Raw genomic sequence first — 144,179 nt, 5'->3', positions numbered from 1 at the left:
TTTGACAAAGTGTGACAAAGCTTGATTCATGTAAAAAAAAGGATTCCTTTGAATAAAAAGACCTCAAAGTACTTTTATTTAATATGTGCAACTGAAGGCTACAAAAATGTGATCTTTATTCACTGGAGAAGAATTTTTATTTAGTTTTCTCAGTAAAATTGAGGCATAACATTAACATCATGTAAGAAGAAATTCTAGCAAAAGATTATTACTTGTTTTGGACCAACTAGTACATGGAAAACAACTGGAAAAATTGGGGAAAACAACTGTTCAAAGGCATCACAGAAACACAGGCATTAAGACTGTACCACTAAGACCAAAAAGCAGAAGGAAGCCAAGAAAGGCTGGCTTTTGTCTCAAAGTGATCACCATTCTGCACAGTCTACAAGTGAGAGCTGTTACTCAGAGATTTCAGCAGTCTTAGGTGGTTGTTGAAAGTTCAGGGCATACCAATGCAGAGAGATCTTTATAAACACTCTAGGGTTTTAACTGGAATAAGTGTGAACTGAAATAGATCATTATCACTCCTAGGAATGAAGGTTCGATTTAAATTAGCTCAATATCTGACTGGATTAAGGTGAGAAGTCACAAATAAATTAATATTGGGAATGAAAAAGGAGTATCACCACAGACTTTACAGACACTGGTGGTTTAGTTGCTCAGTCATGGCCGACTCTTTGTGATCCCTTGGACTGTAGCCCACCAGGCTCCTTTGTCCATGGGACTCTCCAGGCAGGAATACTGGAATGGGTTGTCATTTCCTTCTCCAGGGGATCTTCTCTACCCAGGGATCGAACCTGCATCTTCTGCATTGGCAGGCAGATTCTTTAACACTGCACCACCAGAGAAGCAGGGTTTATTCCAGGAAAGCAATAAACTAAACTGGGTTTACTCTGGGAATGCAATATTTGTCAATCAATTAATGCAATATTATAATGACAGAATAAAGGAGAAAAATTACATCTCTATAGACACAGAGAAGGCATTTAATAAATTTAACATCCATTCATATTAAAGCTTCTTTGTGAACCAGGGATAGAGGGAATCTTTCTTAAACTGGCAACCGGTTTTTACAGAAATTCTACAGCAAAGACTTCTTCCAAATATGACAGGTTATTGTCTCTCATAGAATTCTTTGGCTGATAGAAACTATGACAACTAGATAAAATATGAAAAGAGCTTTTTAAAGGTATCATAGATAAAGCAAGGAAACCAGCATTGCTGCTGCTGCTGCTAAGTCGCTTCAGTCGTGTCCGACTCTGTGCAACCCCATAGACGGCAGCCCACCAGGCTCCCCCATTCCTGGGATTCTCTAGGCAAGAATACTGGAGTGGGTTGACATTTCCTTCTCCAATTCATGAAAGTGAAAAGTCAAAGTGAAGTCGCTCAGTCGTGTCCAATTCTTAGCAACCCCATGGACTGCAGCCTACCAGGCTCCTCTGTTCATGGTATTTTTCAGGCAAGAGTACTGGAGTGGGGTGCCATTGCCTTCTCCGAAACCAGCATTAGAGAGGTCTAAATGATTAAGTGAAGGGAAACACATTGAGGTGAGCTGCTTCTTTTTCCCCTGAGGAATTTGTCAATTCCTAAGCTGTGTGGAGCCAAGGTGAGGAGCAAAAGGTAGTGATTCAGAACTTTGAGAAATTTAATGAAATAGGACACAAAAATTGGATTTATGGTTATTAAGAAAGCCAAGACTTCAAGGTCAAGATCCAATTTAAAAAAAAAAAAAAAGGAACCACAGAAAATGGAGCTCCAAATTTTGAGCATAATTTCTAAACTACATAAGACAAGATGTCATGAAATCAAGTGGAAAGCAACAACTAAAAAGCTAAAAATTTAAGCAGAGGTTTTGGAAGTCTCATAGCAATAGAGGCACAAAAACTAGAAAACTAAAGATCAGGGTCTTCCAGGCTTTCAGGTAAAAGTTCTGAATGGTTTTGTCCTAGGATGGGCAAACCAGTTATGGATCAGCCCTCATGAAGACAAAATAGATTCTGAAATCATTTTAATCCTTGATGACTAAGGTTATCTTCTTATACTATATCTGGCCCCAAGAAGAAAAGTAAATTGTTTCTAGAGGATGAAACATCATCCAGAGAAATTTTTTAAACTCTTCATATACAATTTATGGCATTCAACAATAACAAAATATCACAAACATGCCATGAGTCAGAAGAAGGAAACCAAGATAAAACAGATAAGATAAATAAACCCAACAGTGATCCAAGATAAATAAACCCAACAGTGATCCAAGTATTTGAGTTATCAAATATTTAACACAACTTAAAAAAAAAAAAAAAAACCTATGATTACTATGCTTGAGAAATTAGGTGACAAAATTACTGACATTAGAAAGAATCAAATGGAGATTCTAGAGCTAAAAAACACGCCTTAAATTAGCACTAAACAGATATTAAATGCCAAAGTCCATGCTCAGTCATGTCCAACCCTGCGACCCAAAGGAACATAGCCCGCCAGGCTCCTCTGTCCATAGGATTCTTCAGGCAAGAATACTGGAATGATTAGCTGTTTCCTCCTCCACAGGATCTTCCTGACCCAGAGACTGAAACCACATCTGCATGGCAGGTAGATTTTTTTTTTTTTAATTAAAGGGTAATTGCTTTATGGAATTTAGTTGTTTTCTGTCAAACCTCAACATGAATCAGCCATAGATATACATATATCCTATCCCTTTTGAACCTCCCTCCCACCTCCCGCCCCATCCCACCCCTCTAGATTGATACAGAGCCCCTGTTTGAGTTGCCTGAGCCATACAGCAAATTCCTGTTGGCTATCTGTTTTACATATGGTAATGTAAGTTACCATGTTACTCCTTCCATACATCTCATCCTCTCCTCCCCTCTCCCCATGTCCTTAAGTCTATTCTCTGTTTGCTTTCTCCATTGCTGCCCTGAAAATAAATTCTTCAGTACCATTTTTCTAGATTCCGTATATATGCATTAGACTATGATATTTAACTTTCTCTTTCTGACTCACTTCACTCTGTATAATAAGTTGTAGATTCATCCACCTCATCAGAACTGACTCAAATGCATTCCTTTTTATGGCCAAATAACATTCCATTGTGTATATGTAGCACAACTTCTTTATCCATTCATCTGTCGATGGACATCTAGGTTGCTTCCATGTTCTAGCCATTGTAAATAGTGCTGGGATGAACAATGGGATACATGGGTCTTTTTCAATTTTGGTTTCCTCGGGGTATGTGCCTAGGAGTGGGATTGCTGGGTCATATGGTAGTTTTATGTCTAGTTTTTTTAAGGAATCTCCATACTGTTTTCCATGGTAGCTGTATCAATTTAGATTCCCACCAATAGTGCAAAAGTGTTCCATTTTCTCCACACGCTCTCCAGCATTTACTGTTTGTGGACTTCTTGATGGGAAGCCATTCTGACCAGTGTGAAGTGATATCTCATTGTGGTTTTGATTTGCATTTCTCTAATAATGAGCGATGTTGGGCATCTTTTCATGTGTTTGTTAGCCATCTGTGTGTCTTCTTTGGAGAAATACCTGTTTAGGTCTTTTCCTACTTTTTAGTTGGGTTGTTTGTTTTCCTGGCAGTGAGTTCTATGAGCTGCTTGTATATTTTGGAAATTAATCCTTTGTCAGTTGTTTCATTTGCTATTGTTTTCTCTCATTCTGAGGGTTGTCTTTTCACCTTACTTATAGTTTCCTTTGCTGTGCAAAAGCTTTTAAGTTTAATCAGGTCCCACTTGTTTACTTTTGTTTTTATTTCCATTACTCTAGGAGGTGGGTCATAGAGGATCTTGCTTTGATTTATGTCATCGAGTGTTCTGCCTATGTTTTCCTCTAAGTTTTATAGTTTCTGGTCTTACATTTAGGTCTTTAATCCATTTTGAGTTTATCTTTGTGTGTGGTGTTAGGAAGTGTTCTAATTTCATTCATTTACACATAGCTGTCCAGTTTTCCCAGCACCATTTATTGAAGAGGCTATCTTTGCCCCACTGTATGTTCTTGCCAACTTTGTCAAAAATAAGGTACCCATGGGTGCATGGGTTTACTTCTTGGCTTTCTATTTGTTCCATTGGTTTATATTTCTGTGTTTGTGTCAGTACCATACTGTCTTGATGAATGTAGCTTTGTAGTATAATCTGAAGTCAGGAAGGTTGATTCTTCCAGCCTCATTCTTCTTTCTCAAGACTGCTTTGCCTATTCAGGGTCTTTTGTGTTTCCATATAAACTGTAAAATTTTTTGTTCTAGTTCTGTGAAAATTTTCATTGGTAATTTGATAGGGATAACATCGAATCTGTAGACTGCATTTGGTAGTATAGTCATTTTCACAACATTGATTCTTCCTACCCAGGTAATCTCTCTCCATCTGTTTATGTGGTCTTTGATTTCTTTCATCAGTGTCTTATAATTTTCTGTGTACAGTTGTTTTGTCTCTTTAGGTAAGTTTATTCCTAGATATTTCTCTTTTTTTTTGCAATGGTGAATGAGATTGATTCCTTAATTTCTCTTTCTGATTTTTATTGTTAGTATATAGAAATGCAAGTGATTTCTGTGTGTTGGTTTTGTATCCTGGAACTTTGCTAAATCCACTTATTAGCTCTAATAATTTTCTGATTCTATCTTTAGGGCTTTCCATGCACAGTATTATGTCATCTTCAGTGAGAGCTTTACTTCTTTTCCAATCTGGATTCCTTTTATTTCTTTTTCTTATGATTGCTGTAGCTAAGACTTCCCGAACTATGTTGAATAGTAATGGTGAAAGTGGACACCCTTGTCTTGTTCCTGATCTTAGGGGCAATGCTTTCAGTTTTTCACCATTGAGAATACTGTTTGCTGTATGCTTATCATATATGTCCTTTACTATGTTGAGGTAGGTTCCTTCTATGCCCATTTTTTGAAGAGTTTTCATCATAAATGGGTGCGGAATTTTGTCAAAGGCTTTTTCTACATCTATTGAGATGATCATATTTTCTCTTTCAAATTGTTAATATGGTGTATCACAGTGATTGATTTCTGTATATTGAGGAATTCTTGCATCCGTGGAATAAACCCAACTTGATCATGGTGTATGAGCTTTTTGATGTGTTTCTGAATTCTGTTTGCTAAAATTTTGTTGAGGATTTTTGCATCTATGTTCACCAATGATATTGGCCTGTAGTTTTCTTTTTTTGTGTTGTCTTTGTCTTGTTTTTGTATCAGGGTGATGGTGGCTTCACAGAATGAGTTTGGAAGTGTTCCTTCCTCTGCAATTTTTTGAAAGAGTTTTAGAAGGATAGGCATTAGCTCTTCTCTAAATGTTGGTAGGCTGCAGTCCATGGGGTCGCTAAGAGTCAGACATGACTGAACGACTTCACTTTCATTTTTCACTTTCATGCATTGGAGGAGGAAATGGCAACCCACTCCAGTGTTCTTGCCTGGAGAATCCCAGGGACGGGGGAGCCTGGTGGGCTGCCATCTATGGGGTCGCACAGAGTTGGACATGACTGAAGCAACTTTGCAGCAGCAGCAGCAAATGTTGGATAGAATTCTCCTGTGAAGCCATCTGGTCCTGGGCTTTTGGTTTTTTTTTTTTGGGCGGGGGGGGGGCAGATTTTTGATCACAGCTTCAATTTCAGTGCTTGTAATTGGGTTTTTCACAATTTCTATTTCTTTCTGGTTCAGTCTTGGAAGATTGAACTTTTATAAGAATCTGTCCATTTCTTCTAGGTTATCCATTTTATTGCCATATAGTTGTTCACAATAGTCTCTTATAATCCTTTGTATTTCTGCATTGTCTTTTGTAACCTCTCCTTTTTCATTTCTCATTTTGTTCATTTGATTTTTCTTTTTTTTCTTGATGAGTCTGACTAAAGGCTTGGCAATTTTGTTTATCTTTTCAAAGAACCAGCTTTTAGTTTTATTAATCTTTACTATTGTTTCTTTCATTTCTTTTTCATGAATTTCTGCTCAGATCTTTATGATTTTTTTATCTTCTACTAATTTGGGGATTTTCTTGGTCTTCTTTTTCCAGTTGTTTTAGGTGTAAAGTTAGGTAGTCTATTTGATGTTTTTCTTGTTTGTTGAGGTAAGATTGTATTGCTATAAACTTCCCTCTTAGAACTGCTTTCACTGCATCCCATAGGCTTTGAGTCGTCTTTTTTTCCGTGTCATTTGTTTCTAGAAATTTTTTAATTTCCCTTTTGATTTCTTCAATAAACTGTTGTCTATTTACAAACATGTTGTTTAATCTCCATGTGTTTGTGTTTCTTACAGTTTTTTTCCTGTAATTGATATCTAGTCTCACTGCATCATGGTTGGAGAAGATGCTTGATACAATTTAAATTTTCTTAAATTAACTGAGTTTTGATTTGTTACCCAAGACGTGGTCTATTGTGGAGAATTCTCTATGTGCACTTGAGAAGAAGGTGTATTCTTCTGCATTGTCCTCAAGATATCAATGAGATCCATCTCATCTAATGTATCATTTAAGACTTGTGTTTCCTTATTAATTTTCTGTTTGGAAGATCTGTCCATTGGTGTGGGTGGGGTGCTAAAGTCTCCTACTATGATTGTGTTACTGTCAATTTCTCCTTTTTGTCTGTTAGTGTTTGTCTTATATAGAGGTGCTCCTATGTTGGGTGCATAGACATTTACAATTGTTATGTCTTCCTCTTGGATTGATCCCTTGATCATTATGTAGTGTCCTTCCTTATCTCTTGTAATCCTCTTTATTTTAAGGTCTATTTTGTCTGGTATGAGGATTGCTACTCCATCTTTCTTTTGCTTCCCATTTGCATGGAATATAATTTTCCATCCTCTCACTTTCAGTCTATATGTGTCTTTAGGTCAGAAGTGGGTTTCTTGTAGACAGCATATGCATGGGTCTTGTTTTTGTATCCATTCAGTCAGTCTGTATCTTTTGGTTGGAGCATTTAATCCATTTAAATTTAAAGTGATTATTGATATATATGTTCCTATTGCCATTTTCTTAATTGTTTGTGGATGATTTTGCAGATCTTTTTTCTTCTCCTTTATTTCTTGACTATATAAGTCCATTTAACATTTGCTGTAAAGCTGGTTTTGAACTACTGAATTCTCTTAACTTTTGCATGTCTGAAAAATTTTACTTCTCCATCAATTCTGAATGAGATCCATCCTGGGTACTGTAATGTTGGTTGTAGATTTTTCCCTTTCAATACTTTAAATAAGACTCATCAAGAAAAAAAGGGAGAAGAATCAAATCAACAAAATTAGAAATGAAAATGGAGAAATCTCAACAGAGAATACAGAAATATGAAGGATCATAAGAGACTACTATCAGCAACTATATGCCAATAAAATGGACAACTTGGAAGCAATGGACAAATTCTTAGAAAAGTATAGCTTTGCAAAACTGAACCAGGAAGAAATAGAAAATATTAACAGACCCATCACAGGCATGGAAATTGAAACTGTAATCATAAAACTCCCAGCAAACAAAAGCCCAGGACCAGATGGCTTCACAGCTGAATTCTACCAAAAATTTAAAGAAGCGCTAACACCTATCCTACTGAAAGTCTTCCCGAAAATTGCAGAGGAAGGTAAACTTCCAAACTCATTCTATGAGGTCACCATCACCCTAATACCAAAACCAGAAAAAGATGCCACAAAAAAAGAAAACTACAGGCCAATATCACTGATGAACATAGATGCAAAAATCCTTAACAAAATTCTAGCAAACAGAATCCAACAACATATCAGAAAGATCATACATCATGACCAAGTGGGCTTTATTCCAGGGATGCAAGGATTCTTAAGTATTTGCAAATCAATCAATGTGATATACCACATTAACAAATTGAAAGATAAAAACCATATGATTATCTCAACAGAGGCAGAGAAAGCCTTTGACAAAATTCAACATCCATTTAGGATTTTAAAAAACCCTCTAGAAAGCAGGAATAGAAGGAACATACCTCAACATAATAAAAGCCATATACGATAAACCCACAGCAAACATTATTCTCAATGGTGAAAAATTGAAAGTATTTCCCCTAAGGTCAGGAACAAGACATGGGTGCCCACTCTCACCACTACTATTCAACATAGTTTTGGAAGTTTTAGCCACAGCAATCAGAGAAGAAAAATAAATAAAAGGAATCCAAATTGGAAAAGAAGAAGTAAAACTCTCACTGTTTGCAGATAACATGATCCTCTACATAGAAAAACCTAAAGACTCCACCAGAAAATTACTAGAGCTAATTAATGAATATAGTAAAGTTGCAGGATATAAAATTAACACACAGAAATCCCTTGCATTCCTGTATACTAACAATGAGAAAACAGAAGGAGAAATTAAGGAAACAATTCCATTCACCATTGCAATGAAAATAATAAAATACTTAGGAATAAATCTACCTAAAGAAACAAAATACCTATATATAGAAAACTATAAAACACTGATGAAGGAAATCAAAGATGACACAAGTGGATGCAGAAATATACCATGTTCATGGATCGGAAGAATCAATATAGTGAAAATGAGTATACTACCCAAAGCAATCTATAGATTCAATACAATCCCTATCAAGCTACCAATGGTATTTTTCAGAGAAATAGAACAACTTCACAATTTGTATGGAAATACAAAAAACCTTGAATAGCCAAAGCAATCTTGAGAAAAAAGAATGGAACTGGAGGAATCAACCTGCCTAACTTCAGACTATACTACAAAGCTACAGTCATCAAGACAGCATGGTACTGGCACAAAGACAGAAATATAGATCAATGGAACAAAATAGAAAGCCCAGAGATAAATCCATGCACCTATGGACACCTTATCTTTGACAAAGGAGGCAAGAATATACAACGGAGAAAAGACAATCTCTTTAATGAGACGTGCTGGGAAAACTGATCAACCACTTGTAAAAGTATGAAACTAGAACACTTTCTAACACCAAACACAAAAATAAACTCAAAATTGATTAAAGATCTAAATGTAAGACCAGAAACTATAGAACTCCTAGAGGAAAACATAGGCAAAACACTCTCTGACATAAATCACAGCAGGATCCTCTATGACCCACCTCCCAGAGTAATGGAAATAAAAGCAAAAATAAACAAATGGGGCCTAATTAAACTTAAAAGCTTTTGCACAACGAAGGAAACCATCAGCAAGGTGAAAAGACAGCCTTCAGAATGGGAGAAAATAATAGCAAACAAAGCAACTGACAAAGAATTAATCTCAAAAATATACAAGCAACTCCTGAAGCTCAATTCCAGAAAAATAAGCGACCCAGTAAAAAAAAAAAATGGGTCATAGAACTAAACAGACATTTCTCCAAAGAAGACATACAGATGGCTAACAAACCCATGAAAAGATGCTCAACATTACTCATTATCAGAGAAATGCAAATCAAAACCACAATGAGGTACCATCTCACGCTGGTCAGAATGGTCTATCAAAAAGTCTACAAACAATAAATGCTGGAGAGGGTGCTGAGAAAAAGGAACCCTCTTACACTGTTGGTGGGAATGCAAACTAGTACAGCCACTATGGAGAACAGTGTGAAGATTCCTTTAAAAAAGTGGAAATAGAACTGCCATACGACCCAGCAATCCCACTGCTAGGCATACACACTGAAGAAACCAGAAATGAAAAAGACATGTTTACCCCAATCTTCATTGCAGCACTGTTTATAATAGCTAGGACATGGAAGCAAACTAGATGTCCATTGGCTGATGGATGGATAAGAAAGCAGTGGTACATATACACAATGGAATATCACTCAGCCATTAAAAAGAATGCATTTGAATCATTTCGAATGAGGTGGATGAAACTGGAGCCTATTATACAGAGTGAAGTAAGTCAGGAAGAAAAACCAATATAGTATACTAATGCATATGTATGGAATTTAGAAAGACGGTAACAATGACCCTATATGCGAAACGGCAAGAGAGACACAGATGTAAAGAATAGACTTTTGGACTCTGTGGGAGAAGGCAAGGGTGGGATAATTTGAGAGGGTAGCACTGAAACACGTATATTATCATATGTGAAGTGAATCGCTGGTCCAGGTTTCATGCATGAGACAGGGTGCTCAGGGCTGGTGCACTGGGAGGACCCTGGGGGATGGGATAGGGAGGGAGATGGTAGGTGGATTCTGGATGGGGAACACATGTGTGCCCATGGCTGATTCATGTCGATGTTTGGCAAAAACCACTACAATATTGTAAAGTAATTAGGCTTCAATTTAAATAAATAAAAATACTTTAAATATATCCTGCCATTCCCTTCTGGCCTGCAGAGTTTCTGCTGAAAGATCAGCTGTTAAGTGTATGGGATTTCCCTTGTATGTTACTTTTTGCTTCTCCCTTGCTGCTTTTAATATTCTTTCTTTTTTAGTCTGTGTTTATTCTTTCTGTGTTTCATCTTTGTTAGTTTGATTAGTATGTGTCTTAGAGTGTTTTTTCTTGGGTTCATCCTGTATGGGACTCTTTGTGCCTCTTGGACTTGACTGACTATATCCTTTTCCATGTTGGGGAAATTTTCAACTATAATCTCTTCAAATTTTTTCTCATATCCTTTCTTTTTCTCTTCTTCTTCTGGGACCCCTATAATTCGAATGTTGGAGCATTTGATATTGTCCCAGAGGTCTCTAAGACTATCCTCAGTTCTTTCCATTCTTTTTACTTTATTCTACTCTTCATAAGTTATTTCCACCATTTTATCTTCCAGCTCACTGATTTTTTTCTTCTGCTTCAGATATTCTGCTTTCGATTCCTTCTAGAGTGCAGTGGCACCCCACTCCAGTACTCTTGCCTGGAAAATCCCATGGATGGAGGAGCCTGGTGAGCTGCAGTCCATGGGGTCGCTAGGAGTCGGACACGACTGAGCAACTTCACTTTCCGTTTTCACTTTCATGCATTGGAGAAGGAAATGGCAACCCACTCCAGTGTTTTGGCCTGGAGAATCCCAGGGACGGGGGAGCCTGGTGGGCTGCCATCTCTGGGGTCACAGAGAGTCGGACACGACTGAAGCGACTTAGCAGCAGCAGCAGCAGAGTATTTTTAATTTCAGGAATTGTGTTGTCTCTGTGTGTTTATTCTTTAACTCTTCTAGGTCTTTGTTGATTGATTGTTGCATTTTCTCCATTTTGTTTTCAAGGCTTTTGATCACCTTTACTGTCATTATTCTGATTTTTTTTTCAGGTAGCTTGCCTATTTCCTTGTCATTTATTTGGACTTCTGTGTTTCTAGTTTGTTCCTTCATTTGTGTAGTATTTCTCTGCCTTTTCAATATATTTTTTTTAACTTATTGTGTTTGAGGTCTCCTTTTCCCAGGCTTCAAGTTTGAATTCTTTCTTTAGGTTTCTGCCCTCCTAAGGTTGGTCCAGTCGTTTGTGTAAGCTTCATATAGGGTGAGATTTGTGCTGAGTTTTTGTTTGTTTCTTTTTCCTCTGATGGGCAAGGCAGAGTGAGGCAGTAATCCTGTCTGCTGATGATTGGGTTTGTACTTTTGTTTGTTGTTTAGATGATACATCCTGCACAGTGTGCCACTGGTGGTTGGGTGACACTGAGTCTTGTATTCAAGTGGTTTCCTTTGTGTGGGTTCTCACTATTTGACACTCCCTAGAGTTAGTTTTCTGGTTGTCAAGGGTCTTGGACTCAGTGCTCCCACTCCAAAGGCTCAGGGCTTGATCTCCCTCCAAAGACCAGCCTAGGTCCGATCTACCAAGAGGAATTTCACCTGCAATGAGAGGGCCTTTACTTGAGTTCCAAAAGCCAGTGCACAAGAACACAACGGAGATCTCTGACTCAGCGGAAACTCGCTATTGCCTTCCACATGGAATGGCCTCCTTGGATTGCAACAGATGACTAGACGATCTGTCCTTGGCAGTGGTCAGCAGAACTGAAGCTGAGAGGGAACTAAAGGCAGAATCTTTACCACTGAGCCATCAGGGAAGCCCAAAATAGATGTTAGATATAGCACTAATAGAAGTTTAGTGAACTGAGAGAGTTAGTAGACACCATACAGGCTGGAGCATTATGGAAAAAAAGGAATGAAAAATAATGGAAAAGGTGTAAGAGACAGAGTGTATATGTTTAATTGGAAGTAATAACAGATCAAAGAGATACTAAAATTGACAAGTGATACCAAGCCATTGATTCAAAAAAACTAGTGATCTGAAGCAGAATGAATCAGAATGAAGCAGAATGAATCATAACTAGGTACTTCACAGTGAAACTGAGAAGACAGTAAAAAGGAAAATATAATTGCAGCCAGAGAAAAGAAAGCACACTACATTCAAAGGAGAAACAATAAGAAGAGCAACTGACTTTCAAGAAATACAATGAAATGATATCTTTAAAATGCTGAAATAAAATACGGTACCTGCTAAGCCAGGACTTGACTCTCAGGGAAAATACTCTTTTTTTTTTTTTTTTTTAACTTAGCTAAGTACAGCCAAGTTGTAGTGAAGCTGATTTTACTCAAAAGAAAAAAGAAAAGAAAAAAAAAAAAAAAAAAAGAAAATACTCTTTTAAATGAAGATGAAATAAAGTTTATTTGGTGGCTCAGATGGTAAAGCATCTGCCTGCAATGCGGGAGACCCAGGTTCAATCCCTGGGTTGGGAAGATCTCCTGGAGAAAGAAATGGCAACCCACTCTAGTACTCTTGCCTGGAGAATCCCACGGACGGAGGAGCCTGGTAGGCTACAGTCCATGGGGTCACAAAGAGTCAGACACGACTGAGCGACTTCACTTTCACTTTTCACTTTCAGAAAAGTCAAAAACTGATACAACTTATTGCCAGCAGACTACACTAAAAAAACACTAAAGAGATTTCTTAAAGTTAGGAAATACTGATCCTTAAAAAATAAAAAGTGAAAAAGTTATGAAGAATACTTCAAAAAGTAAATATGTGGATAAATCTATATGAACACTGACTGTATTAAGGAATTATAATAATACATTGAGAGGTTTAAAATATGCATAGAATTAAAATTCAGGTCAACAATAGTACACTAGATAAGGAGGGATTGAGTTAAAATATTTTATATCATTGAATTATGGAGGAAGTGGTAAAAGTATTAGTCTATAGAAGGCTAATAACGTGAGGATGTATGTCATAATTTCTAGCATAACCACTAAAAGAATAATTAAAAACTGAAAAACTAACAAGTCAATAGAAGGAAAATGGAATAATAAAAATTAACTGATCAATCTAGAAAAATTGCCCATAATCTCCCAAGATTTCTTCAGCCCTTCATGGTATCAGTGTTATATCTTCTTATATCCATGAATTGTCACATTTTTACATGTACCTGACTTTCCCAAAAAGTCCTCTATCTGGTACATTCTTTGATGATAAAACCTGAGAGTTTGGGCTGCATCAGCTGCCACAGTAGTGTCCGGATTTGGGGGGTCCTCTCTTGTCCCTTCGGAGAAGGCAATGGCACCCCACTCCAGTACTCTTGCCTGGAAAATCCCATGGATGGAGGAGCCTGGTAGGCTGCAGTCTATAGGGTCGCTCAGAGTCGGACACAACTGAGTGACTTCACTTTAACTTTTCACTTTTCACTTTCATGCATTGGAGAAGGAAATGGCAACCCACTCCAGTATTCTTGCCTGGAGAATCCCAGGGACAGGGGAACCTGGTGGGCTGCCGTCTCAGGGGTCACACAGAGTCAGACACGACTGAAGTGACTTAGCAGCAGCAGCAGCAGCTCTTGTCCCTTTCTCATCATCTTTAAAAGAAGAGTAGCTGAGAGATCTAACGACGGTTAGCCTTGTTTCTCAGTGTCAATTTTTCATAGAAACATAGCTAAAGTATATGCCCATTCTGTTGTGCATCTGTGGCCCCTAGATATTTTAACCACCCGGTGACCAGCCATCAAGAAGCAAATGAATTGCCCATTCGGCAATATTTTGGGGATTTACAGACATTGTGGCCATATCATAAGCACTAGTGGTGATTTGCCCTCGACACCAGAGAATATGCTTCCCACCCCTCGAATGAAACAGTTCAACTTTTCTGCCATGTTCATTCCACATTTGGTACCACTGTCAAGAAAAGGGTTCAGTCAATCACCAGTAAGATACATTGAGGCAGGCTGAGTCACAGACACATGGGTGAGCAAAAAGCACAAGTCCCATTCTCTCCTTATCCTATAAAGAGACATGCTTGGGTTGGGTGCAGCTGGAAGACCCGGACCACCCTATGTCGATCTTCCTTTCCATACCATGAACATGAAAGTGCCACAGTAAGCACAGGATAAATATTTGAGCTAGGGTGCTGGTTGTTCAGGAGACATGTTGAAAACGAGAGATGTTCAGCAACCTTGAGGGAAGCTGAGATTATGAGAAGCCCCTCACTTTATTAGGGGGATGGAGGAGCCACTGGTCCCACTTAGACCACTGTCAAGTCACCCTGAAGAAGCCTGTTATTATTCCATATATAATTTTTTTTTAAAATTTCCCAACATGTTTTCTGGGAAAAGTTCTATGGTGAAATACATTTGGAAAATGCTGTATTTTATAGACCCTTTGGGAAATAACAGAATGATCTCTGTTCATTTCCAAGGCAAACCATTCAGTATCATGGTAATCCAAGTCTATGACCCGACCACTAATGCTGAAGAAGCTGAAGTTGAATGGTTCTATGAAGACCTACAAGGCCTTTTAGAACTAACACCCCCAAAAGATGTCCTTTTCATTATAGGGGACTGTAATGCAAAAGTAGGAAGTCAAGAAACACCTGGAGTAACAGGCAAATTTGGCCTTGGAGTACAGAGGAAGCAGGGCAAAGGGTAATAGAGTTTTGCCAAGAGAATGCACTGGTCATAGCAAACATCCTCTTCCAACAACACAAGAAGACTCTACATGTGGACATCACCAAATGGCCAACACCAAAATTAGATTGATTATATTTTTTGTGGCCAAAGATGGAGAAGCTCTATACAGTCAGAAAAAACAAGACTGGGAGCTGACTATGGCACAGATCATGAACTCCTTATTGCAAAATTCAGACTGAAATTGAAGAAAGTAGGGAAAACCACTAGACCATTCAGGTATGACCTAAATCAATTCCCTTATGATTATACAGTGGAAGTGACAAATAGATTTAAGGGACTAGATGTGATAGGCAGAGTGCCTGAGGAAGAATGGTTGGAGGTTCATGACATTGTACAGGAGACAGGGATCAAGACCATCCCCGAGAAAAAGAAATGAAAAAAAGCAAAATGGCTGTCTGATGAGGCTTTACAAATAGCTGTGAAAAGAAGAGAAGAGAAAAGCAAAGGAGAAAAGGAAAGATATACCCATTTGAATGCAGAGTTCCAAAGAATAGTAAGGAGAGATAAGACAGCCTTTCTCAGTGATCAATGCAAAGAAATAGAGGAAACCAATAGAATGGGAAAGACTAGAGAGCTCTTCAAGAAAATTAGAGATATCAAGGAAACATTTCATGCAAAGATGGGCTCGATAAAGGACAGAAATGGCATGGACCTAACAGAAGCAGAAGATATTAAGAAGAGGTGGCAAGAATACACAGAAGAAATGTACAAAAAAGATCTTCATGACCCAGATAATCACAATGGTGTGATCACTCACCTAGAGCCAAACATCATGGAATGTGAAGTCAAGGGGGCCTTAGGAAGCATCACTACAAACAAAGCTAGTGGAGGTGATGGAATTTCAGTTGAGCTATTTCAAATCCTGAAAGATGATGCTGTGAAAGTGCTGCACTCAATATGCCAGCAAATTTGGAAAACTCAGCAGTGGTCACAGGACTGGAAAAGGTCAGTTTTCATTCCAATCCCAAAGAAAGGCAATGCCAAAGAATGCTCAAACTACCACACAATTGCACTCATCTCACATGCTAGTAAAGTAATGCTCAAAATTCTCCAAGCCAGGCTTCAGCAATACGTGAACCATGAACTTCCAGATGTTCAAGCTGGTTTTAGAAAAGGCAGAGGAACCACAGATCAAATTGCCAACATCCACTAGATCATCAAAAAAGCAAGAGAGTTCCAGAAAAACATCTCTTTCTGCTTTATTGACTATGCCAACACCTTTGATTGTGTGGATCACAATAAACTGTGGAAAATTCTGAGAGGTGGGAATACCAGACCACCTGCGTTGTCTTTTGAGAAATCTGTATGCGGGTCAGGAAGCAACAGTTAGAACTGGACATAGAACAACAGACTGGTTCCAAATAGGAAAAGGAGTATGTCAAGGCTGTATATTGTCATCCTGCTTATTTAATTTCTATGCAGAGTACGTCATGAGAAACTCTGGGCTGGAGGAAGCACAGGCTGGAATCAAGATTGCTGGGAGAAATATCAATAACCTCAGATATGCAGATGACACCACCCTTATGGCAGAAAGTGAAGAACTAAAGAGCCTCTTGATGAAAGTGAAAGAGGAGAGTGAAAAGGTTGGCTTAAAGCTCAACATTCAGAAAACGAAGATCATGGCATCTGGTCCCATCACTTCATGGGAAATAGATGGGAAAACAGTGGAAACAGTGGCTGACTTTATTTTTGGGGGCTCCAAAATCACTGCAGATGGTGATTGCAGCCATGAAATTAAAAGATGCTTACTCCTTGGAAGGAAAGTTATGACCAACATAGACGACATATTAAAAAGCAGAGACATTACTTTGCTGACAAAGGTCCATATAGCCAAAGCTATGATCTTTCCAGTAGTCACATATGGATGTGAGAGTTGGACTATAAAGAAAGCTGAGCGCTGAAGAATTGATGCTTTTGAACTGTGGTGTTGGAGAAGACTATTGAAAGTCACTTGGACTGCAAGGAGATCCAACCAGTCCATCCTAAAGGAGATCAGTGCTGAGTGTTCGTTGGAAGGACTGATGTTGAAGTTGAAACCCCAATACTTTGGTCACCTGATGCAAAGAACTGAGTCATTTGAAAAGACCCTGATGCTGGGAAAGAGTGAAGGCAGGAGGAGAAGGGGATGACAGAGGATGAAATGGTTGGATGATATGACTGACTCAATGGACATGGGTAAACTCTGGGGGTTGGTGATGGACAGGGAGGCCTGGTGTGCTGCGGTCCATGGGGTCGAAAAGAGTTGGACACGACTGAGCGAGTGAACTGAACTGAACCAGAGATCTATCTTGTAAATTAGTATCCTTGTGGTTCTAGAAGTCCCTCCATTAAAACACACACACACACACACACACACACACACACACACACACACACGTGTAAACAATGTTTTCCAAGTTTTCATGATTTATTGTTGTTCAGTCACTCAGTTGTGTCACTTAATCACTCCATTGTGTTGTTCAGTCACTCAGTTTTTTGTGACATCACGGACTGCAGCATACCATTCATGATTAGAGAACCTTTTAATCACATCACGATTTTTAATAAGCCAGAGAACCACTGTTTCATTGAATAGATTCTATGAATGCTGACCCAGGACAGGCATGGCAAATAGATTTCAGCATGATTTCCAACTCTGACCAGTAGAGGTAGTCTAGAACATACTGTTGAGAAGTATATAAGAGTTTGTCTGATCTTATCAGAAAGAATACAATTATTGACAAACCATAGCTGCCGTGTAGGCAGACTATAATGGAAGCATAAGGGTAATGGACTTGCTGGTCTCGATCTAGGTTCTTTAGCTTCATTTTCTCTGGCAAAGGATTCCTCTAGTTCAGAATTAGTGACACAAGAATTCCTCCAATAGGAACTCAACTAGGAAAATGTGAAATCTTTATTCCTTATACTTTGTTCTTGTTCACTGAGTCTTTACTGAGTGGACTGGTCCTTCAGGAAGGGGAGGAGGTTCTTTATATTGAAGGGAATGCTCTCAAAGCTACCATATAAAATAAATCCTGGAATTGGAATCGAACTCCAAGCTCAGTACCCAGGAGGATACTCCATACCCAGATGTCCCCATGCCTGTAGCCTTGGTCAGGAGCATTTGAGCAGAATCCAGGAATTTCTCCCAATTCTCTGAAGCCTCTTTGGCTCTATCACCTATGAATACTTTGGGCTCCTCCACTGTGAAGCTGCTCAGGGCTTTGGAGCCCAGTGCTCTCCACCTGGGGATCTGTTGTCAGAGATGTGGTTTTGTGTGTGTACCCGCACACTTAGAAGTACATACATGTACAAGTGTGTACAAACATAGTGGGGTGCACAAACACAGTGGGGGGCACAGATTAGGACTCACCTGATATCCACAGGATCCAGGGCCAGAAGAAGAAAATTCTATGATACAAACCACTTCAGCAGCTGATGCTTCTTCAGTTTGCAGAGTGTCACTGGAGACACTGGTAGTCTGGAAGGAGGAAAAGGGAGACAAATGTTTCAGCTTTAATGGGATTTTCAAAGATGTGCCAGGTATTGTCTGCTGGGACTCCGTTGACACTCCCACCCATCCCCTCCCCTGTGCTGAAGAGACTGGAAGCATTGAGATGAGAGTTCTCAGACTCCCTTGCCAATGTGAGCTCTCTGCATGAAATTTGGAAGGGAGAAGGGAATTAGAAACCATACTTCCCCTCTAGCTGGAAAAGTAGATAAGTATCTTTCAACAGATGAGAGTTTAGTTTTCATTTTATTGTAGTTGATTTACAGTGTTGCATTAATTTCTGCTATAAGCAGATGTGGGCTTCCCAGATAGCTCAGTTGTTAAGAATCCACTTGCAATGCAGGAGACCCCTGTTTGATTCCTGGGTCAGGAAGATCCCCCGGAGAAGGGATAGACTACCCACTCCAGTGTTCTTGGGCTTCCCTTGTGGCTCAGCTGGTAAAGAATCCTCCTGCAATGTGGGAGACCTGGGTTTGATCCCTGGGTTGGGAAGATCCCCTAGAGAAGGGAAAGGCTCCCCACTCCAGTATTCTGGCCTGGAGAATTCCATGGACTGTATAGTCCATGGGGTCACAAATAGTCAGACATGACGGAGCAACTTTCACTTTCACTTTCATAAGCAGATGTGAGTTTTGCAGCACCTGCTAGACTCCCTTACATGTTAATCACCCAGTCACCCTGGAGCCATGAACCTCCTGTGCTGTCAGCAATGATTTTCTGCAGTTTTCTGACCTCTGGGTCTCCGAAAAAACTTTCTGACCTTTTTCTGTACCATGGTGATCCTGAAAGGTAGTGGTGGCTCCTGATCTGTACTCCTCCATTCTCTTTTTCACTTCTGGAATGATGACAACCAGAGTTCCCTGGAAATCATGTTGAAGAGGGCAGAAATGTCAACAGCCTGGGTCCATATGGGGAATGCCATCTGTCATCATGGAATACCCATGGTTTATTTTTTTTTCTTGTTTTGTTATTCTTTCTTTAAAAAATTAGTTTAATTGGAGGCTGATTACTTTAAAATATTGTGGTGGTTTTTGCCATACATTGACAAGAATCAGCCATGGTGTACATTCTAAACCCCACTCCTACCCCCCTCCCCATCCCATCCATCTGGGTTGTCCCAGTGCACCAGCTTTGAGTGCCGTTTCATGCATCAAATTTGGACTGGTGACCTATTTCACATATGGTAATATACATGTTTCAATGCTATTCTCTCAAATCATCCCACCATCGCCATCAGCCACAGAGTCCAAAAGTCTGTTCTTTAGATCTACGTCTCTTTTGCTGTCTCGCATATAGGGTTATCGTTGCCATCTTTCTAAATTCCATATATATGTGTTAATATACTGTATTGGTGTTTTTCTTTCTGACTTACTTCATTCTGTATAATAGGCTCCAGTTTCATCCACCTCATTAGAACTGATTCAAATGCATTTTTTAATAGCTGAGTAATATTCCATTGTGTATATGTACAACTTTCTTATCCATTAGTCTGCTGATGGACATCTAGGTTGCTTCCATGTCGTAGCTATTGTAAACAGTGCTGTGATGAACACTGTAAACAGTAATAAACATTATAAACAGCTATTGTACACAGTGCTGTGTGGTAAACGAGTCTCTTTCAATTCTGGTTTCCTTGGTGTGTATGCCTAGCAGTGGGATTGCTGGGTTGTATGGCTGTTCTATTTCCAGTTTTTTAAGGAATCTCCCACACTGTTCTCCATAGTGGCTGTACTAGTTTGCATTCCCACCAACAGTGTAAGAGGGTTCCTTTTTCTCAGCACCCTCTCCAGCATTTATTGTTTGTAGACTTTTTGATGGGAGCCATTCTGACCAGGGTGAGATGGTACCTCATTGTGGTTTTGATTTGCATTTCTCTGATAATGAATGATGTTGAGCATCTTTTCATGTTTTTTTTTTTTTTTTTTTAGCCATCTGCATGTCTTCTTTGGAGAAATGTCTGTTTAGTTCTTTGGCCCATTTTTTTATTGGGTCATTTATTTTTCTGGTAATGAGCTGCATGAGCTGTTTGTATATTTTGGAGATTAATTCTTTGTCAGCTGTTTCATTTTCTATTATTTTCTCCCATTCTGAAGGCTGTCTTTTCACCTTGCTTACAGTTTCCTTCATTGTGCAAAAGTTTTTAAGTTTAATTAGGTCCCGTTTGTTTGTTTTTGCTTTTATTTTCATTACTCTGGGAGGTGGGTCATGGAAGATCTTGCTGTGATTTATGTCAGAGAGTGTTTTGCCTATGTTTTCCTCTAAGAGTTTTATAGTTTCTAGTCCTACATTTAGATATTTAATCCATTTTGAGTTTAGTGTATGGTGTTAGAAAGTGTTCTAGTTTCATTCTTTTACAAGCGGTTGACCAGTTTTCCCAGCACCACTTGTTAAAGAGATTGTCTTTTCTCCATTTTATATTTTTGCCTGCTTTGTCAGAGATAAGGTGTCGATAGGTACATGGGTTAATCTCTGGGCTATTTTCTTCCATTGATCTATATTTCTGTCTTTGTGCCAGTACCATACTATCTTGATGACTATAGCTTTGTAGTATAGTCTGAAGTCAGGCAGGTTGATTCCTTCAGTTCCATTCTTCTTTCCATGGTTGATTCCTATGTAAGTAGGAAAGCAATTGTGTCTGAGCCATCATATATATATATATATATATATATATATATATATATATATATGTATATATATATCTTTTGGTCTAATTCAGCCTAATACAAGTGTTGTTCCATATGTGTAGTTACTGGTAGTCCCTGGAGTTTGTGGACAGGCATTTGAGCTTACTAATAGTGTGTCTGGGCATCTGAGAGGTGCCTAGGGTCTATTTTCCCCATGGTGTTACCAGCACAGATATGTAGACTTACAAAGAGAGCTATTTGGACCTTTTTCCTGGGCTCAGTACAGCTGGGTCCTCTTGAGTGGCTGACACCTGTACAGCATGGAGGACAAGGAGGCCTGGATTGGAGATCACTGCAGTGGTTCTTAAAAAGTCTTAAGTAATCCATCATTGAGCACCCATCCCTTTACTATTCTCCTCCCTCAGAAGGTCCTGTACAACAGAGGGAGGGAAGGAGTAGGGAGAAACATTGGCTGGGAAGTCAAGTAGATTAGGTCCTAGTCTCAGCCTATTAACAACTCTCTGAAGCTTCCTTTCCCTCCATCGGCTTGAGAGTCTTCAAACTCAGAAGGAAATTAGTGAGAAGCATCAGTACTGATAATCAGAGAGCACCCCAATCCTATCCCTCATCCCTGATTACATCTGTGTCTCTGTGTGTCAAGCAGGAGTCATAGCTGCTAAACTAGAGGGTCTGAGAAACCTTATTTGGATTCAAGGTGTATATTCTGAGGACCAGTACATTAGCACCACCTGGGAGCTCATTAGAAACACAGACTCTCAAGGCCCACCACATAACTACTGACTCAGAGTCTGCAATTTAATCCCAAGGGGATCCCTCTGTGCCTTCAAGTCTCAGATGTACTGATCCAGAGGCGTGGGGGAAAAGACCACTGTCAGCTTGAAAATAAAGAATGGGATTTGCAGTCAGGAGACCTAGGCTCTACTTTGAGTTCTGCCCTTTACTTGCTCTACACAATTCACCAAAATATGTAACCACTCTCAATCTTATTCTTAAATGAGGTTGCTCTCATAACCACTGAATGGAGTAGAGGTTAATGGTATATATTCTGGAGCCAAACTGCCTAATCTTAATTGTTTATTTCATTTACTAGCTGTGAAGCTTTCAGTAAGTCACTTGACATGCACATCCTTCTGTTTCCTTATCTGGAAAGTATAGTTTAATAACGAGGGATTCTAATAATAATTTTAAGTTAGAAGTGAATATAAATAACATAGGACAGTGCCTAGCACAGCCTAAGTCCACAGCACATATTATTACACACTGGCTTTTTACAGCATCTTTTAAGAACACAAAGAGACGTTATTCCTTATGGGGTTTTCATGGTGCACACCCTTCTCAGCTGAAGGACACAAACATCCAAAGGCTGAGGTTCTAACCTCTAGGCCATCAGACATCCATGAGACTGGCTTCATGCTATCATTTTGGAGCCATCAACCAGTCCCCTGGGTTCGATTCCCACTTTGTCTATTCCAGCTCCACTCACTCCACACATATTCCTGCCTGCGGGAAATCTGCAGGAGTAGCGGCTCAGAGAGCTATGCAGTCCACCCAGGAGATGAACACTTGAATTGGCCTTCCCTTTTCCTACAGAAACTCATGCAGTTCAAAAAGCAGAATGTCATCAAGGCATTGCTCAACAGACCTGTCCCCACAGTCATTGCAGGGAAGACTTCCAGGAAGAGGGAGGTACCAGGGACCTTCAGCAGAACCCTACAGCTCAGCAAGAAAACAAGCTCCCTCAGCTGCCACTAGGCAAACCTAGACAGTGTATTAAAAAACAGACACATTACTTTGCTGACAAAGGTCTGTATAGCCAAAGCTATGCTTTTTCCAGTAGTCATGTATGGATGTGAGAGTTGGACTATAACGAAAGCTGAGCGTTGAAGAATTGATGCTTTTGAACTGTGGTGTTGGAGAAGACTCTTGAGAGTCCCTTGGACTTCAAGGAGATCAAACCAGTCCATCATAAACGAAATCAGTCCTGAATATTCATTGGAAGGACTGATGATGAGGCTGAAACTCCAATACTTTGGCTACCTGATGTGAAGAACTGACTCATTGGAAGAGACCCTGATGCTGGGAAAGATAGAAGGCAGGAGGAGAAGGGGATGACAGAGGATGATTTGGATGGCATCACCAACTCAATGGACATGAGTTTTAACAAGCTCCAGTAAATGGTAAAGGACAGGGAAGCCTGGTGTGCTGCAGTCCATGGGATCTCAAAGAGTTGGACGTGATTGAGCGACTGAACATCAATAGCTGCTGCCCAATGCACATCCTCAGGACCTCTGCTCCTCAGAGGTAGGAAAATCCCGGCCTTGCTCTCCGAGTGCTGCTCCTTAGGTTGGCCACCTCCTCACAAACACCAAGCAGATGTACTGCTGAGGGCACAGAGTGGATTCACGAGCCCCACCCACTGGGATGGTTGTAACAACCAACCTGGGAATCTACAGGGACAATGTGTGCAGGGTCCCCATGGCTGGATGATTCCCTAGGATGACTCAGGACTTGGAAACACTGTTATGACTTCTCAGAGTCTGGGAGTCCTACTGAATTGTTATATACATAGTTGATTTATGACAGTTAAAGTAAAATCAGCAAAGGGAAAGGTGCAGGGGTGAAGTCCAATGGAACCAGTTGTGAAATCCAGTTGTTCTCTCCCAAACAAGTCACATGGACAACACTTAATTCTCCCAGAAATGATCTGTGACAACGCATGCAGTGTCACCAATCAGGGAAGTTCAGCCATGACTAGGGGTCCAGGGATTGTACTGGAGGTCAGGCATGCAGGCATGCAGGCATGCAGCTTCCATGTGACCACTTCAGCTACTCAGTCTACAGCCCCCAGATGTCAAATGAACACAGCATGGCCCAGGGCCTCAGACACAAAAAAGATGCTCATCATAAATTACACTGTTAGCAGGAGCTACCTGGTCAAATGAAACAGAGAGGGCTGGAATACTGAAATACCCTACTAGGCAGAACATGCCAGGGTCTTTGGGGTGGCTTCCCAGGGGTGGACAAGGACCAGTCTTCATCAGACAGGCTTTTCTTTGGAATATAAGGGTTTGAGTAACTGGGACCTTCTGGAGTTACCATTTACAATGAATTTTAACTTATTAATAATTAGAGACTTAATTGCCATTTAGAAATGTTTTCAGTTGGGTATGAGTGGTGATCCTGGACAAGGGTGGTGGCAAAGTGGAAGTCCACAGTGCAGGAAGGAGCAGTAATGGGGACTAGCATGCTCCCTAGTGTTGGGGAGAGGACAGCAAATGCTGCCACCAATTGCCAGGTGCCTGCTGTGGGCAAAGTCCTGGGTTTGGAGTTCTAGAGATGTTCCTTCAAGCAATCATGAGAACTGTTTGGATGGGTGGTCTTTAGCTATGATGTAAACGAGGCTCAAATGGCCAGTAAGTGGTGGAGCCAAACCTTCTCTTCTATGGACAAAAAGGTCTTAACAGCTGGGCAGAGTGTGGGCTAGAAGAATACCTTGGCATGTTTCCTGGATCCTGGATGCCCAAGTCACACTAGAAAAAATTGTCACTGTGTGAACAACCACACGTCCTTCACCAGCCCCTTCTTTCTGTGTGAACACTCATTCCTGCCAAGTCAGGATACGGGGAGAGTCTGACCAGGACAAAAGACTAGGTCTTTCTGCAACTAGGGGTTTCTCTACTGTCCTAGGGACACTATCACACTAACTCTATTAAATTTCTCTTGCCTCTTGACAGTGTTGTCAGAAAAGGTTATCAGGTCACTTCTTCTGGAACTAGACAGGTTAGGATCCCCAAATCTGGCCATCATTTACAAATGCACAAAGAATTCATGGGGCGGGGAGTCCCCACTCACATGACAGTAAATAGACTCTTCTAGGACTTCTACACAAGACTGGGACAGAGTCAATTCCCAGGAGATGTCCAGGTTGTAGATTTGGGCTATGATTCATCCAACTACCCTGGGAGTATCAATTAACTCACAGGGGCAAAGGGAAAGAGAGGGAGAAAGCAATGTGTTCATATGGAAGAATAAATAAATGTATGCTGGATGCCATGACTGCTTTCCTCACTTCTATCTTTCAACAGTGCCTGGCAGATATTGGCTGTAGCACAGGAGTGGGCATCCTGAGCCCAGATTCTGCCCTGCCCAGACCAAGTTCTGCTTGCAACCAGGGAAGTGCCACAGGCACACAGCACACACTTAGCCTCTCTCCTCAAGACCCTGACAAGAAACAGAAAACTCTCCTGAAGAGCACTACAGGCTTCTTTAGCAGACCACGTTGCCACAGGCTGGCATCATGAGAGAAACCGTTCTCCCCCACTTTATGCTGCATTTTCAAAATGGGCAAAGCCCAGGTTCTCCAAAGATCCCCAGGCTCCAAGAAACCAGAACTCCTCGATTTATTTCAGGAGAATCAGGTATCATGGTTTCTTCATTCGTGCATGCTGCCGGCCCAGCAACCTGGCCCCCATCCGCTGCTCCAGGCAGCTTCTTGAACTGTGCCTGACCTCTGCTCTCTGATCCCTGACCTGACACCAGAGCCCGGTTCCAACAGGCCGGCCCCGCCTCCAAGATGGCCGCACTCATGTAGGTTGTAGTTATCACTGAGGCTTCTTATTCTGATGATCTAAAGAAAGAGGAGACCGTGGCTTTGAGGGATGGAGGGATGGGAACTCCCCAGGGAGCACAGCCACAAGGAGGCCCGGCGGCGCAAGAGGACGGGGAGACCAGGCCTCGGAGGCAGTGGACCCGGCTCCACTACGACAGTCTGCGCGGAGGCCGCTTGCCTCCCGCCTCCCGAGACGCTCCCCACCCCCCACGTCCCAGCCTTTCGTACGACTCGTCGCGGAAAATGGTCGCACTCCCTCGTCTCTTCATCTAACCTCAGAGGGAGCCACGTCAGAACCAGCGTCCCTGAAAGGCGCCATGTTGCCCATTGGCTGTCTTGCCATCCCCCCAGCCCCCTCACCTCCCTCCTGCGCGTGCGCAGCACTTGGGCTCCCAGGGCAACGGAGAGCGGAAGTGTTCTGCTCACCCCGAGGGCGGTGCGAATTGGCGCTGGCTGTTTTACGCCCTCAGACCTCGGGTTCCTGTTAGTTTAGTAAGGGGAGGCGAAATTGGGGACGGGCTGGATGGGGAGGTCGGAGGGGCCGTGGGCCGTGGGTAATGAGCTCGCGCCTGGGGGGTGTTGAGTGACAGGGCTGGGGGGCGGGGAGGGGACTACGGAGTTAACGAGCGAATGATTCATTAATTGATTCCTTTAGCAACTGTTTACTTGGTGGTGGTTTAGTCGCTAAGTCCTGTCCGACTCTTGTGACCCCATGGACTGTAGCCCGCCTCAGTCTATGGGAGTTTTCAGGCAAGAATACTGGAGTGGATTGCCATTTCCTTATCCAGGGGAATCTTCCCAACCCAGGAATCGAATCCGGGTCTTTTGCATTGCAGGCAGATTATTTACCGACTGAGCTATGAGGGAAGCCCAACTGTTTACTTAGTGCGTAGTGAATACCAGACAGCACTGTTTCACGTTAGTCATCACAATAGCCCCATGAGTAGGCACGATGGTTCTCTTCATTTTACAGAGAGAAAGCAAGAACAGAAAGGCTCGGACACTTGGCCCAAGTCACACAGTAAACTAGGGGGATCCTTGTTCTTTTTTTCAGCATACTATTTATGTGTTTCTAACTAACATACCTTGAATTTATCAACTTTATTGCTTACTGTCTCTTCCCTGCTAAGAATATGGCTCCTCAAGATGGGGGAACTCTGTTCATGTAGAACAGGCATAGTAGGCACTCACCTCTGTTATTAACCGAAGAAAAGCAGCAGAGCAGGTGGTCAGCTTCATTCCAGAGCCCAGACTCTTAGGAAGTAAGGCAGTGCCTAGCTCTTTATCTAATGGTGGTGGTAACTGAGCTTACTAATGTCAATTTTTAAAACTAGAGGGAGGCACTGTGCCTTCTAGTGTCAAGGGAAACATTTGGGTTTTTCTCAACTTTGCTCCATCATAGACTTTGCTAACTGCATCTCCTATGTGGTCATTCCCTTTCCAGGGTCAGGGTTCATAACAGCCAACAGCTCACCAGCTTCAGATGCCAGCTGATCTACCATGGGCTTCCTTAGTTAGTCTACAGAAGACCCAGTCTGAGACCTCAAGAGGAGGTGAGTTTGCCTGGTTGAAGGTAGAGACATGGTCCTGAAGGGAAGGTCCTAGCAAAGGTATCTTTGTCTTTGAATCCTTGGGTCCTGCCTCCTTAGTAATAAGACAGCTCATTTGGGAATTCCCTGGTGGTCCAGTGGTTAGGACTCTATGCTTTCACTGCTGAGGGTCCAGGGTTCGATCCTTGGTAAGGGAACTAAGATCCCACAAGCCGAGCAGCCAGACCGAAAAAACAAAAAACCCTAAACCCCAAAAAGACAGCTTCTCTGAGGGGAGTTGGAAGAGAAGCACCAGACCAGACCTCAGGGCAGAGTGGGGAGATCCACAGGACAGACTCAAATGCTCTAGTTAGAGGAAAGTGGCTCACAGTATAGCAGGTTCTAGAAGAACTGAACCTGCAGTGCCCTCTGTCCCTTCCTTCAGCTGAAAGAGAGCAAGACTTCTAGCCACCATCAAGAGCTATGTCATGGTGGTCAGTTGAACCTCTATTGCAGGAGAGAGATGAAAGTTATGGATGGATGGAGGGATGCTGCCCTGTGGTAGTGCTAGCAAGGACATGATCAGGCTGGAAAGATTGACTCCCTACCTCCCAGGACTTTCTCCACTCTAAACACATTTGTGCACACAACATTTGTGCTCCCCTCTTGTGCTGTGGGCTATTTCAGTCAGTCCCATAGTAGGAACAATCCACTTGTCTATAGCAGAAATGTTGAATCTCCTCTGCCCTGACTAAATGACTAAATGTTTTTGGTTTCTGCATGTCTGTGAAATCTCAGAGTAGTCTCTAGGTAGCCATCACCTAACTATGCTACCCCATTTTCATGCTAGTAACTGGGTCTGGAAGCATGACTCATTAAGCTCCATCTTGCTGAACCCTGTGGTTCTGATACTAAGGCAGGGATTGCTAGAGTGGCAGTGGTTGACAAAAGCTCCTTGCTGAAAATTTGTTTTGAAAACTGCCAAATAAGGAAGAGCTTGGCAATCAAATGGCCATGATGGGAAATAAGGAAGTATTAGGGAGGGAACAGGGAGCTGGTGGGCTGGAAGGACCGGGGTGGGAGGGAGCAAGGTCAGTGGTTTCCAGTTCCGTGTGGACGTGACCAATGCCAGGCCCTTAACCTCCCTCCATCCCCCTACCTTTCACCCTCCACCCCTTTCCCTTCCGCCCTGCACTCAGCCCTGGTTAGTCTCCTTCCTCCAAACCGCAAGTTGTCCCTGTCTCCAGACTGCTCAGGGTGTGTCACTTCAAGGGCTCAGTGTGATAATTAGGTGATTTGTAATGATTTCTCCTTTTTATTTTACTAGTAATTAATATTGTCAAAAATGATAAAATGCAAGTAAGCAAAAAAGGAAAGGTGAAATCAACCCTCAAAGGTAAGCAGGGTCAACATTTTAATAGATGTTCTTCAGTACATGCATATAGCTTAACAAAGGAGATCCCACCCACCTGCTTTCTGGTAACCTACTTTTAAATATGTTAAGACATGAGAACAGGATTCCGTTGCATTTTTAAAGCCCATGTGGTATTTCCCATTTTGTGTGTCTTATTTTTTTTAAACTTGAGTCCCCTTTACTGGAGGTTTAGTTGCTTCCAGATTGTTGAATGGTGGAAACACCTAAAGTTAACATCTTTGCAAATAAATTATGATAAATTCCCAGGCATAGAATTCTTGAGAGAAAGGAAATATCAGGTTGTTAATGGCTTCTGAGTAGAAGTCTTTAAACACAAGTCATATATCTGTCTAGGGAGAGAAAATCAATTCCCATGAGACTGTGCAAAATCATGGGATCTTAGCCAAGGGAACAGCCTGGAGCTACCAAGCCTTCTGTTCTGATCATCCTCACTGTGGGGCAGGGGTGATTGTTATTAGGTTGGTGATGGTGGTCTCAGGGCTGTGTGCAATGACCTCAACCCTCCTGATTCTGCCTTCCTAGATCTCCATCCTTGGTCTGAGCAGGACTGATGGTCATGTCCCAGGTGAGTTCCTAATTTACCCCTACTTTGTTTCCAGTTAATTTGAGGCAGCAATTAGGAAATTATATGGTAACCTTGAAAAAATATCTGTTAGTTCCCTCAGCTCTGGCTGTTTTCTGCTCAACCTGTCATCCACCTCAGGTTTCTCCAGTCCTTCCTCTTTTCACCAAAAAGGAAAAAAAAAAGGAACAAGATAGAGAGGAAAAGACATTTTTGTCTACTTCTTACTCTTGGAACTGTGCTTCATATTTTTGCCTTCTCAAAGAAAATTGCTTAAATGCATAAACTTATCTTGCTTTTTCTATTCACTTTCAGTTCACTTTTTGCCTTTTCATTATGTTTAAAATTGTGAAAGTGTCTCATGTTCTAATATGCATAAAATAAACAGTATCCAAAAGATCCCTATTTCTTCCCCCAGTACCACATTCTTCCTCAGAGATGCCCACTGTTAGCAGTTTGTTGATAAGGTGCTGTAGATGCATTTACTTCAGTTTAATTAACTAAAAATAGAGGTACATGTTGGAGAAGGAAATGGTAACCCACTCTAGTACTTGTGCCTGGAAAATCCCATGGACGGAGGAGCCTGGTAGGCTACAGTCCATGGGGTCTCGAAGAGTCCAACAGGACTGAGCAACTTCACTTTCACTTTTCACTTTCATGCATTGGAGAAGGAAATGGCAATCCACTCCAGTGTTCTTGCCTAGAGAATCCCAGGGATGGGGGAACCTGGTGGGCTGTCATCTGTGGGGTCACACAGAGTCAGACATGACTGAAACGACTTAGCAGCAGCAGCAGAGGTACATGTAATGTGTATTTTTTCTCAAATGCCATCACACCCCCATACCCATCCTGCTTTTCCCCCTTGATTATATTATGAGTGTTGTTCCCCATCAGTACATAGAAACTGTTTCAGTTCCTTTTTCATGGTATGGATGTCTCATTTAACTATTTCTCTCTTCATGAATATTTGAGTTTTTTTGTTTTATTTTTCTATTGTAAACAGTGCCTCATGAACCACTTTATATGTATCTGTTGGCCCAATAGTACAGGTATTTATGGAGAGTACACCTGGAAGAATTTTTGAACCAAAGGTATTCACACTTTAAATTTGCTTTCCCAAATCCTGGACTGATTGTACTTTCACAAAATTTTAAATACCAGATAATTTCTGTGTTCAACTCTTCTAGGCTGTTGTTGAAAGGTTAGAAGGAATCCAGTTCATGCTATGATGCCACCTAAATTCGAGGAAGTTACTACAGAAAAGTAAAAAGCGAAAGACCATTTTTATTTAAGAATATGGATGCGGAAATTCTAAAAATGTGTTCTGAATAGAGCATTAATAAATTGAATTGAGCATTTTTTAAAAATTACTCTGTACCTATGGTAAAACATTCAAACAAACACTTTGTTCAACAAAAGGTGAAAAATAATTTTCCTTCTCACCCTGTTTCCATATCTCCTTCATATTTCATGCATGCTGCCAGAAATCGTGTGTGCATATTTATTTGTCTCGATGGAAGAATCCCCCTTTCTTTTATTTTCTTCCTTTTCACATATAGCACATTCTAGTCCTTTCTGTGGCCATTCCATTTCACTGTGTGTTTGATCAACCTTAGCTTTTCTCACCTCAGCACTCTTGACCTTTGGGTCACATAATGCTATGTTGTGGAGGGGTGCCATGTGCATTGGAGGATATTTAGCAACATATCTGGCCTCTACCCTCTGGGTAGAGGGATGCCAGTGCTCTGCCCCCCAACTCTTCCCCCCCCCCCCACCACCCCACCTTGTTGTGACAGTGGGCTAAGGAGAAGTGTGTTGTTGCAGGAAACATTGACCTTCAGGGACGTGTTTGTGGACTTCACCCAGGAGGAGTGGCAGCAGCTGGATGCTGCTCAGAAGAACCTCCACAGGGATGTCATGCTGGAGAACTACAGCCACCTGGTCTCTGTTGGTGAGGAACCCGCCACAGGGTGACTGGAACACACCCCCTCGTGTTTCCCTCTCTGGGCTGCTGCAGCTCAGGGGCATCTGGGCCCTGAATGAGGCAGGCCTCAGGCTCCCGGTCAGGAATGGTCATGCTCTCACCTTCTCTGTGGATGGTCTGCACTGAGGGCCCACTGGCTAGGCTCACAGGGCAGTCACCAAAGCCAGACCATCTCCACCCTGCAAGAATGGGCCTTGGTTCTGGGATGCTGCAGGTGTTCATAACCAAGTCCTCTGTCATTTCCCCTCAACAGGATACCTTGTGGCCCAGCCACATGGGATCTTCAGGTTGGGACAAGGAGAAGAGGAAGCCAGGATAGCAGCTGGAGAAAGCGTGATATGGAGCTGTCCAGGTAAGCCCATGCCAGGCCAGCTGGGCCAGATAAGGGGACCTTCACGGCTCAGGGAGATCTTGGCCTCAGCGGCATGCCCAGGAACTTGTCTCAAAAGCCCCAGGCTTGGAGACACAACTGAGGGCTGATGGAACAAGCTGCTGTGATAGCTACATGATGTCCCACCTGCCACCCCTCTGCAGCCCCTTATTCTTGGGGTTCAGAAAGAGGCAGCTGCTATTGTTCTCTAGATCCTGTCTCCACCTTCTAGCATCTCCAGTATAGGGAGATGTGCCTAGGTTTGTCTCTTTCCTCTTCCTCCCCCTTTCTGAAAGCTGTTAAACCTTCTCTCTTGGGTATTCACATGTTCATCAGAAGCCAAGCAGATGAAAGGATGATCTTTCCTCTTTATTTGGCATATTGTGGGCCCTTAAAGTCTGAAATGCAGTGTCTTTTACCTCAGGGAAATTATCCTGCCTGGTTTATTAATTTATTGGAGTTGGGATGGACAAAAGAGCTTTGCTTAGTGACCTTCAGCTCTACCAGGCCAGGTACCACTGTGTCCTTGTCTGTTCTCAGTTTGAGGCTAAACAGTGTCAACTTCACACAGATTTCTGTTTGCTTATTTCTCTCAGGCCATTCCAAATCTAACTTGATTCCACCTGTTGTCAGATTCCTCCTCTTATCAATACTTCCCTCCTGCTTAACTCTTTTGTCTTTTGTATTATCTCTGTCTATTAAAATAAGTAAACCTGAGAGCATATTACTTACACAGTGGTATGCTTCAGTGAGCACTGTCTGCTTTCCTGTTTGTTTGTTTGTTTTTGCTCAGGGTCCCTTATGGTGACCGAGGAAGTCTTGAGACATTGCTCTTCGTCTTTTTCTCTCCCACTCTTGGTGGTTACCCTTCACTGCACTCCATGGACCAGCAGCCTGGGCATGGCCTGGGCTCAGAGTAGAAGTGCAGATTTGGGATCCATTTCAGCTTTACTGAATCTGCATCTGCTTTTCAACAGCTGTTCAGAGATTAGTTTCATGGCTGCAGCTGTAGTCAGACAGGCCCAGCTGATTCCAGGTGACTCTCTAGATGGCTTCCCTAGAGTCCACTCCTGCCTGGCAGGTGCACCCTCTCACTCAGAGCATCCCTGAACCTTCTCCCAGGGACATTTTGACCTACAGTTTCCTCTTTATCAATCAATCCCATATCTGCTGCTCCATAGAGATTCATCAGGGTTTCTGGTCTGCAGATGGCCTGCTTTTTCCTGCTTCCAGTGTTTCCAGGAATTGAGTCTCATTCTTATTTCAATATTAATTGTGGAAGGAGGAAGCACAGACTCAAAGGCAGCTTCCATCCTTTGAAGACACATTTCCCATGTTGAGTCTGAGTGTGCAGAACAGTCTGGGATATGAAGTAATTTCAGTGCGTTTGCAGTCACACCTCCAAGGGCAGCTTCTTTTCAAGGTTTCTAATTCCTCTGATGAGCATCTCCAAAGGTCCAGGGAATACCTTCACACCTATATTTCTCTGTTCGCTTTCCCTCCTATGAAAAATAAGGATTTAGTTCAATTAACCTTGGTCTTCTGCTCTGCAGGGCTTCACAATGTTCATTAAATTTTTATTTTTCCTTTCTTTGTTGGCTATCTATGTAACTTTCAGCAACATTGCTAAGCTTCTGTTTTTGCATTCCAGTTGGTAACTTTCTTTAAACCATAGCCAAAAGCCTGTGGTTTAATTTTCTACCTGGAACACAAACCCCTAGAGGCAAGAGTCCATATCTTATTCTCATTCATCCAGGTGTGGGGCTGTAGAGGCACTAAGTAAGTATTGCTTTGATTGTTTTGGACTGGGGCAGAGGAAGGAGGTTTGTTATTCTTCCATAGCCCAGTGGTGAAGAGCTTGGACTTGGGAGCTCACAGCCTAGATTCAGATTCTAGCTTCTTCACTCACAAGCTGTCACTTTGTACACGTGACTTAGCTGCTCTTTGCCTGTTTGTAGAATGGGGCTAAAGGCTAGAACTTACAGGACGGACAGAATTTAATGCATTGATAAATGTCAAGCACCAAAAAAATGTGTGTAGAAATAAAGGAAGTTCTCAATATATGTTATCACTCTTTGTATTGTTGTTATTAGCCATATGGAATATATGTAATGGTTGTCAACCAGAGGTGTATCACCTGTGGAGGCCTACTTATGTGCATTGTCACATTCCAGATAGTTCTGATATCCATGTCTAGTTCAGATTCATTGCTTTAAATGTCTGCTGACAGAAGTTCAAAGGACTGTGAGACTTAGCAAGGCCATCACCCAGGAGCATGGGTCAGATGGGATAGTAAATAAGAGCACACAGCCTCACTACCGGATAGCTTGGTTCTCTTCCCCCATTCCTCCATTCTTCAAGCTACTTCAGGGCTTATATTTTCCTCTAGGCCCTGGATGAAATCTCTGACAGATCTCATAAATTCTCGGATTGTTCAGAGATAATAAAAATCTTCTGTCAGGATCCACATATCAAGAGTAGCCTTGCTGTCATATTTATTATTTTCAATTTGTTGAGGTTTTCACAGAAAGAACTACCTTTGTTAATTTTCTTTATTGTGTTTTCCATTTTGTTGATTTCTCCTTTTACATTTATTTCCATTTCTACTTCTTTGGGTTTACTTTGCTGTTCTGTATCAGTGTCTTTTTCCCTTCAACATTTTATTATAAAAATTTTCAGACAAAACAAGCAAAATAATTATAGTTTGAACATCCATGTAATACCATTTAGATTCTACAATGAATGTTTTGCTGTATTTGCTTTATTGCCTATCTGTGTGCTAATTCCTCTCTTCTTCCATCGGTCTCCCTTTTTTTTGTGTGTGGAATGCATTTCAAAGTGAGTTGTGGATATCAGTACACTTCACACCTAAATACTCCCACAGGCATGTCATTAACTAGAATAAAATATTTCTTAGTATTTTTTCTATCCTTAATGCTTAACAGGTATTTTCATAAAAGGAAATGCAAAACTAGCACAATATGATCGTGGGTTGTATGTGGTAGTGTTTTAATGTAATTTCCAGATGCATTTTCCATGTACTGTCATGATATATGTAACTCCAGTGTCTTCTTGAAAATGAGGTTTGGGTTATTGAGGTATAATTTATATACCATGAAGTTCACCTCTCTTAAGTGTACAGTTCTATATATATTGACAAATATATAGTCATTTAAATACCACCACAGTCAAGCTATTGGACATTTTCATTCCCCTAAAACATTGGCTTGTTCCTGTTTACAATTAAACTTCTCCCCTACTCTCACATCTGATCTTGTTTCTTCTAGTTTTGTTTTTTTCTAGAATGTTATACAAATGAATCTTATAGTATATAGCCTTATGCATCTTGCTTCTTTCATTTACCTTAATGCTTTTTAGGTTCATCTGTGTTGTGACATGTTTCAACAGTCTGTTCCTTTCTGTAGTCAAATGATACTCCATTTGCTTACCATAGACCAAGATATGTACTTTTGAATTTTTTCTTATTTTTGGTTATTATGAAAGAAGCTGGTATGAACACACTCATGTTTAGGCATTCGTGTGGACATATGTTTTCATATTTTGGGGGTAAATAGAGTGGGATTGCTTGGTCATGTGGTAAGTGTATGTTTAACTTCACAAGACATTACCAAACTGTTTTACAGTGTAACTGTACCATTTTGGATGCCTACCAGCAACATATAAGAGTTCCAGTGTTTTGCTCTCTTGACAGCACTTGGTATTATTAGTATTGTTAGTCTTTCTAGAAGCTGTGTAAGAGTAGCTCATTGTACAATTAATTTGCATTTCTCCAATAACTGATATTCAGCATCTTTTCATGTTCTTTTGTTTGCCATCTATATATCTTTGGTGAACTATTTGTTGTAATCTTTTGCCATTTTTGTTATTATTAAATTGTGAGAGTTCTTTATATATTCTGGATGCAAGCCCTCTATCACTATGTGTTTTCCAAATCTTTACTCCCATGTGTGGCTTGTTTTTATCTTAACAGTATCTTTCCCAAAAAAGACATTTTTAATTTTGATAAAGTCCAATTTATCAAATTTTTCTTCTACAGTTCATGCTGTTATACCCTGTATAATAATTCTCTAACACAAGGTAACAGAGATTTTCTCATATTTTTATTTCAGAGGATTTATAATGTTAGCTCTTATATTTATCAGGCTTTCCTGATAGCCTAGTTGGTAAAGAATCCACCTGCAATGCAGGAGACCCCGGTTCAATTCCTGGGTCAGGAAGATCTGCTGGAAAAGGGATAGGCTACCCACTCCAGTGTTCTTGGGCTTCCCTTGTGGCTCAGTTGGTAAAGAATCCGCCTGCAATGCGGGAGACCTGGGTTTGATCCCTGGGTTGGGAAGATCCCCTGGAGAAGGGAAAGGCTACCTACTCCAGTATTCTGGGCTAGAGAATTCCATGGACTGTATAGTCCATGAGGTCACAAAGAGTTGGACACGACTGAGTGACTTTCACTTTCACTTATATTTAGGCCCATGGCCAATAATGAGATGAATATTTTTACCTGGTACGAGTTAAGGGTCATTGTTTTCCTTTTTTTTGGCATATGCATATTTAATTGTTCAAGCAGCATTTTTTAGAATACTGTCTCTTCTCCATTGACTTACCTTGGTACCCTTATCAAAAACAGTTGAGCACATATGCATTGATCTGTCTGCCACAGGTATCAGGTACAGGTATCAGGTACAGTGAATCTTCCAACTTTGTTCTTTTCATAATGTTTTGGTCCTTGATATTTTCACATAAATTTAAAAATCAGCTTGCCAATTTCTGCATGAAAGCCTACAGGGATTTTGTTTGGGATTACTTTGAGTCTGTGGATCATTGAAATACTAAGAATATTGAGTCTTCTAATTCACAAACATAGTGTATCTCTCAATTTATTTAGGTCTATAAAAATTTATCTCATTATATCAGTAATATTTGGTAGTGCATAGGTCTTGCATAGGGAATACAACTGCAATTTAAATATTTCATTTTAAACACACCTATTTGCTTTTTGTCAGTATCTCCTTTGTGTTTTTTTTTAATTTAGTGGTTGCTCTAGCAATTAAGAGATACATACTTTATTAACCCTTTCACCATATATAGTTATATTTTAAGACTTCAAGTCATATGTAGAAAGTTTATAGCAATATAGGTCACTTCCCTCCCCTCTTTTATGTTATGCTATAGGTTTCAAATGTATCCACAAATGTCATACATATCTTAAAGAATTCAAAAGGAGAAAAATAGCCTGTATGTTTTTTTTTTTTTTTTTTTGCAACCCCATGGACTGTAGCCCACCAGGCTCCTCTGTCCATGGGATTTCCCAGGCAAGAATACTGGAGTGGGTTGCCATTTCCTTCTTCAGGGGATCTTCCCAACTCAGGGATTGAACCTGTGTCTTCTGCACGTCTCCTGTATTGCAGGTGGATTCTTTACTGCTGAGCTACCAGAGAAGCTCATTCTGTATATTTACCCAAATGTTTTTGTTGTGGTGGTTGTTAATTAATTTATTTTAATTGGAGGTTATAGTTACTTTACAATATTTTAGTGTTTTTTTCCATACACTCACATGAATCAGCCATGGGTGTACATGTGTCCCCCATCCTAAACTGTCTTCCCACCTCCCTCCCCATCCCATCCCTCAGGATCGTCCCAGTGGACCGGCCCTGAGTGCCCTGTCTCATGCATTGAACCTGGACTGGCGATCTATTTCACATATGGTAATAATACTTGTTTCAATGCTGTCTCTCAAATAATCCCACCCTCACCTTCTCCCACACTCCAAAGTCTGTTCTTTACATCTGTGTCTCTTTTGCTGTGTCGCATATAGGGTCATTGTTACCATCTTTCTAAATTCCATATATATGTGTTAATATACTGTATTGGTGTTTTTCTTTCTGACTTCACTCTGTATAATAGTCTCCAGTTTCATCCACCTCATTAGAACTGATTCAAATACATTCTTTTTAATAGCTGAGTAATACTCCATTGTGTATATGTACCATAGCTTTCTTATCCTTTCAGCTGCTGATGGACATCTAGGTCGTAGCTATTGTAAACAGTGCTACAGTGAACATTGGGGGACATATGTCTCTTTCAATTCTGGTTTCCTCGGTGTGTATGCCCATCAGTGGGATTTCTGGGTCATGTGGAAAATTCTGAAAGAGATGGGAATACCAGACCACCTGACCTGCCTCTTGAGAAACCTATATGCAGGTCAGGAAGCAACAGTTAGAACTGGACATGGAACAACAGACTGGTTCCAAATAGGAGAAGGAGTACGTCAAGGCTGTATATTGTCACCCTGCTTATTTAACTTCTATGCAGAGTACATCATGAGAAATGCTGGGCTGGAAGAAGCACAAGCTGGAATCAAGATTTCCGGGAAAAATATCAATAACCTCAGATATGCAGATGACACCACCCTTATGGCAGAAAGTGAAGAGGAACTAAAAAGCCTCTTGATGAAAGTGAAAGTGGAGAGGGGAAAAGTTGGCTTAAAGCTCAACATTCAGAAAACGAAGATCATGGCATCTGATCCCATCACTTCATGGGAAATAGATGGGGAAACTAAAAACAGTGTCAGACTTCATTTTTTTGGGCTCCAAAATCACTGCAGATGGTGACTGCAGCCATGAAATTAAAAGACGCTTACTCCTTGGAAGGAAAGTTATGACCAACCTAGATAGCATATTCAAAAGCAGAGACATTAGTTTGCCAACAGAGGTTCGTCTAGTCAAGGCTATGGTTTTTCCTGTGGTCATGTATGGATGTGAAAGTTGGACTGTGAAGAAAGCTGAGTGCTGAAGAATTGATGCTTTTGAACTGTGGTGTTGGAGAAGACTCTTGAGAGTCCCTTGGACTGCAAGGAGATCCAACCAGTCCATTCTAAAGGAAATCAGTCCTGGGATTTCTTTGGAAGGAATGATGCTAAAGCTGAAACTCCAGTACTTTGGCCACCTCATGCAAAGAGTTGACTCATTGGAAAAGACTCTGATGCTGGGAGGGATTGGGGGCAGGAGGAGAAGGGGACGACAGAGGATGAGATGGCTGGATGGCGTCACTGACTCAATGGACAGGAGTTTGGTTGAACTCCAGGAGTTGGTATGGACAGGGAGGCCTGGCGGTTCATGGGGTTGCAAAGAGTCGGACACGACTGAGTGACTGAACTGAACTGAACCGAACTAATGGCCATTCTATTTCCAGTTTTTTAAGGAGTATCCACACTGTTCTCCATAGTGGCTGTACTAGTTTGCATTCCCACCAATAGTGTAAGAGGGTTCCTTTTTCTCTGCACCCTCTCCAGCATTTATTGTTTGTAGACTTTTTGATAGCAGCCATTCTGACCAGGGTGAGATGGTACCTCACTGTGGTTTTGATTTGCATTTCTCTGATAATGAGTGAGCATCTTTTCATGTGTTTATTAGCCATCTGTATGTCTTCTTTGGAGAAATGTCTGTTTGGTTCTTTGGCCCATTTTTTTTATTGTTACTCAGATACTTTATCATTTCTGTTGGTCTTCCCATCCACCCTGCAGAAGATCCTGTTTCATTTCTCTTAGAATAAATCTGATGACAAAATCTCTTTGCTTCAATGTAGAATTCTGGGTTGACATTTTTTTGCCTTTAGTAATTTTAAGAAGTTCCAGTATCATCTGACCTTCATTGTTTCTGATGAGAACATCAGAGTCATTTGAATAATTGATTCATATGTAGTGTGCTTTTTTTTAACTGACTACATTCAAGATATTTTCTTTTAACTTTGCTTTCCAGATATTTGACTGTAATATTCCTGGGTGTTTCTGTGAGTTTATGTTGTTTCTGCTATGCTGAGTATCTCGAATGTGTCATTTTATGTCTTTTTCCAAATTTGGGACTTTTTTAGCCATTATTTCTTCAGACCTTTTCTTCTGCACTAGTCTCATTTCCTTGGAGGACTCCAATGATGTGAATGTTGGACCTTTTGATACTGTCCCAGGGATACCTGATGCTGTATTTCTTTTATTTTTCTCAGTCTTTTTATCTCTGTTCCTCATATTGGCAGGTTGGACCATTTCTCTCAGTTTCATTGACTCTTGCCTCTCTCGTCTCCATTCTGCTGCTTAATTCACCACAGGTGTTGGTTGTCTTTCTGCTTTCAGATACTATCTTTTCTAGTTCTAAAATTTCCATTTTTTAATAGTTTTTTTTTTATCTCAGTTGAGAACTTTTGTTTATACATTCACTTCAAGTGTGTCTGCCTCATAGAGCTGTTTCCATAGCTGCTTAAAATGTCTTTGGTATTTCCAGCATCTGGCAGCTGTTGGTTATCTTTTCTCTTGAGAATTGGTCACATTTTGCTAGTTGTTTGTTATGTTGAATGATTTTGGATTCTCTCCTAGATGGTGGTGATTGTTTTGTTGCTTTTAATCTTTATTTATCACTTAATAAACCTAGTTAGACTCATATCACTGGTTTTGTGTTGCCCTCTGTGGGTATTGATTCTAATCGATATGGTGTTCAAAGCCTTTGCTTTGTGTATGCACCATTCAGGGGTTAATTTGAGACTTGAATGATGGTTTAAGTCTTTGTGCAGTTTTCAGAACCTTTGCTGGCCTGCTTCATGGTTGTCTCCATACATTTGTCACTCAGGTGTTAGTCTCAGACTGAGCTGTGGTTGAAATATTACTTTCGTTCAGTTCTTAAAGCTTTGGTGTGAGGCTTTTGCTTGGATGAGCTCAGGACTTCTGGAGGTTTATATACCATTGGGACAGAGTCTTGTGAAAAAAGAATGAGGACTAAAAAGAAACGCCCTGGTATATGGGCTGCTTCTTCACTTGACTCACCTTCAGAGTCTGCCTGCTTTATTTTGCTTTTAACTTGTCAGAATCCTGCATAGCTGCTTTACATATTTTGTCCAGAGTTCTTAGTTGCAATGATCAGTAGGAGAGGGGCTATAGTAGACATACTTCATTGTGCCCAGAAATGGAAACCTTAGTTTCATTCATTCTTGCTTTTATCTTTATTATTTCTATCCTCCTGGTAGTTTGAATTTAATTTTCTCTTTTCCTAGTTTCATAAGGTAGAAGCTTAGATAATTCATTTGATAGCTTCCCTGTCTAATATAAGTATTGTGAATGCTATGACTGCCTCTAAGAACTGATTTAGCTGTTTCAGCCTCTCTGTATTATACCACAATATACAAGAAACATACAAGAAACTGCATGTATTTAAAATGTATAATTTGATAAGTTTTGACATGTAAACACCCAAGAATCTATCACCAGAATCAAGATAGTGAAGTCATAGAATGAGCTGGGAAGTATTCCCTTCCCTCTTTAGTTCTTTTGGAGAATTTATATGAAATTGGTATTATTTCTTCCTTAAATGTTTGATAGAATTCCCCAGTGAAGTCATTTGTGCCTGGAGTTTTCTTTATAGGAAGGCATTAAACTACAGTGTCAATTTCTTTAATAGATACTGGATTATTCAGATTATTTCTTCATGAACAAACTTTGCTAACTTGTGTCTTTAAAGGAGTTTGTCCATTTCACCTAAGTTGGCAAATTGATTGGCATAAAGTTGTGCATAGTTATTTCCTTATTATGCTTTTAATTTCTGAGGGTCTGTGGTAGTCGCATTTTAGTTTTAAAATAGTAGTCATGTGTAGAAGTGAAAACTATGAACTTCATTTAAAGGGAAATCTCTCCCCGCAGTGAAGCTTTTAGTACCAAAGGAAGCATGCTCAGCTTTTTCTTTCTTTACTCTACTCTCCCCACCCCTGGCCCCTGCCACTTGCCAAATCACCAACTGGGCCGTCTCTGGCTCCTTGGGTGAAGCAAGTGAAGAAGGAGGGAGTTAGGACAAAAATAGTTTGCCCTAAGTGATAAAGATACAATCTGATATTGACACCCTCTGCATGTGGCAGATTCTAGAGACTGATTTCTTTCTGTCCCTGGTATGTTTTGGGCTTCCCAAGTGGCACCAGTGGTAAAGAACCCACCTGCCAATGCAGGAGACATAAGAGACACAGGTTCAATACCTGGGTCGGGAAGATCCCCTGGAGGAGGAAATGGCACCCCCGTGGCAGGCCCCTCCAGTATTCTTGCCTGGAGAATCCCCATGGGCAGAGGATACTGGTGGGCTTCAGTCCATAGGATCACAAAGAGTTGGACATGACTGAGCACACACAAACTGGTATGTTTATGGTTTCTTTGGAGATGCCCCAGCTAGGGCCCTTGATTGCTGGAAAGAGGCGGTGCCTCTTTTCCAGCAAGTTATTTAATATATCTCCTTCTTGTCCTCACAAAACAGCACCATCGTAGACATCCAGTCTCTTTTTTCTAAGGTCACCTTGATGCTAGGAGAAAGCCCCCTCTCGAAAGTAACCCAACCCTGTTTCTATCCAGAGAGTCCACATCTGGCTTGTGGAATGTATGTCTGTGTGATGGGGCCTTGATCTCTTCATCATCTCCCCCGACCACCCAATGCAACCTTTTTTTCTGTGGCCACAGACTGCCACAACCTGCCTGTCACCTGTAGAATTTTCTAGCCACAAACCAGGTGCCTAGTCCCATGTGTCCCCCAGACTCTAGTGGACATATATCAAGGAGGTTGTCTCCTTGAAGTTATCCTTACTACATTAGGGCTGGGGCAAAAGTACTCCTCCTGCCCCTATTGTGTGAGAGAAAATGCCACCGCTTTCCAACAGCTCTGTCTGAAGACGGTTTCTTCCTCAGCTTCTTAAACCTTAATACTACTTAATACTACTTAATACCTACTTTTATTTTTTTTAACTCGTACTTGTAAGGTGTCTTACTGCAGAGGGACTCCAAGTGGTTTAGACCTACTCCTTTAAGTCCTGCAAAGGTCTCGACTGCAAAAGCACTTGGTAGTATTTTATTACCAGCCTTTGAAATTAGTAGGGTTTTTTTTTTTTTTTAATATTTTATTTTCTTGTAGTGAGAACTCTTAAGATTCACTCTCTTAGCAACTTCCAAATACACAATACAGTATTATTAGCTACACTTGGGCTTCCCATGTGGCTCAGTGGTAAAGAATCTGCCTTCCAGTGCAGGAGACGCAAGAGATGTTTGATCCCTGGGTTCAGAAGATCCCCAGAGGAAGAAATGACAACTTGCTCCAGTTTTCTTGCCTGGAAAATTCCATAAACAGGAGGAGCCTGGCAGCTAGAATCCGTGTGATCGCAAAGACTTGGACATGACTGAGCGACCAAGCATACACACACAGCTATAGTCACCATGCTGTTACTACTTCTGCAGTGTTTATTTAGAAAGCCCCAGGCTGGAATCAAACTAAGAAAAAATGTCACTGCTGTTTCCCAATTTACAGAGGAGCTGCCTCCTCACCCCTCCCCCCATGTTAGTATTACCTTAATCCATGTGTACAGATCATTGTTGAATCTTGAGATGTGGGCAAGAGAAGTGGAAAAATAAAGGGCTCTACCAATGGTTTTTTCAAAGCAAATGGCCTGCAAAGAGCTGTACTGATATCATGTTAAGCCAGTTCCTTCAGAGCATGGATTGCAACTGGGTGGCAGATGTAGCTTCTGAAATATGTGAAACTTCGGGTTTTGAACAGGAAGCATCAGTGTAAAAATGCAAAGCTCTGTAACTTTATGCAGCCAAACTGATGATACAGACAGTGCATGATTTAGACCAGTGCTGCCCAAGAGAACTTTCTACTATGATAGCACTGTTCTCTCTATATAGAACTGTAGTACAGGCACACTCCTTGGGCTTCGCAGGTGGCGCTAGTGGTAAAGAACCCTTCTGCCAATTCAGGAGACGTAAGAGATGTGGGTTTGATTCCTGGGTCAGGAAGATTCCCTGGAGGAGGGCATGGCAACCCACTCTAATATTCTTGCCTGGAGAATCCTGTGGACAGAGGAGCCTGGTGGGCCATGACTAACAAAAGAGTCAGACACAACTGGAGCAACTTAGCATGCATGCATACAGGGGCACACTCTACATTACATTTTGGTAATTGTTAAGTACGAATTGGTATCTTACTGTAATTTTTGTTTCCCTGATTACAAGTCAAGGTATTTATCATTTCATATTTGGTGTGGACTGGATTTCCTCTTCTGTGGCTTACTTGTTTATATCCTTTATTTGTGTTTTTGTTGGGGGTATTTGTCTTTTTCAGATTTATACAGATTCTTTATATAGTCCCGATTCTGATTTTGTGTATAGTCAATATCTTTTTAAAAATTTTTTATTGGAGAGTATAGTTGATTTACAATGTTGTGTTAGTTTCAGAGGCATAGCAAACTGAATCAGTTACACATACACATATGTCCACTCTTTTTAGTTAGTATTCTTTCTTCATCTTGGTTATTGTTGGTGTTTTTTGAGTAGAAGTTTTCTTTGTAATGTAATTTCTTTGTAATTGATTGATTTTTTAGTTTGTACTTTTTGTGTAATTTCATGTAACTTTTCTCTGACTGAGCTCATAAAAATGTAATTTTCTTCCCCAAATTTCATATTTTGCATTTTACTTTCTTAAAATCTGCCTCAGTCAGTTCAGTCACTCAGTCATGTCTGACTCTTTGCGACCCCATGAACTGCAGCATGCCAGGCTTCCCTGTCCATCACCAACTCCCGGAGTTTACTCAAACTCATGTCCATTGAGTCAGTGATGCTATTCAATCTTCTCATCCTTTGTCATCCCCTTCTCCTCCTGCCTTCAATCTTTCCCAGCATCAGGGTCTTTTCCAGTGAGTCAGTTCTGTGCACCAGGTGGCCAAAGTATTGGAATTTCAGCTTCAGCATCAGTCCTTTCAATGAATATTCAGGACTGATTTCCTTTAGGATGGACTGGTTTAATCTCCTTGCAGTCCAAGGGACTTTCAAGAGTCTTCTCCAACACCAGAGTTCAAAAGCATCGATTCTTTGGCATTCAGATTTCTTTATAGTCCAACTTTCACATCCATACACGACTACTGGAAAAACCATAGCTTTGATTAGATGGACCTTTGTTGGCAAAGTAATGTCTGTGCTTTTTAATATGCTGTCTAGGTTGGTCATAGCTTTTCTTCCAAGGAGCGAGCATCTTTTAATTTCATGGCTGCAGTCACCATCTGCAGTGATTTTGGAGCCCTGCAAAATAAAGTCTCTCACTGTTTCTGTTGTTTCCCCATCTATTTGTCATGAAGTGATGGGACCAGATACTATGATCTTAGTTTTCTGAATGTTGAGCTTTAAGCCAACTTTTTCAGTCTCCTCTTTCACTTTCATCAAGAGGCTCTTTAGTTCTTCTTTGCTTTCTGCCATATATATAGGCATATATAAAATTTGCCTAGACTTTACATAATTCATGAAGAAGGGAACTATTAGTTGTCCTTTTTCCCCCATGTGGACATCCACTTGTACCATGCCACATACTAAACCCTTTCAATGGTGGTGTGGGATACCCCTTCAACTAGAGGTCAAGTTCCATATCTGTGTGGGGCTTTTCCAAGGCTCTCTATTTTATTCCATTAGTCTGTTTGTCCCTTTGCCATTTGCATGTTTTTCTAACTTTATAATGAATATGTAAAGCACTTTAAAGTGCCTAAGTGAATGCTATATACATGTCAACTGTTATTCTTACTGTTCTTGATGTTGTTAATAGCTGGTAGGATGATTCTCCTTATCTCTTTGGACTCTTTGGTCTTCAAATAGGAATCTAAGGATTAGTTTGTCAAGTTCCATGGAAAACTATTGGAGATTTCAATTGTAGTTGACCTGTGTTTGGAGATGAGTTGGAAGTATGTTGGGGTTTGATATCTTTACTCTATTGAATTTTACCATCAGTGAACTCTTATTCAACCTGTCCTTTCTGCCATTTAGTAATATTTTGAACTTGTCGTCAGGACATGTTTGCACATCTTTTGTTACACTTAGTCTTTGATACCTCCTAGCTATTATTGCAATTGTGATGAGGATTTTTTTTTTCATAGTATGGTTCCTAATTGGTTAATACTAATGTATGACAATGCATTGGTATTTATACATTCAATTTGTGTACAGAAACCTGTCTGAATGCTTTTATTAATACTAATAGCTTTTAGATTCTCTTGGGTCTTCTATGTAAACAATTATCTTCTTAAAAGCAATTTTGGATTTCCAATTATCACTTCAGTTCAGTCGCTCAGTTGTGTCTGACTCCTTGTGACCCCATGGACTGCAGCACACTAGGCTCCCTGTCCATCACCAGCTCCTGGAGCTTGCCCAAACTCATGTCCATCGAGTCAGTGATACCATCTGACCATCTCATCTTCTGTCATCCCCTTCTCCTCCTGCCTTCAATCTTTCCCAGCGTCAGGGTCTTTTCCAGTTATACATTTTCTTTTTCATTTCCCATTCTATTAGTCAGGGCCTGTAATACAGTGTCTAATAGATATAATGATAGTGAATTCCTTATTTGTTTCTGATTCTAATGCAGATATTGGTGAGGACAATGATAGAAATGTAATGATAGTCAGTGTGTAAGCGTGTGCTGTGTCCCACAAATGCAGTACTCTGTCTGCTTTATATACGTTATAGAGTTTAATCCTCCAAATGATCTTGTAAAGGAAACTGGTTATTATTTTATAGATGAGAAACTGAGGCACAGAGAGAATGTGATTTCTAAAACGTTCATCATTAAGTATATTTGCTGTGGTTTTTTGAAAAAATACCTTTCATCAAAAGCGTTTATGTCCCTGGTTTACTAAGACATTTAAAAAAAAAATCATGAATGTGTGGTATTTTCTTGAATGCTTATTTTCTGCATCTATTGAGAAGATACTTTTTTCTCTTTTAATCTATTATTGTGGTAGATTATATTAACATTTTTTCAATGTTGTACTGTTCTTGCATTCCTGTGCTAAACTCTTAATTAGTTTTAAAGCATTTTAATTGATTGAATTCAGTTTAGTCATGTTTAAGAGTTTTCCATTAGTGTTCAGAGTGAGACAGATCTTAGATTTTCTTTTCGTGTACTGTTCTCTTATTCTGGTATCCAAGGTTATCCTCATTGCATAAAAAAGACTGTGTACTTTTCGCTTTTTTTCTAGTTTCTGAAATTATATTGACTGAACTATACCTGTTCTTAAGAGTTTGATAGCAGTCATCTACAACAGCATCTGGATAGGAAGCCTTTTTTAGGGGAAGACTTTCAAGTACAGAGTAAAATTTATAGTTTTTTAAAAGCAATTCCTGATTTATTCATGTTTTCTCTATCTTCTATCAGTTCTGGTAATTTTTTAAGATAATCATGTTTCGTCTGAGACTTCAGATTACTGACCTAGGGCAGTATTCTCTTTTGATTAAAAAAGCTTTAATTTTTATCAAATTAAATCATGTCCATGGTTTAAAGAATAAAATAAATGTGATAAAACTATAATGAATGTCAAGGGCATAATAGTGTACTTGGTCTTAGCTAACAAGCTGAGAAACAGGGCATGACAAATATAAAATTCAGGATAGTGATTATCTGAGAAGAAAGAGAATGAAATGAGCACATGAAGAACTTCAAAGGTAAAAATAATTTTTTTAATGAGTGGTGGATATGCAGATAATTTTTGATATCTCTGTTCTTTATAATCTACATATTTCTTATAAAAATTATTTAAAACTTTATGCTATGGAAGATGAAGATTTAGCTCACTTCATTGTTTTTGCCATTCATACACACACACACACACAAAGACTTCTTTTTTGAATATCAAGTTTTTTTCTTTTTTTTGAAGTATAGTTCATTTATAATACTGTGTTAATTTCAGGTATACAACACAGTGATTGGATATTTTTATAGGTTATACTCCATTTAAAGTTATTCTAAAATATTGGCTGTATTCCCTGTGTCTAGTTTTTATTTTATACCTAGTAATTTTTATCTTTTTAAAAATATTTATTTGGCTGAGCCAAGTCTTAGTTGCAGCATTCGGGATCTTTAGTTGTGGCACGTAAACTCTTAGTTGTGGCATGTGGGACCTAGTTCCCTGATCAGGGATCAAACTCAGGCCACCTGCATTGGAAGCACATAGTCTTAGCCACTGGACCACTAGGGGAGTCCCAGTTTTTATCTCTTAATCCCCTTCTCCTGTTTTGCCCCTCCCCTTTCCCTCTCCCAGTTGGTAACAGCTAAATTGTTCTCAGTATCTGTAAGTCTGTTTCTCTTTTGTTACATTTATTTGTTTTATTTTTTAGATTCCACATACAAGCGAAAACATACAGTATTTGTCTTTCTCTGACTTATTTCACTAAGCAAGACTCAATGGACATTAGTTTGAGCAAACTTCAGGAAATAGTGAAGAACGGGGAAGCTTGGCGTACTGCAGTCCATAGGGTTGCAAAGAGTCAGACATGACTTAGCAACTGAACAAATATACCCTCCAGGTCTATCCATGTTCTTACAGATGGCAGAATCGCATTCCTTTTTATGGTTAAGTAATATTCCATTGCATGTATGTGTTTGTGTATGTGTGTGTCTTTGTTATCCATACATCTATTGATGAACACTTAGGTTGCTTCCATATCTTGGCTTTTGTAAATAACGCTGTTTTGAACATTGTGTCTTTTCAAATCAGTGTTTTCGTTTTCTTTTCAAATATGTGTCTTTTCAAATTAATGTTTTCGTTTTCTTTTCAAATATGTGTCTTTTCAAATTAGTGTTTTCATTTTCTTCGGCTGTATAACTAGGAGTAAAATTACTGGATCATACGGTAGTTTTTGTTTTTAACTTCCTGAGGGACTTCATAGTGTTTTCCATAGTGACTGCACTAGTTTGCATTCCCACCAACAGTGGGAGGGTTCCCTTTTCTCCACATCTCTGCCAACATTGGTTGTGGTCTTTTTCATAGTAGCCATACTGACAGGTGTGAGGTGATAGCTCACTGTGATTTTGATTTGCATTTCCCTGATGGTTAGTGATGTTGAACCTCTTTTCATGTGCCTGGTGGCCATCTGTATATTTTCCTTGCAACACAAAGACTTCTTGTTTGCCCATGTTCCAGTATGATTATACCATAAATTTGCTTTCCATCAATACTATTGTTTACATAATGACTATATGAACAAAATGACTATATGAACACTATAGATAGCCATGTAGTGACCTATGATTAATTTACCTTTTCTGTAAAACTTTTAGTTTCCTCTGGTTAATAATTGCTTTGTTTCTTTCATTTGCTTCTTTGAGTACTTCTCGCTAGTTCAGCTTAAACACTTCATGACCCATGATCCAGAGTGATTTTAAATGTTTCCAGAGCTAAAAGTGCTCCAGCAATGTCATATGCCTGAGTTTGTCTGGGGCTCTCTGACCACTCCTTTCTGGGTGGATTATCTTCATTCCTGTTTTGTGCAGCCACCATCCTAACATTTCTCTTCACCATCATTCTGGGAATTCCCTCCACTTTCTCATTGTTGGGAGTCCTCATTTGCTTTAATGCCATGCCTTCCTCTACATTTCACTGGAGCACATTCTTCCAGTGCTTTCCTAAGAAAGAATGTAGGTCCATGGGAGATAAATTTTTTTTTTTTTTAGATTTTTGAATATCTGAAAGCGTTTGTTGAAATCTCATCCAAGATGGGGAGTTGAGCTTGGAGTAGAGTTCTAGGATGGACATTTCTTTCCCTTAGACTTATGAAGGCATTGTTCCATTGTCTTCTGACTGAAATTTTCCTTTTGAGAACTCTGAAGCTTCTAAGACTTTTCCCCCCTTTATTTCCTGCTTTCTGACATTTCTTCAAGTGTCCTAATAGGGTTCATTTCCACCCATACTGCTGGGCACTTGGTAGGAGACAAATCCCTACAGCGATAGTTGCCCCTTTCTCATGCAAATCCAAGATGCTGCAGGGCTAGACAGCTGCAGTTCAAGTCCACGTGGCAAGTAAGACTTTTTAGAAAGCCCTTTTCGCTCTGTGGGAGATTCTCAGTTGACCCACTAAATAAAAATAGGCACATCCAGGTGTCTAGACACCCAGGAGAAAATCAGGTATTCAGTGCCCCAGGTAGGCTAAAATCATCAAAATAGGGAACATTCCACAATCTGCATTCCCAAACATCAGCCAGGAGCCAAGTGTGCCACGTTAACACCTTGCTGGACATTACTTTTACTGGTGCTCTCTATTTTTTCATGGGGATTGTAGTTACTATATACTGTTTGGAACCGAGTTCCAAGTTAGATCAAGGTAGTAACAAAACTCTGGAGATGGGGCTTCCAGTGGAGCTCCCTTCAGCTGCTGTGAGGATGCCAGTTTTCATTCCTTCTGGACCACAGAGTTGAGGAGCCAGGGGTCTAGGGTGGAGGTGGGGGTGGGGAGAAGTAACACCAAGTAAAAACCACATACTTGGCTGTTCTCAGTGAGGTTCACTGGTGGTTCTTGAATAAATGCTTTTTAACGTGGTGTATGACTTTGGTTAATTTCCAAAGTCCTGAAATGATAGATTTTGATAATTTTGCCAATATTTTCATTGCTTTTAACGGGAAGACAATTTACTAAGGTCCTCACTCCACTGTTCCAGAAGCCCTGCTTTAAGGCATTTCTCTTGAAACTGCACAGAAGTATAGAAAGTCATAGTCATAAGAAATACTGTCATAGTTACCTTCCAATAATAGCAAATGCTAAGATTTTGTCATTTGGTGGTAATGTTTTTTTGTTTATAAAAGAAATAGAGGTTTACAAATAAAGGTGAAGCGTCCCTTTTCCCCTCCTGAGTCCTCTTGCCTTCATTTCCTCCATAGGCAAATGGTATCATGAATTTGGTGAGTATCCTTCTAACCCATGTTTTTATACTTTTACTACATAAATTTGCACTGGTAATCAATATAGCATTCTTTTTGTAAATTTACCAGATTAGTGCCCTAGAAACCATAGGAGGTCTTTGTACAACTTACTTTCTGTATTCAGTATTCACCTTTGAGTTTACCTGTGTTAGATTTAATTCATTCATTTTAACTCCTGTATAGCATTCCAACACCTCAGTATCGGAGTCTACCAATCTAAGCCTCTATTGGTGGGCATTTAGTTGTTTCTAATACCTTGTTGCCATTCTTGTACGTGTACATATTTGCAGAATTTCTCTGTGGTGTAACTAAGTATAATACATAGTAGAATATATACATTTTCAACAGTATTAGGTGTCTAACCTTTTTTCTCTCATAAATAGAATCAATTTGTCATGTATATTTAAGTGTTTTGCATCTATGTAACTGAAATTGCTTTATAATATTTTCATATTCTGTCCTTATTTGCTTTTGGCATCCAGGTCATTCTGTTTTGTATAACATCAGATCAGATCAGATCAGATTAGTTGCTCAGTCTTCTCCAACACCACAGTATAACATAACTGTTGTTTTACCAATTTTCTTTGGTTATTTAAGTGCCAGGTGTATCTGTCTATGATTTTAACATTTCCCATTTTGTTGTAATTGTCTTTTAAAAACACATAGCTGATTTTTAAAAGCACAATTTAATATGGTTGGCCTATACTTAATGGGGTTAATATTTATTTATTGTTCTATTACTGTATTTGTATTTCTTCTTTTAGAGGAAACTGTATTTTCTAAAGATCCTGCTTTTCCTTTACCTTTTTTCATGCCTTTGCTGGGTTTTCTTTACCCTCCCCCCATACCTTTTTTCCCCTTTACTCATTTTCCTCCTGAATAATTCAAGTACAAAGCATATTCTTAGCAAGCTTTGTGTGTGGCAAATTCTCTGTTTTCTTGTCCAAAAGCATCTTTATTTTGTCATCTTCCATTGCAATAATTTAGCTGGGGATAGAGATATCTAAGGTTGTCTAAGGTGACAGCTTGTCTCAGGACTTTGAAAATATTCTTTTGGCTTCTTTTTTAGCTGATGAAATCTGTTGTTGACCTAATTGTTTCTTTATAGGTGGTTTTTAAAATTTCTCCATGGTAGCTTTCAATACTTACTTTCTTAAAGTCTTACAGTTACACAGAACTATGTCTCAGTACTGTGTCTCACCACACTCAGGACTCTGGACATTCAAGGTTAGGATATAGGGGATATATGTATACCTATGGATGATTCATGTTGAGGTTTGACAGAAAACAACAAAATTCTGTAAAGCAATTATCCTTCAATTAAAAAATAAATAAATTTTAAAAAAGGGTAAGACACATGACAGAAATCTCTCATTCATTATCTCTTCAAATGCTGCCTAGACTGGGGGTCCCTCAAGACCACTGCCACTTTCAGAGATTCTTGAGAGGGACTCCCAGGCCTTGGCATCTAGCTGTATATACAGCTAAGATTATTACAGCAATGTAGTAAGGATATACAGGCCTCCCCAGTGGCTCAGCAGGTTACGAATCTGCTTGTAATATAGGAGACACAGGAGATGCAAGTTCAGTCCCTGGGTCTGGCAGATCCCCGGAGGAGGAAATGGCAACTCACTCCAGTATTCTTGCCTGGAAAATTCCATGGACAGAGGAGCCTAGCAGACTGTCGTCCATAGGGTCTCAAAGAGGCAGACACGACTTAGCGACTGGGGATATAAGGATATACAACTAGAGCATAAGGGGAGAAGACAGGAGCAGAGTCTGGAGGACTCCATGTAGAGTTCCTTATGTTCTCTCCCTCCCATGTAGGGTCACACAGCACATACTTCTCCCAGCATTGAAAAGGCAGCAACATTTGTGTGTTTGCGCACAGAGAAGCCCATTAGAGAGACTCAGCATCTATACATACACCCCGCACTTAGCAACATTCCAGACTCCCAGAAGGAAAGCAGATCACCTTGTTTGTACAAGCAGCCTTATCAGTTAGCGAATGGTGGGGACATTCCTGAACTCTAAATTCCCAGATGGTAGCCAAGGGCCAGCCTTGCAAGCTGGCCTTTCTAAGTATAGCAGTCTCAGTGTTGCTCTAGTAACCCATCTCTTGGCATATTGCCTCTCCCTTTTTCTCTAGTCCTCCATTTGGATTAGCTGTTAAACCTATTCTGGAACTTATCATTTCTATATTTCTCTTACCATATTTCCATTGTTAGCTCTTCATGCTACATTCTGGGTGATCTCAAGGTCTGTCACCTAATCTGTTAAATCTGTCTTTATCTATGACTAGATAGAAAGTAGGCAGAGTTTTTCCCTTATTTCTTTAAACAGTTGAAATATATTTATCTTGAAGTCCACATGGTTTTACTAGCTATAGTTCTAGAAATGGGAGTATCTTTAAATATATATGCTGCTTCTCTTTCATAGTAGGTCGTTTCCTTGTGAGGTTGTTAATTTTTTACTGTTAACTCTTCAGTGATAATTAGTATACCATAGACATCCTATGAGCCCTAAGCTATAAAAATACAAAAATATATCTTTTGGAAGATGTGCCACCACTGGGAACCTACTAATACAGGACCAATTTTTAGTCTAATTTTTTAGCTTAGGGGGCTCTCTACTACACTTAGAATCATTTGGATTGAGTTACAGAACTAGGCTTTTGATTTTTTTATCTTATTAATGTATAATTGACTTACAATGTTGTGTACACTCTGCTATACAGAAAAGTGACTCAGTTACACATACATATATTCTTTTTCATATTTTTTTTCCATTATGGTTTATCACAGAATATTGAATATAGTTCCCTGTGCTATACAGTAGGACCTTATTCATTCATTCTATACATACTAGTTTGCATCGACTAATCCTAAACTCCCAATCCAACTCGCCTCCATCCCCCCTCCCCCTTGGCAACCACAAGTCTGTTCTCTATGTCTGTGAGTCTGTTTCAGTTTCATATATAGGTTCATTTGTATCATATTTTGGGAGAAGGCAATGGCAACCCACTCCAGTACTCTTGCCTGGAAAATCCCATGGATGGAGGAACCTGGTAGGCTGCAGTCCATGGGGTCTCGAAGAGTTGGACACAACTGAGCGACTTCACTTTCACTTTTCACTTTCATGCATTGGAGAAGGAAATGGCAAGCCACTCCGGTGTTCTTGCCTGGAGAATCCCAGGGACAGGGGAGTCTGGTGGGCTGCTGTCTGTGGGGTCGCACAGAGTCAGACACGACTAAAGCGACTTAGCAGCAGCAGTATCATATTTTAGATTCTACATATAAGTTATTTCATATGGTATTTGTCTTTCTCTGACTTCACTTAGTATGTTAATCTCTAGGTCCATCCATGTTCCTTCAATGGCATTATGTCATTCTTTTTATGGCTGAATAATATTCCACTTTGGATATATATCTTTTTTACCCATTCATCTGTCAGTGGACATTTAGGTTGTTTCCATGTCTTGGCTATTATAAATAGTGCTGCTATGAACATAGGGTGTATGTATCTCTTCGAATTAGTGGTTATGTCCAGATATATGCCCAGGAGTAGGATTGTTGGATCATATGGCAACTCTTTTTTTAGTTTTTAGAAGAACCTCCGTACTATTTTCCAGTGGCTGCACCAATTCACATTGCCACCAACAGTATAGGAGGGTTCCCTTTGCTCCACACCCTCTCCAGTATTTATTTGTAGACCTTTTAATGATGGACATTCTGACCTGTATAAGGTGGTACTTTATTGTAGTTTTTATTTGCATTTTTCTGATAATTAGCGATGTTGAGCATTTTTTTCATCTACCTATTGGCCATTTGCATGTCTTCTTTGCAGAAATGTCTATGTCTTGTGCCCATTTTTTTTTCAGGAAAATTTTTTTTTATTGCCATATAATTGCTTTACAATGTTGTGTTAGTTTCTGCTGTATAACAGAGTGAATCAGCCATAGGTATACATACATCCCCTTCCTCTTGAGTCTTCCTCCTCCCCGTCCCATTCCATTCTTCTAGGTCAAAACAGAGCACCAAGCTGAGCTTCCTGTGTTATACAGCAGCTTCCCACTAGATATCTGTTTCACACATGCTAGTATATGTATGCCAGTGCTATTCTCTCAATTTTTCCCACCCTCTCCTTTGCCCCTTTGTCCAGAAGTCCATTCTCTACATCCACACCTCTTTTTCTGCCCTGCAGATAGGTTCACCAGTATCATTTTTCTAGATTCCAGATGTATGCATTACTGTATGATATTTTTCTGACTTACTTCACTCTGTATAACAGACTCCAAGTCCGTCCACATCTTTATAAACGACCCAAATTCATTCTTTATAGCTAATTAATAGTCCATTGTATATATGTACCATATCTTTATCCCTTTATCTGTTGATGGACGTTTAGGTTGCTTCCATGTCCTGGCTATTATAAATAGTGCTGCATTGAACATGGGGTGCATGTATCTTTTTTGATTTGTAAATTGGAACTCTAAAAATGTATTTGTGCATGTGTGCTCAGTCATATCCAATTCTTTGTGATCCCATGGACTATAGCCCATCAGGCTCCTCTGTCCATTTTTCCCAGGCAAGAATACTGGAGTAGGGTGTCATATCTTTCTCCAGGGGATCTTCCCAACCCAATGATCAAACGTGTTTCTGGCATCCCCTGCACTTGCAGGTGGGTTCTTTACCACTGTGCCACCTGGGGAGCCCCCAAAATGAAGTGTGTTAGTTGCTCAGTTGTGTCTGACTCTATGTGATCCCATGGACTGTAGCCCACCAGGCTCCTCTGTCCATGGGGATTCTCCAGGCAAGAATACTGGAGTGGCTAGCCATTCCCTTCTCCAGGGGATCTTCCTGACACAGGGATCGAACCCAGTCTCCTTCATTGCAGGAGGTCTCTTTACCATCTGAACCACCAGGGAAGTCCCCATCCCCCACAAAATTATTTGTCCATTTATTTATTTATGGCTGCCCTGTGTCTTTGTTGCTGTATGCAGGCCTTCTCTAGTTGCAGCGAGCAGGAGCTACTCTAGTTGCAGTGCAGTGGCTTCTCTTATCATGGAGCTCAGGCTCTAAGCCCATGGACTTCAGTTGTTGCAGCATACAACTTCAGTAGTGAAGGCACATGGGCCCTGGAGTGTTTGGGCTTCAGTAGTTGTGGTGCACAGGCTTAGTTGCTCCACAGCATGTGGGATCTTCCCAGACCAGGGATTGAACCCATGTCCCCTGCTTTGGCAGGTGAATTCTTAACCACTGGACCATCAGGGATATCCAGAATACACTTTCTTCTTACCTGAGAACAGTTTTTCAAACACTCAGTTACCATTTTTTCTGTCTATCCTTTTTTCAGCAAGACAGAAAGGATCCTTAGAAACAATACCTCCTTGCATCCCAGGGCCCTCCCTTGACGCAAGTACTCACCAAGGACAACCTGAACCACAAGATGACCAGCATTATGACCCTTAGGCCCATTTTTTGATTAGGTTGTTTTCTTGTTATTGAGTTGTATGAGCTGTTTGTATATTTTGGAAATATACAAATTTTGGAAATATACAAATATAGTTTGTATATTTAAGCCCTTGTTGGTCTCATCATTTGTAAATATTTTTTCACAGTCCATAAGTTGTCTTTTCATGTTGTTTATGGTTTTGTTTGCTATGCAAAAGCTGGTGGCTGAAATGGTAAAGAATCAGCCTGCAATGTGGGAGACCTGGGTTCAATCCCTGGATTAGGAAGATCCCCTGGCAGAGGGCATGGCAACACACTCCAGTATTCTTCCCTGGAGAATCCCCATGGACAGAGGAGCCTGGTGGGCTACAGTCCATGGGGTCACAAAGAGTTGGATACGACTGAGTGACTAAGCACACATGATTTCATTTGCTATGTAAAAGCTTATAAGTTTGATTAGGTTCCATTTGTTTATTTCTGCTTTTATATCTATTGCCTTGGTAAACTGACCTAAGAAAACATGGGTATGATTAATGTCAGAGAATGTTTTGCCTATGTTCTTTTCTAGGAGTTTTATGGTATCCTGTCTTATATTTAAGTCTTTGAGCCATTTTGAGTTTATTTTTGTGCATGGTCTGAGAGTGTGTTCTAACTTCATTGATTTACATGTCATAGGTAATTTGATAGGTATTACATTAAATCTGTAAATTCCTTTGGGTAGTATGACCATTTAAACATACTAATTTTTCCAATCAAAGAGGATGGGAGTTTTTTCCTTCAGACCATCTTCAGTTTCCTTTATCAATGTTTTAGGTTCTCAGCGTATTAAGTCTTTCACCTCTTTGGTCAAGTTTATTCCTAAGTATTTTATTTTTTGATGTGATTTTAAAAGGGATTTTTTTTTTTTTTTTTTTACTTTTCTGATATTTCACTGTTAGTATAAAGAAACATAACCAGTTTCTCTGTGTTAATCTCGTATCCTGCTACTATGCTGAATTTATCAGTTCTAGTAGTTTTTGTGTGGAGTCTTCAGGGTTTTCTATATATAGTATCATATCAGACTTTTAATTTTTTATATATAATACCATTCTTCCCAGTTTCTTTGACCAGTGGGGAGTCTTTCTAGTTCATGTTTAATAAGCATGGATACCCTTTGTGGTTCCTACTTTAAGTGAAAATCACATTCCAGTTTCCTGAACATTTGTGCCCTGTGGTCTGGATTCCCCAGTAAATCCTCAAGCTTCAGTTTTTGTTCACCCCATCACTTTAAATTCTCATTTCACTTTTGATGTCTAAAATTTATATTTTCTTGGTCTTGAGCTTGACTGTGAATTAAATTATTTTTGTTAAATATAGGCCAGCATTTCTTTGTATTTACAGTTGAGGGAAGTGGTGGAGTATAGGGAGGGTGGTAGAATATAGGGAGGGTTCATTCACATCAGCTCAGGTCCCTTAATAGGAGTTCACAGCAGGGCATTTATGAATGAATTTTGTCCCATAACATTATCATAGAAATACTTACAAGTTTGATGAATCATTGCATTTTTCCCTAGAATTCTGGAAAGTTAATGACCAGACAGATAACCACAAGGAAAGCCAAGACAAACTTCTATGGCAAGCTGCATCCATAAATAAGGAAACACTGAAGGATAAAAGTGGCCAAGAATTCAGAACATATGGAGAAATCATTTATCCAAGCACAGGCTTTGTTTCTATAGGACAAAGACTCACTAAATATTATTCATGGGGAAAGTGTTCAAAACATAATTTCAATTTTCTTAGTCAAAGTAGAAGCTGTGTAAGAAAGAAAGGTGATGAATGTAAGGCATATTGGAAATTATGCTTCCATTCTAATCTTGATAAAGCTCAATCTGGAGAGAAATTCTTTGAGCCTAATGAACATGGAAAAGCCCTCCACTGTAAGCAAGCTCTTAATAAAAGTCCAAGAATTCAAAATGGGGAGAAACTCTATCAATGTTCTGAATGTGGAAAAGTGTTTATCCAGAAAGCAAACCTTGTTGTACATCAGAGAACTCACACTGGAGAGAAACCTTATGAATGCTGTGACTGTGCAAAAACTTTCAGCCAGAAGTCAACCCTAATTGCACACCAGAGAACTCATACAGGGGAAAAGCCATATGAATGCAGTGAATGTGGGAAAACATTTATCCAGAAGTCAACTCTGATGAAACATCAGCGAACTCATACAGGAGAGAAACCATTTGTATGTGGTGAATGTGCAAAAGCTTTTAAGAGTTCATATCACCTTATTAGACATGAAAAAACACACATTAGACAAGCATTTTATGAAGCTATCAAATGTGATAAGTCCAGGCTTATATATCAAAGGACTCATATGGGTGAGAAATCTGAGTGCAATAAACATGGGAAAGGCTTTAATGAGACACCCACACCCATTAAACATCAGCTAACTCATACAGAAGAGACACTTTATGAGTGTAGTAAATGTGGAAAAGGCTTCAGGGGAAAGTCACATCTTTCTGTTCATCAGAGAGTTCATACACGAGAAAAATCCTATGAATGTAGCATATGTGGGAAGACTTTCAGTGGAAAATCACATCTCTCTGTCCATCATAGAATTCACACAGGAGAGAAACCTTATGAATGCAGAAGGTGTGGGAAAGCATTTGGTGAGAAGTCAACCCTTATTGTACATCAAAGAACTCATACAGGAGAAAAACCCTATAAATGCAATGAATGTGGGAAAGCTTTCAGTGAAAAGTCACCACTGATTAAACATCAGAGAATTCATACAGGAGAGAGACCCTATGAGTGTAGTGAATGTAGGAAAACGTTCAGTAGGAAGTCAACTCTCATTAAACATCAGAGAATTCATACAGGAGAAAAACCTTATGAATGCAGTGAATGTGGGAAAGCTTTCAGTGTGAAATCAACTCTCATTGTACATCACAGAACGCATACAGGAGAGAAACCTTATGAATGCAGAGAATGTGATAAAGCCTTCAGTGGGAAGTCAACTCTCATTAAACATCAGAAAAGTCACACAGGAGATAAAACCTATTAATATACTTACTAATAACCTATAATATGATATAATAACATATTATAACCTATTAATATATTAATATAGAGATAATTTCACTAGTTATACCTCATTATATATCAGTTCATCCTGGGGAGTAACCTTATAAATATCAAGAATGTAAAAAACTTCATATACTATTTAATGTTCATTTAACTTAAGAAAGCAGAAAAGCACAATTCCAGAAGCATCTGATAAATGTGACCAATTTTTCATCCAGAATTCTTACACGAGTGGAGAATTATATATCAGAGAATTCAGAAGTGACAAAACTGTGAATATATTGATACAGAAAAAAATTTACAAAGAATTTAAATGTCATTGACTATCAGAGTATGCTGAAAAGAAACTAAGAATTTAAAGTCTAGAAAACTGTTAGAAGTTATGAGAGAAATATGTTCCATATTCTATACCACACATTTTGTGGGAAAGGTCTAGAGGTTCCAAACAAGCACTCAGTAATTAAGACATGTTCACTGTGGAGTAAGTATGACATTTTTGAAAGAAAAATATAAAGTATAAAATTACTAATCCTAGCTATGGCAAACTACGTTCACTTCTTAAACAAATAGGAAAATTCCTCCCTTAAGTGATATAAAGGGGGATGAGTCATCATGATCCCTGAAACAAGCACTCAAACAGGAGATCTTACACATGTTCATCAACACTTTCAGTGTAAAATACAAACCCCTTTCAGAAAAGGCATATAGTAAGCTTTAACACACCTCACTTAGGAACATAGCTTACAACTTAATATTTAAGGGTGACCATTTTATGGTTACATTTTATGCCTCATTTTATTAGTCAATAAAAATTTTTAATTTTCAGATTATCTTCCTTAACACAATATTATTTGAAATAGGAAAAAAATTGACTATCCAGTAGTCAATTGATTCAAAATTGACATATCAATAAGATAGAATAGTATGCACTAATTAAAAGTGTTCTTGCTGCTGCTGCTAAGTCACTTCAGTCGTGTCTGACTCTGTGAGACCCCATAGATGGCAGCCAACCAGGCTCCTCCCTTCCTGGGATTCTCCAGGCAAAAATACTGGAGTGGGTTGCCATTTCCTTCTCCAAAAGTGTTCTTATGTTTGAGGATTTAAGGAAATGTTCATGATAATTGGCTAAGTGAAAAAAATTTTTAAATGTACCACATGATTTACATTGTAAAAATGCATTGAGAATGGATATGCAGCATTATATCAGTGATTCTGGGTGGCAGAAAAATAGTTGTATACTGAGTAAAATTATATGCACATATATGTATACAAATATATTTTATATTTGTATGTGTTTTAGATTGTATAGGTGGACACAGAACAAAATGCTTAGAAGGAAATATACCAAATTATTAAGCAGATTATCCAGATTATTACTTGGGTGTTAGGACTGTTGATTTTTTAATTTTTAAATGTAGTCTCCAGAAACTACCAGTAAAATAAATTGTTTAAAGTAATCTTGGGCATGCTTGATTCTGTCTTTCCATCCATACTTTAATGTATGACATCATTGTTTTCTTAAAATAACCCCATTTTCATGTATGTGTATATATTCCTTATTCCTTTTTCATGTGGTTATCTGAGGGTATGGTTTTGAGTATATGTTTTGCATCTTGACAGTGAATATCCTGCAGTTTTAATATCTGTGTGATTTTTTGGATAAAAATGTGTTTCCATAGTTATTTACTCTGTGACCACCAAACCTCATTACATAAATTATCAGCTAACAAACTTTACAGGTGAGGTAGTAAATTGGTCAAAGGTACAAGTAATGAGACAAAACTGACTTCTGACACCAAATAGAAATCTCTTCAACTGTGATACTTGTGAATGTTCCTATTCCCTCTTTGCTCCTTGTCCTGTTGTCAGCAGTTTTGTCAGGCACATCCTAGGTGACTCCAGTGATTTATGCCCTATATAATCCTCTCTGCTTAAGTGTAGGCAGAACTGAGACTTGCTTTCAGCCAATAGTTTATGGCAGAGGTATAGGATGTCACTCCCATGACTATGTTATGTTATACAACACTTCATCTTAGGAGACCAGAGAGAAAATTTCCTTGCTGGCCTGATAAAGTAAGCAGCCATGTTGAAGAAATACATGTGACAAGGAATTGCAGCTGGTTTCTAGGCCCTGAAGGCACCCTGAGCTAAGACAGTGGGACTTGGGTGGCAAGCTCATGCAGGCAAGAAAAGTAGCAATAGACAGCTACTTTTTTCCCACAAGGAGCTCGCTGATTGGTAAATGGCATAGGACAGATTCAGAGATGTATAGCAGCCAAGAATCTTATGTGCTAAAGAGATCAGCTTGGAGATCAGACCCCACTAGTGATTATGGGCCCAGGTAATTATCAGAGTTTCAGTTGGAACTTCTGAAGAACTTAGGAGGAAATTCATAAGAAAATATAAGTTAATCCCAATAATTATTTATTTTTTTGCTTAGTTTTTTATTTTCCTGGAGTTTCTAACAATGCTTTTAAAAATTTTCTTGTTTATTTTTCCAGGGTCATAAAACATACAATCCTATCAATGGAATTCTCCTCTCTGGTATTAGAATTCAGGATAGTTAATAACTTTGAGGGGGAGGACTTAGAAAGGGCAAGGGGAAGATCCTCAATTAGGGTCAATAGCAGGCTAGAAATTTTTTTTCTCTGAAGAATATCTGTCCGCAGAAGATGGCACGCTATGCTCCAAAACCCTCACAGGCTGTACTGTGACTCACAGGGACCTTCCAAAATTTCCATACTCCGTGTCCATCTGCCACAAACACTTCATATGCTAGGTCATTTGGTAATCCACACCTATTGCAAAGTCTATTCTTGCTCTAGGCCACACTGAAAATTGGCAGTTTTGTGGGTTATTCAGTAAATGGAGCAGAGCAGCAGGATAGAAGGAGGTTTATTGTGCCTAGTGCTCCTCATGAGTTATGGGACCCTGCTATCTCAAAAGTAGTATAATTCTCTGACACATATTTCATGACCTTACTCAAAAATCTAAGGGGCTTGTTTCTCACTCTGCATCTTTTCCTGCCACTGACACCTTCAGCCCCTTAGGGCAGCCAGACCATATGGTGCAAGCAACAAGACTGTTGGCACTAGAGCCTGGGCTAACTACAGAACCTTTCCTGCCCTAGGCCCCAGTCAAAGCTGGCAGCCTTTTGTGTCACCTGGAATATGGGCCAAACAAGTATTTCTAGGTGTAAAATGTGTCACCTCTGATCCCAAAGAGGACCTCAAGGTGCTATATTTCTCTCTTGTGAAGTTAAACTTGGTGTGGTTGAGCTTGTGGTAGTTTAAACTTATTCTCTGGGATCCAGCTGGTTTCTTCAGGGGCCAGAAAGATGAAATAAATAGAACTGTGGTAAGGACCACCACCCCTTAACCCCTGACCTGACATGGGCTTACCTGGACAGCTCCACAGTGGGCTTTCTCCAGCTGCCATCCCGGCCTCCTCTCCTCCTTGTCCCAACCTGAAGATCCCATGTGGCTGGGCCACAAGGTATCCTATTAAGGGGAAATGACAGAGGACTTGGTTATGAACACCTGTAGCATTCCGGAACCGAGGCCCGTCCCTGCAGGGCGGGGATGGTCTGGCTTTGGTGACTGCCCTGTGAGCCTAGCCAGTGGGCCCTCAGTGCAGACCATCTACAGAGAAGGCGAGAGCATGACCATCCTGGGCAGGGGGCAAGTGCCATTAGGAATTTCTGACCAGGAGCCTGAGGCCTGACTCATTCAGGGCCCAGACGCCCCTGAGCTGCAGTAGCCCAGAGAGGGAGACACGAGGGGATGTGTACCAGTCACCCTGTGGAGGGTTTCTCACCAACAGAGACCAGGTGGCTGTAGTTCTCCAGCATGACATCCCTGTGGAGGTTCTTCTGAGCAGCATCCAGCTGCTGCCACTCCTCCTGGGTGAAGTCCACAAACACATCCCTGAAGGTCAATGTTTCCTACAACAACACATCCCAGTGATTAGCTTGCAGATGGAGATAGTACATCAAATCAAGTGCCCACTCTGTGCCCATCCTATGTTCTTCATATGTAGAAAGATTTCAGCCCTCCCCACCACCCAGGAGAACCCTGACAGATGAGGACAGGAGGGTTCATAGAGTGCAAGGTTACCTGCCCCGGGTCACACAGGTAGGAACTAGGAATCAAAATCCATGCAGTCTGGTTTCTGCACACACACTTTTAGACACTGCATTGCCTTTCTCTGTGTAATTGTTATACTGTTCATCATCCACAATTTGACATAGTGTAGTATATAGGGTGCTTATATAACTAAAATTATTTTAAACTATGGGAAAAGAGATGAAGTGTTAGAAATATCTCACCCTGGAAGTTCATTCTTCCAACACATATTTATTGACTAGAGACCAAGCTGATAAGTTCTGAGGATTTAAAGATTAATAAAAAACAAACACCTCCTGAGTTGAAGGAGTTACATACATTCTAGTAGAGGGAGAAAAACACCACTTATAAACTTACACATGAAAGGGCAGGAGGAAAGGAAGAAGGCAATGGCAGATGTAGGGCAGGGAATCCAAAAGAGGAAGAACTCAGTTCTGTTTGGGACCGACAGAGAAGGCTTTGGAAGGGATGTAGATCTAGAACAGTTCAAAACATAGCCACTCAATCATGACCAACAGCACTGATTATCAGATCAATCACGAGTCAAAGAACAGGACAGTATCTGGCCTGGTCAGCAAATTTAGGTAATAAAGAAAAGGTCTCTATTTGATCTTATCACCACCAAACAAGGATTTACTTCTCTAACTGCCTGGAGAGCAATAACCCACCCATTTCCATTCTGGATCCCATCCTGTCCCACTCACCCTCGGTGGCCTTAAATTCAAGAAGACATGTTGCAGCCACAAGGCTCCCGTGGGCCATGTGTGGCACCAGTTTACTCAGCTTTGCAGAGGGAGACAGGAAACAGTGGGCCAAAAGGTAGTGACAGGCCTGTGTTGCCAGCAGGAGGACTTTGTACAATCCAGTAGCTCAACCTGCCCCTGCCACTCCCCCCCGCCATGTACTAGTTGAGGTGCCCAGGAACCACACTGTCAAACACAGCCAGTATCTGGCCTAGAAGCCAAAAGCTGCTCCATACACCAGTATCTCTTGTAACAGACCCCCAGGCACACGTTTTGCCAAAAGTTTTACTTTCATTTTAGGTTCAAAGGATTCATTAGCAGAAGAAACCACTCGTTACTCACACAACAATTTGAATATTTAATACAGGATTATCTGACTTATTTTCAATATACAGTCATTAAAAGAAAAGAAATAGAAGCAACAGAGAGAAGTAACAGCATATACATCACCAAATTGGGCCAACACCTACATCCAGAATTTAACAGCACTGGGATGTCCCAAGTAACAGCAATCTGGAGTCCCAATTGGGAGAAGGTCCTGGGCAATGCCTCCACCCCACTGGCGAGATCAAATTGCAGCTTTGGGGGCTCCTCCTTATAATCCCAGGCTGCAAATTGATACCATCATCAGTTTGTGAACAAAAATGCAGCTCTGGTTTTTCTTTAAACTTTGACAGTGCTGTTTATTCCATCTTCTGAGTCACCAGATTTTCCAGACCCCAGAGGCTGGCCAGGCCTCTAAGAACTCAAGAAAATTCCAAGACCCATTCCCTCTCTTATCTAAAGAGCTGCTTGATAGCTGGTAACAATCTGCATGCTCATGGGCAGGCACGTAACCCAGGGAGTGTCCAGGCAGGTCAGAAGCAGGTCAGAGGCCTGCTCCCCTGCCTCTGAAGCCTGAACAAGACTACCTCCATTTTAATTTCCCTAACAGCATATTTTCCAGGGTCCTGGTGAAGGACATGCTCAGTTATGAGAGTTACCCTGGACCCAGGAAAACCCAAATCAATGGCTTCCTACCAGCTATTTTTAGTTATTCGCAGGCCTCCCAGTCCAGGTGCAGTTTGTTTACCAATAAAGAATCATACTGATCCTAAGTAACAATGCCTGGTAATACAGCTGTTATTCCACAATTATTGGATTTACAGAGACACAGAGCTAAAGCCAGGTTATCTCAGATTTCTGTGATGAGGAGAGAGAGTTTTATTCATACTACACTCAGTGTTAATGCTTTAATAATGACAATGAAGGAATTTAAAAACTACTAATAGATCCTACACATACAGGGTCAGAATTTAGTTCAGAACGAAAGCATCTCAAATTGCTGCAGAAAAGAGGTTATTAGCAAAATCTGGCTACGTATTTATGCAGGAAAAAAGCATACCATAAAACTGCATTAGCTACCCCACTCCAAATTCCAAAATAAATTGCAGATGAAATCAGAGATTTAAATGTGTACAGGATAACCATAAAATTACTAGTTAAAAGTTTTTATAAATGCAAAATAGCGAAAGTCTTTTTAAACCATCCCCAAATTCAGAAGACATACAGTTAAAGACTGGCAAACTTGATTACCTAGACATTAGAAATATCTAAATTGAAGAAAATAACTTTTTAAATTCTCAAACATCAATATCAAAGTGGTAATGATATTTGTTTATTATATAACAATGATCTAATTTACTTCATACACTAAAATTCTAACATCTTTAAGAACCACAACCTCCTCCAGTATAACTGGAGGAATGTGAAATAAATTTATAATAGTATACCATTTATCACCCTTCAGATTCTTTTTCTTATTTAGATATAATTGACATATAACACTGTGTAAAGTCTGGATTTCCCTGGTGGCTCAGTGGTAAAGAATCAGCCTGCAATGTGGGAGACTCAGGTTCGATCCCTGGGTTGGGAAGATCCCCTGGAGAAGGAAATGGCAACTCACTCCAGTATTCTTGCCTGGAGAATCCCATGGACAGAGAAGCCTAGTGGGTTGCAGTCCATAGGGTCGCAAAGAGTCGGACACTGAGGAACTGAGCACAACACATACAACATATTGACTTGATACATTTATATTTTGTAATATGATTACCACCGGTAGCATTAGCTAACACCTCTATCATGTCACACAATTATAATTTCTTTTTTTGTAGTGAGAACAATTAAAATGTAGTCTCTTGGCAACTTTGAAGTTTATAATACAGTATGGTTAACTATAATCATTATGCTGGGCATTAGATCTCCATTAATTATTTATACTGTTCAGCTTCTTAAACATTAAACAGGTAAATACCTAGTGCAATCAAGTGTGTAGAAAAATAACAAAGAAGTTATAAATGATTTAAAGCATTGGGTATGGGTGGAGCAACTGGTTAATATACATCAAAATGTATATTACAAATACTCTTTAATGCAGCAGTGCCATTTCTAGGATTTTACTCTTGAGTTTTTGATAAGTCAGTTAAGAAAAGACAACAGAATGGATAAAATGTTCATACCAACAGAAATAATTAGTTGACTAAAAATTTCATTTAGGTTTTTCTGTAAGATGGCATGGAAAAACCTGAATGAACTTTTTGGCCAAACCAATATAAGCAGCTGCTAAAGATACAAATAGATTATAAATCTCAATAGAGTTCAAATATATGCTAATTAAATAGTAAGAGACTCTTTTTTACCTATAAGGTTAGTAAGCATTCAAAAGATAGAGAAGAGCCACTGTTCATGAAGGTATAGGAACATGAGTACTCTTAGTGTGGCAGTAACTATTACATTTTTTTTTCTCATATTTTAACTAGGACTCTATCCTACTGACTTCCCTGGTGTCTCAGACAATAAACAATCTTGCCTGCAATGCAGGAGACCCAGGTTCGATCCCTGGGTCAGGAAGATCCCCTGGAGAAGGAAATGGCAACCCACTCCAGTATTTTTGCCTGGAGAATTCCATGGACAGAGGAGCCTGCCAGGCTACAGTCCATAAGGTCACAAAGAGTCAAACTCCACTGAGTGACTAACACTTTCTTTCTATCTTACTGGAATATTTATATGGCCACATGGATGTTAAAGGCAGCATTATTCATATTAGCTAAAAGAAAAGGGACATGACTCAATTTCCTATGTTCCTGAGAATTCAATAATGGTGGCATGACAGTCATATCACCAGGTGACGTCGCTTCTGATAAAAATGACCTTTGATAGTAAACAAGCTGCATCTGGACTTGGAGGATGACAGTGTTTAAACTGTTATGGCTACACTCTGAAATGGCCATTATAACAATTGGCTGACATGAAAAGATGTCTGATGTATTTTTGTTAAATGATAAAAAGCACTTTAGTCAGAGTGGAGAGTGGAGGGATAGTCAACATTTCTGCCAGAGGCAGGAGGCATGTTCATACTAAGGGATTGACTCAAATCCAAAAATAGCCCATGGCATAAGGGGGAAGAATAAGGTGTGTACACAAGTATGTCAGCATGGGGGAAAGTCCTGTGAAATTGTAACCGAGCAGGACCCTTTGGGGTCTTCCCAGGCAGATGTCCTCCACCTGCCTCTTGTTTGTAGAAAAACTAGTCTCCTAAGCCTTCCCTCAGTTCCAAAGAATAAATTTAATCAAAGAAATGAGAAAATGCAGAAACAAAGGAAAACAGTCAAACAAGACAAAAGAGTAATAGTTAAGTCATTAAACAAAGTCAAATACTTTTAGTTCCTTCTCAAGGACTATAGATAATACTTCTGAGCCATATCCTTTGAGCTGTTTTGCAGAGACGGAAACTCTCACCAGGTGGAAGGAGTTAACTGCATGTTGACTACAAGCACAGAGACCCCCAGATGGGTTGGAACCAGAAGGTCGATAATGTTAACTCCCACTTATCTTACCACAATTTAATCAGAAAAATGTTTACAAGCTGATCATGGATCCTATAATCCCCCTCAGTCACCCTGTCTCAGTCACCCTGTTGTAAAAAAACCTTTTCCTAACAGTCACCAGGGAGGCCGGGTCTTTTAAGCACTAGCTGCCTGGACTCCTTGCTTGGTGCCCTGTAATAAATGCTGCATTTTCCTTCACCACAACCCAGTTTTAGTAGATTTGGCAACCAGATGCAATTTGGTTTGGTAACATGGTGGGGAGTGATCCTTCCTAGCTTGATCCTGCCCTCACAGGCACTACAGCAGGGCACCTGCCCTCATGGCAGTGTCTCTCCAAACACTTCTAACTTTCATCTCTCTCCTCTGATAGGGATTTAACTGCCCTTTGTAACCTGGTCCTTCATGGGTGGCTGGAAGTTGAGTCACCATGCCAGTGTTGCTCTCTCTCAGCTGGGAGAAGCGACAGCACATTGCAGGCCCAGCTCTTGTAGGATCTGCTGTTCTTTGAGCCTTCCTCCTCTGCCCTGGTGTCTGGGCATCTCCTGCAACTCCCCTCAGAGGAGCTTATTCCTAAGGAGGCAGAACCAAACACATTTCTGCAGAACCATCACTTCAGCACCCTATCTCTGCCTCTGACCTGGGAACTTGCCTCCTTATGAGGTCTTTTGTAGATTAAGGAAACCCATGGCAGGTCAGCTGGTGTTTGAAGCTAGTGAGCCGTTGGCTGTTGCCCTGACCCTGGAAAGGCAATGACCACACATGAGATGCCATTAGCAAACCATATGATGAAGCAAAGTTGAAGAAAACTTAAATGTTTTACTCAACACAAGGAGGCACAGTTCTTCATTCTGTGTTTAAAAGGTAAGGGCTCAATTGCTGACAGGGTCTCCTTCAGTGTCTGCTACTGAGGATTTTGGGCCTCTGGATGCGTGCAGGGATCTGGGCCTTTGGACCGCCACCTGGCGCTGGATTCGGCCCTTGCTGCTGGAGCCGCCCACCTGGGCCTGTGTGCTGATGTTGAAGAAGACTCTTGAGAGTCTCTTGGACTACAAGGAGATAAAGCCAGTCAATCCTAAAGGAAATCAGTCCAGAATGTTCATTGGAAGGACTGATGCTGAAGCTCTAATACTTTGGCCACCTGATGCGAAGAAGTGACTCACTGGAAAAGACCCTGATGCTGGGAACGACTGAGGGCAGGAGGAGAAGGGGACAACAGAGGATGAGATGGTTGGATGGCATCACCGACTCTATGGACATGGGTTTGAGCAAGCTCCAGGAGTTGGTGATAGACAGGGAAACCTGGCGTGCTGCAGTCCGTGGGGTTGCAAAGTTGGACACGATTGAGTAACTGAACTGAAACAAAGAGCTTGATTATCGGCAGACAATGAGCTATGACTGCTTTACTTCTTTGAGAGTCCAGCCTCTGAAATCAAAGTCCTCTGCAGGTTTCACTCATTCAATATAAGAAGTGAGTGCCTACTATGTACTTATTCTATGTGTTGGATATACAAGAGTTCCCTGATTGTGTGGAGCTGTACTCTTGCAGAGGAGAGAGAGTAAGCAACAAACTTGATAAGTAAATTAAGGGTATGTTAGTTACAAAGGCATAAGTGCTATGTGGGGGGGGGGAGTGCTACCTGTAAGTCCTTTGCATCCTCCTCAGCCCTAGTCTGGCTAAGGCTCTCTGCCTCAGTTGGGGAGGGTTTTTTTTTCCATTCCAGTTTGAGCAGCTAATAATGAAATGGAAGCTGAGATGTACACAGCACAAGCTTTATTCAGTGGCCGAAGAATGGAGAAGCAGGAACTAAGTTCACAGAGCAACTTCTCCTCACCCACCTGCAGCAGGGATTTAATTTTAAACAGTGAAGACAAAAGGGGGAGGAGTGAGGCTAAAGATGGGGACGCATATGCATTAGTCTAAAGACGCTTACTCCTTGGAAGGAAAGTTATGACCAACGTAGATAGCATATTCAAAAGCAGAGATATTATTTTGCCACCAAAGGTTCGTCTAGTCAAGGCTATGGTTTTTCCTGTGGTCATGTATGGATGTGAGAGTTGGACTGTGAAGAAGGCTGAGTGCTGAAGAATTGATGCTTTTGAACTGTGGTGTTGGAGAAGACTCTTGAGAGTCCCTTGGACTGCAAGGAGATCCAACCAGTCCATTCTGAAGGAGATCAGCCCTGGGATTTCTTTGGAAGGAATGATGCTAAAGCTGAAACTCCAGTACTTTGGCCACCTCATGCGAAGAGTTGACTCATTGGAAAAGACTCTGACGCTGGGAGGGTTTGGGGGCAGGAGGAGAAGGGAATGACAGAGGATGAGATGGCTGGATGGCATCACTGACTCGATGGACGTCAGTCTGAGTGAACTCTGGGAGTTGGTGATGGACAGGGAGGCCTGGTGTACTGCGATTCATGGGGTCGCAAAGAGTTGGACATGACTGAGCGACTGATCTGATCTGATCTGACTGGGGAAAAGGTGGTGCTTTTTCCAAGGGGTGTGGTATTACCCCCTTTTATCATTATTATTATTATTGTTTGGTCTTTAATCTCTGGTCATGGCCACCGGTAAGTGTTATCTAAAATGCTAATGTAATAAAATCAGCGTATACTGAGACCCAGGGTCTGTTGGAGATCTGAAGAGTGAGCATCTCGGTCCCAGCTGGTTTGTAGTTTCCTTTCTAATCTCTGGGCCCTTTAGCAGTAAGATTTCAGTTAATTCCTGCTAAAGGTGGGGGTTGGCATGTTTTGAGTAAGTTGGAGCAGCCCTGGCAACAAAAGAATCCTTTGGGTTTACTGTGTGATTTTGGCTAGGTTTCCAAGCCCTTTTGTTGTTTTCTCCCTAGAAAATGAACAGAAGGGTAGTATCAAAGTACAAACAGGGCAACTATGAAGACAAATGTGAAAAACAGTGCCAGGCATTTAGTAGACACTGAGTAAACAGTGGCTAAATTAATCAATTAATGAAGCAATCACTCGCTGACCCCCGGAGCCCGCCCTTCTCCCACCACAGAGGCCTGGTGACTCAACACCGCCCCCACCCCAGGGGCGGGAGCTCTTTATCCATGGCCCCTCCTCCGACCTTCCTAAGTGGCCAATCCCCAACTTCGCCTCCCCTTAATCCACCACCAAGAACGCGAGATCTCTGGGCGGGTAACACCAACCAGCACCAACTTGCACCTCCCCGGGGTCAGCAGAGCACTTCCGTTCCCCATTGCCTGGGGAGCCTGAGTGCTGCGCACGCGCAGGAGAGGGTTGAAGGGGCGAAGGGCAACCCAGCCAATGGGTAACATGGTACCTTTAGGGACACTGCTTCTGACGTGGCTCCCTCTGAGGTTATATGGAGCGACAAGAGTGCGACCATTTCCCGCGACAAGTAGTACAAAAGGCTGGGCAGACGTCTCGGGTGGCGGGAGGCGAGCAAGCTCCGTGCGGACTGTCATTGCGACCCGGTTCCACCGCCTCCAAGTCCCGCTCCTCTGGTCCTCTTGCGCCGCTGGGCCTCCTTGTGGCTATGCACCCTGGAGAGTTCCCGCCCCTCCATTCCCCAAAGCCATGCTCTTTTTCTCAGAATAAGAAAACCAGCACTGGTCCCCAGCAGCACATAGTTTCGGGCATTTTGGGGGCGGAGCCGGCCCATTAAAGAGGGGTTATGGTCCCAGGTCAGTGGTCAGTCCAGAACTGGCCTAGAGGAGGGGCTGGGCAAGGTTATACTTTAAAAGGTTATGGTCTGTTTAGTTACTATAAAATATTGACTGTATTCTCTGTGTTGTACAATATGTCCTTGTGGGTTATTTTATACATAATAATGTGTACCTCTTAATCTTATACCCCTATATTGCACCCTTTCCCCCTTCCCTCTCCCCACTGGTAACCACTAGTATATTCTCTATATCTGTGAGTCTGTTTCTTTTTTGTCATATGCACTAATTTGTTGTATTTTTTAGATTCTACGTGTAAGTGATACATGGTATTTGTCTTTGTCTTACATTTTATTTAGCACAATAGCCTTTGAGTCCATCCATGTTGTCACAGAGGGCAAAATTTCATTTTTTATGGTTGAGTAGCTTTCCTGTGTGTTTGTGTGTGTTCGTGTGTGCATGTGTGCACGTATGTGTGTAGTCACATCTTTATCATTCATCTTTCGATGGGAATTTAGGTTGCTTCCATATCTTGACTATTGTAAATAGTGCTGCTATGAATATTGGGGTCCATGTATCATTTTAAATTACTGTTTGTTTGTTTTTTCAGATATGTAGCCGGGAATGGAATTACTGGGTCACATGGGAGTTGTATTTTTAGTTTTTTGAGAAAACTCTGTACTGTTTTTCACAGTGATTGCAGCAGTTTACATTCCTACCAGTGGCGTACAAGGTTTCTCTTTTCTCCACACTGTTGCCATCATTTGCTTGTGTTCTCACTCTCTTTCCTGATTTTTTGGCCACACCATGTGGCTTGTGGGATTTTAGATCCCTGACAAGGGATTGAACACACACCCTCAGCAGTGAAAATGCATTACAGATGTAGTCTTTACCGCTGAGCTACCAGGGAAGCGCAAAATGTCTTAAATATGTAACCTTTAAAATTAATCTGGTTTTAAATACTCAAACAGTGCCTTAATAGTTTTCTCATTGCAGAAATATCATTGCAGCCTTAGTAGAGAGGGGTGACACGGTCTAATTCAGGGTCATAAGTGTTCAGAGAGCTTTTTATCTGAAAATAATAGAAAATAGCAAAACTCATCATCTTTAAAAAATTTCTAAGTGGACTATCCCCACGTTCCTGCTGTGTTAATACTTGCCATGGGTGTCCCATTTTCTTGGCTGGAAGCCAGAAGGCTAGGGAGCCTGGTGGATGCAGAGAACAGCATCCTGGGACACACAGCAGGATAGAGAGGGGTGGTGAGTAAGAATTTGTAGGAGAAAATGGGAATATTTGGCACAGACATGAGGGGATAAACTTTTGGTTAGTAGAGTTGTTAAGATTTGGAACCGAATGTTGATTGGTGAGTTGTATTAAGTCTTTTTGGAGTTGGAAAAGCCCTTCATTGTTATCCCTAGTTAAAGCAAAGGTGCCAGGCCTTGAACCACACATCTCCCAGTTGTTGGATGTGGAGGTAGGGCATGACTTTACATTAGACGACTTTCTTGAGCCAAGGGCAATTCCTGAGAGAGACTCAGCTGAGAGTTATTGGCTGCTAAATCTCTAAGCTGCTGAGAGAATGAGTAACTTAGTCCTGAAGAGGGAGACATCTGAGAGGCACACTACTGCATGCACTACAATTTATTACATTTCTTATCAAGGCCATGTGATGCTTCTGAGATGGAAGGAGAAGATGATGGTTGGAAGTAATGAAACTGGAGCTTGAATGAGGGCCAAGGGATGATAAAAAAGGAAGGCAAGGATAATTAAAAGCTAAACAAGTGATTGCTTCTTTAAATTTCCAGTGACTGATGAGATCTTATCCTTACAGTGGCCTCCTATGAATGAATATGGTGTGACTTCATATCCTCCACTGGAGTACGTGGGCTTTACTGGAGCCCAGATAGGCAGACAAGAAGACAAGCCTGTCAAATGAATCTGAAGGAGAAACATTTTCCTAAGCAGATTTTGTTTGATTTTGTTTTGTTCTCATCAGTCTGTATCATATCATTGTCAAATGTCTATTTCAGCTAACAACAGTTAGTTCAGTTCAGTTCAGTCACTCAGTCGTGTCTGACTCTTCTTAAGCCTTGGTCAAAAGGATGAATTCCTAGTTTGCTAAGGATTTTTATCACAAATGACTGTCAAGTAATTTTCAAATTTTCTTTGTTATTAGTTGATCTTGTCAGGTTATTTTTTTCCCTTTAAATTGTTAATATGATACATTACATTGATAGATTTTCAAATATCAAACCTTCCTTTTATCCTTGGAATAAACCCACACAGTCATGGTAAATTATTATTTTTTTAATATATTGATGGATTTGTTAATACTGTTAGGGATTTTTGCATCCCTTGCTCATGAGAGATATTGGTGTATACTTTTCTTTATTTCTAGTTAATTTAGTTGCCTGGGTTAGATCACTAAAGTCTTACATTTCCTTTCTAGGAGTTTCCAATGTCCTTAAATCTAATCTCAAAGAAACTGCATGTCTCTGGCCCAGTTCCAAAGCTCTTATATCAACACAACATACTTTAAATAAAGTTAACCTTGGAACTTCCCTGCTGGTCTGGTGGTTAAGAATCCATGTTCCAATGCAGGGGATGTGGATTTGATCCCTGATTGGAGAACTAAGATCCCAAATGCTGTGATTGGCAAGTAGAGATCCCACACACTCTAGAGCTTGTGCACCGTAACAAGAAAAGCCCACGTACCACAACTAGAGAAGTCCTCACGCTCTGCTATTAGAGATACCCCACAGACCACAATGAAGTCCCAGTGCAGCCAAAATAAATAAGTAAATAAAATTAACTTAAAAAAGTTAACCTGCTTAAACCAATAATAAACCAATTGAATAAATAAACCAACCTAACATTAACCAGTTGAAATAGGATAGAGTCCAGAAATAAACTTTAACATTTATGGTCAATTGACTGTCAATAAGGATACCAAGTCAAGTCAATGGGGAAAGTAAAGTATTCCCAACAAATGGTGTTGAGAAAACTGGATATCCACATGCAAAAGAATGAAATTGGAATCATGTAAACAAAAATTAACTCAAAGTGGATCAAAGACCTAAGTATAAGTGCTAAAACTATAAAATTCTTAGAGGAAAACATAAGGGGAAACCTTCATGACATTGGATTTGGCAGTTATTTGGGGATGCGACATCAAAAGCACAGGCAACAAAAGAAAAAATAGATTAATTGGACTACATCATTTTCTTTTTTAAACTTTGTGCATCAAAGGACACTATTGGCAGAGAAAAAAGGCAATCCATAGAATGAAAGAAAATCTTTGCAAATCATATATCTGATTAGGGAATAATCTCCATAATATATACAAACTCCTATAGCTCAACAACAAAAAACCAAACAGTCCAATTAAAAAGTGGGCAAGGAACTTGAATAGACACTTCTCTAAAGAGGGCATATAGATTATTGAGATTTTCATGTCAATAAACACATGAAAAAAATGGTCAATATCACTAATCAGGTTAATGCAAATCAAAACCACAATGAGATAACCACTTCTACTTATTACAATGGCTGTCATTATAAAAATAGACAAAGAAAATAAGTGTTGGCCAAGGATGTGGAGAAATCAGAACCCTTGTCCACTGCTAGTGGGGATATAAAGTGATGTAGATGTTGTGGAAAACATTACTGATATTTCTCAAAAAACAAGCATAGAATTACCAATATGATCCAGCAATCCCACTTCTGGTTATCTACATAAAAGAATTGAAAGCAGGGACTCACACAAACAGTTTTTTTGTACACTATTGTTCATAATAGTGTTATTCACAATAGCCAAAATGTAGAAACAACCCAAATGTCCATCGGTGGATGAATAGATAAACAAAATGGTATATATACAAAGTAGAACATTATTCAGCATTAAAAAGGAATGAAACTTGAGAATATTATAAGTGGAACGAACCAGACACAAAAGAATGAATACTGTACAATATTGTATTGGTTTTGCCATACATCAACATGAATCCGCCACAGGTATACACGTGTTCCCCATCCTGAACCCCCCTCCCTCCAATTAAAATAAATAAATTTATATTAAAAAAGAAAACAAAACTAGTGCTTAAGAAAAAAAAAAGAATGAATACTGTATGATTCCACTTACATGAGGTACATAGACTAGTCAAATTCATAGAGACTGAAAGGTGGCCTCCAGGGCTGGGTAGGGGGTGGAGATAAGAAATTATTATCTAAGGGGTACTTAGTTGCAGTTTGAGAAGATGAAAAAATTCTGGAGATGGATGATAGTGATTGTTGTATAACAATGTGAGTGTACTTAATACTACTGAGCAGCACACTTTAAAAGAGTTGAAATGGCAATTTTTATGTTCTGTATATTTTACCACATTAAAAAAAGTTAAGCTGGAAATAGTGTGGAGAGAAAGTTGAGACAAAAAGTTCTGCCAGGAGGAAATGGCCAGGCTCCAGATTTGACACAATGAAATCTGGACCACAACCATTCTAATGCAGAGAGAAGCTCTCTGGGCCTAATGCATTAGGCTCAGAAGTTCTATGTTGGCAGATTTTCATTCACTTTCTCAATTTGCAAACATTTGCAGGTTGGCATTTAGACATGCAGTATTTGTTCACTGCTGTCTAGTTAAGAAGTAGTCTAAAGTGAACCCACATGATTGCGTGTGCTTCCTGGACTGTATCTACTTTTTATTAAAACACCTAACTTAAAATTCTAAGTGTCATTGTTGCAGTAGAAAATTTTTTAAAAACAGCTCTATTGAGGTATAATTTACACAGTATAAAATTCGCCTCATTTAAGTGTATTGTACTTCTTTTTCAATCAATGCACCATTTGTTTATTTTTTTGTCTAACTTCCCTGGCTAAAACATCTAGTACAATGTGGCATGCAAGTGGCAAGAACAAACATCCTTGTCTTGCTCCTTCTTAAGAAGACTTCCAGGTTTTCACCATTAATATGATGTTAGCTATGGATTTTTAATTGATACCTTTTAATAGTTTGAGTAAGATTCCTTTTATTCATAGTATATTGAGTGGTTTTACCATGAAAAGATGTTAGCTATTGTCAATGTTCATCTACATCTGTGAAGATAATAATCTGGTTGAGGGCCTTTATTCGGTTGATGTGTTGTGTTACACTGATTTATTGGCTTTTGTTTGTTAAATCACAAACTTACATTTCTGCATTTCATAAATTCCACTTGGTCATGACATGTAATCCTTCTTACATATTGCTAGATTTGGTTTGTTAGTATTTTGTTTCAGAATTTCTTGTGTGTCTGTATTTATAAATGATAATTGATCTGGAGTTTTCTTGTCTGGTTTTGGTATCATAAAATAAGTTGGGACATATACCTTCTATTTTTTGACGTTTGTGAGATGTTAATTCTGTAAATGTTTGGTAAAATTCACTGAAGAAGCCACCTGGTCCTGGGCTTTTCTTTGTGAGAAGCTTTTTGAAAATTACTAATTCAATATCCTTATGTTTTATAGATCCATTCACATTTTCTATTAATATTTCTTCTTGAGAAAGTTTCAGAAGTTTGTGTCTTTCTAAGAATGTGTCCGTTTTATACTGGTTATCTAATTTTTGTTGTTGTTGTTGGTATATAATTTTTAAAGTGTTCCTTTATAACCCTTTTTATTTCTGTAAGGTCAGTAGTAAAGTCTTCTCTTACATTTCTGATTCAATAATTTGAGTTTGCTCCCCTTTTTTCAGCCTAGAGATTTGTCAATTTTGTTGATCATCTCAACAAACTTATAGTTCTGTTGATTTTCTACAGTGTTTTTCTAGTTTCTGTTTTATTTATTTCCTCATTAATATTTATTATTTCCTTTCTCCTGTTTGCTTTGCATTTTTGTATGCTCTTTCTCTAGTTTCTTAGAGTAGAAGGTTGTTGGTTTGACATTTCTCTAGAGACTTCTGTGACCCATGTGTTATATTTAGAAATATGTAGTTTAATCTTCAAGCGTTTGGGGATTTTCCAGCTATATCTATTATTGGTTTCTAGTTTAAATCCATTGTAATCAGAAAGCATACTTTGTATGATATATATTCTCCCAATCATGTTAAAGTGTGTCTATGGCCCAGTATGTTTTCTATCTTGGTGAATGTTCCATGTGAGCTTGAGAACTCATAAAGTGTATTCTGCTGTTGTTGGATAAAGTATTCCATACATGTCAGATTCAGATCTAAGATTAGATTGATGGTGCCTTTCATTTCAACCATATCCTTACTGATCATCTTCTGGCTGGACTTGTCAATTATTGATACAGGAATGTTGCAGTTGATGACATATTTAAGATCATTTAAAAAAATCAATATGGAGTAGCTATCATCGAGGCATCCAAAATGGAGACAGGTGGTCATTGTGGATGTGGTTTCAGACATTTTCCTGAATCACTGAGAACTTGAATTTTCTCAGTTGTATCAAATTCAAGGATATCACCAGCCATTCTCAAAATAATATCTGCTAGCAGCTGCTAGCTGCAACCTTATAGCTTCAGAATCACTCAGATCTTTGTAACTATGTAATCATTTCAAAGCCCAACCCATCCTTGCTTAACAAATACCCTTACTTCTTTCCAGCTCCAGTCCTAATTCTTGGCCAAAACTTTATGTAACCCTGCAGATTTTTGCCTTTATAAACTTCCCCAATTTTGTAGTCTGGCAGAACACAACCCAAGTGCTTCTTGGAGCTGTGTCTCGAAGGCTGCAGTCCTAACAAACCCAAAATGAAAGCTGTTTTGTTTTTTTTTTTTTTCTTTTTTGGCTTTAACCACGTCTATGTTCTCATAATTCTTGGTTAACATTAACACAGTCTTCAACTATAATAGTGTATTTGTCTACTTCTCCTTGAATTTCTATCACTTTGCCTCAGGTATTTAATGCTGTGTTTTTAGGTGCATACATATTAAGTATTGTTATGTCTTCTTGTTCTGATGTTCACTTTGTATGCTGCTACTGCTAAGTCGCTTCAGTTGTGTCCAACTCAGTGCGACCCCATAGATGGCAGCCCACCAGGCTCTCCCATCCCTGGGATTCTCCAGGCAAGAACACTGGAGTGGGTTGCCATTTCATTCTCTAATGCATGAAAGTGAAAAAAATAAAGAAGTTGCTCAGTCGTGTCCGACTCCCAGTGACCCCATGGACTGCAGACCACCAGGCCCTTCTGTCCATGGGATTTTCCAGGCAAGAGTACTGGAGTGGCGTTGCACCCCACTTTGTATAAAATTAATTATAACTACTTCAGATTTCTTTTATGTTAGCATGGTATGTATTTCTCCATCTCTTTGTTTTTTAGAAATAGTTTTATTATGGTAAAATACATATAACATGTACCATTTTAACCATTTAAAAGTGCACAAATAAGTAACCTTTAGTACATTCACAATGTTGTGCAAACATCACTGCTATCTACTTTCAGAACATTTTCATCATCCCAAAAGGAAACCCCTTACACATTAATCAGTCATGCCCTATTCTACCTTTCCCCCAGCCCCTGGCAACTATTAATCCACTTTCTGTCTCTAGAGATTTGCCTATTCTGAATATTTCATATAAGTGGAATCATAATATATGTGGCACTTTGTGCCTGACTCCTTTCACTTAGCATGTTTTCAAGGTTCATCTATGTTGTACATTTAATCTGTACTCCATTCCTTTTTATGATTGAATAATATTCCATTGCTTGAATATGCCACCTTTTGTTTATCCATTTATCAGATAATGGACATTTGGCTTATTTCTTCCTTTTGACTATTGTGAATAGTGCTGCTATGAATGTTCATGTAGAAGTTTTTATTTGAACATCTATTTTTAAATCTTTGGGATATATACCTGTCTTAGTCTCCTCAGACTGCCACAATGGCTTAAACAATAGAAATTTATTTTCTCACAGTGCTGGAGGCTGAAAGTCTGAGATCAAGGTGCCAGCACAGTTGGTTTCTGGTAAAGCTTTCTTCTGAGCTTGGAGATAGCTGTCTTTTTGATACATCCTCACAATGGCCTTGCCTCAGTGCATGAAAGTGGAGAGAGAACAAGTGAGCTCTTTATGTCTCTTTTTATAAGGACACTAATCCTTTCAGACCAGGTATCCACCTTTATGACCTCATTTAATCACTTCCTTAAAGGCCTCATCTCCAAATACAGATGCATTAGAGGTTAGAATGTCAATGTATGAATGGGGGGTATACACTATTCAGTCCATAACAATATTCAACAGTAGAATTGATGTGTCATGTGATAATTCTATGTTTAACTTACTGAGGAACCATCATACTGTTTTCCACAGAAGTTGCACCATTTTACATTCCACAAATAATGTCTGAGGGTTCCAATTTCTCTACATCTTCACCAACACTTGCCATTTTCTGTTGTTTCTGTTTTATATTAGCCATCCTAGTAGATGGTATTTATTTATATTTCCCTAATGACTTAACTATGTTGGCATCAATATTTTGGCCACCTGATGTGAAGAGCTGACTCATTTGAAAAGATCCTGATGCTGGGAAAGATTGAGAGCAGGAGAAGGGGACGACAGATGATGAGATGGTTGGATGGTATCACTGACTCAATGGACATGAGTTTGAGCAAACTGCGGGAGATGGTAAAGGACAACGTAGCCTGGCATGCTGCAGTTCATGGAGTCCCAAAGAGTTGGACATGACTGAGCAACTGAACAATTATTCAACTGCTTGTTGGCAATTTTTATTTGTTCTTTGGGAAAATGTCTATCCTAGTCCTTTGCCCATTAAAATTTTTTTTGTCTCTTTTTTGTGATGTAGTATGAGGGTTTTTTTCCGAGGGAAACCTCTAGAAGTCCCCATTTTATTTATTTATTTGACTGTGTACTGTGCCATGTGGGATTATTAGTTCCCTGACCAGGGATGGAACCTGCAACCTCTGCAGTGGAAGCATGGAATCTTAACTACTGGACCGCCAGGGAAATCCCAAGAGTTTTCTCCCATTCCATGGGGTTGTCTAATGTGTCTATTGACACATTTTTCATTGTGTCCTTTGATGCATAAGTTTTAAATTTTGATGAAATCCAACTTATCTATTTTTATTTTGTTGCTGTGCTTTGGTATAAATCAAATATCTAAGAAACCATCACCAAATCCAAAGTCATGAGAATTTGCCCTTATGTTTACTTCTAAGAATTTTATGGTTTTAGCTTTAATATTGAGGTTTCTTTTTTTATCCATTCTGAATTAACTGTTATATAGGTGGGAAGTAGGGGCACAACTTTATTTTTTGCATGTGGATATCCAGTTGTTTCAGCACCATTTGTTGAAAAGCCTATTCTTTCCACCACTGAATGGTCCGGGCACACTTGTCAAAAGTGAATTTGCTATAGATGTATGAATCTAGTTTGGACTCTCAATTCAGTTACATTGATTTGAATGTATAACCTCATGCCAGTATCACACGTTTTATTACTGTGTCTTTATAGTAAGTTTTGAAATGAGGAAATGTTAATCCTTCTACGTGTTTCTCTTTTTAATGACTATTTTGGCTATTCAGGATCCCTGAAAATTCCATAAGAATTTTAGGATCAACTTTCTTGAGAACCCCATGAACAGTATGAAAAGGCAAAATGATAGGATACTGAAAGAGGAACTCCCCAGGTAAGTAGGTGCCCAATATGCTACTGGAAATCAGTGGAGAAATAACTCCAGAAAGAATGAAGGGATGGAGCCAAAGCAAAAAGAATACCCAGCTGTGGATGTGACTGGTGATAGAAGTAAGGTCCAATGCTGTAAAGAGCAATATTGCATAGGAACCTGGAATGTCAGGTCCATGAATCAAGGCAAACTGGAAGTGGTCAAACAAGAGATGGCAAGAGTGAATGTCGACATTCTAGGAATCAGCGAACTGAAATGGACTGGAATGGGTGAATTTAACTCAGATGACCATTATATCTACTACTGCGGGCAGGAATCCCTCAGAAGAAGTGGAGTAGCCATCATGGTCAACAAAAGAGTCCAAAATGCAGTACTTGGATGCAATCTCAAAAACGACAGAATGATCTCTGTTCGTTTCCAAGGCAAACCATTCAATATCACAGTAATCCAAGTCTATGCCCCAACCAGTAATGCTCAAGAAGCTGAAGTTGAACGGTTCTATGAAGACCTACAAGACCTTTTAGAACTAACACCCCCAAAATATGTCCTTTTCGTTATAGGGGATAGGAATGCAAAAGTAGGAAGTCAAGAAACACCTGGAGTAACAGGCAAATTTGGCCTTGGAATATGGAATGAAGCAGGGCAAAGATTAATAGAGTTTTGCCAAGAAAATGCACTGGTCATAGCAAACACCCTCTTCCAACAACACAAGAGAAGACTCTACACATGGACATCACCAGAAGGTCAACACCAAAATCAGATTGATTATATTCTTTGCAGCCAAAGATGGAGAAGCTCTATACAGTCAGCAAAAACAAGACCAGGAGCTGACTGTGGCTCAGATCATGAACTCCTTATTACCAAATTCAGACTGAAATTGAAGAAAGTAGGGAAAACCACTAGACCATTCAGGTGTGACCTAAATCAAATCCCTTATGATTATACAGTGGAAGTGAGAAATAGATTTAAGGGCCTAGATCTGATAGATAGAGTGCCTGATGAACTATGGAATGAGGTTCGTGACATTGTACAGGAGACAGGGATCAAGACCATCCCCATGGAAAAGAAATGAAAAAAAGCAAAATGGCTGTCTGGGGAGGCCTTACAAATAGCTGTGTAAAGAAGAGAAGTGAAAAGGAAAGATATAAGCATCTGAATGCAGAGTTTCAAAGATAGCAAGAAGAGATAAGAAAGCCTTCTTCAGCAATCAATGCAAAGAAATAGAGGAAAACAACAGAATGGGAAAGACTAGAGATCTCTTCAAGAAAATCAGAGATACCAAGGGAACATTTCATGCAAACATGGGCTTGATAAAGGACAGAAATGGTATGGACCTAACAGAAGCAGAAGATACTAAGAAGAGATGGCAAGAATACACAGAAGAACTGTACAAAAAAGATCTTCACGACCCAGATAATCACGATGGTGTGATCACTGACCTAGAGCCAGAGATCCTGGAATGTGAAGTCAAGTGGGCCTTAGAAAGTATCACTACGAACAAAGCTAGTGGAGGTGGTGAAATTCCAGTTGAGCTATTCCAAATCCTGAAAGATGATGCTGTGAAAGTGCTGCACTCAATATGCCAGCAAATTTGGAAAACTCAGCAGTGGCCACAGGACTGGAAAAGGTCAGTTTTCATTCCAATCCCAAATAAGGGCAATGCCAAAGAATGCTCAAACTACCGCACAATTGCACTCATCTCACATGCTAGTAAAGTAATGCTCAAAATTCTCCAAGCCAGGCTTCAGCAATACGTGAACCGTGAACTTCCAGATGTTCAAGCTGGTTTTAGAAAAGGCAGAGGAACCAGAGATCAAATTGCCAACACCGGCTGGATCATGGAAAAAGCAAGAGAGTTCCATAAAAACATCTCTTTCTGCTTTATTGACTATGCCAAAGCCTTTGACTGTGTGGATCACAATCAACTGTGGAAAATTCTGAAAGAGATGGGAATGCCAGACCACCTGATCTGCCTCTTGAGAAATTTGTATGCAGGTCAGGAAGCAACAGTTAGCACTGGACATGGAACAACAGACTGGTTCCAAATAGGAAATGGAGTATGTCAAGGCTGTATACTGTCACCCTGCTTATTGAACTTATATGCAGAGTACATCATGAGAAACGCTGGACTGGAAGAAACACAAGCTGGAATCAAGATTGCCGGGAGAAATATCAATAACCTCAGATATGCAGATGACACCACCCTTATGGCAGAAAGTGAAGAGGAACTGAAAAGCCTGTTGATGAAAGTGAAAGTGGAGAGTGAAAAAGTTGGCTTAACGCTCAACATTCAGAAAACGAAGATCATGGCATCTGGTCCCATCACGTCATGGCAAATAGATGGGGAAACAGTGGAAACAGTGTCAGACTTTATTTTGGGGGGCTCCAAAATCACTGCAGATGGTGACTGCAGCCATGAAATGAAAAGACACTCCTTGGAAGGAAAGTTATGACCAACCTAGATAGCATATTAAAAGGCAGAGATATTACTTTTCCAACAAAGATCTGTCTAGTCAAGGCTATGGTTTTTCCAGTGGTCATGTATGGATGTGAGAGTTGTACTGTGAAGAAAGCTGAGTGTCGAAGAATTGATGCTTTTGAACTGTGGTTTTGGAGAAGACTCTTGTGAGTCCCTTGGACTGCAAGGAGATCCAACCAGTCCATCCTAAAGGAGATCAGTCCTTGGTGTTCATTGGATGGACTGATGTTGAGGCTGAAACTCCAATACTTTGGCCACCTCATGCAAAGAGTTGACTCATTGGAAAAGGCCCTGATGCTGGGAGGGATTGGGGGCAGGAGGAGAAGGGGACGACAGAGTATGAGATGGCTGGATGGCATCACCGACTCGATGCATGTGTTGGTTGAAGTCCGGGAGTTGGTGATGGACAGGGAGGCCTGGTATGCTGCATTTCATGGAGTCGCAAAGAGTTGGACATGACTGAGCGACTGAACTGAACTGAATGAATTGGGGTTCTCTGGTAGCCTTGGGTCTTGTATTTAGTGCTTCCATTCCAAAGGCTCAGGGTTTGATCACTGGTCATGGAGGAATATTCCACAAGTGGTTTGTTATATATAGCATTAAGGGAGAGTAAAACAAATATACAGATACCAGAAACAAGAGATGAACCCCAGACCAATGACAGTTACAAAATCAGGCAAATAATATTTAAAATAATTATTTTATTATTACACATATACACATATACACCCATGAGCAAAATTTCTGTTGCTGCTAAGTCACTTCAGTCGTGTCCGACTCTGTGCGACCCCATAGACGGCAGCCCACCAGGCTCTCCCATCCCTGGGATTCTCCAGGCAAAAACACTGGAGTGGGTTGCCATTTCCTTCTCCAATGCATGAAAGTGAAAAGTGAAAGTGAAGTCGCTCAGTTGTATCCAACTCTTAGCGACCCCATGGACTGCAGCCCACCAGGCTCCTCCATCCATGGGATTTTCCAGGCAAGAGTAGTGGAGTGGGATGCCATTGCCTTCTCTGGAGCAAAGTTAAAACAGTCCAACAAAAATAAAGTACAGTAGATTGATCTGGCAAAGAAAGGAAATTGAAAATTATATTTACCAGGTAAGAACAAAACTAACTTAAGCACAAACAGGAAAAGAAAACTAAAACAAGGTGCCAAGTGAGGAATAAAGCATTGAAAAGAAAACTAACAAAAATGTTGAATGGAAAGAAAAGAAAGAAAGAGTAGATTTGCAAAGTTAAATAGAGGCAGATGAAGAATATTTATATACATTAAAGATTAACTGCAAGGGGAGAAGAACAATAGGAAAGGCAAATAAAGGAATAAGTGTAGCAAAAATATAATAGGTTTAGAAAAATTAAAATTATAAACATAAAAATGGAAAAAGAAAGAAAAAAGATAAAAAAGTGGAAAATTCCACAGAATTGCAAAAGCCCAATGTAGAGGCAGAGGTTTATGACAATAGAAAGTGTGACTGAATATATACAGGTATGTATACACACATAAGCAAAATCAAAACAGTCCAACAAAAATAAAGTACAATAGATTGACCCAGTGAACAAAGGAAACCAAAAATTATATCTACCAGAACAAAGCTAACTAAAGCATAAACTGGAAAACAAAACTAAAGTGAGGTGCCAATTGGGGAATAAAGCAATGAAAATAAAACTAACAAATATGTTAAGAGGAAAGGAAAAAAAGAAAAGAAAGTATACATATGTAAAGTTAAATAGAGGTAGATGAAGAAAGTTTATATGCATTAAAGATTAATTGCAAGGGGAAAAGAACAGTAGGAAAGGCAAACAAAGGAATAAATGTAGAAAAAATAATAATATGTTTAATAAAATTAAAAATATAAAAAAGGGAAAAAAATGGAAAAAGAAATATAAAAGGAAGAAAAAAAGGAGAATTCCAGAGAACTGCAAAAGCCCAATGTAGAAACAGGGCTTTATAACAACAATAATAAAGAAAAAAAATACAACTCATAAGCTTAATTAGATTTCATAGTGCCAATGAAATTGACAACTACAACGGAGGAGGGTGGGGAGGAAAAGAAAAAAAAATCCAAAAAAATCTACAGAATAAGTAAAAAAATAAGAATAATAAGTATTTTTCATGAGTCACTACTCTGAGTCCATTCCCTCGCTGGGGGTCACAGTCCACCTCACCTCCCTAGGATGCCTTCCAACATTGTGCTGATCTCTGGACCTGTTGTGGGGCAGGTCAGATTCTAATCTGTTCCTACTCCTGTATGTTCTTGCTTCCAATGTCCACAGCTCTCAGAACTAGTGTGTTTTCTTTTGTGGGAGCTCTCCATGTCCTTTTATATATTCCATAGTCACAGAGTCTGGCTAGTTGATCCTGTGGATAATCTACAGTTTGTATAACTGGTGGGAAGGTTTTTGGTCTTTGTCCTTAGCCACACTGACCCTGGGTTTCAATTGTGGTTTTATTTCCACCTCTGCATGTGGGTCATCCACTAGGATTTGTTCCTGAGGCTGCCCTGGAGGATTTGGGTTTGCCCCTCTGAGGGCTAGGAGAAGGCAATGGCACCCCACTCCAGCACTCTTGCCTGGAAAATCCCATGGACTGAGGAACCTGGTGAGCTGCAGTCTATGGGGTTGCTAAGAGTCGGACATGACTGAGCGACTTCACATGCACTTTTCACTTTCATGCATTGGAGAAGGAAATGGCAACCCACTCCAGTGTTCTTGCCTGGAGAATCCCAGGGACGGGGGAGCCTGGTGGGCTGCTGTCCATGGGGTCGCACAGAGTTGGACACAAGTGAAGCAACTTAGCAGCAGCAGCAGCAGCAACACTGGCGAAGGGGGCACTCTTTCTGCCCCCTTCTGATGTCTATGTCAGAAACTTTCTCTCTCTTTTATACGTTAATAAAACTTTATTACACAAAAGCTCTGAGTGATCAAGCCTCGTCTCTGGCCCTGGATTAAATTCTTCTCCTCCAGAGGCCAAGAATCCCAGTGTTTTTCCTGGTTTAGCAACAACCTTTCAGTGTGCAGGTGTTCTGGCAGCACCAGGTACTCAAGGGAGTTGGCAGTTAGGGCAGCAGGAAATATAGTGCTCTAGGAGGATATGGGGAGAAGGTAATCGCACCCCACTCCAGTACTCTTGCCTAGAAAATCCCATGGATGGAGTAGCCTGTTAGGCTGCAGTCCATGGGGTCACGGAGAGTCAGACACGACTGAGCAACTTCACTTTCACTTTTCACTTTCCTGCATTGGAGAAGGAAATGGCAGCCCACTCCAGTGTTCTTGCCTGGAGAATCCCGGGGATGGGGGAGCCTGGTGGGCTGCTGTCTCTGGGGTCTCGCAGAGTCAGACACAACTGAAGCGACTTAGCAGCAGCAGCAGCAGAAGGAGGATATGGCAACCAATATTGGCCAATATGCTCCAGTATTCTTGCCTGGAGAACCCTCCTCACTGACAGAGAAGCCTGGCAGGCCAAAGGGACCCTGCCCACATAGACACAAGACAATTTTTGCTTGTTGCAGCTCTGCCCCAGTGAGAGTTGAGCATGAAGGTTGCACAGCTGCTTAGCTTGAGGGGACCCTGGGAGCACCAAGTATGCAGGGACACAGGCTGCCTCCACTGAAGGAGTTATGGCCCTATCAGAGTCGTTTTTCGAGCCTCTTGTAGCTGGCGATCAGGAGGCCTCTTTGCCCAGTCTTTCTCTGTAGCTCCACCTGTTCAGGCACTTAGAGGGCTCCATTGCCTGGGCTCCTTCTCTGTTGTTCCGTGCATCAGGCACATAGAGGGGCACCCCCTGGCTGGGCTCCTGTTCTGTAGATTGGTGCATCAGGCACCTAAAGGGGCACCCTGGGTGGGGTCCTACTCTGTAGTTCAGTGCATCAGGCATTTGATGGGCCAGCTGCTCTACTGTTCAGCTGCCAATGCTGTCATGTAGGGGGAGAGAGGCTGTGGTTATGGCTCCACCCCTTTCACATGACTCAGCAGTATCACCTTGATTCCATGGCTGCCTGGCTTTCCTCCACAGGCTTTTCCCACCACAATCTCCTCCCTCACACCCCTTCAGTATGTCTCTATGCAATCAACAGCAGCCCTTGCCCTGGGATTGCGTCACAATCCTTAAACTCCAGCTCCCAGCTGATGCACCTTCCAGGACATCTACATCACTATCTGGGTTATGGATGGCTGCAGCAAGGACTGTCTGATTCTCATTCCATTTAGGCTGCCACAGATCAGCTGTTTCACTCTCAGCCTTAAATGTTTCTCCTCTGACTCAAACAATTGCCCCAATGTGGGGCTCAGACCCCTGCTTCAGTACCCCACCAGCCAAGGGCAGGTTCAGTCCTTCTAACACTCCTGTTTTTCCCCCTAGTTCCTTCATCTACCAAGTTTTGCATGGATCTATATATTCTTTACCGCTGCTCAGGTACTCCTGTCCACTCTCAGCTGGTGTTCTTCGTGCACTTCTGTGTCTGAAGATGTATTCCTGATATATCTGTGGAGAGAAATATACTCCATGTGCACATACTCCTCCTCTGTCTTGTTATCTCCTGCAACTTTGTTGAGATTGTTTGCTAGCTCCAGGAGTGTGTGTATATTTAGATTCTTTAGTATTTTCCATATGTAGGATGATCTCATCTGTGATTACAGATCAGCTGAGTTCAGTTCAGTCACTCAGTTGTATCTGACTCTTTGCAACCCCATGAATCACAGCACGCCAGGCCTCCCTGTCCATCACCAACTCCTGGAGTTCACTCAAACTCATGTCCATCGAGTCAGTGATGCCATCCAGCCATCTCATACTCTGTCGTCCCCTTCTCCTCCTGCCCCCAATCCCTCCCAGCATCAGAGTCTTTTCTCAATGAGTCAACTCTTTGCATGAGGTGGCCAAAGTACTGGAGTTTCAGCTTTAGCATCATTCCTTCCAAAGAACACCCAGGACTGATATCCTTTAGAATGGACTGGTTGGATCTCCTTGCAGTCCAAGGGACTCGAAAGAATCTTCTCCAACGCCACAGTTCAAAAGCATCAATTCTTCGGCGCTCAGCCTTCTTCACAGTCCAACTCTCACATCCATACATGACCACTGGAAAAACGATAGCCTTGACTAGACGGAACGTTGTTGGCAAAGTAATGTCTCTGCTTTTCAATATGCTTTCTAGGTTGGTCATAACTTTCCTTCCAAGGAGTAAGCATCTTTTAATTTCATGGCTGCAGTCACCATCTGCAGTGATTTTGGAGCCCCCCAAAATAAAGTCTGACACTGTTTCCACTGTTTCCCCATCTATTTGCCATGACGTGATGGGACCGGATGCCATGATCTTCGTTTTCTGAATGTTGAGCTTTAAGCCAACTTTTCCCCTCTCCACTTTCACTTTCATCAAGAGGCTTTTGAGTTCCTCTTCACTTTCTGCCATAAGGGTGGTGTCATCTGCATATCTGAGGTTATTGATATTTCTCCTGGCAATCTTGATTCCAGCTTGTGTTTCTTCCAGTCCAGCGTTTCTCATGATGTACTCTGCATATAAATTAAATAAGCAGGGTGATAATATACAGCCTTGATGTACTCCTTTTCCTATTTGGAACCAGTCTGTTGTTCCATGTCCAGTTCTAACTGTTGCTTCCTGACCTGTATACAGGTTTCTCAAGAGGCAGATCAGGTGGTCTGGTATTCCCATCTCTTTCAGAATTTTCCACAGTTTATTGTGATCCACACAGTCAAAGGCTTTGGCATAGTCATTAAAGCAGAAATAGATGTTTTTATGGAACTCTCTTGCTTTTTCGATGATCCAGCAGATGTTGGCAATTTGATCTCTGGTTCCTCTGCCTTTTTAAAAAACAGCTTGAACATCAGGAAGTTCACAGTTCACGTATTGCTGAAGCCTGACCTGGAGAATTTTGAGCATTACTTTACTAGCATGTGAGATGAGTGAAATTCTGTGGTAGTTTGAGCATTCTTTGGCATTGCCTTTCTTTGGGATTGGAATGAGAACTGACCTTTTCCAGTCCTGTAGCCACTGCTGAGTTTTCCAAATTTGCTGGTATATTGAGTGCAGCACCTTCACAGCATCATCTTTCAGGATTTGAAATAGCTGAACTGAAATTCCACCACCTCCACTACCTTTGTTCATAGTGATGCTTTCCAAGGCCCACTTCACATTCCAGGATGTCTGGCTCTAGGTCAGTGATCACATCATTGTGATTATCTGGGTCATGAAGATCTTGTTTGTATAGTTCTTTTGTGTATTCTTGCCACCTCTTCTTAATATCTTCTGCTTCTGTTAGGTCCATACCATTTCTGTCTTTTATCGAGCCCATCTTTGCATGAAATGTCCCCTTGGTATCACTAATTTTCTTGAAGAGATCTCTAGTCTTTCCCATTCTGTTGTTTTCCTCTATTTCTTTGCATTGATCGCTGAAGAAGGCTTTCTTATCTCTTCTTGCTATTCTTTGGAACTCTGCATTCAGATGCTTATATCTTTCCTTTTCTCCTTTGCTTTTTGCTTCTCTTCTTTACACAGCTATTTGTAAGGCCTCCCCAGACAGCCATTTTGCTTTTTTTTCTCATTTCTTTTCCATGGGGATGGTCTTGATCCCTGTCTCCTGTACAATGTCACAAACCTCATTCCATAGTTCATCAGGCACTCTATCTATCAAATCTAGGCCCTTAAATCTATTTCTCACTTCCACTGTATAATCATAAGGGATTTGATTTAGGTCACACCTGAATGGTCTAGTGGTTTTCCCTACTTTCTTCAATTTCAGTCTGAATTTGGTAATAAGGAGTTCATGATCTGAGCCACAGTCAGCTCCTGGTCTTGTTTTTGCTGACTGTATAGATATTCTCCATCTTTAGCTGCAAAGAATATAATCAATCTGATTTTGGTGTTGACCTTCTGGTGATGTCCATGTGTAGAGTCTTCTCTTGTGTTGTTGGAAGAGGGTGTTTGCTATGACCAGTGCATTTTCTTGGCAAAACTCTATTAATCTTTGCCCTGCTTCATTCCATATTCCAAGGCCAAATTTGCCTGTTACTCCAGGTGTTTCTTGACTTCCTACTTTTGCATTCCTATCCCCTATAACGAAAAGGACATATTTTTGGGGTGTTAGTTCTAAAAGGTCTTGTAGGTCTTCATAGAACCGTTCAACTTCAGCTTCTTGAGCATTACTGGTTGGGGCATAGACTTGGATTACTGTGATATTGAATGGTTTGCCTTGGAAACGAACAGAGATCATTCTGTCGTTTTTGAGATTGCATCCAAGTACTGCATTTTGGACTCTTTTGTTGACCATGATGGCTACTCCACTTCTTCTGAGGGATTCCTGCCCGCAGTAGTAGATATAATGGTCATCTGAGTTAAATTCACCCATTCCAGTCCATTTCAGTTCGCTGATTCCTAGAATGTCGACATTCACTCTTGCCATCTCTTGTTTGACCACTTCCAGTTTGCCTTGATTCATGGACCTGACATTCCAGGTTCCTATGCAATATTGCTCTTTACAGCATCGGACCATGGTTCTATCACAAGTCACATCCCTAGCTGGGTATTGTTTTTGCTTTGGCTCCATCCCTTCATTCTTTCTGGAGTTATTTCTCCACTGATTTCCAGTAGCATATTGGGCACCTACTTACCTGGGGAGTTCCTCTTTCAGTATCCTATCATTTTGCCTTTTCATACTGTTCATGGGGTTCTCAAGGCAAGAATACTGAAGTGGTTTGCCATTCCCTTTCCAGTGGACCACATTCTGTCAGATCTCTCCACCATGACCTGCCCGTCTTGGGTTGCCCCATGGGCATGGCTTAGTTTCATTGAGTTAGACAAGGCTGTGGTCCTAGTGTGATTATATTGACTAGTTTACTGTGAGTCTGGTTTTAGTGTTCTGCCCTCTGATGCCCTCTTGCAACACCTACCATCTTACTTGGGTTTCTCTTACCTTGGGTGTGGGGTATCTCTTCACGGCTGCTCCAGCAAAGCACAGCCGCTGCTCCTTACCTTGAACAAGGGGTATCTCCTCACAGCTGCCCTTCCTGACCTTCAACGTGGGATAGCTCCTCTAGGCCCTCCTGAGCCCGTGCAGCTACTGCACCTTGGACGTGGAGTTGGTGCTCCCGGCCACCGCCCCTGACCTCGGAAGTGGGGTTGCTGCTCTTGGCCGCCACCCTTCGGGCATGGGGTCCTCCCAGCTTCTGCCCCTGACCTCGGACGTGGGGTAGCTCCTCTTGATCGTGCTTAGCGCGCCGGTCGCAGCCGCCGCCGCCGCAGTGCTTAGTGCGCCGGTCGCAGCTGCCGCCGCAGCAGTGCTTAGTGCGCCGGTCGCAGCCACCGGCATACTTTTTGCTTTCCAATTTGGATGCCTTTTACTTCTTTTTCGTGCTTAATTGCTCTGGCTAGAATTTCTGGAACAATGTTGAATAGCAGCAGCAAAAGCAAACATCCTTGTCTTGTTTCTGATTGTAGGTGCAAAGCTTTTAGTATTTCACCTTGGAGTATATTATCTGCTTAAAAAAAAAAGCCCTTTATTATGTTAAGGAAACTTCCTTCTATTCCTTTTAAAAATTATTTTAATTGGAGGCTAATTGCTTTACAATATTCTAGTGGTTTTTGCCATACCTTGACATGAATCAGCCATGGGTTTACATGTGTTCCCCATCCTGAACCACCCTCTCACCTCCCTCCCTATTCCATCCCTCAGGGTGCCCTGAGCACCCTGTGTCACGCATTGAACCTGCACTGGTGATCCGTTTCAAACATGATAATACACATGTTTCAGTGCTATTCTCTCAGATCATCCCACCCTTGCATTCTCCCACAGAGTCCAAAAGTCTGTTCTGTACATCTGTGTCTCTTTTGCTGTCTTGCATATAGGGTTATCATCACCCTCTTTCTAAATTTCATGTATATGCATTAATATACAGTATTGTTGTTTTTCTTTCTTGCTTACTTAATAACTCTGTAATAGGCTCCAGTTTCATCCACCTCATTAGAACAGATTGAGATGTATACTTTTTAAAGGCTGAGTAATATTCCGTTGTGTATATGTACCACAGCTTTCTTATCCATTCGTCTGCTGATGGCCATCTAGGTTGCTTCCATGTCCCAGCTATTACAAACAGTGCTGCGATGAACATTGGGGTACATGTGTCTCTTTCTGTTCTGGTTTCCTTGGTGTGTATGCCCAGCAGTGGGATTCCTGGGTCATATGGCAGTGCTATTTCCAGTTTTTTAAGGAATCTCCACAGTGTTCTCCATAGCAGCTGTACTAGTTTGCATTCCCACCAACAGTATAAGAGCATTCCCTTTTCTCCACACTCTCTTTAGCATTTATTGTTTGTAGATTTTTGGATCACAGCCATTCTGACTGGCATGAGATGGTACCTCATTGTGGTTTTGATTTGCATTTCTCTGATAATGAGTGATGTTGAGCATCTTTTCATGTGTTTGTTAGCCATCTGTATGTCTTCTTTGGAGAAATGTCTGTTTAGTTGTTTGGCCCATTTTTTTATTGGGTTGCTCATTTTTCTGGAATTCAGCTGCAGGAGTTGCTTGTATATTTTTGAGATTAATTATCAGTTGCTTCACTTGCTATTACTTTCTGCCATTCTGAAGGCTGTCTTTTCACTTTGCTTCTAGTTTCTTTCATTGTGCAAAAGCATTTCAGTTTAATTAGGTCCCATTTGTTTATTTTTGCCTTTATTTCCATTACTCTGGGAGGTGGGTCATAGAGGATCCTTCTGTGATTTATGTTGGAGAATGTTTTGCCTATGTTTTCCTCTAGGAGTTTTATAGTTTCTGATCATATATTTATATCTTTAATCCATATTGAGTTTGCTTTTGTGTATGGTGTTAGAAAGTGTTCTAGTTTCATTCTTTTACAAGTAGTTGACCAGTTTTCCCAGCACCACTTGTTAAAGAGATTGTCTTTTTTCCATTGTATATTCTTGCTTCCTGTGTCAAAGATAAGGTGTCCATAGGTGCGTGAATTTATCTCTGGGCTTTCTATTTTGTTCCATTGATCTATATTTCTGTCTTTGTGCAAGTACCATACTGTCTTGATGACTGTAGCTTTGTTGTATAGTCTGAAGTTAGGCAGGTTGATTCCTCTAGTTCCATTCTTTTTTCTCAAGATTGCTTTGCCTATTTGAGGTTTTTTGTATTTCCATACAAACTGTGAAATTATTTGTTCTAGTTCTGTGAAAAATACCATTGGTAGCTTGATAGGGATTGCATTGAATCTATAGATTGCTTTGGGTAGTATACTCATTTTCACTATATTGATTCTTCCAATCCATGAACATGGTATATTTGTCCATCTATTTTTGTTGTCTTCGATTTCTTTCATCAGTGTTTTATAGTTTTCTATATACAGGTCTTTTGTTTCTTTAGGTAGATATATTCCTAAGTATTTTATTCTTTTTGTTGCAATGGTGAATGGAATTGTTTCCTTAATTTCTCTTTCTGTTTTCTCATTGTTAGTGTATAGGAATGCAAGGGATTTCTTTGTGTTAATTTTATATCCTGTAATTTTACTATATTCATTGATTAGCTATAGTAATTTTCTGGTAGAGTCTTTAGGGTTTTCTATGTAGAGGATGATGTCATCTACAAACAGTGAGAGTTTTACTTCTTCTTTTTCAATCTGGGTTCCTTTTATTTCTTTTTCTACTCTGATTGCTGTGGCTAAATCTTCGAAAACTATGTTGAATAGTGGTGGTGAGAGTGGGCACCCGTGTCTTCTTCCTGACTTTAGGGGAAATGCTTTCAATTTTTCACCATTGAGTATAATGTTTGCTGTATGTTTGTCATATATAGCTTTTATTATGTTGAGGGACTGGAATGCAAAAGTAGGAAGTCAAGAAGCACCTGGAGTAACAGGCAAATTTGGCCTTAGAATACGGAATGAAGCAGGGCAAAGACTAATAGAGTTTTGCCAAGAAAATGCACTGGTCATAGCAAACACCCTCTTCCAACAACACAAGAGAAGACTCTACACATGGACATCACCAGAAGGTCAACACCAAAATCAGATTGATTATATTCTTTGCAGCCAAAGATGGAGAAGCTCTATACAGTCAGCAAAAACAAGACCAGGAGCTGACTGTGGCTCAGATCATGAACTCCTTATTACCAAATTCAGACTGAAATTGAAGAAAGTAGGGAAAACCACTAGACCATTCAGGTGTGACCTAAATCAAATCCCTTATGATTATACAGTGGAAGTGAGAAATAGATTTAAGGGCCTAGATCTGATAGATAGAGTGCCTGATGAACTATGGAATGAGGTTCGTGACATTGTACAGGAGACAGGGATCAAGACCATCCCCATGGAAAAGAAATGAAAAAAAGCAAAATGGCTGTCTGGGGAGGCCTTACAAATAGCTGTGAAAAGAAGAGAAGTGAAAACCAAAGGAGAAAAGGAAAGATATAAGCATCTGAATGCAGAGTTCCAAAGATAGCAAGAAGAGATAAGAAAGCCTTCTTCAGCAATCAATGCAAAGAAATAGAGGAAAACAACAGAATGGGAAAGACTAGAGATCTCTTCAAGAAAATTAGAAATACCAAGCAAACATTTCATGCAAAGATGGGCTGGATAAAGGACAGAAATGGTATGGACCTAAGAAAATCAGAAGATATCAAGAAGGGATGGCAAGAATACACAGAACTGTACAAAAAAGATCTTCACGACCCAGATAATCATGATGGTGTGATCACTGACCTAGAGCCAGACATCCTGGAATATGAAGTCAAGTGGGCCTTGGAAAGCATCACTATGAACAAAGGTAGTGGAGGTGGTGGAATTTCAGTTCAGCTATTTCAAATCCTGAAAGACGATGCTATGAAGGTGCTGCACTCAATATGCCAGCAAATTTGGAAAACTCAGCAGTGGCCACAGGACTGGAAAAGGTCAGTTTTCATTCCAATCCCAAAGAAAGGCAATGCCAAAGAATGCTCAAACTACTGCACAATTGCACTCATCTCACATGCTAGTAAAGCAATGCTCAAAATTCTCCAAGCCAGGCTTCAGCAATATGTGAACAGTGAACTTGCTGATGTTCAAGCTAGTTTTAGAAAAGGTAGAGGAACCAGAGATCAAATTGCCAACATTTGCTGGATCATGGAAAAAGCAAGAGAGTTCCATAAAAACATCTATTTCTGCTTTATTGACTATGCCAAAGCCTTTGACTATGTGGATCACAATAAACTGTGGGAAATTCTGAAAGAGATGGGAATACCAGACCACCTGACCTGCCTCTTGAGAAACCTATATGCAGTTCAGGAAGCAACAGTTGGAACTGGACATGGAACAACAGACTGGTTCCAAATAGGAAAAGGAGTACATCAGGGCTATATATTGTCACCCTGCTTATTTAACTTATATATAGAGTACATCATGAGAAACGCTGGACTGGAAGAAACACAAGCTGAAATCAAGATTGCCAGGAGAAATATCAATAACTTCAGATATGCAGATGACACCAAGCCTCTTGATGAAAGTGAACACAAAAGGAACACAAGGAACACAAAAGCCTCTTGATGAAAGTGAAAGTGGAGAGGGAAAAAGTTGGCTTAAAGCTCAACATTCAGAAAACAAAGATCATGGCATCCGGTCCCATCACTTCATGGCAAATAGATGGGGAAACAGTAGAAACAGTGTCAGACTTTATTTTTTTGGGCTCCAAAATCATTGCAGATGGTGAGTCCAGTCATGAAATGAAAAGACACTTACTCCTTGGAAGGAAAGTTATGTCCAACCTAGAAAGCATATGGAAAAGCAGAGACATTATTTTGCCAACAAAGGTCCATCTAGTCAAGGCTATCATTTTTCCTGTGGTCATGTATGGATGTGAGGGTTGGACTGTGAAGAAGGCTTAGTGTCGAAGAATTGATGCTTTTGAACTGTGGTGTTGGAGAAGACTCTTGCGAGTCCCTTAGACTGCAAGGAGATCCAACCAGTCCATTCTGAAGGAGATCAGCCCTGGGATTTCTTTGGAAGGAATAATGCTAAAGCTGAAACTCCAGTACTTTAGCCACCTCATGCGAAGAGTTGACTCATTTGGAAAGACTCTGATGCTGGGAGGGATTGGGGGCAGGAGGAGAAGGGGACGACAGAGAATGAGATGGCTGGATGGCATCACAGACTCGATGGACGTGAGTCTGAGTGGACTCCGGTAGTTGGTGATGGACAGGGAGGCCTGGCGTGCTGTGATTCATGGGGTCGCAAAGAGTCGGACATGACTGAGCGACTGAACTGAACTGTACTGAACTGAACTTTCCTTCTATTTCTGCTTTCTGCAGGGTTTTTTTTTTTTTAAATCATAAATGGATGTTGAATTTTGTCAAAGGCTTTCTCTGCATCTGTGGAGATGATCATATTGTCTTTATCTTTCAATTTGTTAATGTGGTGTATCACATTGATTGATTTGCAAATATTAAGAATCCTTGCATTCTTGGGATAAAGCCCACTTCGTCATGATGTATAATCTTTTTAATATGTTGTTGGATTCTGTTTGCTAGAATTTTGTTAAGGATTTTTGCATCTATGTTCATCAGTGATATTGGCCTGTGGTTTTCTTTTTTTGTGTGTGTGGCATCTTTTTCTGGTTTTGGTATTAGGGTGATGGTTGCCTCATAAAATGAGTTTGGAAGTGCACCTTCCTCTGCAATTTTTTGGAAGAGTTTGAGTAGGATAGGTGTTAGCTCTTCTCTAAATTTTTGGTAGAATTCAGCTGTGAAGCTGTCTGGTCCTGGGCTTTTGTTTGCTGGAAGATTTCTGATTACAGTTTCGATTTCTGTGCTTGTGATGGGTCTGTTAAGATTTTCTATTTCTTCCTGGTTCAGTTTTGGAAAGTTATACATTTCTAAAAATTTGTCCATTTCTTCCAAGTTGTCCATTTTATTGGCATGTAATTACTAATAGTAGTCTCTTATGATCCTTTGTATTTCTGTGTTGTCTGTTGTGATTTCTCCATTTTCATTTCTAATTTTGTTGCCTTGATTCTTCTCCTTTTGTTTCTTGATGAGTATGGCTAATGGTTTGTCAATTTTATCCATCTTCTCAAAGCACCAGCTTTTAGCTTTGTTGATTTTTGCTATGGTCTCTTTTGTTTCTTTTCCATTTATTTCTGCCCTAATTTTTAAGATTTCTTTCCTTCTACTAACCCTGAGGTTCTTCATTTCTTCCTTTTCTAGTTGCTTTAGGTGTAGAGTTAGGTTATTTATTTGACTTTTTCTTGTTTCTTGAAGTAAGCCTGTATTGCTATGCAGCTTCCCCTTAGCACTGCTCTTACAGTGTCCCATAGGTGTTGGGTTGTAGTGTTTTCATTTTCATTTGTTTCTATGCATATTTTGATTTCTTTTTTGATTTCTTCTGTGATTTGTTTGTTATTAAGAAGCATGTTATTTAGTCTCCATATGTTGGAATTTTTAATAGTTCTTTTCCTGTAATTGAGATCTACTGCATTGTGGTCAGAAAAGATGCTTGGAATGATTTCAATTTTTTTGAATTTACCAAGGCTAGATTTATGGCCCAGGATGTGATCTATCCTGGAGAAGGTTCCGTGTGCACTTGAGAAAAAGGTGAAATTCATTGTTTTGGGGTGAAATGTTCTGTAGATATCAATTAGGTCTAACTGGTCCATTGTGTCATTTAAAGTTTGTGTTTCCTTGTTAATTTTCTGTTTAGTTGATCTCTCCATAGGTGTGAGTGGGGTATTAAAGTCTCCCACTATTATTGTGTTATTGTTAATTTCCCCTTTCATACTTGCTATTATTTGCCTTACATATTGCGGTGCTCCTATGTTGGGTGCGTATATATTTATAGTTGTTATATCTTCTTCTTGGATTGCTCCTTTGATCATTATGTAGTGTCCTTCTTTGTCTCTTTTCACAGCCGTTATTTTAAAGTCTATTTTATCTGATATGATTTATCTAATTTATCTGATATTGCTACTCCTGCTTTTTTTTTGGTCTTCTTCTTGGATTGCTCCTTTGATCATTATGTAGTGCCCTTCTTTGTCTCTTTTCACAGCCTTTATTTTAAAGTCTATTTTATCTGATATGATTTATCTGATATTACTACTCCTGCTTTTTTTTGGTCTCTGTTTGTGTGAAATATCTTTTTCCAGCCCTTCACTTTCAGTCTGTATGTGTCCCTTGGTTTGAGGTGGGTCTGTTGTAGACAGCATATATAGGCGTCTTGTTTTTTTATTCATTTGGCCAGTCTTTGTCTTTTGGTTGGGGCATTCAACCCATTTATGTTTAAGGTGATTATTGATAAGTATGATCCCATTACCATTTACTTTGTTGTTTTGGGTTCGAGTTTATGCACCTTTTCTGTGTTTCCTGTCTAGAGAAGACCCTTTAGCATTTGTTGAAGAGCTGGTTTTGTGGCATTGAATTCTCTCAGCTTTTGCTTGTCTGTAAAGCATTTGATTTCTCCTTTATATCTGAATGAGACCCTTGCTGGGTACAGTAAATTGGGTTGTAGATTTTTCTCTTTCATCACTTTAAGTATGTCCTGCCATTCCCTTCTGGCCTGAAGAGTTTCTATTGAAAAATCAGCTGTTATCTTTAAGGGTTATTTGTTGTTTTTCCCTTACTGCTTTTAATATTTGTTCTTTGAATTTGATCTTTGTTAATTTGATTAATATGCGTCTTGGGGTGTCTTGCCTTGGATTGATCCTGTTTGGGACTCTGGGTTTCTTGGGCTTGGGTGACTCTTTCCTTCCCAATTTTAGGGAAGTTTTCAACTGTTATCTCCTCGAGTATTTTCTCATGACCTTTCTTTTTGTCTTCTTCTTCTGGGACTCCTATGATTCGAATGTTGGGGCATTTAACATTGTCCCAGAGGTCCCTGAGGTTGTCCTCATTTTTTTAAATTCTTTTTTTCCTCTCTGCTTCTTTTATTTCTACCTTTTTATTTTCTACCCCACTTATCCTGTCTTCTGCCTCTGTTATTCTACTGTTGGTTCCCTCCAGAGTGTTTTTGATCTGATTTATTGCATTATTCATTATTGATCAACTCTTTTTTATTTCTTCTAGGTCTTTGTTAAACATTTCTTGCATCTTCTCAATCCTTGTCTCCAGGCTATTTATCTGTAACTTCATTTTGTTTTCAAGGTTTTGGATCATTTTTACTATCATTATTCTGAATTCTTTTTCAGATAGACTGCCTATCTCTTCTTTTTTTTTTTTTGGTCTTGTGGGCATTTATCATGTTCCTTTACCTGCTGAGTATTTCTCTGCCTTTTCATCTTGTTTAGATTGTTGTGTTTGGGGTGGCCATTCTGTATTCTGGCAGTTTGTGGTTCCTCTTTATTGTGGAGATTCCTCCCTGTGGGTGGGGTTGGACGAGTAGCTTGTCAAGGTTTCCTGGTTAGGGGAGCTTGTGTCAGTGTTCTGGTGGGTGGAGCTGGATTTCTTCTCTCTGGAGTGCAATGAAGTGTATAGTAGTGAGTTTTGAGATGTCTATGGGTTTGGTGTGACTTTGGGCAGCATATATATTGAAGCTCAGGGCTGTGTTCCTGTGTTGCTGGAGAATTTGTGTGGTATGTCTTGCTCTGGAACTTGTTGGCCCTTGGGTGGAGCTAGGTTTCAGTGTAGGTATGGAGGCTTTTGGATGATCTCTTATCAATTAATGTTCCCTGGAGTCAGGAGTTCTCTGGTGTTCTCAGGTTTTGGGCTTAAGCCTTCTGCCTCTGGTTTTCAGTCTTATTCTTACAGTAGCCTCAAGACTTCTCTATCCATACAGCACTGATGATAAAACTTCTGTGTTAATGGTGAATAGATTCTCCACAGTGAGGGACACCCAGAGAGGTTCACAGAGTTACATGGAAAAGAGGAGGGTGACCAGAGGTGACCAGGAGGAGACGAGGGGGAATCAGAAGGGGAGAGAGCAATCTAACCAGTAAACAATTCCCTATGTGCTCTCCACAGTTTGAAACCCTCAGAGAGGTTAATGGAGTTACATAGAGAAGAGAAGAGGGAGGAATGAGATAGAGGTGACCAGGAGGAGAAGAGGGGGAATCAAAAGGAGAGAGAGAGATCTTGGCAGCACTCTGTTCCCTTAGTGTTCTCCACAGCCTGGAACACACACAGAGATTCACAGTTAAGTAGAGAAGAGAAGGGTAGGGAGGAGATAGAGGTGACCTGGGGGAGAAAAAAGGAGAGCCAAAAGTGGGAGAGAGTAATCAAGCCAGGAACCACACTCCTAAGTAAAAATGAATACTGAAGATTGGATTCTTAAATGTACAAAATATATAACAAATACCATAAAGATTAAAAATCTAGAGTAGAGGTTAGACTCTCAAAAATATAATATTAACAAAACAAACAAAATCACAAAAAGTATAAGAAATATAATTGAAGTTTGCTTTAAAAATAGGGTCCTTTTTTTTTTTGCAAGGTAATCAGTTCAGTTCAGTTGCTCAGTCGTGTCCGACTCTTTGAGACTCCATGAATTGCAGCATGCCAAGCCTCCCTGTCCATCACCAACTCCCGGAGTTCACTCAAATTCACGTCCATTGAGTCGGTGATGCCATCCAGCCATCTCATCCTCTGTCGTACCCTTCTCCTCCTGCCCCCAATCCCTCCCAGCATCAGTCTTTTCCAATGAGTCAACTCTTTGCATGAGGTGGCCAAAGTACTGGAGTTTCAGCTTCAGCATCATTCCTTCCAAAGAACACCCAGGACTGATCTCCTTTAGAATGGACTGGTTGGATCTCCTTGCAGTCCAAGGGACTCTCAAGAGTCTTCTCCAACACCACAGTTCAAAAGCATCAATTCTTTGGCATTCAGCTTTCTTCACAGTCCAACTCTCACATCCATACATGCAAGGTAATAGTAGGTTATAAAAATGAAAATTAGAGTAATAGAGGACTTAAAAAATAGAAAAAAAATTTTTTTAAATTAAAAAAAATGATAATAGTAAAAATATGTCTAGGAATTTCTCTGGAGCTGTTGCAGGTAGTGTGGGGTCAATTTAGTTTCAGATAGTTCCTTGTTCCAACTTACACTTCTCAAGATCTATAGGCCCCTTCCAATGTAGTTGGTGTTAACTACAGGGATTTCAATCTGTTGCACCTGTCACTTCCTAAACGGTTCCCTCTGTTTATTTGGCTTCTTCCGTTTGCTGGTCTCTTCAGTGTCTAATTTTCGCCCTAACAGAAGGGGGCAAAGGTAGTCTCTTGTTTAGGCTCACTTGTTCAGTTGTGCTCTGGGGAGGGAGGAACAATGCAAACACATATCACTGGTGTGCGTGGGGAGTGCTCGCAGTATCTCGGCCACACTGGGTTTGCTCCCTCTTGGGGCGTGTGTGCTTTCCCAGTCTACACTGCACAGGCTCTAGGTTGCTCTGCAGGGAGTGGGCCCTGCACTTCCCAGGTCTAAGCCACCCAGGTTCATGTTCTCAGGTACTCCACAAAGGTGCAGACTTGGTTGGGCCTGCATTTTGTGCCCTTCCCCAGTCTGAGCAGTTCAGGCGACCAGGTGCTTGGTGAGCACACTCTCCCCAGGTGGCAGGCGAGTGCGTCTTATCATCTTTCCAGTCCCAGCTGCTCAGATTCCTGGGTGGCAGTGGGCGCGCCCATCTCCAGTGTGCTGTGTGTCTCTTCTGGGGAGCTGATCTCTGGCTGTGACCCTCCTGGCGGATGCCAACCATCCAAAATCCCAGGAAGTCTTGGTTAGAAACTGGAAGCCTGTTTGCAGTTTGATAGGTGATGCCATCTCTGGGGCCGAGTTTACCCCTTTCTGGCTCTGGCTGGCGCCCGCCTATCCCCTGCCTCCATCGGGGGATGGACCTGTCCTCAGCCTGCTAGCTCTCCTCTGGTATTTGCTCAGTCCTTTGTTCTGTGAGCGGGCCCGCAGTGCCTTAGGTTAGGGCTTTTCATGGGATAGTTCTCTCTCTCTCTCTTTTTTTCCCCTCCTCTCTCTCTCTGGCTACCCACAGTTTAGGTTGCTATATCACCTTAGCTCCCTCAGATTGCCGTCAGGGCATTCAGGCCTGGTCTTTACCCTAAGCAATGCAGCCTGCTCCTCCCTATTTAGCCACCGCTTGCTGGTGGTGGATGCGAGCATCTGGGTCACTTCTCTGCTGGGAGTTGCCGTTAGGCACGTAATCTGTGGGTTTTATTTATTTATTTATTTTTCCTCCTGGTTATGTTGTCCTCTGAGATTCCAAAACTCCCCACAGACCTGCCAGTGAGAGGGTTTCCTGGTGTTTGGAAACTTCTCCTCTTTTAAGACTCCCTTCCTGGGATGGATCTCCATCCCTAACTCTTTTTGTCTCTCTTTTTATCTTTTATATTTTGTCCTACCTCCTTTCAAAGACAATGGGCGGCTTTTTTGGGTGCTTGATGTCCTCTGCCAGCGTTCAGAAGTTATTCTGTGGAATATGCTCAACATTCAAATGTTCTTTCAATGAATTTTTGGGCGAGAAAGTGGTCTCCCTGTCCTATTCCTCTGCTATCTTAGAACCACCCTTCTATTCCTAATTTACTGATTTTTTTTTTTCATAAAAGTGTGTTAAGTTATGTTAAATGCTTTTTCTGTATCCATTGAAATTATCATGTGTTTTTCCCTTTATTTTGTTATTATGTCATATTACATTGACTGAATTTCATGTGTTGAATGGCTCTAAATTCTGATTAGTCATGGCGTGTAACCCTTTTAATATGACACTGGATTTTATTACTAGTATTTTGTTGAGAATTTTTCATCTATATTCGATAATGGTCTGTAATTTTCCTTTCTTGGAGTTCCTTTGTGTCCAGTTGGTATAGAGAGACTTAGGAAGTGTTACCTCATCTTCTATTTTTTAAACATTTGGAGAAGAATTGGTGTTATTTATATGTGTTGTAGAATTAACCAGATAAGCCATCTGATCATAGGTTTTCCTTTGTGTGTGTGTGTGTGTGTGTGTGTGTGTTTATACTATAAAAATATTTTTCTTTCTATTAATTACTTTTACAAACTCTTATGTCAAGGGCTGCCTTTTGATAGGTAGCAGTGAAGGAGCTTCTCTGTTACATTTGGAACTCTGACTCAGAAGCAGGTTTAGCTAATGATTTAGCACCAGGTTCCACACCAGGTTCACCAAGAACAGAACAGTTGCAGCCACCTTTCTGGATGCATTCTGAAGAGGCAGCCACCTTTCTGGATGCATTCTGTTTCTGAGGACAGAAGGCACTCCACAATGGGCCCTACATTGAACACATGACAGGCCACAAGGGGATGGTGGGGGACCAACTATCTGAGGCCAGCTGGGGCTCTGGACTTTTCTTTTATTAAAGTTTTTGATTACTGATTCAATCACTTGGTTATTTACCTGTTTGGATTTTTTATAGTGTAGTCACTTACCTAGAGACAGACATCCTGGAGTGTGAAGTCAGACATCCTGGAGTGTGAAGTCAATTGTGCCTTAGGAAACATTACTACAAACAAAGCTCGTGGAGGTGATGAATTCCAGCTGCTGCTGCTAAGTCGCTTCAATCGTGTCCAAATCTGTGCAACCCCATAGATGGCAGCCCACCAGACTTCCCCGCCCCTGGGATTCTCCAGGCAAGAACACTGGAGTGGGTTGCCATTTCCTTCTCCAATGCATGAAACTGAAAAGTGAAAGTGAAGTTGCTTAGTCATGCCTGACTCTTAGCGACCCCATGGACTGCAGCCTACCAGGCTCCTCTGTCCATGGATTTTCCAGGCAAGAGTACTGGAGTGGGGTGCCATTGCCTTCTCCGGAATTCCAGCTAAGCTATTTCAAATCCTAAAAGATGATGCTGTTTGAGTGCTGCACTCAATATGTCAGCAAATATGGAAAACTCAGCAGTGGCCATAGGACTGGAAAAGGTCAGTTTTCATTCCAATCCCAAAGAACAGCAATGCCAAAGAATGTTCAAACTACCATACAGCTGCTAATTTTACATGCTAGAAAGGTTATGTTTAAAATCTTTCCAGCTAGGCTTCGGCAGTACATGAACCGAGAACTTCCAGATGTACAAGGTGGGATTAGACAAGGCAGAGGAACCAGAGATCAAATTGCCAATATTCCTTGGGTCATGGATAATGCAAGGGAATTCTAGAAAAACATCTACTTTACTGGCTACACGAAAGCCTTAGACTGTGTGGATCACAACAAACTGTGGAAAATTCTTAAAGAGATGGAAATACCAGACCACCGTACCAGCCTCCTTCAAAATCTTTATGCAGGTCAAGAAGCTACAGTTAGAACCAGACATGGGACAGTGGACTTGTTCCAATTTGGGAAAGAGTACGTCAAGGCTGTATATTGTCACCTTGCTTATTTAACTTAAATGCAGAGTACATCATGCGAAATGCTGGGCTGAATGAAGCACAAGTTGGAATCAAGTTTGCTGGGAGAAATATCAGCAACTTCAGTTATGCAGTTGATACCACTCTAATGGCAGAGAGCAAAGAGGAACTAAAAAGCCTCTTGATGAAGGTGAAAGAGGAAAGTGAAAAAGCTAGCTTAAAACTCAACATTCAGAAAACTAAGATCATGGCATCTGGTCCCATCACTTCATGGCAAATAGGTGGGGGAAAAGTGGAAACAGTGACAGATTTTATTTTCTTGGACTCCAAAATCACTGTGGATGTTGACTGCAGACATGAAATTAAAAGACACTTGTTCCTTGGAAGGAAAGCTATGAAAAACCTAGACAGCATATTAAAAAGCATAGATATCACTTTGCTGACAAAGGTCCATATAGATAGAGCTATGGTTTTTCCAGTAGTCATGTACAGATGTGAGAGATGGACCATTAAGAAGGCTGAGCACTGAAGAATTGATGCTTTTGAATTGTGGTGCTAGAGAAGACTCTTTAGAGTCCTCTTGGACAGCCAGGAGATCAAACCAGTCAATCCTAAAGGAAATCAACCCTGAATATTCATTGGAAGGACTGATCCTGAAGCTAAAACTCCAAGACTTTGGCCACCTGATGTGAAGAGCTGAATCACTGGAAAAGACCCTGATGCTGGGAAAGATTGAGGGCAGGAGGATAGGGGACGACAGGAAAAGATGGTTGGATGGCATCACTGGCTCAATGGAAATAAACTTGGGCTAACTCTGGAAGATACTGAAAGACAGGGAATCCTGGTGTGCTACAGTTCATGGGGTCACAAAGAGTAGGAGACAACTTAGCTACTGAACAACAACAACAGTTTATATATCATACAATTTACCCATTTAAAGTGTACAATTTAATGGTCTAGTAACACCACAGAGTCATACAACTATTACCTACAATCAACTTTAGAACGTTGTTATAAACACAAAAAATAAATCTTGTACCCTTTGGCTGTCACTCTCCCAAAACTCCACTGCCCTCCCCCCCTAGGCAACAACTAATCTGCTTTATGTCTTTATTGATTTGCCAATTCTGGAGATTTCAGAAAAATAAAATATAATAATATAATATTTGGTCTTTTGACTGGCTTCTTTCACTTAGCATTATGTTTTTAAAATTCATCATGTTGTAGCAGATATCAACCATTTTTCTTTTTATGACTGAGTAATATTCCATTGTATGGATACACCATATTTGTCCATTCATCAGCTGATGGACATTTGTTTCCACTTTGGGCTAGTATGAATATTGCTGACATGAATATTCATATACAAGTTTTTGTGTTGACTTGTGTCTTTATTTCTCTTGGATATATGCTTGAAGTTGGGATTGCTGAATCAAATGTTAAGTCTGTGTTTAACTTTTTAAGTTCAATTAGGTCCCATTTGTTTATTTTTGTTTTTATTTCCATTACTCTAGGAGGTAGAGCAAAGAGGATCTTGCTGCGATTTAGGTCAAAGAGTGTTCTGCCTATGTTTACCTCTAAGAGTTTTACACTTCCTGGCCTTATGTTTAGGTCTTTACTTGTGTTTAACTTTTTGAGGAAAGACCAGAATGTTTTCCAAAGTGGCCACATGTAACTTCTGATTTCTGCATATCCTTGCCAACACTTGTTTCTATCTGAGTTTGATAATGGCCATCCTAGCTGGGGTGAACTGATATCTCATTGTTATTTTTATTTGCATTTCCCTGAAGGATAATGATCTTGAGCATCTTTTCATGTACTTATGTGACATCTCTATACCTTCTTTGGAGAAATGTTTATTCAGATCCTTTACCCTTTGCCTTTAGTTTTGAAAGATGGTTTTGCAGGATGTAAAATTCTGGGTAATATTTTTTTTCTTCTGCCACTTTATTTTTTTGGTCTCACCACATAGCATGTGGGATCCTAGCTTTCCCTGACAAGGGATTGAACCTGAACCCCCTGCTTTGGAAGCATAGAGTCCTAACCACTGGACCACTAGGGAAGTCTCTCTTCTGCCCCTTTAAATAAATCATGTCACCACCCTCTGGCCTTCATTATTGCTGATGAGAAGTCACTATGATTCTGTTATATATGATGTGGTTCCCTTTTCCCTGATAAGTCGTTTTTCTCTTGTGGCTTTCAGGATTTTCTCTTGACTTTGAATAGTTTGAATATGATATGTTTAGGTATAGAGTTCTTTGTGTTTATCCTATGGAGAATCCATTGAAATTATCATATATATAGATTAATGTTTTTCATCAAGTTTGGAATGGTTTAGCCATTATTTCTAAAATGATTTTTCTGCACCTTTCTTTCCTTCTGTCCAATTTCCACAGTCCTGAAGAAGTTGGTGGGACTCTTAATGTTTGGTTGGCTTTGTTTTTTTGCAATTTTGTCAGTCTTAACATTGTTTTTTGAGGAACAGATTTGTTGATCTTCTCACTAACTCATTTTGGAAGTCCGATGTCTACAGTAGCTCATTTTAATACCTAATGCTTCTGTGTCAAGGGCTAACAGCAAACAATACTTTGGTCACCTTATGCGAAGAACTGACTTGTTGGGAAAGACCCTGATGCTGGGAAAGACAGAAGGCAGAAGGAGAGGGGGACGACAGAGGATGAGATGGTTGGATGGCATCTCTGACTCGATGGATGTGAGTTTGAGCAAGCTCCGGGAGTTGGTGATCGACAGGGAAGTCTGGCAGGCTGCAGTCCATAGGGTTGCAAATAGTCGGACATGACTGAGTGACTGAACTGAACTGAATAGCAAACAGCTGAAAACAGAAGGCAAGTGTTCCTGAGAAATAGCTGCTTGTTAAAAATTTTTAAAGGGTACTTGAACTGAATTGCCCACTGAATAAAACCTATCCTCTAACAAATCATAGTGGTAAGGAATATTTACTTGTACGATGTGGAAATTCTTCACCAGCTGAACTAGTGTAATCATCTTACTAAAAGTCCTATAGTTCTAAGTTGTTAATCATGTTGACTATAAATAACACTTTGCACAACAAAGTTGAATTGCACATAAATTGTCCATAAGAAACAACAAGCTAAATGACTAAAGTAGACTTGTGTCTATTTCCTTTCTTCTTTACCTGTGTCTTGAAATCATTTACAAAAAGCATTTATCAAGAAGTGACATATGTGAAAGTGGTCTAAGAATAATAAAAAAAATCATAACTAATACATGTAGTACAGATTTTCAACTTCTTCAATGCTGATGTTTCATAGTGTTTTTAATCATTTTAAATGAGGTATTTTCTCATTTGACACCAGGGCACATCTGCCTGCCTATATACAAAAATAGAATAACAGGGACAGTGTTGAAGTGGATAATTTGTGTTTAAATAATGTCCACCTCTGATTTATCTTTGTTTCTTTCTTCCATGCAGGTCCCTTATTCCTCTCTGTTTGACATATTAGTTCTTTAGAATCACTTCTCCCTTTCTTTAAACTCAATACATTAATGTTTGCTTCTCTAGTTTCTAATCTACAGTATAGTATCTAATTAAAATTCATTATTAGGTGTATACAATTTATTATTGTTGTGTCTGACTCTTTTGCAACCCCCTGGACTATATAGCCTGCTGGGCTCCTCTGTCCATGGGATTGCCCAGGCAAGAATACTGGAGTGGGTGGCTATTTCCTTCTCCAGGGGATCTTCCTAACCCAGGAACAAAACCCACTTCTCCTGCATTGGCAGGCGGATTCTTTACCACTGAGCCACCGGGGCAGCTTAATGTACTAACTATACTAGGGACAGTAAATTCACTAGTTCAAGCCAAACATCAATTGAACATATATTCCAAGTTTTCTTGTGGAGCTCAGAGTCCATCTAGTAAGGGAAACAACCTCAAAGAGTTGATAAGAGTTGTTTTAGTGCATGTGTGCACAAGATGCCATGGGAACCCAGAAAGTGAGTCATTAATTCTGTTGAAGGAAATTTATATGTGAGCTTCAAATCTGAGTGCAATATCATAGACTTTGATGTGGGCAAAGGACACTTTCAGGCAGAGAGAACAACTTGAGCTCAGTTTTAGAAGCATCAAACTGCTTGGCATTTTTGCTAAACCCAGAACAGTCTGGTTCTAATATACAGCATAAAACACAGTGGGCCATCAGAACTGGAATGGAGACTGGGAGAGGAAGAGGAAGGAAGTGGTGGAAAGGGAGACTGTAGATATTGGTTTTAGCCAGACTGTGAAACCCTCAGAAGGCATGCTAAAGAGTAATGACAGCTCTATGAAAAAACTTATGAGGTGTGTAGGTAAAGGAGTGTGGACTTGACCTTGTGAGCCTCAGAGAGATGTGTTTTAAAGGTGCTGAGGCAGAGAGGGATGGAAGAAGTGACCAACTGAGAGATGATGAATTACACAAAGTCTGAGAGGAAAAACAGTGTGGATTAATGAGTGGTGGAACCTTACAGGGAAATAGGTCAATGATGAAGGTCTTGGTACACTTCCGGGCTGAGGAAAATAGCTGGATGTTGTGACTGAGAAAACAGGAGAGACATGCACAAGGATGATGGTGATGTTTCTAATTCTGCCATCTTGGTGTGGAAAGATCAGTCAGTTCAGATCAGTCGCTCAGTCGTGTCCGACTCTTTGCGACCCCATGAATCGAAGCACACCAGGCCTCCCTGTCCATCAACAATTCCCGGAGTTCACTCAAATTCACGTCCATCGAGTCGGTGATGCCATCCAGCCATCTCATCCTCTGTCATCCCCTTCTCCTGTCCCCAATCCCTCCCAGCATCAGAGTCTTTTCCAGTGCATCAACTCTTCGCATGAGGTGGCCAAAGTACTGGAGTTTCAGCTTTAGCATCAGTCCTTCCAAAGAACACCCAGGACTGATCTCCTTTAGAATGGACTGGTTGGATCTCCTTGCAGTCCAAGGGACTCTCAAGAGTCTTCTCCAACACCACAGTTCAAAAGCATCAATTCTTTTTTTTTTTTAATTTATTTATTTTAATTGAAGGCTAACTAGCTTTACAATATTGTAGTGGTTTTTGCCATACATTGACATGAATCAGCCATGGGTGTACATGTTTTCCCCATCCTGAACCCCCTTCCCACCTCCCTCCCTATCCCATCCCTCAGGGTCTTCCCAGTGCACCAGCCTTGAGCACCCTGTCTCATGCATCGAACCTGGACTAGTGATATATTTCCAATATAATAATATACATGATTCAGTGCTATTCTCTCAAATCATCCCATCCTTGCCTTCTCCCACAGAGTCCAAAAGTCTGTTCTTTACATCTGGGTCTCTTTTGCTATCTCACAGATAGGGTCATCATTACTATCTTTCTAAATTCTCTATATATATGTCTTAATATACTGTATTGGTGTTTTTTTTTTTCTGACTTACTTCACTATGTATAATAGGCTCCAGTTTCATCCACCTCATTAGAACGGATTCAAATGCATTCTTTTTAATAGCTGAGTAATATTCCATTGTGTATATGTACCACAGAAAAGCATCAGTTCTTCAGCGCTCAGCTTTCTTTATAGTCCAACTCTCACATCCATACATGACTACTGGAGAAACCATAACTTTGACTAGATGGATCTTTGTTGGCAAAGTAATGTCTCTGCTTTTTAATATGCTTTCTAGGTTGGTCATAACTTTTCTTGCAAGAAACAAGCATCTTTTAATTTCATGGCTGCAGTCATCATCTGCAGTGATTTTGGAGCTCCCAAAATAAAGTCTCTTACTGTTGCCGTAGTTTCCCCATCTATTTGCCATGAAATGATGGGACAGGATTCCATGATCTTAGTTTTATGAATGTTGAGTTTTAAGCCAACTTTTTCATACTCCTCTTCAGCTCAGCACATATATTTTTGAATAAATATTGAGATATGAAAAAAATACAAGGGAAAGTCCAGCCATTTTTGAGGAAGTTTGGTCTCCAGGTCCAGAATTTTTAAAGTATTGGACTTCCCTGGTAGTGCAATGGTTAAGAATACACCTACCAATGCAGAGGATATGCGTTCAATCCCTGGTCCAGGAAGACCCCACATGCCATGATGCTACTAAGCTTGTGTGCCACAAGTACTGAGCCCACTCGCCTGAGAAGAAGCCATTGCAATGAGAAGCCTGCACATCATAACCAGAGAGTAGCCCCCACTAGCCGCAACTAGCAAAAGCCCATGTGCAGCAACAATGACCCAGTGCAGCCAAAAAATAAATGAATAAATGCAAATAATAAAGTATTAAAGATGTGATTTCAGCACCCCTGTTTATAATGTTTGAAACCTCATGAAAAAGAGAGAATCAAAAGAAATAATTTTTTCTTTCCCCCTTCTCAACCATTGGTCTCATTTTCCCTCAGCCAGGCCTGCAGATTCTGTTCTCACACTGTCTCTCCATCCCTTCCTTTCCTACTGCCATCTACTTCAGATTCTCCTCCCCTTTTGCCCCAGTACATCTTCTGCCTCCATCTCAATCCACTAGACTCTAGCAAGACTATTTTTGGAATTTTGTTTCTGCTAATATAGTCAGTGGTTTGCTTTCAAAAACCAGATATAAAAGTGCTTCCTCCCAGAAGTCAACTATGTGCTTGACATCATGATAAGTTCTGGCATTCAAGACCTCTAACCACACAATTTACAAGCTTCAACGACTTGAGTCTTTACCCAAAGACCCATTGGAAGCCATGATAGACTCCAAGGTCAGGAGTGACAAGACTGAAATAAATCACTGATTCAAAATCAGAAGAAAGCAGAGTGGAGACAGAGACCAGCTAAGCAGTTTTTACAGGGGACAGAGGGTGCAAACCTGGGCTAAGGTGGGGATAGTGGCAATGAAGAGAAGTAAACATATTAAAGGGCCTTGAAGGGACTTCCCTGGCATCCCAGTGGTTAAGACTCGATGTTTCCAATGCACGGGTGCAGGTATGATCCCTGGTTGGGGAACTAGGATTCCACATGGCATGCAATGTGGCCAAAAAAAATTTTTTTTAAATGAGCTATAAGGAAGTAAAACCAGTCTGCCTTGGCTGATGGATTGGACTGAAGCAGGAGGCAGGACTGAGAAAGAGAGAAGTACCAAGACCAACTCCTATGTTTTTGACTGCATAATAGATAGTTTTCCCATTCACATATTAAACTTGAGATGACCTTGAGGCAACCAAGAGGAATTGTCAAATTGGCAACTAGATTTCTAGGTCTGGAGCTCCAATGAGAAATCTGTGCCAAAAAAAGTCAACCAGGGGTTACTGAACAAACCAGAGAAGAAAAGGGGCCTAAGACTGAGCCTGAAGGAATTCTAAACATTCTAAAACATTGAATAACTAGCCAGAGGAGGGTAAGCTTCTCATGACAATGGCAGTAACTCAGAATACTTGAAGCTTACTCCACATCATGCAATGGGTTTCTATCTATAGCTAGCTAGCTAGCTGTATTACATGATTTAATTCTTACAACAACCTTGCAGTGTAGGTACTATTAGGGTCATGGATATACAAAGCCCAGTCTCCCGAGTGCTGAGATCTTAAAGTGCAGCAGTGAAATGAGAGGAGAGCCAAGCAGGAGGTGATATCATCAAAGCTGAAAGAACAGAGAGTTTGAAGGCAGAAGCTGTCAACAGTGTAAACACTACTGCAAGGTCAATTAGGTGAGACATTGAAAATGTCTCCTGGATTCAAGAATGCAGAAACCATTAACACGTTTTGAAAGAGCTGTTTAGGTAGCAGTGCTGGGTTGGAACCCAGAGTGGACTGTGCTGAGAATGAATAGGAGATGACAGCAGGAAGGGAACAAGTACAGACAACTCCACCAAGAAGTCGGGCTGTGAGGAGCGGGCAGAGAAACTGGTGACAGCGGGACCAGGGTGTGACCAGGATGTCTGACAGGAGGACACAAGAGCAAGCTGGAATCCAGCCAGGCTCTGCATTCTGGATGATAATGTGGGCCTGGGCCTGCAGGCTGAAGGCAGGGGTGCTTTTTACAATGTGGTCAGCCCCCCTTTCTGCAATTCCTCCATCTGGAGGGGCACCTTCTGATTCCCATAAGGGAGTTGAAGGTAAAGCTGTGCTAGATGAGGCTGTGACTCAATGGGACTTTAAAGAGAGACATTTAACTATGCTGAATTCTTACACTGGTGAGAAAAATCTGGCTGAGAGAGTGTGGTTGAATTAACAGGAAAGAGAAATAGGGACTGATAGGGGGACCAGGACCTACACTATTGTAGCAAAATGAAGAAAAAGGGGGTGGCAGTTTCACTAACTTTTTTGTTGTTCAGTTGCTCGGTGATGTCTGACTCTTTGTGACCCCATGGACTGCCACACGCCAGGCTTCCCTGTTCTTCACCAACTCCCAGAGCTTGCTCAAACTCTTGTCTATTGAGTTGGTGATGCCATCTAGCCATCTCATCCTCTGTTGTCCCCTTCTCCTCCTGCTTTCAATCTTTCCCAGCATCAGGGTCTTTTCCAAGGAGTCAGCTCTTTGCATCAGGTGGCCAAAGTATTGGAGCTTCAGATTCAGTATCAGTCCTTCAGTTCAGTTCAGTTGCTCAGTCGTGTCCGACTCTTTGCCACCCCATAAATCGCAGCACGCCAGGCCTCCCTGTCCATCACCAACTCCCGGAGTTCACTCAGACTCACGGCCATCGAGTCAGTGATGCCATCCAGCCATCTCATCCTCTGTCATCCCCTTCTCCTCCTGCCCCCAATCCCTCCCAGCATCAGTCTTTTCCAGTGCGTCAACTCTTCGCATGAGGTGGCCAAAGTACTGGAGTTTCAGCTTTAGCATCATTCCTTCCAAAGAAATCCCAGGGCTGATCTCCTTCAGAATGGACTGGTTGGATGGATCTCCTTGCAGTCCAAGGGACTCTCAAGAGTCTTCTCCAACACCACAGTTCAAAAGCATCAATTCTTCACTGCTCAGCCTTCTTCACAGTCCAACTTTCACATCCATACATGACCACTGGAAAAACCATAGCCTTGACTAGACGGACCTTTGTTGGCAAAGTAATGTCTCTGCTTTTCAATATGCTACCTAGGTTGGTCATAACTTTCCTTCCAAGAAGTAAGCATCTTTTAATTTCATGGCTGCAGTCACCATCTGCAGTGATTTTGGAGCCCCAAAAAATAAAGTCTGACACTGTTTCCACTGTTTCCCCATCTATTTGCCATGAAGTGATGGGACTGGATGCCATGATCTTCATTTTCTGAATGTTGAGCTTTAAGCCAACTTTTTCCCTCTCCACTTTCACTTTCATCAAGAGGCTTTTTAGCTCCTCTTCACTTTCTGCCATAAGGGTGGTGTCATCTGCATATCTGAGGTTATTGATATTTCTCCTGGCAATCTTGATTCCAGCTTGTGTTTCTTCCAGCCCAGCATTTCTCATGATGTACTCTGCATATAAGTTAAATAAACAGGATGATAATATACAGCCTTGATGTACTCCTTTTCCTATTTGGAACCAGTAGTTTGAGCATTCTTTGGCATTGGCTTTCTTTGGGATTAGAATGAAAACTGACCCTCAGCTTCAGCATCAGTCCTTAGGTGGGATAAAAATCACCTTGTAGAAAAAACTTTATGGTTTTGTTAATTGCCTGCTGGGGTGAGACAAGTGACCTTGATGATTCCTAGGGTGTCATAGGATCACTGGGTTTTGGTCCTCATGGTTGCCCTTGAGATGTTGCCATCACTGTCTCTGTGACCCTTGTGCTGCCTCCCACCTATGCCTGGGGCCCAGGAAGGTTTGGGACAGTGCCTCTGATCATCTCTGTAAAAATGAACATGTAGCCACTCCTCCTTGAGTCCTGCTCTTCCTTCATGCATAGCTAGGAAGAACTCACGTTCTCTCTTCTGTGGGGCCATAGACTTTTCTCTCTCCCTTCCTCCATGCCCAGCCTAGGGGAGGAGCCCATGGAGCACTGCTCTTTCCTCTGCTTTTCCAAGATGTTTTATCTAAGTTCTCATACTTCTGTATCAGCTAGCTTTTGCTGTGTAATAGTATCTTAAAATCCACATTTATTATTGCTCATAGCTCTTCCATGGTGGCTCAGATGGTAAAGAATCTGCCTCCAATGCAGGAGACCCGGGTTTAATCCCTGGGTCGGGAAGATCCCCTGGAGAAGGGAATGGCTACCCACTTCAGTATTCTTGCCTGGAGAGTTTCCTGGACAGAGGAGCCTGGCGTGCTACAATCCATGGGGTCACAAAGAGTCGGACACGACTGAGCAACTAACACTACTACTACAACATAGTATGGGTCAGCTTGGTGGTTCTCCTGATTTAGGTCAACTCAAACGGGGCTGGAGCATGTCCAGCCATCCTGCGTGGCATGTGGGATCTTAGTTCCCCAACCAGGAGTTGAACCTGGGCCCCCTGCAGTGGAAGCACAGAGTACTAACCACTGGACTGCCAGGGAAGTCCCTGTCACATCTTTGCAAAGCACGCTTCTCAGACCAGCAGCACCCAGGAACTTACTGGAAATGTAGGTGCTCAAGTCCCACTCTAGGCCTAATGAATGAATTTCTGGTTTTTGGCAAGATCACCTGGTGGTTTATGTGTACACTATAGTTTGAGAAGCACTGATCTAAGATATCCTCCCTCACCTGTGTGGCGTTAGCATGCTGGTTGGTCTGGGAGCCTCCGCTGGGATGGCTTACTCTCTGAGCCATGTGGCTAGCCCAGGTTTCTTCACACAGTGATCCCAGAGTTCCCAAGGGCAGAAAAAGGGCAATCCCCATGGTGGAAGCATTTTTTTCAAGACTTTGCTCATATCATATTTGTTAATGTCATCTTGGCCAATGCAAGTCACAAGGCCATCCTAGAGTCAGTGTGTGAAGGCACTACCAAAGGACATGGAAAGAGGAGGGGGAGATTTTGTGGTTGTTTTAAAATACCTACCATACTCTCCAGTACCAGAGTTTAGGCTTTTGGAAGGAGACACCAGCGACCTTGTACATTCTGTCTAGCCACATCCCTCCCTACCAGTGAGCGCAGAGCTCCCTACTTGATTAAAAAAGGGGAGAAAGGAAAAGTGAAAACATAAATAAAAAGTTATAGATTAATATTGGAAAATAATATCCTTGCAAAGGAGAAGATGGGTACAGAAGTAAGTGGATACATGGGTCTGATAGTTGAAAAGTGAGGTTGTCCAGCCATTTCACTTTCTCTATGAAGGAGGAGGTAAGATCATCTGTTTAGAATGGAGAGGCATGTGGAGGGCAAAGAGGGATAACAGAGTAGACCTCTATCCAGAGAAGGTTTTAAATAAACACAATTAATTTGAGGCTGGAACTGGATGGACATGAAAAACATAGGCTATTGGGGACCATTTGAGGTGATGATTATGACTTTATCTTGATGATAATCTGTCCTTTGGGAAAACTTCTTGCAATACTGTTTGTGGGCGCACAGTTCAGTTCAGTTGCTCAGTAGTGTCCGACTCTTTGCGACCCCATGAACCGCAACATGCCAGGCCTCTCTGTCCATCACCAACTCCCGGAGTCCACCCAAACCCATGTCCACTGTGTCGGTGATGCCATCCAACCATCTCATCCTGTGTCATCCCCTTCTCCTCCTGCCCCCAAGCTTTCCCAGCATCAGGGTCTTTTCAAATGAGTCAGCTCTCCGCATCAGGTGGCGAAAGTATTGGAGTTTCAGCTTCAACATCAGTCCTTCCAATGAACACCCAGGACTGATCTCCTTTAGGATGGACTGGTTGAATCTCCTTGCAGCTCAAGGGACTCTCAGAAGTGTTCTCCAACACCACAGTTCAAAAGCATCAATTCTTCGGCACTCAGCTTTCTTTATAGTCCAACTCTCACATCCATACATGACTACTGGAAAAACCATAGCGTTGACTAGATGGACCTTTGTTGGCAAAGTAATGTCTCTGCTTTTTAATATGCTGTCTAGGTTGGTCATAACTTTGCTTCCAAGGAGCAAGCCTCTTTTAATTTCATGGCTGCAATCACCATCCACAGTGATTTTGGAGCCCAGAAAAATAAAGTCAGCCACTGTTTCCCCATCTATTTGCCATGAAGTGATGGGACCAGATGCCATGATCTTCGTTTTCTGAATGTTGAGCTTTAAGCCAACTTTTTCACTCTCCTTTTTCACTTTCATCAAGAGGCTCTTTAGTTCTTCTTCACTTTCTGCCATAAGGGTGGTGTCATCTGCATATCTGAGGTTATTGATATTTCTCCCAGAAATCTTGATTCCAGCTTGTGCTTCTTCCAGCCCAGCGTTCCTCATGATGTACTCTGCATATAAGTTAAATAAGCAGGGTGACAATATACAGCCTTGACGTACTCCTTTTCCTATTTGGAACCAGTCTATTGTTCCATGTCATGGAAAGGACAAAAGCTGGGTTTGTCGCTAAGTGAATAATGAAAAGACAGAGGGCCAGAAACTTTAGATTATTGGTAGAAATGTTATAAAAAATAATGGTCTGGGAGTCTCTTAGCTGAATATGAAAAAATTAAGAAAGTGGGGGTAGTGGTCAATGAAATTGGAAAATAGGATTTGAACCAGTGTCTGAAAGGAAAGGGAATTGTGTGCAAGAAACAGGATGCTTGAGCTAGTGATTTCAGAGGTGGAGTCATTTCTCTGATGAAAAAGACCACAGCAGAAGAACTTTGGAGATGTTCTCACTTATCCAGTCTGCACACCTTCCCCTGGTGGAGATGAGTAGTTTTGCTTTCCATCCTCGTTAATCTTAAGACACTTGGAGAAAAGGGACTGTTCATTATCCTCCTGAAACAGGGTAAAAATTAGCCTTCTTAGTTCCTTTTTGGATTTCAGGCCCTCAAAGCTTAATCTGCCTCTTGGACTTCCTGCCACTTTTTCATGCATCCTTGAGTACATGTTCCTCCTTATGGGTTCTGTTAAACACTGAGCTTCTGATAAATTCCACCATCCTACCACTCTGGTTCTATAAATGTATTTTGCCCACGTGTGTCAAAATAGGCTAGGTTATGCTGTGCTAACAAAGGACCCCAAAATCTCAGGCACTAAAACTTATCTGCATTTTACAAATGAGTAAACTGAGGAACACAAGGGTAATGATAGCAATATAAAAAATGTGAATGGCATGCTCCGTATTTTTCCAAAATAGCTCCGGGTCACTGTTTTATATACTCTGTCAAAACAAAAGCATCATTAGAGCCACAGTTCTCCTGTGAGAGGGCCTTCGTGTTGAACCCAACACATTAGCTCAGCAGCGGAAGACTCCTAGTTCTCCGTACTCTTCAGGGATGAGTCGTGTGGCAGTGGAAAAGGCACTTGGGCTAAACCAGCAGTTTGCTTGCCTAGACCCAAACTCATCAGATAATCAGAATGGAGGAAGTATAGCCAGCAAAGGGTGCTATATTCCTCCTCACCTAAGGACCAGAGAAGCTACTAAAGGATTCTATGATAAAGACAGTTCAGGGTGGAGTTCTAGTAAAGATAAGGAAGCATACAGCAGTTTTGGTTCCCATAGTGATTCAAGAGGGAAGTCTAGTTTCTTCAGTGATCGTGGAAGTGGATCAAAGGGAAGGTTTGGTGATTGTGGATGAAGTGACTATGACAACTTTGGCAGTCGTGGTGGCAGAGGTGGCTTTGGCAAATATGAGCATGGAAATAGTCGCTGGTGTGACAAATCAGATGAAGATGATTGGTCAAAGCCACTCTCACCAAATGAATGCTTGGAACAAGAACTTTTCTGGAGGCAACACTGGGGTTAACTTTGAAAATTTTGAGGACATTCCAGTTGGAGCAACAGGCAACAATGGTCCTCCACACAGTGAAAGTTTCAGTGATGTTAGATGGGAGAAATTATTATGGGAAACATTGAGCTTACTCATCACACTCACCCAACTCCAGTGCAAAAGCATGCTATTCCTATTATCAAAGAGAAGAGTGACCTGATGGCCTGTCCCCAAACAGGGTCTGGGAAAACTGCAGCATTTCTCTTGCCCATCTTGAGTCAGATTTATTTTGTGGGTCCAGGCCAGGCTCTGAGGGCCATGAAGGAAAATGGAAGATATGGGTGCTGCAAACAATACCCAATCTCTTTGGTGTTAGTGCCAACTAGAGAATTGGCCATATAGATCTATGAGGAAGCCAGGAAATTTTCATACCAATCTAGAGTTTGTCCTTGTGTGGTTTATGGTGGTGCTGATATTGGTCAGCAAATTTTAGACTTAGAACGTGGATGCCATTTGTTAGTTACCACTCTAGGAAGTCTAGTGGATATGATGGAAAGAGGGAAAATTTGATTAGACTTCTGCAAATAGTTGGTGTTAGGTGAAGCTGATCAGATGTTGGATATGGGGTTTGAATCTCAAATACATAGAATCATTGAACAAGATATGCCACCAAAGGGAGTTCACCACACTATGAAGTTTAGTGCTACCTTCCCTAAGGAAATACAGATGCTTGCTCATGATTTCTTGGATGAATATATCTTTTTGGCCATAGGAAGAGTTGGCTCTCCCTCTGAAAACATCACACAGAAAGTAGTTTGGGTGGAAGAGTCAGACAAACAGTCATTTCTGCTTGACCTTCTAAATGCAACAGGCAAAGATTCACTGACCTTATTGTTTGTGGAGACCAAAAAGGGTGCAAATTCTCTAGAGGATTTCTTAGACCATGAAGGATATGCTTGTACCAGTTTCCATGCAGACCAATCTCAGAGAGATAGAGAAGAGGCACTTTACCAGTTCTGCTCAGGTAAAAGCCCGATTCTCATGGCTACAATAGTAGCAGCAAGAGGACTGGACATATCAAACATGAAACATGTTATCAATTTTGACTTGCCAAGTGATATTGAAGAATATGTACATTAGTCTCTCAGTCGTGTCTGACTCTTTGCGACCCCATGGACTGTAGCCTACCAGGCTCCTCCATCCATGGGATTCTCCAGGCAAGAGTACTGGAGTGGATTGCCATTTCCTTCTCCAGGGGATCTTCCTGACCCAGGGATTGAACCTGGGTCTCCCGAATTCCAGGCAGATGCTGTAACCACTGAGCCACCAGGGAAGCCCGTGGACATATCAAACATGAAACATGTTATCAATTTTGACTTACCAAGTGATATTGAAGAATATGTACATTTTATTGGCTGTATAGGATGTGTAGGATACCTTGGCCTTGCCACTTCATTCTTTAATGAGAGGAACATAAATATTACCAAGGGTTTGTTGGATCTTCTTGTTGAAGCTAAACAGGAAGTGCCATTTTGGTTACAAAACATGGCTTATGAATACCACTACAAGGGTAGCAGTCATGGATGATCCAAAAATAGTAGATTCAGTGGAGGATTTGGTGCCAGAGACTATCGACAGAGTAGTGGTGACAGCAGTTCCAGCTTCAGCAGCAGCCACACCAGCAGCAGCCACAGTGCTGGAGGCGGCCATGGAAGCAGCAGAGGGTTTGGTGGAGGTGCCTATGGAGGCCTTTACAACAGTGATAAATATGGAGGAAATTATAACTCCCAGGGGGTTGACTGGTAGGGTAACTGAACCTACTTTGCAGTAGGTCACCCTGCCAAACAAGCTAATATGGAAACCACATGTAACTTAGCCAGACTATACCTTGTGTAGCTTCAAGAACTCACATTACCAACTGAGATTCTCCAATGAATTTTTTTTAAGGGAGCTCAAGGTCACATGGAGAGTCAAATGGAACAATCAGCAGCCATATTCATAAGGTGGTTTGAAGACTTCATTGCTGTAGTTTGGATTAACTCCCCTCCCAACCTCCATCCCAAACTGCATTTATAATTTGTGACTGAGGATCATTTGTTTGTTAATGTACTGTGCCTTTAACTTTATACATCTTTTTATTTTGATGTCCTCTTGGCTCAGTAATACTCAAGATATCAATTGTTTTTGACAAAATAAATTTAATGAACTTGGGCTAAAATCAAACCTTGGCACACAGGTGTGATACAGCTTAACAGGAATCATCAATTCATCCATAAATATTATAAGGGAAAAACCTATGCATTAGCCCCCATTAGGGTTTTTGGATATTTGCAGATTGAGGGGGAAACAGACAACAAATGTCTTTGAAGCATATTAATGGAATTAGTTTCTAATGTGGCGAACTATGTTAAGGTTCTGATTTGTTCACTCTATCCTGGATAGGTATTTAGAATCTGATAGTCTTTAAACAAGCCATTCCAGTCATGATGAGGTGATGTATGAATACATGCATACATTCAAAGCACTGTTTTCAAATGTAATGCAAGTAAATACAGCAATTCCTTTTTCAGTGTTTAGGCAGATCATTAATTATGAGCTAGCCAAATGTGGGCATAATATTACAGGGAAAGTTTAAAGGTCTGATAACTTGAGATAGGGTTTTAGGAGAATTCATCTACTTAAGACTTTTTAAATGCCTGCCATAAGTGAAATTGAAGTGGTAGAATGGCTGACCACAGCAATGACCAGCCCTCATCAGGGCCCTGAATGATTTTCGGTCTAATAACGCATGCTAGTGTTGATGTTAGGAGAAGGCAATGGCAACCCACTCCAGTACTCTTGCCTGGAAAATCACATGGATGGAGGAGCCTGGTGGACTGCAATCCATGGGGTTGCTAAGAGTCAGACACGACTGAGCGACTTCAATTTCACTTTTCACTTTCATGCATTGGAGAAGGAAATGGCAACCCACTCCAGTGTTCTTGCCTGGAGAATCTCAGGGACGAGGGAACCTGGTGGGCTGCCATCTATGGGGTCGCACAGAGTTGGACATGACTGACGCGACTTAGCAGCAGCAGCAATGTTGATGTTTTTTGGTCAAGAGGGTATGAACAGGAAGAATTAAATTCAGCAGGCTTTCTTTTAAATGCTGATTCATATTACCCTGTTCAAGCTGTGTTGAGATGCTAAACTGGCTTACTATAGACTTTGTAAAAACGGTTCCAGAAGAGTAACAAACTGAAATCTTTGAGATCACACAGGTTGGAAATATATACATAACTGCACAAGGTGTCAATTCTGCTACACAGTGCAGTTTTAGTCAGTTTTAGTTGCATGGGTTTCCATTGTATTTATAGTCTGTTTATGCTAAATCTGGCCAAAGATGAGCATTGTCCACCACTAAAATGCCTCTGCCACTTTTGAATTCTGTGCTAATTTTGTGGCCAGAATGTGGTGATCAAAATGCTCAATCTTTTAACAGTGGCATAAGAAGATGGCAAAAATTTCCTAAAGTGCAATAGATTTTCAAGTGTATTGTGCCTTGTTCTAAAACTTTTATTAAGTAGGTGCACTTGACAGTATTGAGGTCATTTGTTATGGTGCTATTTCAATTAGTCTAGGTTTAGGCCCTTGTACATTTTGCCCATAACTTTTTACAAAGTACTTCTTTTATTGCACATTCAGAGAATTTTATATATATATATATATATATATATATATATATATATAGATGTTTTGTGTGCATGTCCTTATACTTCCAATCTTATTTTGTCTCTTGGAGATTGTTGGACACAGCTTGTCTAGGAAGGGGATGGGACTAGATTCTAAAATCTATTTGGGACCATGGGAATTATAGTTGGGAAGAAAACTATTTGCACATGAGAGATTTCTACATAACTTTTTGCTGCTATTTTTATGTTATATTTATTGAACATTTTGACAAATGCTTATTTTTGTAAGCCTAAAAGTGATTCTTTGAAAGTTTAGAAAAGAAACTTGACCAAAAGACAGTACAAGAACATTGGCACTTGAATGTTAAATGTCACCGTATGCGTGGAATTATATATTTCAGGGTAGTGTGAGCTTTTAATGTTAAGTCATATTAAACTCTTAAGTCAAAATTAAGAAGACCTGGCACTGGCAGTGTAGCCATAAATTTCTGGTTTTAGTAAAAATAAATTTCTGGTGACTTTAAATTAAATCATGCCAAGGTTTTGATACACTTTTCTTAAGATATTAATGAAACACTTCAAAACACTGATATGAAGTGTCCGTATTCAAATATTGTGTGTTTTGTTTCATTGTGTATATTTTTTTTTTCAGTAGATGTCTGGCTCATTGCAATCCTAAAACATGTGGTTATCTTTGTTGTATTGGCATAATCAATGACTTGTACATTCAGTGATAGCATTTGAGCAAGTTTTATCAGCAAGCAGTATTTTTAGTTAATAAACAAGGTTTCAAAAATCATGTAAGAATGAATTTAAACTTGCTTAATGTAAAGATTGAACCTCAGGTCACTGTAGCTTTAGTAATTGCTTATTGTATTAGTTTAGATGCTAGCACTGCATGTGCTGTGCATCAGTTCAGTTCAGTTCAGTTGCTCAGTCATGTCTGACTCTTTGCAACCCCATGAATTGCAGCATGCCAGATCTCCCTGTCCATCACCAACTCCCAGAGTTCACTCAGACTCACGGCCATCGAGTCAATGATGCCATCCAGCCATCTCATCCTCTGTCGTCCCCTTCTCCTCCTGCCCAGGATCCCTCCCAGCATCAGAGTCTTTTCCAATGAGTCAACTCTTCGCATGAGGTGGCCAAAGTACTGGAATTTCAGCTTTAGCATCATTCCTTCCAAAGAAATCCCAGGGCTGATCTCCTTCAGAATGGACTGGTTGGATCTCCTTGCAGTCCAAGGGACTCTCAAGAGTCTTCTCCAACACCACAGTTCAAAAGCATCAATTCTTCAGCACTCAGCCTTCTTCACAGTCCAACTCTCACATCCATACATGACCACAGGAAAAACCATAGCCATGACTAGATGGACCTTTGTTGGCAAAGTAATGTCTCTGCTTTTCAAAATATGCTATCTACTTTGGTCATAACTTTTATTCCAAGGAGTAAGCTTCTTTTATTTTCGTGGCTGCAGTCACCATCTGCAGTGATTTTGGAGCCCCAAAAAATAAAGTCTGACACTGTTTCCACAGTTTCCCCAGCTATTTCCCATGAAGTGATGGGACCAGATCCCATGATCTTTGTTTTCTGAATGTTGAGCTTTAAGCCAACTTTTTCACTCTCCTCTTTCACTTTCATCAAGAGGCTTTTCAGTTCCTCTTCACTTTCTGCCATAAGGGTGGTGTCATCTGCATATCTGAGGTTATTGATATTTCTCCCAGCAATCTTGATTCCAGCTTGTGCTTCTTCCAGCCCAGCATTTCTCATGATGTACTCTGCATATAAGTTAAATTAGCAGGGTGACAGTATACAGCCTTGACGTACTCCTTTTCCTATTTGGAACCAGTCTGTTGTTCCATGTCCAGTGCTAACTGTTGCTTCCTGACCTGCATACATATTTCTCAAGAGGCAGGTCAGGTGGTCTGGTATTCCCATCTCTTTCAGAATTTTCCACAGTTGATTGTGATCCACAGAGTCAAAGGCTTTGGCATAGTCAATAAAGCAGAAAGAGATGTTTTTCTGGAACTCTATTGCTTTTTTGATGATCCAGCAGATGTTGGCAATTTGATCTCTGGTTCCTCTGCCTTTTCTAAAACCAGCTTGAACATCTGGAAGTTCACAGTTCATGTATTGCTGAAGCCTGGCTTGGAGAATTTTGAGCATTACTTTACTAGCGTGTGAGATGAGTGCATTGTGCAGTAGTTTGAGCATTCTTTGGAATTGCCTTTCTTTGGGATTGGAATGAAAACTGACCTTTTCCAGTCCTATGGCCACTGCTGAGTTTTCCGGATTTGCTAGCATATTGAGTGCAGCACTTTCACAGCATCATCTTTTAGGGTTTGAAATAGCTCAACTGGAATTCCATCACCTCCACTAGCTTTGTTCGTATTGATGCTTTCTAAGGCCCACTTGACTTCACATTCCAGGATATCTGGCTCTAGGTGAGTGATCATACCATTGTGATTATCTGGGTCATGAAGATCTTTTTTGTACAGTTCTTCTGTGTATTCTTGCCACCTCTTCTTAATATCTTCTGCTTCTGTTAGGTCCATACCATTTCTGTCCTTTATTGAGCCCATCTTTGCATAAAATATTCCCTTGGTATTTCTAATTTTCTTGAAGAGATCTCTAGTCTTTCCCCTTCCATTGTTTTCCTCTGATTCTTTGCATTGATCACTGAGGAAGGCTTTCTTATCTCTTCTTGCTATTCTTTGGAACTCTGCATTCAGATGCTTATATCTTTCCTTTTCTCCTTTGCTTTTCACTTCTCTTCTTTTCTCAGCTATTTGTAAGGCCTCCCCAGACAGCCATTTTGATTTTTTTGCATTTCTTTTCCATGGGGATGGTCTTGATCCCTGTCTCCTGTACAATGTCACGAACCTCAGACCTTTAGAACTAACACCCAAAAAAGATGTCCTTTTCATTATAGGGGACTGGAATGCAAAAGTAGGAAGTCAAGAAACACCTGGAGTAACAAGCAAATTTGGCCTTGGAATACGGAGTGAAGCAACTGAGCATATACACATGCATATATAATGTTATTATAGTTCTATTTTAAATTTGCTTTTATGTTCTGATTTTTTCTTTCTTTTCAATCATTTTTATCTGATTTGTTTTCTTGGCTTTATTCTTTATTTGGCACTCTGGTTTTGTTTTCTGTTTTGAGTTTTTATTAGTTTTGTTTATAATTGATTTAATTTTTGGTTGCTTTTGTTTGTCTTCTTGTTTTCTTACTTTTGTTTTTTAGTTCTATATTTGTTTCCTGTGTGTGTGTGTATGTACTTTTTTCAAATCTTGTTTTTGTTTGATTTTACTTTTACCATTTGCCTGCCATTTTTTCTTTAATCTCCCTATTGCTGTGATGAGTGACATTCGGGGTCTTGGTTCCCTGACCTGAAATCAGGCCTGCATGTCTAGGGTTACAGCACTGAATCCTGAATACTGGACAGCAAGATGATTCCTGGCCCCAGGGAATATTTATCCGTGATAGCTCCCACAAACACCATCATCTGAATCCAAGATCTTGCTCCTCCCAACTGCCTAAAACAAATAGTGATGGATAGCTCATGTCAAGAAAAAGCAGGACAGGAGCACAAACCCAACCATTAGCAGACAGGCTGCCTAAAGTCAAAGTAAGCTAACAGATACCCCAAATACACAACCTGACATGGACCTGCCTATCAGAGGAAAAAGACTCAACTCCACCCACCAGAAAGTAGGCACTAGTCCCTTCCATAACAAAATCTACACAAGTCACAGGACCAACCTCACCCACCTGGAGCAGAGACCAGAAGCCAGAAGAACTATGGCCATGAAGCCTGGGGAAAGAAGACCTGAAGCACAAGAAGGTAGACAAAGTGAAAATATAGAAGGATATCATGTGGACAAAGAATCAAGGTAAAAAATGATAAGACCAAGTAAAGGAAGAGGAATTAGGCAATCTGCCTGAAAAATAATTCAGAGTAATCATATTATAGATGATCCAAAATCTCAGATATAGAATGGAGAAAATGCAAAAAACAAAAATAAAGAGAAAAAACATAAAATTACCTAGGAGAAGTGAAGAAAAAAAGGGATGAACAACACAATAACTGAAATTAAAAATATACTAGAAGGAACCAATAGCAGAATAAATGAGGCAGAAGAACACATAAGTGAGTTGAAAGACAGAATGGTGGAAATAACTGCCAAGGAGCAGAATAAAGAAAAAAATAATGAAAAGAAATGAGGATATTCTCAGAGACCTTTGAGACAACATTTAAGTCACCAAGTTTTGAACTATAGGAATACTAGAAAAAGAAGAGAAATAGAAGGGTCTGAAAAAATATTTGAAGAGACCATAGCTGAAAACTTGCCTAACATGGGAAAGGAAATTGTCAAGTTCATAAATTCAAAGTGACCATATAGGATAAACAGTAAGAGAAACACACCAAGACAAATATTACTGAACCTAACAAAACTAAATACAGAAAAAATATTAAAAACAGCAAAGGAAAAGCAGCAAGTAAGATAGAAGGGAAACCCAATAAAGTTAAGACCTGATCTTTCAGCATAACATTGGCAGGCCAGAAGGGAGTGGAAGTGACAAAAGGGAAAAACCTACAACCAAGATTAGTCTACTTAGAAAGGATCTCATTTAGATTCAACAGAGAAATCAAAAGTATTACAGATAAGAAAAACCTAAGAAAACTCAGCTCCACAGAATGTGCTTTACAATAAATGCTAAAGAAATTTGTCTAGGCAGAAAAAAACAAGAGAAGGAGAGGACCTATAAAAGGAAACTGAAAACAATAAAGAAAATGGTTACATGAACACATGTATCAATAATTACCTTAAATGTAAATGGATTAAATGTTCTAACCAAAATAAACAGACTGGTTGAATGAATAGAAAAACAATACCCCTATGCATCATTTCTGTGGGATACACACTTTAGACATAGAGACACATACAAACTGAAAGTGAGGAGATGGGAAAAAGGATTCCATTACAATGGAAATCAAAAGAAAGCAGGAGTAGCAATACTCACATCAGACAAAATAGTCATTAAAATAAAAATAAAAACTATTACAAGAGAAAAGGAAGAGCACTATATAATGATCAAGGGATCAATCCAAGAAGATATAACAATTGTAAATATTTATGCACCCAGCATGTGAGCACCTCAGTACATAAGGTGAATGCTAACAGACATAAAATGGGAAATTGACGGTAACACAATAGTAGTAAAGGACTTTAACACCCCACTTCCACCAATGCAGATGGATATTTAATAAGGAAACTCAAACCTTAAATGACACATTAGACCAGAAACTGCAGAAATACAAAGGCTCATAAGAGACTATTATGAGCACCTATACCAATACTTTGGCCACCTCATGTGAAGAGTTGACTCATTGGAAAAGACTCTGATGCTGGGAGGGATTGGGGGCAGGAGGAGAAGGGGACAACAGAGGATGAGATGGCTGGATGGCATCACTGACTCGATGGACATGAGTTTGAGTGAACTCCAGGAATTGGTGATGGACAGGGAGGCCTGGCGTGCTGCAGTTCTTGGGGTTGCAAAGAGTCGGACATGACAGAGCAACTGAACTGAACTAATATACCGATAAAATGGACAATCTGGGAGAAATGGACAAATTCTAAGAAAAGTGAAACTTTTGAAGACTGGACCAGAATGAAATAAAAATATGAACAGATCAACTACAGACACTAAAATCCAAACAATGACAAAAAATCTTCCAACATACTAAAGTCCAGGGCCAGATGGATTCACAGGTAAGTTCTACAAAATGTTTAGAGAGGCGCTAACACCTATACTGCTCAAAAACTTTCAAACATGCAGAAGTAGGAACACTCCCAAACATATTCTATGAGGCCACCATCACCCTGATACCAAAACCAGACAAGCACATCACAAAGAAAGAAAATTGGAGGCTAATATCACAGATGAACATAGATGCAATGATCCTCAACCAAATACTAGCAAACAGAACACAAGAACACATTAAAAAATCATACATCATGATCAAGTGAGGTTTAACCAGGGATGCAAGGATTCTTTAATATATGCAAATCAAACAATGTTATACACCATATTAATAAATTGAATGTTAAAGCCCATATGATAATATTAATAAAAGCAGAAGAATTTTAGGTAAGGTTGAATACCAATTTTATGAAAAACTCTCCAGAAAATGGGCATAGAAGGAACCTACCTCAACATAATAAAGGCCATATTCAACAATCCCACAGCAAACATTATTCTCAATAGTGACAAACTGAAAACATTTCCTCTAAGATCAGAAACAAGAGAAGGGTGTCCACTCTTGCCATTATTATTCAACATAGTTTTGTATGTCCTAGACATGACAATCAGAGAAGAAAAATCAAAGTAATCCATATTGGAAAAGAAGTAAAACTCTCACTGTTTGCAGATGACATGATACTATATGTAGAAAATCCTAAACATGGCACCAGAAAACTACTAGAACCAATTAATGAATTTAGTAATGTTGCAGGATATAAAATTAATACACAGGAATCCCTTGCATTCCAATACATTAACAATGAAAAATCAGAAAGAGAAATGAGGACACAATACCATTCACCATTGCAACAAAAGAATAAAATATCTAGTATTAAACCTTGCTATGTATATTGTCACCTTGCTTATAAATTTATATCCAGAGTACATCAGGTGAGATGCTGGGCAGGATGAATCACAAGCTGGAATTAAGACTGTTGGGAGAAATATCAGTGACCTCAGATATGCAGATGACACCACCTTAGTGGCAGAATGTGAAGAGGAACTAAAGAGCCTCTTGAAGAAGGTGAAAGAGGAGAGTGAAAAAGCTGACTTAAAATTCAACATTCAAAAAAACTATGATCATGTCATCCAGTCCCATCACTTCATGGCAAATAGATGGGGAAACAATGGCAACAGTGACAGACTTTATTTTCTTGGGCTCTCAAATCACTTTGGAGGGTGACTGCATCCATGAAATTAAGATATTTGTTCCATGGAAGAGTAACTATGACAAATCTAGACAGTGTATTATAAAGCAGAGACATCACTTTACCAACAAAGGCCCATATAGTCAAAGCTATGGTTTTTCCAGGGACTTCTGTTGTCATATACAGATGTGAGAATTGAACCATAAAGAAGCCTGAGCGTCAAAGCATTGATGCTTTCAAACTGTGGTGCTGGAGGAGACTCTTGAGTCCCTTGGGCAGCAAGGAGGTCAAATCAGTCAATCCTAAAGGAAATAAACCTTGAATATTTATTGGAAGGATTGATACTGAAGCTCCAATTCTTTGGCTAACTGATGCAAAGGGCCAAATCATTGGAAAAGACCCTGATACTTGGAAAGACTGAGGGCAGCCAGAGAGGGTGACAGAGGATGAGACGGTTGGATGGTATCATTCACTCAATGGAAACAAGTTTGGGCAAACTCTAGGAGTTAGTGAAGGACAGGGCAGCCTGGTGTGATTCAGTCCATGAGGTCACAAAGAGTTAGACATGATTGAGCAGCAACAAAGGATACAAAAGACCTATATGCAGAAACTAGAAGATGCTAATGAAAGAAATCAAAGATGACAGATACAGAGAGATAATGGAGATGAAGAGATAATATCATGTTCCTGGATTGAATGAATCAATATTATGTAAATAAGTATACTATCCCAAACAGTCTTGAGATTTAATGCCATCCCTATTAAATAACCAATGACATTTTCCACAGAACAACAACAAAAAATTCCACAGTTTGTATGGTAATATTAAAGACCCCAAATAGCCAAAGCATTATTGAGAGTGAAAAATGGAGCCCAAAGAATCAAGCATCTTGACTTCAGACTATACTACAAAGCAGCAATCAGAAAGACAGACTGTGACAGGCATAAAAACAGAAAAATAGGTGAGTGGAATAGGCTAGGAAGCCCAAAGAAAAACCCATCCTAGGGGCACCTAGTCTTTGAAAAAAGAGGCAAGAATAAACAATGGAGAAAAGACAGCCTCTTCAATAAGTTGTGCTTGGAAAACTGTAGAGTTCAGTTCAGTCGCTCAGTTGTGTCCAACTCTTTGTGACCCCATGAACTGCAGCACGCCAGGCCTCACTGTCCATCACCAACTCCCGGAGTTGACTCAAACTCATGTCCACTGAGTCGGTGATGCCATCCAACCATCTCATCCTCAGTCATCCCGTCCCTTCTCTTCCCGCCTTCAATCTTTCCCAGCATCAGGGTCTTTTCCAAAGGGACAGTTCTTCGCATCAGGTGGCCAAAGTATTGGAGTTTCAGCTTCAGCATCAGTCCCCAATGAACATTCAGGACTGATCTCCTTTAGGATGGACTGGTTGGATCTCCTTACAGTCCAAGGGACTCTCAAGAGTCTTCTCCAACACCACAGTTCAAAAGTGTCAATTCTTCAGCGATCAGCTTTCTTTGTAGTTCAACACTCACATACATATATGACTACTGGAAAAACCATAACCTTGACTAGACAGACCTTTTTGGCAAAGTAATGTCTCTGATTTTTAATATGCTGTCTAGGTTGGTCATAACTTTCCTTACAAGGAGTAAGGGTATTAATTTCATGGCTGCAGTCACCATCTGCAGTGATTTTGAAGCCCTAAAAAATAGTCTCTCACAGTTTCTAGTGTTTCCTTATCTATTTGCCATGAAGTGATGGGTCTGGATGCCATGATCTTAGTTTTGTGAATGTTAAGCTTTAAGACAATTTTTTTCACTCTCCTCTTTCACTTTTATCAAGTGGCTCTTAGTTCTTCACTTTCTGTCATAAGGGTGGTGTCATCTGCATATCTGAGGTTATTGATATTTCTCCCTGCAATCTTGATTCCAGCTTGTGCTTCCTCCAGCCCAGCGTTTCTCATGATTTACTCTGCATATAAGTTAAATAAGCACAGTGACAATATACAGCCTTGACATACTCCTTTTCCTATTTGGAACCAGTCTGTTGTTCCATGTCCAGTTCTAACTGTTGCTTCCTGACCTGCATACAGGTTTCTAAAGAGGCAGGTCAGGTGGTCTGGTATTCCCATCTCTTTCAGAATTTTCCACAGTTTATTGTGATCCACACAGTCAAAGGCTTTGGCATAGTCAATAAAGCAGAAAGAGATGTTTTTCTGGAACTCTCTTGCTTTTTTGATGATCCAGCAGATGTTGGCAATTTGATCCCTGATTCCTCTGCCTTTTCTAAATCCAGCTTGAACATCTGGAAGTTCACAGTTCACGTATTGCTGAAGCCTGGCTTGGAGAATTTTGAGCATTGCTTTACTAGCCTTTGAGATGAGTGCAGTTGTGTGGTAGTTTGAGCATTCTTTGGCATTGCCTTTCTTTGGGATTGGAATGAAAACTGACCTTTTCCAGTCCTGTGGCCACTGCTGAGTTTTCCGGATTTGCTGGCATATTGAGTGCAGCACTTTCACAGCATCATCTGTTAGGATTTGAAATAGCTCAACTGGAAATCCATCACCTCCACTGGAATTCCATCACCTCCAATTCCTTCATAGTGATGCTTCCTAAGGCCCACTTGACTTCATATTCCAGGATGTCTGGCTCTAGCTGAGTGATCACACCATTGTGATTATCTGGGTCGTGAAGATCTTTTTTGTATAGTTCTTCTGTGTATTGTTGCCACCTCTTCCTAAAATCTTCTGCTTCTTTTAGGTCCATACCATTTCTGTCCTTAATTGAGCCCATCTTCGCATGAAATGTTCCCTTGGTATCTCTGATTTTCTTGAAGAGATCTCTAGTCTTTCCCCTTCCATTGTTTTCCTCTATTTCTTTGCACTGATCACTGAAGAAGGCTTTCTTATCTCTCCTTGCTACTCTTTGGAACTCAGCATTCAAGTGGGTATATCTTTCCTTTTTTCCTTTGCTTTTGGCTTCTCTTCTTTTCACAGCTATTTGCAATGCCTCCTCAGACAGCCATTTTGATTTTTTGCATTTCTTTTTCTTGAGGATGGTCTTGATCCGTGTCTCCTGTACAGTATCACAAACCTCTGTCCATAGTTCATCAGTCACTTTATCAGATCTAGTCCCTGAAATTTATTTCTCACTTCCACTGTATAATCATAAGGGATTTGATTAGGTCATACCTGAATGGTCTAGTGGTTTTCCCTACTTTCTTCAATTTAAGTCTGAATTTCAATTTAAGCCAATTTCTTCAATTTAAGTCTGAATTTGGCAAAAAGGAGTTCATGATCTGAGCCACAGGCAGTTCCTGGTCTTGTTTTTGCTGACTGTATAGAGCTTCTCCGTCTTTGGCTGCAAAGAATATAATCAATCTGATTTTGGTATTGGCCATCTGGTGATGTCCATGTGTAGAGTGTTCCCTTTTGTTGTTGGAAGAGGGTGTTTGCCATGATTAGTGCATTCTCTTCACAAAACTTTATTAGCCTTTGCCCTGCTTCATTCTGTATTCCAAGGCCAAATTTGCCTGTTACTCCAGGTGCTTCTTGACTTCCTACTTTTGCATTCCAGTCCCCTATGTTGAGAAGGACATTTTTTGGGGGGGTGTTAGTTCTAATCAACTTCAGCTTCTTCAGCATTACTGGTCAGGGCATAGACTTGGATTACCATGCTATTGAATGGTTTGCCTTGGAAATGAACAGAGATCATTCTGTCGTTTTTGAGATTGCATCCAAGTACTGCATTTTGGACTCTTTTGTTGAGTATGATGGCTATTCCATTTATTCTAAGGGATTCTTGCCCACAGTAGTAGATATAATGGTGATGTGGATGGCTACTCCATTTCTTCTAAGGGATTCTTGCCCACAGTAGTAGATATAATGGTGATGTGAGTTAAATTCACCCATTCCTATTTTAGTTTGCTAATTCCTAAAATGTCGACATTCACTCTTGCCATCTCCTGTTTGACTACTTCCAATTTGCCTTGATTCATGCACTTAACATTCCAGGTTCCTGTGTGTACAGGTGCATGTCAAAGAATTAAATTAGAACACTTCCTAACACTATACACAAAAACAAGTCAAAATGGATTAAAGACTGAAATGTAAGGCCAAATATTATAAAACTTTTAGAAGAAAACATAAGTAGTACACTCTTTGACATAAATGGCAGCAAGATCCTTTGTGACCCTCCTCTAACAGTAATTAAAATAAAAAATAAATTTGAAGCTAATAAAATGTAAAAGCATTTTCAGAGCAAAGGAAACTATAAACAAGTTGAAAAAACAGCCCTCAGAAAGGGAGAAAAATAATTGCAAATGAAGAAACTGACAAAGGATTAATCTTAAAAATATACAAGCAGCTCATGCAGCTCAATATAAAAAACACTAAAAATCTAATCAAAACTGATCAGAAGACATCAACAGACACTTCTCCAAAGAAGACATACAGATGGCCAACACATGAAAAGATGCTCAACATTTATCATTATTAGAGAAATGTAAGTTAAAACTCCAATGAGGTACCATTTCACAGAAGTCAGAATGGCCATCATCAAAATATCTACAAACAATAAATGCTAGAGAGGATATGGAGAAAAGGGAAGCTGCTTTCATTGTTGGTGTAAATTGATACAAACACTATGGAGAACAGTATGGAGGTTTCTTACAAAACTAGCAATAAAACTACCATATGACCCAGCAATTCCATTAGCCCCAGAAAGCTGTAATTCTAAAATACACATGTACCCCAGTGTTAATTGCAGCACTATTTACAATAGTCAGGACATGGAAGCAACTTAGGTGTCCACTGACAGATGACTGGATAAAGAAGATATGATACATATATGCAATGGAATGTTACTAAGCCATAAAAGGAACAAAACTGAGTCATTCACAGTGATGGGCATGAACCTAGAGTCTGTCACAAAGAGTAAATTAAGTCAGAAAGATAAAAACAAATATATTATTTTAATGCTTTTAGCTAGAAAATGTTATTTTTGATCTATTTTCTATATTACAAAATGTAATTTTTCTAGAATCTAGAAAAATCTTACAGATGAAACTATTTGCAGGGCAGGAATAGAGATGCAGACCTAGAGAATGAACACGTGGACAAAGGCAGGAAAGGGGAAGGTGAGACAAATTGGGAGATTAAGATTTACATATATACACTACCATGTGTAAAATAGATAGCTATCGGGAAGCTACTGTGTAGCACAGGGAGCTCAGCTCAGTGCTCTTTGATGACCAAGAGGCAGAGGATGGAGTGGGTGGGAGTGAGGTTCAAGGAGGGAGGGCACATATTTGCACACATAGCTGATTCACACTGGTGTACAGCAGAAACTAACACAACATTGTAAAGCTCTTATACTTCAATTTAAAAAAATATTAAAAATTGAAAAAAAGAAATGTGAAAAGAAGACAGATTAGATAAAATGTTTGCTAGAAAGAACTTTTAAGGATATGAAGAACTTCACTTTGCCCTCAGTAGCATGAGAACAATACCCAAGAAAATGGTAACCTGAAATAATACAAAATTATTATGCAAATACTGATTAATCAGATTACTGTCAATTCACTTTCTCATTCTAAATAAACTTCAAATATATGTTATTAATAATCATGATATAATTAACTTCAAGATTCGTATGCCTTGTAGAATATGAGTGAGTGAGTGAAGTCGCTCAGTCGTGTCCGACTCTTTGCGACCCCATGGACTGTAGCCCCCCAGGCTCCTCCGTACATGGGACTCTCCAGGCAAGAATACTGGAGTGGGTTGCCATTTCCTTCTCTAGGGGATATTCCTGACCCAGGGATCGAACCCAGCTCTCCCGCATTGCAGGCAGATGCTTTACCGTCTGAACTGAAGGGTTTAGAGGCCGTCAAATGGACATGACCTATAAAGGCAATTTTGATGGTTTTACATAGAAATGACCTCTAATGGAAGAGAACACAAATGGGAACTATTTGAGATACACTTCTGTGTAAAATGTAGTTTGCACATAATTCAGCATTTTAAATGAGCACTCTGCCAACCGAGACCAATATCAATCATCTCTTGAGGTTTTCTACTATGTACCAACATCAAATCTACATAGGAACAAATGTTACTCCTGCTTTTCTCTTCTATATCAAATGTCCTGAAGCCTTTGTGTCTCTCTGGAGCGAGGCCGAGTTTCCGAAGGCACATTCCAGTATAAACATCATCGATGGGATAGAGAAGGACCCGGTCAGTCACATTGTACAGTCTCAGGGCCAGGTGGCCGGAGTAGAGGAATTCGCCTCCTCCTGCATAAGGCGGGTAGACGCCAGTGTAAACAACTTCTGGGATGTAGTACTTGAGGTTCTTATCCCGATGAGGTCCAGCATTATGAATCACATCACCAATAAACAAATCTTTGGCTTTGTTCCTGGATAAGCTATTCAAGTAATTCAGGAGATGATGGGTGTTCACAAAAACATCATCATCGCCCTTGAACCCACCTGAGAAAGAGTAAGGCCTGGTAAACAAAAGTTAAAAAAGAGCTGTAGAAAGCACATTAAAGAAAATTACTCTCAATTGCATGCTTGGTACTCAAGAAGAGATATAATCAATATGTGTGTTCATAGAAAAAGGCAGTTATATTAAAAGCAATATAAAAACATTTGCATAAATATTCAAATATTAAATAAATATTATATATTCAAATATTAACATTTGACATTCAAGTATTAAATGAATATTTGAATGTTGCACTAGTCAGCTGGACAGACTGACTGGGCCTTCTCTTCCTAGCTCAGGAATTGTTTAGAAGACATATTTATAATGAAATAATTTTTTATGCTATTGGCTTCTATTTTGAAATAAATGTTACATTAAATACCCTGGCCTAAAATGGGTAATCTTGCCTTTCTCCAGGGCATCTTCCCAACCCAGGGATCGAACCCAGGTATCCTGCATTGCAGACAGATTCTTTACCAACTGAGCTATCAGGGAAGCCCGAATATCCTGCAAAGAATGAGTTCTGGCAAAAATGAGAAGTATGTCCAATATAAAAACAAACAGAAAGAATGAAGAAGATACTTTGAGATTACTGATATCTACATATTCATAGGAATAAATGATGTTTGTGGAAATCCATTTTAGTCTATAGTGCCTAGTTAGCCATTTCAAAAATTATTTCCCTTTGGTCTTTACAAACTTATAAATATATATGGGCATATACGTATATATACATATATAATGTTATTTGTATGTATTTAACATAATACATAAAATTATATGAACTTCTTCTTCTTCTTCTAAGTCGCTTCAGTCGTGTCCGACTCTGCGCGACCCCATAGACGGCAGCCCACCAGGCTCCCCCGTCCCTGGGATTCTCCAGGCAAGAAAAATGGAGTGGGTTGCCATTTCCTTCTCCAGTACATGAAAGTGAAAAGTGACTAGTACTACATTTTTATATATTATGTAATTAATATATATAATGATATATAGTATGTATTATTATATTAACATATGATACATGTATAGTATGTCACATTGTATAACCTGACATTGTCTGATAATTTGTAACTCTATATTACAGAAACCAAAAAAGAATCTCTAATCTCAGGTTTTACTTCATGATTTATTTTCTCCTATAATACAGTGCTTCAAATAAAGCCACATTTGCACAATCATTTCCGCAAGGAAGAGAATTCTTTATTCTGTCTCAATATTGGTTAGAGTAAAATTTATGCAGCAAGTTAATTTCTTTTTGGTTCTTGGACATACAATCCATTGTTTCCATTTGGAGCATGCCTGTTGAATAGTAAATGAAAAGCAAAAGGTGTCTTTTTGGTTTCATCACTGACTATTTGGTTTCACAGATATTTTCTTGGAATTGAACTTTTTCTTCACAGATACATAGAAATAAAATGAAGAGAGTAATTTATGATAGTTTCTACATTCAAAAGATTATTTTCTTTTGCTATTGTTCATCTTTATTGTGTTTAACAGTAGGCCATTAAATGAAATGAGACACCAGAAATTTTCAAAAGGCTAAGCTAGCCTAATTGACAATATCATCAATTTCCTGGATTTTCTAATGATATAAACAGGAAGTTGCAGAATATATATAAAGGGAAGCTCAAAGCTACGCTATCCAGTTTCATTACCATTTGTTCCTCATCCTTTTCAAAGGTAAGGATTTTATAACCAGTTGTTTTCCTGAAGCTCAGTTTTCCACTAGAACCAAAATATACCAAAGTTAATCTGAATGCAATATTTCTTTGAGGTTGTAAACAGATGGAGCCATCATATGGCTGACTGAAAGCATGTCGTTTGAAAATTATAAAATGGCTGGTGAAGACGACATACAAATGAACACCGAAATTGTAACCGGACCACTTCCAGGCATAGGTTCCATCTCTGACAATCCTTTTGCCACATCTCATGCTATATTCTTCAAGTTCGGTTTCAGTGATGTCTCTAGGACCAATTTCCCTGTATTGTTGTGCTCTAAGCAAGGTATACCATTGTCGTTTATAAACACACGATAACCATTCTGAAGGTATTAGAGCATCTTGTTCAATAACTTTTGTGGAGGCCAGGTCACAAATGATATGCTGAAACCTCAAATTTTTAAATACTGGTTGAAATACTATGCCTTGTTTAGTTTCAAGAAAGGAAATGCTACCATCATGTTCCTTGTGCCTGGAAAACCAGTTGTTTGCATTAACTAAAAGCTGTTTCATTGTGCCTTTCCAACCTGGGTTAAGGCGGAGGAACATCCACTGTTTGAGTGTAGTATATATATCGATTTCCTTTTGCATTACGAATAAATTAGAAGAAGAAATGACCAGATTCATAAGATCTGTACTGAGTTTCTTGTAAAGTTCAACACTTGGATGAGTCATCAGATTGTGGAGAAGCCATTCAAAGCACCCTGTCTTTACAGAATGTAACCCATAGGTCTCTGCTGCCACATAGAAGCTACATACAGTTTTCACATTAATTGTTTCCTTCATGGTCTTATCACACTGCTGAATTAAGTCCTCTACTTGAAGCAGGCACGCGGTTGCCAAAACTCTTGGAACTTGAAGGGGCTTAATTAAGACATATTCATTCCTATACAACGAGCCTAATACAAATTGCAAAGATTCTACATTTATATTCTGGTCATTAATCTCCAGGTCAATAATATCTTTGTGACATTCTTTCCCAGAATCTCTAAACATTGTAGCAAAGTAGTCCGACTGACATAAAAACCTTTTGTGTAAACACCACACTTTCCCCAGAGCACGGATTTTAATGTCACTGGTTTCGCCATTTAAAAATAAAGTTTGGTAAGCATACTCAGATTTGATCTTAACTTTTTTACCCTGTCTTGTACAGACGACTTGCTGTAGATCCTCCTCCTGGTTGTGACTCATCTCAGACTCTGGGCCTAAGCTGGGACCGGTGCTCTGTTTGCGTTTACGGCTTCCAGACACATAACTGGGGCCTGCCTGGGCTTCTGGCTGCTGCAGTTCCCCTGTGCCAGATTCCCTGCATTGCAGATTCCGACTGTTCAAGGGCCCCATAGATAAAGGCTCTTAGGGCCCCTAAAGAGACTGCTGCAGAGACTTCTCTGCCACAGCATTGCTGTGGCGTGCCACCTCCGCTTAGGCCCTAGTTTCACTTGGGCATTTTAGCACAGTCCCAAACGTCACAGTGGAGGCTCTGCATTCTTCATTCTCTGCTCCAGCCCCTCCCTCCCTGTGGCCCCGCCCACTGCCTCCAGTCTTCCATTCAGTCTAGCCTATTGTTCAGGGCCCCTGCCTCCAGGTTTTCCTTGAAAATACTTTCCTATAAGGGAAATGACTGAATCAAAGGCTTTTGGATCACAGTGTTAAAGAGTGTACATATTCACATTTCTACTGCAAGTGGGAGAATTCTTTTCTCAGCTGTCAGCAATATTGAATATAATTATCTGCCTTCAACTTTTAGTAATTTAAAAAAGATGAATAGTGGTATATCATTATTTTATTATTCCTCTTTCATTATAGAGAAGGCAAACTTTTATTTGATGTATGTGTGTATATGCATATATATGCACAAAATTATACACATATACAAAATTATATATGTATAATTTTGAAATATCAGTAAAGATAAAGAGATATTTCAAAATTTTCTGATAAGGTACATCTTCATATTCTTTGCTTATTTCTGTATGAAAAGTGTTAGTCACTAAGCTGTGTCTAACTCTTTGAAAGCTTATGGACTGTAGCCTGCCAGGCTCTTCTGTCCATGGGATTCTCAGGGAAGAATACTGGAGTGGGTAGCCATTTCCTTCTCCAGGGGATCTTCCTGAACCAGGGATCGAACCCTGGTTTCCCACATGGCGGGCAGTTTCTTCACTGTCTGAGCCACCAAGGAAGCCCCAAAAGAAAGTGTTAGTTACTTGGTCATGTCCAACACTTTGTGACCCCATGGACTGCAACTTGCCAGAGTCCTCTGTCCATGAAAGTCTCCAGGCAAGAAAACTGGAGTGGGTTGCCATTTCCTTCTCCAGGGAAATTCCTGACACATGGATCAAATCCAGTCTCCTGCACTGCAGGCAGATTCTTTATCCTTTGAGCTACCCGGGAAATGTTTATTTCTGTATAGATTTTTATATATTTTCTCCTTAGTGATTGTCAAAAGCTTATTAGCTTCTTATAATGTAAGACTACACATATGTATGGTGTGCATGTGTGCCAAGTCACCTTCAGTCATGTCCCACTCTTTATGACCCTATGGACTGTAGCACACCAGGCTCCTCTGTCTATGAGGATTCTCCAAGCAAGAATACTGGAGTGGGTTGCCATGACTTCCTCCAGGGCATCTGTCTGATCCAGGTATCAAACCTGCATCTCTTACCTCTTCTGAATTGGCAGGTGGGTTCTTTACTACTAGTGCCACCTGGGAAGCCCATATATATGCATATATACATATAAAAATTAAAATTGTTAAAAGGTTATATTTTGTTGTTGTTCAGTCACTCAGTCGTGTCCAACATTTTGTGACCCCATAGCCTATAGCACCCCAGGCTTTGCTGTCTTTCATCATCTCCTGGAGCTTGCTCCAACTCATGCCCATTGAATCAGAAATGTCATTCAACCATCACGTCCTCTGCTGTCCCCTTCTCCTCCTGCCTTCACTCTTTCCCAGCATCAGGGTCTTTTCTAATCAGTTGGCTGTTCGCATCAGGTGGCCAAAGTATTAGAGCTTCAGTTTCAGCGTCAGTCCTTCCAAGGAATATTCAGGATTGATTTCCTTTAGGATTGACTGATTTGATCTCCTTGCTGTCTGAAGGACTCTCAAGAGTCTTCTCCAACACCACAGTTCAAAAACATCAACTCTTTGGCACTCAGCCTTCTTTATGGTCCAATCCTCACATCCATGCATAACTACAGGAAAAATCATAGCTTTTACTATATAGAACTTTGTCAGCAAAGTAATATCTCTGCTTTTTAATATGCTGTCTAAGTTTGTCATAACTTTCCTTCCAAGGAGCAAGTGTCTTTTAATTTCATGGCTGCAGTCACCATCTGCAGTGATTTTGGAGCCCAAGAAAATAAAGTCTGTCACTGTTTCCATTGTTTCCCTATCTATTTGCCATGAAGTGATGGACTGGATGCCATGATTTTAGTTTTTTTAATACTGAGTTTTAGGCCAGCTTTTTCACTCTCCTCTTTCACCTCCACCAAGAGGCTCTGTAGTTCCTCTTCACTTTCTGCCATAAGGATGGTGTCATCTGCATGTCTGAGGCTATTGATATTTCTCTCAACGATCTTGATTTCAGCTTATGCTTCATGCAGCCCAGAATGTTGCATGATGTACTCTGGATATAAGTTAAATAATCAGGGTGACAATATACAGCCTTGGCATACTCCTTTCCCAATTTGGAACCAGTCCACTGTTCAATATCTGGTTCTAACTCTTGTTTCTTGATCTGCATACAGTTTTCTCAGGAGGTAGGTAATGTACTATGGTCAGGTATTCCCATCTCTTGAAGAATTTTCCACAGTTTGTTGTGATCCGCACAGTCAAAGCCTTAGGAAGCATCAATGAAGTCAATGAAGCAGAAGTAGATTTTTTTTTAATTCTGTCTATTTCTGTGATCCAGTGGATGTTGCCAATTTGACCGCTGGTTTCTCTGCCTTTTCTAAATTCAGCTTGAACATCTGGAAGTTCTCAGTTCACGTACTGTTGAAGCCTGGCTTGGAGAATTTTGAGCATTACTTTGGTAGCGTGTGAGATTGTGCAGTAGTTTGAAAATTCTTTGGCATGCCCCTTCTTTAGGATTGGAATGAAAGCTGATTTTTTTCCAGTCCTATGGTCACTGCTTAATTTTCCATATTTGCTGGCATATTGAATGCAGAACGTTAACAGCATTATCTTTCAGGATTTGAAATAGCTCAGCTGTAATTCCATCACCTCCACTAGCTTTGTTAGCACTGATGCTTCCTATGGCCCCCTTGACTTCACACTCCAAGATGTCTGGCTGTAGGTGAGTGATCACACCATCATGGTTATCTGGCTTATTAAGGTCTTTTTGTATAGTTCTGTGTATTTCTTGGCACCTCTTCTTTATATCTTCTGCTTCTTTTAGGTTCATGCTGTTTCTGTCCGTTATTGTGCCCATCTTTGCATGAAATGTAAAGCTCCTCCCACTGCCCCCTTTTCTGGGCTTTATCTTCAATTTGTAAGAAACTGTCAAACTGTTTTCCAAAGTGGCTTTACCATTTGATGTTACCACTAGCATGTAAGATGGTGGAGTAGAAGGACATGTGTTCATCTTGTCCTGCAAGAACACCAAAATGGCAACTAGCTGCTGAATAACCATCAACAAGAGACTGTTGAATCCCACCGAAGAAAGATACCTGGATCCAAGGGCAGAGGAGAATCCCCAACTAGACAGTAGGAGGGGCACAGCTGCATTTAAAATTAAATCTCAGACCCAGTAGAGATGCTCAGAGGGCACAAACAAAACCTTGTGTGCACCAGGACTGAGGGAAAAGAGCAATGACACCCACAAGAGACTGAGCCAGACCTGCATTTAAGTGTTGGAGTGTCTCCTGTGGAGGCATGGGTTAGCAGTGACCTGCCTCGGGGACAGGGATTCTGGTTGCAGCAGACTTGGGAGGCACAGCGCGTGGCATAATCCTCTTTGAGGAGGTTATCATTAACCCCACTATAGAGCCACCAAGCTGATGACCCACAAACTGGAGAACAATTATGCCAAAGAAGTTCTTTCACTGTTTCAAAAGTTCTAGCGCCCACAACAGATTTCCCAACCTGGGAATCCAGCAAAAGGACTGAGAACCATTAGGGAAACAGACTTTTGAAGGGCACAACAAAACCTTGTGCACACCAGGAGAAAGGAGCAGTGACTCTGCAAGTGACTGAGCCAGACTTGCCTGTGAGTGCTGAGTCTCCAGTGGAGGTGTGGGTGGACAGTGGCCTGCTGTGCGGTCAGGGCCAATGACTACAACAGTCCTGAGAGCCGTGGCATGCTGGTATAAGTCCTTTTGTAGGAAGTCACCATTAGTGCCATTAACTGTATCATAGTTTGGACTCAGGCCAAACTACAGAGAGGGTACACAGCCTCACCCATCAGCAGAAAATTGGATTAAAGATTTAATGAGCATGGCCCTGCCCACAAGAGCAAGACCCAGTTTTACCCTCCCTTCACCAGGAAGCTTCCTTAAGTCTTTTATCCTCATCCATCAGAGGGCAGACAGAATGAAAACCACAACCACAGAAAACTAAACAAACATCCCATGGATCACAATGTGATCTAACTCAGTGATACTATGAGCCATGCCGTGTAGGGCCACCCAAGATGGACAGGTCATGATGGAGAGTTCTGATAAAATGTGGTCCACTGGAGAAGGGAATGTCAAACAACTACAGCATTCTTGCCTTGAGAACCCCATGGATATAATGAAAAGGCAAAAAAAAAAAAAAGATTATATATTTATATATAATAAAATTTTATGGGGCTTTTTTGTTGTAAAGATATTTTAATTCATAAGAAGCCAAATTAGATTTTCCAAATATTGATTTTGGCTTCACTGCTTAGAAAGTCTTACCTTATCTGAAATTCGATAAGTATTCTTCTATATTTTCTAGCTAAATATTCATTGTGTTAACTCTTATGTAACATCTAAATGTTGAAATTTTAATGCATTTCTAAATTCTCATAATTTGAAGTGACAGAAGCATTATGCAAAAGAGTATATACATTATAAACCAGATTTTTACAAACAAAAAATACACATGTATTTTGCATGCCTAATACTAAAAGTTATAGACACTATTCTACCATAGGTTGTCTTTGAATATTGATATTATGGATAGTATCTTAACTAAGCCCAGGCAGCAGGTACAGTGGGGCCTATAAAGAGTGAGTGGTTGGTTATATGGTGTTCTCCATCCTTCTTAGCTGTAGTTTGTGTGGGTTTTGCTTTCTCTTAATCCAGCACAAGCTCCTTTTCCTCTTCACAAAGCAGGACAATGCCTCTCAGTTTCCAAGAGTAGGAGTAATATGCAGGGACAAAAACAATGAAACGGCATCTAGGATTGTTTTTACAGAACAATATTTGTTTGCTTCATTCACTGTCAAAACTACAGCAACTAGAAGAGGGTATGCTAGATGTTTATTAAATATCTGTTGAAACACTGAACCTATACTTTGCAGCAGTTATTGAGTGAATGATTTATTTTGACATCTTTTTTACTACAAACCTAGTTATGCCAGCTTATATGAAATAATCCTTGATTTTCAAAGCTAGTAAAGCCCTTTTAGTCTCTGCACATCTTCAAAACTGACTTTAAGTGGTTCCTTTCATCTGAGATACATTGCTTCTCCACAGTTGCATGTCAATTGCCTCTGTAACTCATGAATTCTTTATAGACATGCTCAGAGGCTAGTTATTTCTTAACTTTGTCTACAAATTTGCATTATTCACTTTCTTGGTTGCTCTCAGCCATCTCTCCTATCCCTCTGATCTTGGCTGCACCTAAGTAGTATATGCAGGTCAGGAAACAACAGTTAGAACTGGACGTGGAACAACAGATGGGTTCCAAATAGGAAAAAGAATATGTCAAGGCTGTATATTGTCACTCTGCTTATCTAACTTGTATGCAGAGTATATCATGAGAAATGCTGGCCTGGAAGAAGCACAAGCTGGAATAAGGTTGCTGGGAGAAATATCAATAACCTCAGATATGCAGATGACACCACCCTTATGGCAAAAAGTGAAGAGGAACTAAAAAGCCTCTTGATGAAAGTGAAAGAGGAGAGTGAAAAAGTTGGCTTAAAGCTCAACATTCAGAAAACGAAGATGATGGCATCTGGTCCCATCACTTCATGGCAAATAGATGGGGAAACAGTGGAAACGGTGGGGCGCTCCAA

The 144,179-nt window shown here is 40.4% G+C and overlaps 1 protein-coding gene and 2 pseudogenes across 7 annotated transcripts; 2 read left to right on the top strand and 1 right to left on the bottom strand.

Annotated features, from left to right (window-relative positions):
• Positions 1 to 25,950: 25,950 nt before the first annotated feature.
• ZNF674 (zinc finger protein 674) lies at positions 25,951 to 60,168 on the top strand. Of its 7 annotated transcripts, XM_059883378.1 has the most exons (8): positions 25,960 to 26,048; positions 27,001 to 27,109; positions 28,413 to 28,481; positions 29,043 to 29,085; positions 30,127 to 30,173; positions 30,907 to 31,033; positions 31,320 to 31,418; positions 57,199 to 60,168. In XM_059883378.1, the coding sequence occupies exons 5-8, from the start codon at positions 30,138 to 30,140 to the stop codon at positions 58,689 to 58,691; spliced, it is 1,755 nt and encodes a 584-aa protein (XP_059739361.1). In that variant the 5' UTR covers positions 25,960 to 26,048; positions 27,001 to 27,109; positions 28,413 to 28,481; positions 29,043 to 29,085; positions 30,127 to 30,137; the 3' UTR covers positions 58,692 to 60,168. The 7 variants fall into 7 exon arrangements, with proteins under 7 accessions (XP_010820359.1, XP_059739361.1, XP_059739362.1 ...); XM_010822057.4 differs by having other exon boundaries at positions 25,951 to 26,039; positions 28,413 to 29,085; XM_059883379.1 differs by lacking the exon at positions 28,413 to 28,481.
• LOC132344328 (ATP-dependent RNA helicase DDX3X-like) lies at positions 31,332 to 121,858 on the top strand (annotated as a pseudogene).
• A 14,495-nt stretch (positions 121,859 to 136,353) lies between these two features.
• On the bottom strand, positions 136,354 to 138,630 carry LOC618014 (germ cell-less, spermatogenesis associated 1 pseudogene; annotated as a pseudogene).
• Positions 138,631 to 144,179: the final 5,549 nt, after the last annotated feature.

This window comes from Bos taurus, chromosome X (genome assembly GCF_002263795.3).
Source record: "Bos taurus isolate L1 Dominette 01449 registration number 42190680 breed Hereford chromosome X, ARS-UCD2.0, whole genome shotgun sequence".
Lineage (NCBI taxonomy): Eukaryota > Metazoa > Chordata > Mammalia > Artiodactyla > Bovidae > Bos > Bos taurus.
The sequence above is the reverse complement of the archived record's forward strand: the minus strand, read 5'-3'. Positions and strand labels throughout refer to the sequence as shown.

Bases quoted from the DNA above. Each gene is read 5' to 3' on its own strand.
- ZNF674 (XM_010822057.4), top strand. From the start codon at position 30,138: ATGGAGAGTACACCTGGAAGAATTTTTGAACCAAAG. The intron at 31,034-31,319 runs GTGAGGAACCCG...TCCCCTCAACAG, and splicing joins CAGCCACCTGGTCTCTGTTG to GATACCTTGTGGCCCAGCCA. The intron at 31,419-57,198 runs GTAAGCCCATGC...ATTTTTCCCTAG, and splicing joins CGTGATATGGAGCTGTCCAG to AATTCTGGAAAGTTAATGAC.